At 29.9% G+C, this 144,179-nt stretch overlaps 11 protein-coding genes and 1 pseudogene across 20 annotated transcripts; 6 read left to right on the top strand and 6 right to left on the bottom strand.

Moving 5' to 3' along the window:
• Positions 1 to 29,616: 29,616 nt before the first annotated feature.
• LOC132944684 (uncharacterized) lies at positions 29,617 to 32,310 on the top strand (annotated as a pseudogene).
• A 7,494-nt stretch (positions 32,311 to 39,804) lies between these two features.
• Positions 39,805 to 40,708, bottom strand: LOC132944330 (uncharacterized). The gene is made up of 4 exons (XM_061013615.1): positions 40,442 to 40,708; positions 40,112 to 40,210; positions 39,899 to 40,044; positions 39,805 to 39,829 (listed from the first exon to the last, which is right to left on the bottom strand). Exons 1-4 carry the CDS (start codon positions 40,706 to 40,708, stop codon positions 39,805 to 39,807), a joined length of 537 nt encoding a protein of 178 aa, XP_060869598.1.
• A 3,138-nt stretch (positions 40,709 to 43,846) lies between these two features.
• LOC132945452 (asparagine--tRNA ligase, cytoplasmic) lies at positions 43,847 to 49,171 on the bottom strand. Its single transcript, XM_061015199.1, has 12 exons — positions 48,933 to 49,171; positions 47,677 to 47,825; positions 47,301 to 47,562; positions 46,997 to 47,154; positions 46,782 to 46,925; positions 46,571 to 46,719; positions 46,384 to 46,512; positions 46,180 to 46,315; positions 44,634 to 44,747; positions 44,423 to 44,554; positions 44,189 to 44,320; positions 43,847 to 44,068 (listed from the first exon to the last, which is right to left on the bottom strand). Exons 1-12 carry the CDS (start codon positions 48,976 to 48,978, stop codon positions 43,937 to 43,939), a joined length of 1,683 nt encoding a protein of 560 aa, XP_060871182.1. The 5' UTR covers positions 48,979 to 49,171; the 3' UTR covers positions 43,847 to 43,936.
• A 3,448-nt stretch (positions 49,172 to 52,619) lies between these two features.
• LOC132945124 (zinc finger CCCH-type with G patch domain-containing protein) lies at positions 52,620 to 56,034 on the top strand. Of its 2 annotated transcripts, none has more exons than XM_061014773.1 (12): positions 52,620 to 52,745; positions 52,945 to 53,130; positions 53,212 to 53,379; positions 53,436 to 53,531; positions 54,169 to 54,267; positions 54,322 to 54,465; positions 54,533 to 54,675; positions 54,747 to 54,949; positions 55,006 to 55,145; positions 55,245 to 55,365; positions 55,435 to 55,587; positions 55,652 to 56,034. In XM_061014773.1, the coding sequence occupies exons 2-12, from the start codon at positions 53,107 to 53,109 to the stop codon at positions 55,951 to 55,953; spliced, it is 1,593 nt and encodes a 530-aa protein (XP_060870756.1). In that variant the 5' UTR covers positions 52,620 to 52,745; positions 52,945 to 53,106; the 3' UTR covers positions 55,954 to 56,034. The 2 variants fall into 2 exon arrangements, with proteins under 2 accessions (XP_060870756.1, XP_060870758.1); XM_061014775.1 differs by having other exon boundaries at positions 52,675 to 52,797.
• A 275-nt stretch (positions 56,035 to 56,309) lies between these two features.
• On the bottom strand, positions 56,310 to 59,989 carry LOC132945125 (TELO2-interacting protein 2-like). The gene is made up of 7 exons (XM_061014776.1): positions 59,950 to 59,989; positions 59,289 to 59,385; positions 57,863 to 58,364; positions 57,265 to 57,387; positions 56,989 to 57,156; positions 56,718 to 56,921; positions 56,310 to 56,627 (listed from the first exon to the last, which is right to left on the bottom strand). Exons 3-7 carry the CDS (start codon positions 58,349 to 58,351, stop codon positions 56,364 to 56,366), a joined length of 1,248 nt encoding a protein of 415 aa, XP_060870759.1. The 5' UTR covers positions 58,352 to 58,364; positions 59,289 to 59,385; positions 59,950 to 59,989; the 3' UTR covers positions 56,310 to 56,363.
• LOC132945653 (DNA repair protein XRCC2) lies at positions 58,542 to 59,282 on the bottom strand. The gene has a single exon (XM_061015422.1). The coding sequence runs from the start codon at positions 59,280 to 59,282 to the stop codon at positions 58,542 to 58,544; it is 741 nt and encodes a 246-aa protein (XP_060871405.1).
• A 3,189-nt stretch (positions 59,990 to 63,178) lies between the features above and the next one.
• LOC132944427 (putative ankyrin repeat domain-containing protein 20A2) lies at positions 63,179 to 75,849 on the top strand. 5 transcript variants are annotated; one of them, XM_061013747.1, is made up of 14 exons: positions 63,179 to 63,982; positions 64,489 to 64,662; positions 65,090 to 65,291; positions 65,378 to 66,809; positions 67,049 to 67,089; positions 70,731 to 70,849; positions 70,929 to 71,213; positions 71,430 to 71,495; positions 71,793 to 71,858; positions 71,990 to 72,274; positions 72,358 to 72,481; positions 72,545 to 72,665; positions 73,163 to 73,320; positions 73,445 to 75,849. In XM_061013747.1, the coding sequence occupies exons 1-14, from the start codon at positions 63,623 to 63,625 to the stop codon at positions 73,477 to 73,479; spliced, it is 3,468 nt and encodes a 1,155-aa protein (XP_060869730.1). In that variant the 5' UTR covers positions 63,179 to 63,622; the 3' UTR covers positions 73,480 to 75,849. The 5 variants fall into 5 exon arrangements, 4 of the variants coding, with proteins under 4 accessions (XP_060869730.1, XP_060869733.1, XP_060869732.1 ...); XM_061013748.1 differs by having other exon boundaries at positions 63,867 to 63,982; positions 64,435 to 64,662; XR_009664459.1 differs by lacking the exon at positions 73,445 to 75,849 and having other exon boundaries at positions 72,528 to 72,665; positions 73,163 to 73,298.
• A 2,322-nt stretch (positions 75,850 to 78,171) lies between these two features.
• Positions 78,172 to 81,175, top strand: LOC132944386 (peroxisomal leader peptide-processing protease). Of its 3 annotated transcripts, XM_061013697.1 has the most exons (7): positions 78,175 to 78,239; positions 78,601 to 78,696; positions 78,766 to 78,905; positions 78,970 to 79,141; positions 79,202 to 79,459; positions 79,548 to 79,627; positions 80,823 to 81,175. In XM_061013697.1, exons 2-7 carry the CDS (start codon positions 78,621 to 78,623, stop codon positions 80,826 to 80,828), a joined length of 732 nt encoding a protein of 243 aa, XP_060869680.1. In that variant the 5' UTR covers positions 78,175 to 78,239; positions 78,601 to 78,620; the 3' UTR covers positions 80,829 to 81,175. The 3 variants fall into 3 exon arrangements, with proteins under 3 accessions (XP_060869678.1, XP_060869680.1, XP_060869679.1); XM_061013695.1 differs by lacking the exon at positions 80,823 to 81,175 and having other exon boundaries at positions 78,172 to 78,239; positions 79,548 to 79,642; XM_061013696.1 differs by lacking the exon at positions 80,823 to 81,175 and having other exon boundaries at positions 78,206 to 78,341; positions 79,548 to 79,642.
• A 1,620-nt stretch (positions 81,176 to 82,795) lies between these two features.
• LOC132944387 (ubiquitin-conjugating enzyme E2 J2) lies at positions 82,796 to 84,544 on the bottom strand. The gene is made up of 4 exons (XM_061013698.1): positions 83,956 to 84,544; positions 83,651 to 83,885; positions 83,446 to 83,574; positions 82,796 to 83,222 (listed from the first exon to the last, which is right to left on the bottom strand). Exons 1-4 carry the CDS (start codon positions 84,069 to 84,071, stop codon positions 83,034 to 83,036), a joined length of 669 nt encoding a protein of 222 aa, XP_060869681.1. The 5' UTR covers positions 84,072 to 84,544; the 3' UTR covers positions 82,796 to 83,033.
• A 2,689-nt stretch (positions 84,545 to 87,233) lies between these two features.
• LOC132944385 (large ribosomal subunit protein uL10-like) lies at positions 87,234 to 92,061 on the top strand. Its single transcript, XM_061013694.1, has 7 exons — positions 87,234 to 87,375; positions 87,804 to 87,890; positions 87,967 to 88,142; positions 88,773 to 89,007; positions 89,075 to 89,260; positions 91,655 to 91,813; positions 91,878 to 92,061. Exons 2-7 carry the CDS (start codon positions 87,837 to 87,839, stop codon positions 92,010 to 92,012), a joined length of 945 nt encoding a protein of 314 aa, XP_060869677.1. The 5' UTR covers positions 87,234 to 87,375; positions 87,804 to 87,836; the 3' UTR covers positions 92,013 to 92,061.
• Positions 92,062 to 95,448: 3,387 nt separating this feature from the next.
• Positions 95,449 to 136,023, bottom strand: LOC132944515 (protein inscuteable homolog). Of its 3 annotated transcripts, none has more exons than XM_061013898.1 (10): positions 135,616 to 136,023; positions 117,980 to 118,023; positions 101,998 to 102,844; positions 101,367 to 101,582; positions 101,024 to 101,288; positions 100,694 to 100,933; positions 100,319 to 100,490; positions 99,428 to 99,785; positions 98,359 to 98,482; positions 95,449 to 96,853 (listed from the first exon to the last, which is right to left on the bottom strand). In XM_061013898.1, the coding sequence occupies exons 3-10, from the start codon at positions 102,822 to 102,824 to the stop codon at positions 96,722 to 96,724; spliced, it is 2,334 nt and encodes a 777-aa protein (XP_060869881.1). In that variant the 5' UTR covers positions 102,825 to 102,844; positions 117,980 to 118,023; positions 135,616 to 136,023; the 3' UTR covers positions 95,449 to 96,721. The 3 variants fall into 3 exon arrangements, with proteins under 3 accessions (XP_060869881.1, XP_060869882.1, XP_060869883.1); XM_061013899.1 differs by having other exon boundaries at positions 135,658 to 136,023; XM_061013900.1 differs by having other exon boundaries at positions 135,687 to 136,023.
• Positions 136,024 to 136,110: 87 nt separating this feature from the next.
• On the top strand, positions 136,111 to 142,189 carry LOC132944516 (ubiquitin carboxyl-terminal hydrolase 46). Its single transcript, XM_061013903.1, has 9 exons — positions 136,111 to 136,472; positions 137,104 to 137,184; positions 139,374 to 139,590; positions 139,818 to 139,898; positions 139,973 to 140,154; positions 140,216 to 140,371; positions 140,433 to 140,570; positions 140,653 to 140,796; positions 140,880 to 142,189. The coding sequence occupies exons 1-9, from the start codon at positions 136,470 to 136,472 to the stop codon at positions 141,033 to 141,035; spliced, it is 1,158 nt and encodes a 385-aa protein (XP_060869886.1). The 5' UTR covers positions 136,111 to 136,469; the 3' UTR covers positions 141,036 to 142,189.
• Positions 142,190 to 144,179: the final 1,990 nt, after the last annotated feature.

Here is a 144,179-nt window from a genome sequence, read left to right as displayed (position 1 = left end):
TGAAGCCCTTATAGGTACAGATGAGTTTTAAAATGGATTTGTATATTAGCAATTTTATTTTAAGGTTTTTGTGGAACAGTGTGAATAGCATGCGAAGGTGGCACTTAGTTGGAACCATACTTCAATCAGATATATGGAAAAATAGATTCTTAAATATTAGCTGAGTACATCATAGAATAAGTAGTGTAGACAGTGTAGTATATAAATGTACACGATACCTCTTTATCTTTAAATGTACCTACTTACAAAACCAATAATTATAAGGTAGGTTAGTACGTATAGGTAGTTTTAATTAAGAATAATACAGTAAGTACACTGTACCAATACATATTAAGTACATAACTGAGTAGGTAAGTAAATAAAATATAATATTATATCACATAAAAATATACCAATGATGAAAATATAAAAACGCAGCTTTTATATTCAATTTAAATTAAATTTCATAGTAATCGTCTCGTCGGATGGGGGGGGGGATTAGTTTATAATGGCAAGAGAGACATATATATATTTTTTTTTTAATTATGAATGGTTCTGATGAATATTGAATAGAATGAGTAATGAAGACATAGACAAATATAATAATATAAAGCTAGCCATTGCTTTAGACATTTTGAAAGTTGTCATAGTTCAAAAACAATTCCACGTGTATTTTTTAAATAAAACGTACTAGCACATAAAGTAAAATTAACTATAAAAAATTAAAATTAACTTGAATAAAGTAAAACTTCAGAACAGCAAATATAAATTATCAGTCGTAAATAACCCAAGTTTTTTAATTAAATTAAAAATTATATTTATAATATCAATAAGTCGGTCTACCGTATAATATAGTAGGTGACGAGTGTACCTGGTCATCGAGTGGAGCACTATAATGGATGAGTTAAACTCGAATTCAATGATAAATCAATTAAATTTAGTAGCGATTCTGAGCGGATATGGTGTCTGTCAGTGAATATTTGTTCTAAGGCTATTTTATTATATTATACTAATATTGCTATCGGTAATTCATTAGTTTTTCGAAAACTGAAACATTTTTACTGCTCCAAAAGGTGATGATTGGCACAAAACAAAATCTGTTTTAACACATCGTTGTACAGCCATACACGGGTATCTACCGTCTATGTAAAAAAAAGTAAAATGCGTGGCAGGGATTTGCCACTGTGAACCCCCGAGTGGTCACCCATCCGGAAACTAGTTGCACCAGCCGGTGCTTACTCTCAGATCACGTTTCGTGACTGATTGCGACCACCGCGCCATGCCAAGCCACTATACCCGCATTATTATATAATTATGTACCCACATTTTAATGATCGTTATTATTAATATAATATTTTGTAAATAAAATACGACTTATCGATTTTACTGTATATATAAACCATAACTTGATTTCAAAGTAAATCCCCTGCATTATAGTAAAATAACAATTGATCATGTCTCTTATATGCATCACATTTCGTATTGATGCTTTCATTGTAATATAGTGTAAAGCCTATTGTGGACGTCCTATATAGACAATAGGTGCATTCGTAGTTAAATCGGATTTTTTATTGTTGACTTCGCGGTGCAAAACGGTCAAATATTAATTAAATAATCGAATGTGCTTATTGTGATCTGCATCACGAAACGTTCGCCGCCGGTGTATAGTATTGCCATTCCCGCAATAACATAATAATATTATAATAAAAATATGCGTTTCCCATAATATGTTGACAACAGTATTTAAAATAAAAATAAATGTTATATCGTTTCGAAATATTGAAATAAAAACTGCACGGGGGAGGGAGCAATAAAAAAAATTAATGAAAAATGATTGATTGGAATTTTGAAAAGCTAGTGTTTTTCGAAACTCGGAAACGCTCATTGTCGAGATATCCCGGGAAAACGGAACAAAAGCTCGGCCTGTAATAGTTTCTCCATTGTCCACGCCCAAAAGCACGGTGTAAAATATCCAAAAACAATTAATAAGGTGTCAAAATTAAATGGCTATACTCTTAAACCCTTTAATTCAATTTTAAAAATAAAAAAAAAAATGAAATAATGAAAATAAAAACCACTCACGCAACTGTGCAATATACGAATGTTACCGACATTATGTAAATAAGTAGACATTTCACGGCTGTTATTGACGGGTCTCGAAATGACATTTCATAAATAATACTATACCGATCGAAACCTTTATAAAAAAAAAAAAAAATGTATATATTTTTTCTGTGCAAATAAACTGGATGGCGTGGAAAAAAATTCCCATTTAACAAATCTAGACATTTCGCGTAGGATATCGAACACATTAACGTTTAAAAAATATTTACTGTCTATAAAATATCAAAGTGCATCGCGATTTAATGAAAATCGGCGGCAGGTAAATTGTAATATTATAAACGCATTGTTGACATTTAATCCGTCGAAGAATAAATAAATTAGGTACGTCGCATAATTGCTTTTACTAAAAAAATTATTTTCCGTGGAAAGCCGTCTATAAGCCATTTCATTAATCGTACGCAACCGTAATAATACCGACTAAACGATAAGTTCCCACTATTAAATTCGATGACCGATGAATTTATTGTCGTGTGTTTCTTTTTTATTATTTCAATTGAGCCTCTTTCGTCGCCTGTTGGAGCAGTGAAAATGTTTTTTAATCTTCAACTTTGAGTGGGATTTCCGGTAGCAAATTGGATCTACTTGTGGTTAATCCCCAGTACTTTTATACAGGCTAAACGGGTTAACGGTCTAATAGATGACATTTTTTTGTTTTCATTTTTAATTATATAGAGGTTTTAATCTTCTACTCCGGATAGGTATATTATTTTTTAACGACTACTGACTCGTACTAATGAAAAGATAAGTAATAAATAGAAGGAAAACAATTTGCACTTATTTCAACACGACGGCTTACAAAATGTGCGAATTGGGTAATTTGTAACATTCCATACAATTTAACTTTGAATTTTTACAACTTATGGCATTTTGACGACGATAACCTTATAGTAAATGTAACTAATTACACATCGTAATCCGTAATACATATTTTATATGTATATCACACTGCAATACTAAAGCCCGTGTTAAACGATAGACCGTGTCGGTTGAGTGCAAACCATTTTCCAGACCATATATAGGCGACGATTGAACGATTTTACCATCCACCCGACCAAATTGTGTAATGTGCAAAATTTATGCGAAATTCTACGAAAAAAACTGAAAGCTTGAATGACATAGCGATAAAAAAAAATAAGACCCAAATGCGACCAACCACTACCCATGCACATCCACTCAGTTTTTACGGGGACAACTAGCCCAAGTAAAAAAAAGTCTCTCTCATTGGCATCTACTAACTTTTTTGAAAATCTAGTGACCTTAAGTAGCAGTTGACAAAGTATACGAACAATCGTTATATAGAAACCTTGAGGCGGTTGTTTAATATTTACTTTTATATTATTATTTTTGTAAATATAATGATCCGTTTTAGAAATACAAAAGTTCACGAATTACGACAATTGACCACGGTTAAAGTTTCCAGTAAAAGAACCAAGTACAGTAAGTATACTGAAAATATTCCTCGGTCTCGTTATGTATAAAAATAAAAGTTTAACATAAAATAAGTTCTATAAGTATGCGGCTTGAAAAACTTTAGTTAAAAACAGGATTTTTGAACATGAAAACATAGTTTTCACAATTGTTATTATAATTATTATCATTATTGTTGTTTTGCTAATTATTTTATATAGGTGAATTAAAACGGTACGCCTACCTGTAAAGGATTTAATAAAATATCTCTTTAAAGAAAAGTTAGGTCAACCAATCCAATATGTCTATGGACCGGCTAAAATCACATTATTTTGTGACAATCATTTTAAGAACTATTCAGTAATTCGTAGAAAATTTCGCTTACAAACTTATAACTTATGTTAAATATTTTAAGCAAATTCACATTTTTAATACTTTGACCAAACAAAATTATTATTATTTTGATACATTTTTAAAAAATAAAACTGTAAATATGTATTATTGCAATCCATACACAAATTAAAATGCATTTTTAAATTTTTTTTTTACATGAATGATTAATTTTAATTTTTGTTTAAAAATGCAAAAGACAGTTATGTTCAGTTTACAGTTATAAACAAAGCTGTCTATTATACCGGAGTAGTATAAAAAAAAAAATCATCCACTCGAGACTTGAGTGAAGTATATTGATAACGTTGATGGGTTTTTTGTTGTGTTGGATTTCGCTGTTATTTTCGTATTGGAAACGAAAGTATCTTCTTTTTCTAATATATTTCGGCTCAAGTTATAGCCCGAATGACAAAACAATAGATAGTACAATGTAACTGATTGGTATGTAAGTATCTCTACGACACACACGGGCGGGCTGACAATGAGTAAGTGCTTTTATGACGATTGTCATAATATTCTGAAGCCTATATGAACATGCGTGAATAATTGAAGTTGTTAAATAAATAAAACGGAAATTTAAAAGTTTACGCGTGTATTTTATTGTAAAATACTTTATGTCCATCGTTCGTACAGTAATATTTTCATAATATTTCACTGTCGAGAATTCCACATGCTGGTTATTACCAGCTTCGAGCAATAGGTACCTACACTAAATTTAAAAGCAATCGAGCCTATAACAGTATAGTGTTGTGCGTATTCACAGTTTGTGCGAAATAAATAATAATGATATTACTATGATATCGTATTAATACGCGTAAATTATTATTAATAATTATATGCGTGCTATTGTGGTTGACGATGAGTGATTACAACTCCCTTCTCCGAAGATTTTTTCCGGCCACGGTTGTAAAAACATTATTAGCGATATTTTCATCTGAACGCACAACTTTTTAAAAGATTTTTCCGTTTGGTATATAATATTAGGGCAGGTAGGCAGGTAGGTAGTATTGAAGCGTTAGAGAATATAAAATAAAATAAACATAAATTACTTTGTAAACGAAATTATACTTCTATAAAAAAAAAAAAAAACAGACGTTTCTGTATATCATTAAGTCTTCCGTCTCGTACGAATTTTAAAGGATAAAAAATATTTATGATTATGCAATAAGACTTGCCGAAGAGCAATACCACTTGCTGCTGATTTAATTTTAAAATCTAATATTACATATAGGTAAAAGTCTTTGGGAGGCTTTAGTGAATTCCTTAGAGAAAGATCGATTGGAAAAGCTTTCAGAACGACGTTTTTTGTTTTTTTTTTTTTATTTATTTATTTTTTATGTTCAAGAGGATAAAACATCGGTACGTCTGATGGAAACTTATGAGAAAGCAACGAAACTGTTACATAAGTTATTATTATATATTCGCAAGTTTAGAAAGAACAAATTAGTTTTAATGAAAAAAAAAAGAAAGAAACCTACGTACTCTAAGTTATTACACCGTAACTCCGCGTCCTCGGAAAAGTTGTGTGAATATTATTTCCAACGGTTTACATTTGCATTTTGAAACGTCCCATCATTGACCGAATCATTCGGTAATTATTTTCAGCTGGTTAAAGATTGACCGCGGTAACACTTGTTCATCGAGTGACGAATGTGCCAGTTTCCCTCAACATCTTCTTATCACGTAATAATAATATTATTATCATCACGTTCAGCGCTTCGAGTTGGTTTCCTAACACTGATGGTTAATCAGAGTTACCATACTATTTGGGATGGTTTTAGGTAAGTAATATATACAAATAATATACGGTACAGACGAAAAAATATTAAAAATAAAAATATATCAAAGTAGGTATCTATATAATAATTAAAATACTATTAATAAAATATCATATCACTTTTGTGTAGTTCAAAATTAATTCAATCGTTCTCTCGATTATTACTCCGTGCCACGTACAAAATATGTCTGTAGAAAAAATTAATCCATTCGATTTTGTAAAATTAATGTCTTGTACATTTTCCAAGAGGATTTGTTTAAATCATATTTTATACTAAGTTATTACACCGTAACTCCGCGTCCTCGGAAAAGTTGTGTTATTTCCAACGGTTTACATTTGCATTTTGAAACGTCCCATCATTGACCGAATCATTCGGTAATTATTTTCAGCTGGTTAAAGATTGACCGCGGTAACACTTGTTCATCGAGTGACGAATGTGCCAGTTTCCCTCAACATCTTCTTATCACGTAATAATAATGTTATTATCATCACGTTCGGCGCATTCGAGTTGGGTTCCTAGCACTGATGGTTAATCAGAGTTACTATACTATTTGGGATGGTTTTAGGTAAGTAATATATACAAATAATATACGGTACAGACGAAAAAATATTAAAAATCAAAATATATTAAAGTAGGTATCTATATAATAATTAAAATACTATTAATAAAATATTATATCACTTTTGTGTAGTTCAAAATTAATTCAATCGTTCTCTCAATTATTACTCCATGCCACGTACAAAATATGTCTGTAGAAAAAATTAATCCATTCGATTTTGTAAAATTAATGTCTTGTACATTTACCAAGGAGAATTGTTTAAAAATATTAATATTTGATTTTTAAAATTTTTAATATTATTTTGTTCGTTATGTAGGTACCTATATTTGTATTACCTACTTTTACCATATTTTGTAAAATTCTAATAATTTTTATTTTTATGGGCACAAAATTATTTTCAATCATACCTGTGGGTGAAAAACACATCATGGATAGTCATAATAGTCGCCAATAGTCTGTTAAAATGGGAAGAAAAACGTTAGTTTAGTATAGTACCTAACTTACCGAAATAATATATTAGATATTTTTTAAAGATATTAGTTTAGTACTAGGTACCTAAGATGATTCGGCACCCAATGCTAGTATAGGAATTTTAATTTCAGGACTCAGGATTCGTTCTTAATAAGATTAAGAGGATATCAGCGCACTGTTTGTTTTCTCTCTCTCTCTCTGGCCCACGCCCGACAGAGACGCATTGTTTTCATGTTTTAGTAAATAAAATATAAAACCGATATGACGTCAAACCCTCAAAAATATTATCATCTAAGATTTCTCAAAAATCATAAGAAATGATTTCAGGTGAAAGCATTTTGTCTATGTTTCGCGCGTGGGTCTAAGAGAGAAAACTGCGCTGATGATATCCTCTTGATAGCGTTAAATCACATTAATCGTTCTAAGAAGTATGAACGTTTGAAGTTAAAATGTCTACGATAGTGAATATTCAAACCGTAAAATATGTATAACAAATACTCCTTTTACAATAATCCTACGTTAAGACCGATAACTTTAAGCTATATTGAGGGGTGGAAATCCAAAACGTACTTACTATTGCCAAAATTGACAAAATCGAGTTAGATATCGATTTGCGTCGTCAGAATAGATCAAAACGTACATTTTCCAGTTTTACGCCAAAACGTACTACTACTATTGCCCATGTTAAAAGAATAGGCACCAATCGTTAACTATAACAAAACAAATTATTTCCAAAACGTACAACGTTTTTACCCGTGTTGTAGGTATAATACCTATATGGGGAAGCAAAAATGTTATTCCAGAACGTACTAAAATTTAATTTTGAAAATTTTAATTAAGTTTTAAATTGAATTAAAAATGTAACTCTCGAATATTTAACACATTTGAACCGTTTTAAACATAAATATAATACCTATAATATTATTAAATCATTTTTAAAAAAAACCTTTTTTCCAAAATCATTAATTGTCCGGTTTGTTTTTATTGGAAATGTTAAGAAACAGAAAACCGCTTCTCCTGAAAAATCAGTATTTCGGCGCAACAGTACGTTTGGTATTTCCACCCCTCGATTATTATACGATGGGCATTCGAGAATTATTTTTTCGAACTGCATTACCCCATACAGTTTTTTCTCTCCCGACCGTGTGATTTTGAGAGAACCTGTGAATACTTTACGCTCAACTCGACCCATATCAACCGCACCGCGATATCTGCAGGAGAATTGAAATCCTGTCCGCGATAGCGTCGTACATTATATAATATATAATATATATATATATATATAGGTCGTGTACACCACGGTAAGGCGCGTCTCGATAACTTCTCGCGTAAATCTCAGCGTGCACGTGCGCTCGCGTATTAAGTTAGTCGAACCTTACTCCGACGATAATATACTTATATATATATATATATGGGGCGAGAGGAGTTTTAGGGTTAGCACACGTGTGTGTATATACTGCACGCTGGCCCGTAGAGCCGGGGGGCATTAAGCTGCAGACTCGCACCGTCTTATTATTATTATTATTACGCGCGAGCCGTATATATTATATTATATTATTATGTGTGTTAACGAATAATCGTGATAAATTAACAATTAACTCGACTTAAAGTGGCCTTGTCCGCGTACAAGTTTAACGTGCCAGTTCTGGCGTGTGCGTGTGTCGGGCGACCCGATGTGTATATAATATCGTGTGTGCCCGGTAACGGCGGCGTCTCTTTCCTCGCGGCGAAACTTCTATAAGTGCGCCGATTGTGTTTGCCAAAGTTAAACCGACGCAACTACTTGTTGTAATGCGATACTGTGCACAAACAACGAGCGAGCACTCTATCGCCGCAAACGTATAGTTCGCCGTCCCGCTATGCGCGGCGCCCGTTGGCGATGATATACAGGGTGCAGCGATCGCCGGCGCGCGGAATTTTAAATTTTTTTTTTTTTAATTTTAGAAATAAACACTAAACCATGAGTGTATAACCGTGGAACTAGGAGAAATGTGAAATGGCGGCGCGTGCGATAGGTACTGGACGGAGAAACGACCGGTTTGACAAAACGATAAATCAATGATCGCCGTCTATATCGGGGGTTCGCCAATCAATATTTTCGGACGGCCACGTTGGGAACTTTGAAAATGTTCGGTGGCCCATCGAAATTCGAAGCAAATATTCTTAAAATGATATTGTATTATAACGCAAAAGTAACATATTATAGTAGTGGTCTAGTGGAAACAAAATTAATATTGAACACTTTTAGAACAGCTGCTGTCTGGTGGCAAATCAAACAAACCCTGAGCCTATATACCTATGTACTTTATTGTCGTTTTTTACTTTTTCTTCATTATCCGAGGGCCGGACAAAATTTGTCCAAGGGTCGTATCCAGCCCGCGGGCCTACATTTTGTGACCACCGATCTACGATGCATAACCTAACCTAACCTAACGCATATAATCTTTAATTCAAGTGGATTACTTTATAGTGGATATTTTTATACAGTTACGTAGGCACATAAGTACCTACCTATTATTTTGTACGACGTACATAGTTATTGTGAGTATTTTTGGTAGTTAAGCTTTTGACGCTATACGCCGACTGACACATGGATGTAATAATATTCTGAAATCGATATTTGAATTTGTTTCGAAAATCCACTCTAGATGTACATTTACAATTTTTATATCGTAAAAATGTTTTACCTATCGCTTCGTTGTTATTATATCAGTCAGCAAGTTGGAACTAAAGTGCGGTTACTGCGCTTAATTTGGTGGCGCTCGATTGACACGACAATAACCATATTTTACTTTTCACGCACATAATAACGCTGAACGGTCTCTGCACGACCTCCAAACAACTACCCTCTTCTTCCCTTAGCATAATTTTGAAAATATAATGTGTTTCCTTCAAAGAATATTACACGAACGCGTTCGTTTACAAGCAATAATGCATACATGACGGGCTTTCTGAGTTTGAAATCGTTGGTAATGGATTTCCTTTAGTAATTATTTAACATTATATAATAATATAATATAATGTGATTACTGTTGTACAATTGTTCCGGATTACCCCGCGGAAACTAAATTAATCAAAACCCTTATGAACGTTCTCCACAATGTATCGCATGCGCGAGCAGTATACAACATTAATTCGGAAACAACCGCGCCAAACTAATATATTAAATTAATTTTCTTTAGATTTCCATAACGCTGAACAAGTCAATGAAGTGAAATCAACAAACAATTTCCAAACACTTCACCGCGGAGTTTATGATAACTGCGTTATAATAATAAGTTATAATAACGATCGAATAAAATATAGGTAACCCGCGACGCCTGGTGATTCTTTAATAATAATAATAATTATTATTATTATTATTATTATTATTATTATTATTATTGCCGATATTGAATTCCGCATAACATTTTCACGTCAAACATAATATTTACGCACTGCGCAGACGGTAATTTTATTTTAAACGAAATGCATTTGGGTTAATTGGGTTACGATTATTTCGCTCGCATTATACTCCGGTGCCGGCTCACACTATTCGTTAAATTTAATCGAAAATCGTGTGTAGGTGCTTATGTTGAAGTGTTTCAATTTCATTAACACTACAAAAGGATCATATTCGCGACGCGACACGCCGAGTACGACCTGCGCCTGTACCTATATAATATGCATCGACGATTGGGCATAAATATGTATAGGTAAAGTGTTGATTGTACAAACAATACAGCCTGCACCGTTAAGACCTTATTACGATGTCGGCGGCGAAATCGTAGGTTAGGTTCAACTCAGGTCTGTGACGAAAAAATCACGCCTCATCGCTAGAAACGTGTAGGTACCTGCTTCGATAACGATATGAATCGTATACACAAATCGTATAACGCAGGGTTGAAGGGCTTAAAGTGGGAAAAAATTCTGGACGGGGACTGATGTCTCCCTATATCGTTTTATGTATATGCGTAATGCAGGGGTCGTCGGCGATCAAATTCCATCATGGCTGTCCAGATATAGTTTGAAAAACAATTTTCGAGGGCCGGAAACAACTTAAATATTAGTGAATATAATGTGTTTATTTTCGTGTCGAAAATACAGTTTAAGCTATATTTAAAGGAAATCGTAATATGATATTGGCCAGTTTTCTTAAATTTTGTACCTATACTCTTGAAGAACAACTAATGCGCAGAGTGTTTTGAAGGTGGCGATCAGTTAATCTTGAATGATATATTTTATTCTTTAAAAACGTCATTTTGGATAACAAAATTTCACATATGCATCATAAAAATAGATCAAAATATATCTATTATGTGCGAAAAACCACACAATCTAATATTCTTGGCGGTCGAGTTATTTCGCCTCTACTGGCCGGATTGGGCCGGCGGGCCGACTATTGCCGACTCCTGGTCAAATAATGTATAAACAGCGACTCTTTTGACGCTGTTCAAATTTATAATTTATTTCATGAAAATTTAAACCACAAATTACACTACATTTTTTGCAAGGGGACGAATGAGTACGATTTTTAACCGCAGTCAGAGGTAGTAGGGACTGAGTCCCCCTACGCCCCTCCGCCACTTGAACCTCTGAACGTATTCTCACTAAAAAAAATGTAAATATTATCTCTTAGATTCTCTTCCATTAACGATTTGTCGATTTATCAACAAAAATATCTAATAACATTGTAGATATTACTCTGCAATTTATTTATTTATTATACTATTATTTGCTGTGAAAGTCAACACATGTTGTTATTTTACGACTACTAGCTCGGGTTACGAAGATTTTTTCGATTTTGTTGATGTCTCCGACGTTTTAATTTAGTCGACATTCAGAAATCCCTGCAGTGCGATTATCCCCCGGGAACACGTTTGGTCGAAATTACACTCGAAACGACAACCAACACGTTACGGTTCCTGAATATGGTGTAACTCGACATACGCCAGATTTTCTCGAATTCGTGGAAATGAAATCGTCGGGATAACTCATCCCGCTCTTCCCTGTGCCCTCCAGCGCCACTCTCTGACACTATCGTCGCAACGAGGACGCTCGCAAATCACGTTTCTCCTAATTATACTGTTCGTTTTTTCCGTCCTCCAATGAATTAGCTAGTGATGTTCTTCGTTTGCTTAAGTATACAAATGGCTTTTGTCGTTTCAATCCCGCAATAATTTCCGCGTGTAAGAAAATAATATATATTTTACGAGCGAAATGCGTCAATGCGATTGGGCGTAATGAGAAACTGTGCGCCATTTCTGTAGGAGTTTCAAAACGAAATATTCAAACCTGTTTTAAATCAACGTGTTGGTGAAATCTGAATTCACCTATCATACTTACTTTTTTTGTTATTGTTGGTAACCACGAATTTATGTAACTAATATACTTGGGAAGTCTCAAGTACCCACGAATAACATTTTTAAATGACAACAAAATAATTAAAATCGTTATTCTTAGTTATTTAATGATATGTTATTTCGTCGAAATTTGAACCTAAAATAACTAAAAAAAACTCTGTTTATATATTTTGGTTACAGACTTAACTTACTTACGTGGTATCTTGTTTTAAATTTTTAACTATTAAATAATTAGTAAATTTTCATTTTGATGAATTTCGTCAACATTTGAACATTAAATGCTTATGAAAAAAAACGTACTTATTATATGTATTTCTAATATTTTTCAACTGCAGCTGTTGTAACAATATAACAAGAGCCTTGTTTTGAATTTTCAAGCTTTTTGACTCAACGAATACAATTGTACTTATATTTATAGAATAAAAAACTAAAAAAAATTCAAATTTCAAATGTATATAAATAACTCAAAACGAGTGGAAATATTTTGAAAATTAATATTAAAACGAACATTTTAAACGAAAGCATAGTTGAACGTGACCGGTCTCCCAGACTGGACGCAACCAATCATAACCAGCACGTTCACCACTTGACCGTACTCGGTGAACTTCTACCTCAGATGTTCGGATGTGGAGGAGCTCGACAGGTGACCGACAACTGTTAACGGTCACCCGACGACGGATATCCCCGACGGTCATTTTTAATTTGCATATTTACGTATTTCATTGTGCTATACTCGTTTAATGGAACCAGTTATAAAGATGTTTTATTTTTATTGATAATATAATATTTTAAGGGAGCTTACCATGTTTTTTTATCATGATTCTTGGCATGATATCGCAGTGTTTTTGGTCTTTTCTGGATGCACCCTGTTGATGACATAATATTTTGTTCTTTTGTCAAAAAGCTTGAGACTTCAATACGAATGTTCATTGTGAGATTTTTACACCGGTTGGAAAAAAAACGAAAGTATATTATACCAGAACAATGTACACACAATTTCCACAAGCCACGTGAATTAGTTTTACACAAACTCTTTAAAAATCAAATATATCACGTAGGTATTATAACAAAAACGTGTATTCAAGTAAATTACAGCAGCATAGCATAGCATTATTTGTGTAACTATTATTTATTGGCAGGTGCATAATACAATTTATAGATATTTTTACATAAGTGAGCTAGCGGAGAGCAGCAGCTAGTAAACGCTAAAACACACTGATGATTACCACAGCGAATCCACGAACGGCGCTATACGATGACATTGACAGGTATTGATACAGGTATTTAGTTCGTTTGAAAGCAGTTCACATCTCTGCTTCGAGTTTCGACCGCGGTCATACCACATAATATAAATATTATATTATCAATAAAAATAAAACATCTTTATAACTGGTTCCATTAAACGAGTATAGCACAATGAAATACGTAAATATGCAAATTAAAAATGACCGTCGGGGATATCCGTCGTCGGGTACCAGCCAAACTCTATGACAGCAGCTGGGCTCTCCTCGCCCACACTGCGGCGGCGACGCTTATAATAAAAATACAGCCTCGGCACAATACTTCCTTCTCGGTGACTTACCTACATGAAATGTTTAATATTGTGACCCTACGCTGTGTATATGTTACGGGTAAAGTACAAAATACGGTTATTGTTCACATTATCCGAGTAATGTGAACACTACTTGTACCTATTGGATAAAGTAAAAATACTATTTATAAGACGTTTATTTCGTACATTACTCGGGTATTTTACACATTATCTACGACTGAGTGGGTAAAGTACTTATAACGATTGTAAAAAGTATATAAAAACAACAATACAAGATTTTTTATCCTATAAAGATATTTTTTTAAATTTAACTATAGGCTTTTTTTTTATTAATTTTCCATAAAAATCTAAAAATAACCTAAATAGGATGAAAAAAATCAGTTGAAATTCTTGCTTACAAATACTTACGAAGTGCGCAGGACCATTTGGAACAGTCAAAGTTCAAAAAGCTCGATAAAGCACGGCCAACTTTTTTTAAAGGATAATTAATGGAGGGATGACTTACAAATTTTAAATATGTGCTTACAAATACTTACAATACAAATACTTTATCCTCAGCACACCGGATAATGTGTAAATTGATTGGATAATACATATTTAAAATGGATAATGTATACATAAGGTTCACATTATCCGGGTAATATGTACATTAACCGTTTTTGGATCTTACCCGTAACATATATATTATATAATGTTGATGGCTATCGAACGATTGAGAACACTTAAAATTAACAAAGAACTTACCGCCGACCCGAAAAAAACCCAAAAAAGAATACGGTTGAGAACGAATTTATACGTGCGACGTTGCCATATTATTTATTTGGCTTTTGAAAGATTCATGCCCGTATGCATAAAATAAATCTGTACCTGAGAGGCTAAAGGGTCTAAGTCCATTATTGTACATTTTCAGGAGAGCCAAAAAACCGTTTTTCAACTATTTTTATTTTACTTAAATGGCTGGTGTAAATTCAATTTAATGATTATACCAACAAGGTTTGTTTTAAATAATAAGCTGTAATATTCTCAATAAGATGAATATTTTTTCTTTTAATTATAACTTACCTATAATTGTTTATTTTACGATTTAAATGAAATGTTTTGGACTTAGATCATTTTGCTCAATCACACAGTGGACTTGGACTCTATTAATCTCCATGTTAATTTTGATTATTTTGAAAATATTATATCATTGAGTGTAGTAAATACTAAATTTTAATATAGATAAAAATATTATAATACAATATTGAATAATTTACAATTTTTATGAATTTTATTAAGGTATTAGTAAAGTTATATTGTATTCCAGTTAAATATAAAAATATTTTATCCCTATAAAAGGTCTTATTAGACCAATAAACAAAATGTAATTAAACAGTGTTGATAAAATTCAAAATAAGAACAAAACATATTTTAAAAACAAATCTTTATTAATCAAAACATAATAAATAAAAATGCATAACCATCTTGGTTTGATATTATAATCCAGGTTAGGTTATTATTAACTAGGTACCTAACTACATACAATATTAGAATACAATATAAACTAAAATATAATATAACTTATATCATAATATCTATGATACCTATTATATTACATATTTTAATATAATTTTAAATCCATAATACTATGTAATTATAATAATTAATAATTATAATATTATTTTGACTAACCTTTGTTAGAATTTGCAAGTGTTGAATTGCCATTTGCAAGGCTTACAAGTTTTCTCCCTCTGTTCATATTATTTAGTATATATTTTATATAATTTTTATAATATTATATTCTACACCTTGTGTATCACGTCATTATATTTTATAACATTCAAATTAATATGCTAATTTACTAACAAGTAACAACTAACAACTTTGGTTCTCTTCATAAAACAATAAAATAAAATAAATGATGATGATAATAATAACGTTATCAATTAGATCTAAGTCACAGCAAATCCTAGCAAGAAGAGCCAAGTCCAAAAATAGAATGTTATCAATTGGGTCCAAGTCCTTACAAGAATTTTGCAAAATGATCCAAGTCCTAATCATGGACTTGGATCATAATTCATAAATCAAAATAAATATTTGGACTTAGTTCTTTTTGTTATTTCCCAATATCTCGGTAAATATTCGTTATTGGACTAAAATGAAGATAGCTAAAATGACGCGCGTCAAAATTTCACATAAGAAAAAACCATAACCTCAATTTTGATAAAAGTGGACTTGGACCCTTTAGCCTCTCAGGTACAGAAATATTCTTGAAAAAAGTCATCAATCAATAATTATAACCTTATACAAATATACGGGCACCTTATAATATGTAATACAAATATATGAATAAAAAATGTAAAATAATATCTAAACCTTATAAAAAATATGTAATATAGGTACAGAACGATTTTTTTTTTAAACGCCCACCGCCATTTATTTCTTTAATAATACTTTTATTCATATTCTGATTTTAAGTATACCTGAAGACCATAATCTTGTATCATTCGATTGAATTTGGCAACGTTGGAAAAAAAATAAAGCGTTCGAGCGTATCGATCTTTCTCAATCGTGTTACCAAAAATGCCGTTCTCAGCCGTATTTTACCGATGCCGATGATGAGCGTCTAAAGTAGGTATATACCTATACGACAGTATATCACGGTAACAATATAACTAGTAAAATGTTTTATTCCGTACGAAAAATAAACGGACGGTTATTTTATTTTGTTTTATTTCATTTACGCCAAACGGCAATTACAAAAAGTATCTGAACAATAACAGAACAGTAACAATATTACAATAAACAGCTTAAATTGGAATAGTTTACAAAATGCATTATTAAAATAGTAGTATACAGACAGTTAAAAGGGGCAAATAAATATAGACTAGATTACATAGCATTATTGGCATATGGTACAGTGGACGGTTATTACCGTGGGAGGTGGAGTGAGTGATGGGAATATGAGAGGGCGTGTGATGTCTTGGGGGGTAGGATGGGACACGGAAATTAATGGAGGAAAGAAGATCTTGGGCATCTATTGATCCATCTAGTAGGCCTTGAATAAAGCGGAGATCAGCATCAGAACGCCGAGAAGAAAGCGTAGGAATGTTTAATTTCAAAAGCACGGACGAATAGTCATGCTGAGGATGCTCGATTTTGAGTGAGGAAGAGATATAAGATAAAAACCTATTTTGGACTCTTTCGAGTCTTAGCCGGTCTTTTGCTGGGTAGGGGTGCCAAACTATCATACCATATTCGAGAATATGGCGCACAAGAGATAGGTTAAGTGTACGCAAACAACGGACCGAGCTATACATTTTAGTATTGCGCTTTATAAAACCCCCCGGACATTCAGTGCTTTACAGGTGGTAACATTAATATGGTGGCTGAAATCGAGAGATTGTTATCGAATGTAGTTGGAAAGGAAATAAGGATTATTTTTTAGCAAAGACTGCAGGATGATCGTATTTTACAACAACAACGACAACAAAAAGCTCGTTTCGTGTTCGCGACGCAAAAATGTGAAAAATCATTTCCTTTTTTTGAAATCTAGAAAAATGTGCTACAAAAAAACAGAGCATAATAATACGGAGTACACAAAAAAGCAGCGGTTACCATCCATTAATAAAATACAAAATATTTCGTCGGTATAATGCCGTTTTCGTTTTGAACTCCGTTCATCATTAACCAGATGTAACGACGTTGCACTGGGTTTCTTGTCTTTGAAATAACCATCAGTCTGAAACAACATTATAACTCGGCGGAGTTTAACTTGTAATTAAAATTCTTACGCCACGCGTTCTACCCCTTTTATAGAAGAGAAAATATTACAACGTCGTTAACATCAAAACACAAAGTTTGTACACGATATAGCATATTTTAAGCGTTGTAGTTTTTTTTTGTTATTTTTTTTTAAATTTGCATTTTATTATCAAGTAATATTATATAGTTTGAGTTAGTAAAATAATATTGACGGAAAAATACGCGGTGTAATGTTACATACACATGTGTAACACGTAATACATTTATCTGTATCGCATTATGTGTGTAGACGCGTATTGTAGTATAGTGAATAATGAAAAGTAAATAAACAAAAATAAAACCATGTCTATAATAGGTAATTCATTTATCATCTCGTCTGCACAAACTGTTATACACATGCCTATAATAATACGTATCTATTATGTATAAAAGACGAAAAATGTTTGCGACTGACTGACTGTGTCCTTTACGCATTCATGTACCGTTCATCCGATTGCGATGAAATTTGGTACAGATATATATACAAGACCTTGGGAAAGAAGACAGGCTACGTTTTGTCACGAAAAAAGGATATAGATAAGAGGTCCGACCAGGGGAAGTTCTTAGACAGGGATTTTGAGATTATTATTATTATATTTTGCTTACAAATGGTTGCTATTGATTTTAATAATAATAATTATTATTATTATTAATGCGATAAACCCGTGTATTTTGGTACAGAATGTATCGAGTTAGAACCACGGTTTTGGTGGACCAGTTTTTTGATACTTTAGAGGTAAATTATACACTTACGTACGCCTCACGAAAGGGTCCGCAAGTAGATTGCCTACCAGATAATATACTGCTCGCATAATCACAAAAACCTATCAATAGGTCTAACATTGTCGTGTCAGCTAGTTTATTATATTTAATTATTTATGATTGTAATTAGTATCAGCGTGTGGGTATGTGTGTGAGATTTTATTGTGTACACACACCAGTGGTGTGGGGAGGCAGTTTTTGGTGGGGGGGGGGGGGGAGTGGTGGTGGTAGATTTGTAAGATTTATTACTTCTAAATTATGAACTTGATAGTTGAGATATCGGTAAATGTTGGTATACATCCTTTTGTAAGTGGTAATGACTGGGGGGGGGGGGGGGGGGTGAGTAGGTTAGTGTATGCATGGATAAAATATATTTGGCTCCTGCGTTTAAAATTGTTTACCACTTCACTGACATATCGTTTTATCATAAATAAGTTTTTGGGCTGGATACACGGGTTTTTGTTTCTGGCGTACTTTTCATAAGATTTTGTTAAGGTATGATTACTTATATTAACAAAAAGATATATTTTTTGATCCATTGATTTTCGTTGTAGAGAAAAATTCTCGAGTAGCGTGCTATTGTTTTTATTATCTTAGCTTTTACTCACACGTCACACGATTCAATTATTAATTATTATATAACGTTTACGGTGACTGTTGTTAGTAAGTCAAGTTCCACGTAGTATACGTTTTGCATAAGTTGATTGTATTATCATTGAAATTCAAGATATAATTAGAACAATAATAATGTGATTGAATCAGGACAACTCTAATTTTGACGGGTCTCGTTATTATAGCTATAATATTGACACGTTATTGTTTATTGTATAGGTACTACTCTTCCGTTGTAACGACCCACAGATACAACCCTTGACAAATTCCTCTTGGGATTTATCTATACCTTCAGCTGTCATCCTTGTCCTCGGGCTATAGTCATCCCTTGAGGTAAGCAACAGAGTACCTGCCTGGCATCATTCCAAATCAGATAACACTGAACGCCATTCAAATTGTTTAGTTTTAAGCCTTGCGCTTGATAGACAAGTTGTCATAATGATAAAGTATTATTACAATATTTCCCATATACATATTATTTTAACGCTTTTCAAATAGAATAGGTGGTAGTCAGGGCCTAAATACTGCGCATTTTTAGTTTAGTTAAATATTATTCTTAACTCCGAAATAATTTTAAATTATTTAAACATATTTTTCGCCGATCATAAATCAACGTAGGTACCCTGATATTGTTCTACGAAAGAAGTAAAAACACTAAACGACGTGTAGAGTCGTGTAGAAGTCATTTACGTGACGACAATATTACTATACATACATTATGATAATGATTCATTGATAGCTGATGTTATGTACTAGTGCTGTTATTTATTTAATTTTAATAATATACTTATAATAACAATAATATGGTTAGAAACAAACCTTCTGCAAAAAATATAACACAAATTCTAACATACCACATACAATTCACATTTTTATATATTATTAGTATCATATTAATTATCTTATATACGTTTTTTTTTTTTTTTTTGTTCTCTTCTGTATGCTCTAGTATCATTAAGTAAACTATAATTAAACTGTAACATGTATATCTTAAACGCCAATAACCCTGGCAGTTGAGGCGTATTTCTAAATAAAAAAAAAAAAAAAAATAATATGGTAAATGTATTGGACCGTAAATCAAGAAAGACTTGTTCTTAGTTGTAAATTACAAATTAATTATATTGTTGTTGGTGTTTATTGAGCTTTACAATAGCCTATACGGACATGTTCAATGACATAGTTCATTGTCTTCATGAATATAACAATTTAAATAAATTACACTTAAATTTACATTTTACAGCTCCAAAATAACTAAAATATCATCTTTACGTATAGATGCTTAATATTCGTCTAACGTCAATAGTTTGAATATAACATTATTTTATTTTGGCTATCATATATTATCGATATCGAGAGTCAGCTGCAGCACTGTAATAGCTGGTATACCTTGGTATACGTGATAGCATATTTGTTTATATTTTATACTTAACTGAGCATGTATTTGGATGCACTTTTTATAATTTACTGTAGTACCTATACGATAAATTACCTATAGCTATTTCGATACGTTACGAATTTAACAATTCGTACCTATTCACTATATTACTAAAAGTTGTGACTTGTGATTAAAGATCTATTAAGGGAATGAGGCGAGATCGTATGATGAGGGTAAGATCCTGTAACCACTATATGGAAACCATATTGTACGTACACCTACATATTTTCGTAGGACAGGCTATAGGTGTATACCCACTTAAATGTCGTGCTTAAATAGGTAACGATCGCGATTTGTTTAGATACATGACAAATGTACTCTTTTTGCGATTATTACTCATTTGGGTGTGTCGTGTTTTACATAAGTCCATTAAAGTGAAACGGTTCCTTGAATATTTAACAACGATCAACTATTAATCGAATCACGACCCTGATTGGCCCACTACACATGAATGATTCGTTAAATTAGGTGCATCAAACTCAGTCCATTCGTTGATATTTTTCTAACCGAAAAACGATTAAATCTGTGGGAAAATTATTTCATTTCTGTAAGACGATAGGTACTTACATATAAATGGCCGGTCTGTGAACAAGAATGTAACGGTCCATTCCGAGTCCTGGCTTCAGCGCATCCTCGGAATTCGGGTACAAACATAATTTTAAAGCAAAATTTCATTACATTTCCATGGATAAAACGCATATCACATTAGCGCACGAGCATATTATCCAGCATTATGCAGTACTTACCAGGTTACTTACCAAGTCTGTAATTAAAAACAACTGTTGACAAAGACTACTAAGTCATATGTCACAGGGGTAATAATAGTAATGTTATAATAGTAATGAATTATAAACACATTTTGGATTCTAGCTTATTCGATGATATTACTATTTACTATGTCGTAGTATATTAATATTTGGAACAAATTTGACAGTCTGTTCTATGCTTTAGAGTTTAGACTGTCAATGAAACTAGTTAAATTCATCAGTCGATAAGAAAATTAACTAACTAGTAAATATAAAAAGTTTTAAGAATTTAACTTTTTAACTAGTATTAATGCCCACCTTTGTTATAATTTATCATGCGACTGTTGAGCTATAATAACTTTTTGTTAAAAGCTAGTAAAAAAAATAATGCCATTTAATAATGAATTAATACATTTATAGTAATATTTTTGATAGTTTGAAAAAATTTTTATCAAAAACCTATGTAAGTAATATAATTTTAATTTGATCTTGGTGGAAAAAATAAAGGTCAATCATAATCCTCACAATGATGAAAACGTTCAAACGATTTGGAGGTAACGGAAAGGTCGATTTTGGACACGGCCGTGCTCCAAAAATCAATAATATACTATTGTAATAGTTGTATTGTCAGTATTTGTTTTAAAACAATTACGATTAACTATTTTGACTTTCTATCTATGTATTTATATACCTATTACCTACATATGTTAGATTATATATGTTACCTATTACCTACCGATATAGTACATAATATATATCTGTTAGGACTATAATAAGTCTCAAACAATATAAAATTGTTGTCGCATTGCTTGAATAAAAATTGACAGTTGATTATTATTATTATTACTTATGAGTTTTGTCACAAGATTTAATTTTAATTTTTTCTTTAAGTATCGAGATTTATTTATATAAGTCGGTAAGACTTGAGGTTAGTTTTAAATGGAAGGAATTTTAGGAATATACCTACAGATTTTTCTCGAATAAACGGTTTACATATAACAGATTGTTGCGTTTAAAAAGTTCTTTCGCTGAATAGTGCCGTCGTAATAGTTGAATAAAAGTTTTATAATTTATTTCGGTGCGATATAGGTACTCTTTTTTTTTAGAATCGCCTTCCGCCGGTTTTATTTTTAATAAAAACACAGAAAATATAATATTTTTAAATTTCATCAGGAATGGCACAAACTCTTAAAAAGTAAAAGGTACATCAAATGAGTACCTAAATACGCCGTTTTTAAATATGTATAAACTTGTTTTTGCAAAATTGATAAGTCTATTTATATTTTTTTGTGTCGAGATGACTAGAACATAATATTTTACGACACTAATACAATTTTCGATAAAACCGTTTTGCTCGTATTATTTAGGCGCACACTACGTTTAACATATTTAAAATGTCACATAATATGATATAATAATATGTGAAACCGTCATACCTAATATAATATAACATTTTATAATAACATATAGTAATGCAATTATTACCATGTGTTGGTTAAAACGGATAAAGGAAAATTTAATATAATATTTTGAACATTGAGCAAAAGCGAATAATAGGTTGAACAGTTAAGAATTTGTTTGCCATAAAAATGTATTCATCAATTGGTTTTCAACATTATATATTTTATACCGTTCAGACTTGAAGTTTGGTACAACTGTTTATTTTTAAACAGAAAACCATATAAAACCAAATTACTAATAAACATACCTACGTCAATTCAAAAAAAAAATTGTGATATCCTGGTGATTGACCAATATATTGAATATTTGTTAAGACCATTTTAATTAAAATGTATGAATATTAATTAGTACCTTTATTAAGAAATAACACAAATCTCAAATATAGATGTACATAATGAATTTAGATATACCTTTTTATCGACGATAATTAACAACAATTTATATGATTCGAAATTGTCTCATGGCTATAAATAGCTCAAAAATACTCAAAATATTTACAATGTATGGAAAATGCTAATACAAACATTTGGTGAAAATGTCAAGTATCTACGCGGACTATTCGTTTTTGAACTACAACAAAATATCAAAAGTCGGTTAATAAGAATTTGTTAGTTAATAATTTACCGGGGATAAAATACCGAACACAATTTTCGATGAAACAATTTTCGTTACAATATTACGTTTTACTCGTATTATTTAAGAACATACTACGTTTAATATTATATTTAAAAGGTCACATAATACGATGTAATATTTTTGAAACCATCATATATGTTATATGTATACTATATCAGGGGTGGCGAACATGAATATTATGTTTCCGAGCCACAAGGATAAATACAATGAAGAGCCAAAACAATTATAAATACCTACATTTTATATTTTTTATGATTTGATCTAAGTAATAAATATAGCTGACAGCCGATAATTTTTTTTTTATATAAATGTATGCCAAAAATAATAATGTAAATTTTGGTTTTTTTTTAACGAGAAGTGAGCCGTAAGTTGGCCACCCCTGAGTACTATAATATAATATCGTAATGCAATTATTACTACCATGTGTAGTTTAAATGAAAGTTGAATATAATATTTTAAACATTGAACAATAGCGAATATAATATGGTTAGGTTTGGTTAGGTTAGGTACATGTATATAATAATTTGTCTATGTCAAATAAACGATGACGGCGTCGCGGAAGTAATACGAAAGCAATTCCCGTGGCGCCATCGGTTGAAACCGAAAAAAAAAAAAAAAAAAAAAAAAAGGTTAGGTTAGGTTAGGTTAGGAATATAATATGGTTAAAATTTAGAGAAATTAGAGGTGATATAGTTAAATGCAATGTGTAATAGGTATAGTACTTAGTCCACTACTACTTACCTGCGTAATATGTAAAAGTAATTCCTTTTTTCGACAGTCGATTTTTCTTTCCGTTTTCACTTAAACTCGTGTAATAGGCACCATTATAGTTACTCACTAGTGTGATGTGTCTACTCGTTAATGCTACCCAGTTAATGAATACCGCCAATCATGAATTATAAATACCTAATGAAGATAAAAAAAAAAACGAGGTAAATAATTATGCTTTATTGGCACAGATAAAAATGATAACGATAAAGGAACTTATTGACATAATCACTTTTCCGTATAACGTCGACGCAAGCATAAATCAAGTTTTTCAAACACACGAGCACCGCGAAGTTAACAAAAAGGAAATGGGCAACAATACATCTGAAGGAATAATGATATACCGACCGAAGTCTCGAATCGCGATGACGGCAATTTTACTACACAAGTATACCGTAAGAGCAGCTATGACTTGCTCTTGCCTGGTTTATTTTTTATAGTTATTGTTGATATTATATTATTATAAACAAATTCAAAGGAACTAGACGTGGAAGTCATTGTGCGTATACGTATATACAAATTATACGCTATGTCAATTATTATTATTATTATTATTATTATTATTATCATTATCATTATTTGTTTGTTAAAAAAAAAAACTTTCTTTTTGTGAAAATATAAACTTTGAACCGGAAACTTGCTTACGGTATTAGCAACGCAAATTGAACACTCTTTCTTCATTCAGTTAGGGTCTCTTTTCTATTCGCTCCGTCTAAATAGTTGTATATATTATATTATATATATAATACTCTGAGCAAAAATAAACAAATGACAATAGCGAAAAGAAAAACGGTATCTTATTTGCACAAAGGATTTAGAATCTACAACACAAGCTCTTCGTATCACGTCTAACTTTGCTTTCGTAGTTGAGTTGTTGGCATTGATGGCTTATACTATAATATACAATGTATATTAGGGGACAATTTTTACGTATTTACTGATTGTCTGACTGGATTGTTGTTTATTTTATCCTTTGAATGAGACGCATTTGTTTATAAAGCTGTTAATAGAATAGGTAATGCCGCATATTATAAAGGGAGGCCATCATAAATTATACACGCCTATATACTTTATAGACGGATTGGTAAGAAAAAACATGAATTTTTACTAAAAAGAAATATCTAATAATTGAAAGAAAAGCAAAAACATATTTTAATATAGCCCCATAGGTACTCCTAGTTCTACACCCCAGTGCAGTGCCACCTGTTATACGCGATATATGCCTTTTCGGATCGTATGTAGTTCTTCATTGTGGTCCTTGAATGAGATGCATTTGTTTATAAAATTACAGGTATAATATAATAAGCAGTGGCGGCTCGAAGGAGGTATATTTGAATCATGTGATTCATAGAAATATTAATGGGTGGGTGGGTGGGTGTCCTGTGGTTGGGAAAGTTAGTTTGAAGAAGTTTTAAAAGTTGGTAATTCAATTAGAAATATAATGTTCAGCTCTATATGGACTACATGTGTATCAGCGTAAGTCGTACAGTAACAGCCAACATTAGGTTAAGTGGTTAATCCCGGTACCCGCATGTGTAAAGAATGGAATATAAATATATTGATATGTAATATAAGTACAATCATTATATGGTTCAGGGGTGATACAGGGTTATATAATATTTACTGTGTATACCAATTAAATAGGTACCTATAACTGGCATAACTTATTCGCTAAAAAACTATGAATTCACCTTTTGGAGAGCAGTGAAAAATTTTTTAGGGCGGTTGGTGTAAAAATATTAAATGTGAGTCAAGAAAAAAAAAGTTCAAGCCGCCACTGATAATAAGTATAACAGACGTATAGGTACCACGAAGAGGGACCAACAATCGTACTTTTTTCTTTTATTGATCGTGAAGCCCGGCAACTATGGCCATTAGCTGTTTGTTGTTTTTTTTTTTTGTTTGTAGGAAAGTAACTGTAAGTTAGTAAACGCGTGTGTTTTGGTTTGACAGATTTTTTAGTGGGCACCCGTGGGTATTTGCCATGCCACAGGGGGGGGGGGGGGGGGCACTTCTCTAGTTCTCTCCGGACACCGTGACTTGCCCGAAGAAAAATGCCGCCCGTGAACCGAGGTTTGAACCAGCGCCAGTGTGCGTCACAACCGACGCCTTAGTCCACTTGGCCACTCCTCCGTCCCCAATCGTACATTTCTTATACTTTATTTTTTATTAATTAAAGTTTTACAGACGTAAATCATCCTAACTTATTGTTATTGAGTTACATTTTTTTTTTAGCATTTGGAAAATTGATAACAATATTAGTAATATAATAAATAAATTAGAAATAAAGATACTATTGGCTAGATTTTAAATTATTTACAGAAGAAAATTAATTAAATTAAATAAATAAATACATATAATTATAATTATAATAGTAGGTCGTGTGGGCGTCTTCGCTTGAGACGGCGTACACAGAAGGTTAGGTATACTTAATTTATACAATTTCGCACTGTGAGCAGAATTGATATGGTCGAAGAAATTGATTGATAATTTTTTTATGTACTCGGTTATTGTGGGTAGTTGGAAGTCTTTGTGAAGTGACGTCAATCATTACGTACGAACCATGGAGCGTTGGAACTTATACTTTATAATCGGTTAGATATAATATGGCGTATAAGGTGAAAAGGTAAAAAAAACATGATTATTTACTACCTACGTGCAAATAAATAATTAATAATTAAAAGAAAAAATGATATATTTTAAAGTAGCTCCATCACATTCCAGCATATGCTATAGACTGCAGCGGTTCTTGAGATTTTGTAGAACACAGACCCCTGATGAAATATTTTTAGAAATCCCGGACCCCTTACCAATTTTTTTCTAATACCTTTTTTTTACAAAATATCTCGTGTTATCACTATATCAATATTATAATATTACTATTTTATATTACAAAACACATGAGTGGGTACATATAAACACACGTTCTTATAATTATTTTATTACACTTAATTTTTCATTAATAAAGTAATATTTTATTTTTAATATTCTTAAAATGTATCTATCTAATTATTATTATAGTAAATAATTAGAGATTATAATTTAATAATCTAGACCGTATATTGTACGTGATATATATATCGATTATATCAGTGACTAGACGATGACTGCAGACCCGCAGAGCACAAACCAGTAGGGTCTTTTTCCGATTTTCCGTCCCGTTCCCTCCCTCTATAATATCGTATTTTGTATTATTGTCGTTATTGATTGTAATGGATAATGTGGGTAATGTTATTATAGCTAATACGTATAAGTATATAATACAGTAAAATGCGCGTTCCTGGGCCGCGATAAGCGGACATTGGACGACGTGCGAGAGTGAAAATAAAATATCCGACTTAAGTACCAATTTTTATCGCCGGCGGACAAACGGCCTCGAATCGAATTAAATAAGTGTGTATAGCACTATATGCCTATACCCTTATAGTATTGTTTTCACATTTCATATCTCTCCTGTCGTGCAGTCTAATAAGTATAATAGGTAGCTACACCAGAGATGGCAAATAAGTGGCAATCGCCGGAAATTTTTTATGGCACCCGAAAGACTTTCTGACTTTCATGTGTCTATATATTATATTTATATACCTTGAGAGCAACAGCGTATTAACCAGACATGAACAATTTTTCGAATATGAAGTAGGATGCTGCTAACAATCAATTAAAGTTGATTTTTTTAATAATTTTTTTCTACATTATTATTATTAATTTTTCATTTACATTTTGTAAAAAATCCCTGTGTTAACAAAACTATAATAAGTGGCACGGCTGAAATTATTTTTGAATTGTGTCGTATATTGACACGTTGACCAAATCCTATTTGCCATCCCTGAGCTACACCATCACACAACGTTATATTATACCGTTCGTTTTCTTTCCGAAAGAGATATCGCAGCGCCCGGAAAATTTGGCAAGGTCATGGCATCGCTGTCGATAGGTCATACGGGGGTACATAAATGTTATATGTCATATATAGGGCATAGGCATATGCACACGTGCGTCGTGTGTATCGTTCGTATATTCACTTCTCTGCAGCAGTATAGGTAATATTATAACGCCCCTCTTCCCGTCGGGGTGGAATGACACGGTGCTCGAATAACTCAACTCGGATATAAAGGTCGTCGTAGTGTGTGGATTATGAGGGGCAAGTCTAGTATAGTCGCACGATTTTTCCCATTACCCGCGCCAAAACCCCGTCGGTATATACAGATTCCTCTATATACGCGTATTTTTCTCCGAGATATAACACTGAGAATACAAAATCTTCTCTACCCCACCCCTCCCCACCCCACCGGCCACCCGCGACCACTCTCCGTCAACAAAACCGCCGCGTATTATAACAAATAGGGTGTGATTTCGAATAAGTCCCACGTGCGTATACACGTGCATGTGTGCGCCGGCGGTTGTCAACTGATTCGGGATAAAAAAAATATACAGATATATTGTATACGAATAATTTTTTTCTTTTCATATATATAAATATCATTTTTTTTTTTTTTTTTTGCTTTCGCTTGCCACTTTCGCCTGCGGTATACGATATAAATATTACGCCGTCTACGCCGCCGCCACCGCCACCACCACCATATGGCCATAATATATCATATAGGTGGGTGTATATATAGATAGGTACCCGCTCTCTTTATAGCGTGCGTAATCGCCCGAGCAAACACGTGAGGGTATCCGCGTGTGTGAGAAGAGCTTCGCGACGTCTGCAAGTCCACGGGGTCGGTCTGATGACGGATATATGGAATACGCCATTCCTCCCCACCCCCGACACCACCGCCACCACCACCACACCCTTAAGAAGACTGCAGACTTCGCAGATGAATATATTATACATACTGCAGCCTCGCGTACGACGACAAACTGTGGGAGTGGGGTGGGATGGGTTAGCAGAGGTGATAGTTTTTTCGCGTTGCTCGGTCATTGCACGATTCGTGCACGATATTATGATATTATATTGCAACACGGGTAAGAAAAAAAAGAAGAAGAAAAACACGAAGGATAAGCCGATACGATAGTGAGGTAACTGCTGAAGTACCTTATATATTATACACGCTGCGTTGGTGTTGACCGGAAAACGAGTAATATAATATATACTCCCATATTTGTCGACGGAAGAAGAAACGATGATAGTATACGAGCCATACATAATGTTATATACTACCTATGTATTATTATCTGAGCGGAGACTGTCAGCCTATATATTATTAATACGTCCTACAAGGCATAGGCAGTGGCGCGGTGAACTTTTTTACCTATGAAGCCAACAAAATTTGGACGCCCATAACATACCTATGAGACAAAAACCCTCATCTTTTGAGGGAACTTTTAGTGAGCCAAACCACCTCCAAAGTTTATTGACGTTCACCAAAATGTTTGTAATATTCAAGTGACGAGACTAACCTCACCATATACCTCTTTTCACCAGAAATTTACTTCTATTTCTATTCATCAAGCATCTACCATGAATTATACCAACGATCCATCTACATCTACTTAAACTTACAAGCCACCGACCTCTAACTATCAGTCAAAGTATTCTGTTAAGTACTTCTTTCCAGCCCATGACAGGTACACATTAACATTTATTAAATACATTTTAACTTATAATTAATATATTAAATTATTAATATAATATTTATACCAATTATAAAGTAAGGATTGAGATTTAATAGTTGTATTATTATTTATTACTTTGCTGGCCAAATAATGTTTTTAATACATAAAATATAATAACATAAACATTTAAAAACATTTTTGTTTCTATTTGCTTTCTGAAAGAATATTAAAAATATGAATTCGCTCATTGGAATGTTTATTTTCCATAAAGAAACATAACATATTATTATTATGCTACGCATCGTCTTACTGTGTTTGGCGTTGTTCAGGTCGCCGCCGGCCGCCGTTGCAGCTCTCGTAATGATGGGCACCGACAGACTAACTGACGACCGGTACTTTCGGCCGTCGCCGCCCGCTGAAGTCTCCGCTTCCACAATGATGACCACCGACGGCCCGACCAAAAAACAGAACTTTCAGCTCTGGCCACAGCGATCGTCGCCGTCCGCCGAAGTTGATGCTTCCACACTGATGACCACCGACGAACCGGCCAAGAACTTTCGTCTCTGGCCGCACCGATCGTCACCGTCCGCTGAAGTTGATGCTTCCACGCTGATGTCCACCGACGGTCCGGGCAAGAACTTTCGTCTCTGGCCGCACCGATCGTCGCCGCCCGCTGAAGTTTCCGCTTCCACAATGATGACCACCGACGGCCCGACCAAAAAACAGAACTTTCAGCTGTGGCCACAGCGATCGTCACCGCCCGCCGAAGTCGATGCTTCCACGCTGATGACCACCGACGGACCGGGCAAGAACTTTCGTCTCTGGCCGCACCGATCGTCGCCGTCCGCTAAAGTTGAAGCTTCCACACTGATGTCTACCGATGGACCAACCAAAAAACAGAACTTTCAGCTGTGGCCACAGCGATCTTCGCCGCCTTCCGAAGTTGATGCTTCCACGCTGATGACCACCGACGGACCGGGCAAGAACTTTCGTCTCTGGTCGCAGCGATCGTCACCGCCCGCTAAAGTTGAAGCTTCCACACTGATGACTACCGATGGACCAACCAAAAAACAGAACTTTCAGCTCTGGCCGCAACGATCGTCGCCGCCCACCGAAGTTGATGCTTCCACGCTGATGACCACCGACGGACCGGGCAAGAACTTTCGTCTCTGGTCGCAGCGATCGTCACCGCCCGCTAAAGTTGATGCTTCCACAATGATAACCACCGATGGATTAACCAAAAAACAGAACTTTCGTCTCTGGTCGCAGCGATCGTCGCCACCCACCATAGTTTCCAATTACACAATGATGACCATCGACGGCCCGACCAAGAACCAGAACTTTCGTCTGTGGTCACAGCGATCGTCGCCGCCCACGGTAGTTTCCGCTGCCACAAAGATAACCAATGATGGACCGACCAAAAAACAGAACTTTCCACTCTGGCCGCAGCGATCGTCACCGCCTGCCGCTCTTATGATGATGGCCACCGACGGGCCGATTGAAAACTGGAACTTTCGGCCCTCGTCGCTACGTAACTGTCACTGTGGCCACCGCGCCGAGGTTACCACGTCAAACCCGGCCGTAGACCACGACCTAACCAGAGGCCATTACCATGTGCACTCGACCGTGGTCACAAAGCTAGACCCAGCCACGGTCTACACCAGGGCTAGTTGTCACCACGACCGTGCGACCACCGCGGTCACTGATGGTAAACGTTGTCGCTGCCCACACCACCATTATCAACCACAGGAGAGTGCGCCAAACAGTACGCCGTCACCTGCTGTGGTCAATACTGTAACGGAAGAAATTCCAGCGAACGACCTGTGAGTTTGCTAACTTATATTATGCATAGGTATCGTACAACAGACCATAATCATAAATATAATCATAACCATGACCATATCGTATTTAGTCGTGCTTGGGTCGTAGCAGACTGCTCGGCAGGAAATTTAGAGGGAGGTCCTTAAGTAACGTTATTATAGCTCCATAAATGCTATATTATAATTTATACAAAATCTAAACAACTAGATATGTAATTGAAATTCTATTATTTCTTCTTCAAAAAAAAAACTGTTTTGTAAACATTGTTAAGCACCCGTCCAATCTTTGCTTTCATCCGTGATTGTTCTTTATTTATGTAGTTGTTTCTAAAGGCTTCTTTCAAGATAATAGTATACCTATATGTACGTATAGGTAGATTACTTGACACTTGTTAGTTGATTGGTATTTGTTACCAATATGCGGCAATATTTATAGGTAGGTACAATAATTTTTATACAATTAAAACATATTTAAAAAAAAAAATTGTTTATCCATCAAAACCTGAAAAATCTTCGAGTCTTCGAAATCGTATAAAAACAAAATTAGGTAAATCAAAATTACAGTTGCACAAACCTTAGAAAGTTATCTTATTAATACACCTAGGTCTATGTTATTTAATCACCTGTTTACCCTGCGCGGTCTGTGATATTTAATAGAATATAGTCAATAGATGAAATGAATTTCATCTGTTCTGTGGTAATATTCCCGCAGCTCAGCACAAAACCAGACTATAAATAATAAAAACACTAGCTGATAACTGTAAGAAAAAAAAGAGAATCATAATAATATAATATTATAGACATGGCTCACTGATATTACCGAAATAAAATAATGAGAACGATAGGTCACTTATTTATTATTATGATTTACAAATATATTATTATATATTTTTTTTATAATTGCAGGAATTACGACGAATCTGGAATAGACTACGCCGACGACGACGACGACGACGACGACTACTACTCTCTAAGCAATTTCATAATGATCATTTCGTTGATAATGTTCGTGTTGTTGTATCCGAGCTGTTATTCATATAGTAATCGGAGGAAAGTAACCAACTCGTTTTACTTGCAGACGAATACCTGCGGTTGTAAAGCAAAATATGTTCTCTGTTCTAAATAATTATAATGTAATCGTGTGATCATTTAGAACAGCGGACATAGTTGACTGTATACAACCGAAGCCATTCGTTTGCGAATAAAACCAGTTAGGAGTTTTCTTCCTCAGATTTCCATACATATATATATAAAGACTCTTATATTATATACACTGACGCGAACATCTCCAACAAAATAAACGGTACGAAAACGTGTAACAGGTGGTACTTTCACCGGGCGAAATGTCTTCAAGAAACGTCTCGTCCACCGATGACGAGACGACGTACCTATACTGCAGTAAGCGGTAAGTGAACTCACTGGTCGTACGCTGAAATATCTTTCGTAACAGTATTGTCCACGGCCGCTGACGGCGCGTACTGTTTGCGGAGTACTCTGCTGTGGTTGATTATGCAGGTGGTTCGGGCAGCGACCATGTTTAACGTCAGTGGTCAACTAGCCCCGGTGTAGGTCGAGGCTGTGTCGGGCTCCGTGGCCGTGGTCGAGTGCACGTGGTAATGGTCATCCCTGGTGTAGAACACGGCTGGGTCGGACTTGATCAGTGGCTGTGACGAGGACAAAATTAACGCATAACGAAAGTTTGAAATTATCAGCCTTACATAGTATAATATACACAATATCAGTCTTTACAGTTACGTGTCTACACCAGGTCGCGACGTCAGAGATGGCCACCGACGGACCGACTGAGAACCAGAACTTCCGGTCCTTATCACTGCTACTGTGGCCGCCGCGCCGAGGACAAAAGGCCCGGTTCTCAGTAGGTCCGTCGGTGGCCATCTCTGGTGCAGACATGAAACTGTAAAGACTGATATTATAATGTAAGGCTGATAATTTCAACCTTTTGTTATGCGTTAATTTTGTCCTCGGCACTGCCACTGATCAAGTCTGACCCAGCCGTGTTCTACACCAGAGCAGACCATTACCACGTGCACTGGACCGCGGTCACACAGCCCGATCCAGCCACGGTCTAAACGAGGGATAGTAGACCGCGGTCACTGACGCTCAACATGGTCGCTGCCCGAACCACCATAATCAACCGCAGCAGAGTACAGGTGGGTTTCCACTACATACGTGTACGTGAATATATTGACCGGATCCGTTCGCTATGAACGGTCTCACAAACGTTTTCCATTGGTTAATATGGGTTAGATCGGTTAGGATTGGTAGCATATTAGTTACCTCATATATTCTTATGTTATCAATATAGAGACGTGTAAGGTGGGTTTCCACTAGATACGTGTACGTGTACGTGCATAAAAATACTTTTCTGTGATTGGTTGGTATACATGGTAAGCCTTTGGTATACCAGAGTGTTATACGTTCTTACCACAGGCTTGACCATGATACCATGAAGTTGGATCCAGTTCAACTTTTCACGTGTACATGGCTCTATATTGATAACATAAGAATATATGAGGTAACTAATATGTTACCAATCCTAACCTAACCTAACCCATATTAACCGATAGGAAACGTTTGTGGAGACCGTTCATAGCGAACGTGTCCGGTCAATATATGCACGTAAACGTACACGTGTGTAGTGGAAACCCCCCCCCCTGCACACGTGAAAAGTTGAACTGGGTCCAACTTCATGGTATCATGGTCAAGCCTGTGGTAAGAACGTATAACACTCTGGTATACCAAAGGCTTACCATGTATACCAACCAATCACAGAAAAGTATTTTTATGCACGTACACGTATACGTATCTAGTGGAAACCCACCTGTAAGCGCCGTCAGCGGCCGTGAACAATACTGTTACGGAAGACGTATTTCAGCGTACGACCAGTGAGTTCGCTTACCGCTTACCGCGGTGGGTACGTCGTCGTCACCGGTGGACGAGACGGTTGTCTAAGACATTTCACACGGTGAAACAACTACCTGTTACACAGTTTCGTACCGATTATTTAATTTGTGATGTTCGTGTCACTGTATATAGTATACGAGTCTTAATTTTTATATTATATAGACGTCTGAGGAAGAAAAATCCCAACTGGTTTTATTTGCAAACAAATGGTTTTGTTTCTATACAGCCAACCATGTCCGCTGTTCCAAATGATCACACGATTACATTATAATTATTTAGAACAGTGAATATATTTTGCTTTACAACCGCAGGTATTCGTTTGCAAGTAGAACGAGTTGGTTATTATCCTCCGATTACTATATAAATAACAGCTCGGATACAACAACACAAACATTATCAACGAAATGACCATTACGAAATCGTTCAGAGGGTAGGTAGGAGTCGTCGTCGAAAAGCTTTTCCAGATTCGTCGTAATTCCTGCAATTTATTATGAAAATAATAATATATAATATAATATATTTGTAAATCATAATAATCAAATATGTTTGTAAATATTTGTTCGGCAAACTATGTTCGTTATTCTTAATTTTGTTTCAATGTAAAATACTTGTGTTTATTGTTTATTATTATAATTAAATACTGTTATAGAAATATTGGCAAAAACTTTTTTTTTTATTGTTACAATCTGTATCACAATAGGTATATTCAGTACACAAAATATTTGTATTATATTAGAATTAGACACAATAATAATATAATGAACTTCGAAGATTTATATCTTATATATTAATTATTATATATATAAAGGTGTCCAACGAGGATATACCCATTAACCGTAGAGGGGGTTTCGCCGTCCGGACAAAAATCGGTTTCTTGCCTAAATTTATTTATTAACTATAAAAATTATTAGAAATCGTGAGATTAATGAAAATAAAATTTTCAACAATCAAAATTTTCACAAAAATGAACTCTTTAATAAGAATAATTTAAGATTTTTTAGTTGAAAACAATATATGGATATACATAATATCTACTACAGGCACAAGTTTTTGTTTAACTAGAGTTTAAAGTTCAAATGTTGACAAAATTCATTAAAATCTCGACAGTTTAAAAATTGTTTTATCATTTTTTAACTGCAAAATCATATTTTTACCCCAATAGGTTTATTATATCGTTTAGAAATAGCAAAAATGTCAACACTTTTAAAATACCTTTAACTTTTCATAATTTAAATTTTTAAAACAAAACCATTGATTATAAACACTATTACAAAAAACTAATGGGCGACGACAGCGCTTCATAACGGCCATTTGGTTTGATTTTTCGCATGAAATTCCAATTATTCGGTATTTTGTATCATCTTTCGTAATGAAAAGTCCAAAACTTATCGTAGTACGTACGAATTGACTTCCATTCGTACGTTGTTCGTAGGTAACTATATTTTTCGTATGGATCACGAATAATTGGTATTTTGTGCGTCATTCGTACGAAACAATCGTTCGCCACTTAATTCGTACGACGAAATTGTCCGTAGCCTTGTATTAAATACATAGGTAGGTACATACGAGTGGTTATAACGTCATAATTGCAATAACCTATGGTACTATGATAGTAGGGTGAAGTCTTGTGAAACCTGGTTTTCGTATAATATATCACAACAAAATAATTATTATCTCAAGTCCGTTTATAGATGAATAATCATTTGCGTGCGACTGCTATTTTTAGATTCTGAGCGAAGCGATGAGTATGATGTATTGATTGTACAACGATTTGTGTTTTTTTTATTTTTTGTGTCTGTCATCACCTTCTAGGACAGAGAAAATGCTTAGATTTTCTTCAACGGTATAGTTCCTAATAGTTTTCAAAAGCGCAGAGAAAAACAAAATAAAAATATTAAAGAAAACCGGGAATTTTTACGTAAAATCGGATTTTGACAAAATCGATTTTGGTTTTTGGTGTGACTCTTATAGACAAATGACCGTAGAAACATACATGACATTTTCACTGGTTGTTTTTACTAGCATTTTCTTGTATTTTTTTTCAACTGTTTACGGACATTTTCTCAAATTTGTTTAGTTTTTTAAGGTTCCGTACGGTAAAACGGGACCCTATTGGCTACTAATATTGGACCCTATTTGGACCCTATTGGACCCTATTTGGCTACTTGATTACTAAGGCTCCGCTGTCCGTCCGTCTGTCACCAGGCTGTATCTCATGAATAGGGCAGTGAAGTGGTTGCATTTGCATGTTTTTTGTAAATGCTTATATTTGTTGCTGAGTGAGATTGAAATATGTTTCGTAAAACTCTGAATTTAAACGAAAAAAAATTATATTGCAATAAATGCAATTTTGGCGACGTTTTTAATTTTACTGCAATTTTAACTATTTTTCATAATTTTCGTTTACATTTAAGATTATATAACTTAATATATATGATAAAAGCAAGTAAAGGTAGCAGTGCACAAACTTATTCTATATTTGTTGTAATACTTATTATTTTATTAATATTTCTATAGAGCGATTATCGCATTAGGGTCGTTAAGAAAACTTAAAAAAATCATTTGTTGTGTAATGCAATAATGTAAGCAATATACATATTTAATTTTTATTATTATTATTTATTTTTAATATGTTTGATTTTATTGATTATAATTAAAAAAATTCGATGCAATTTTTAAATTTATAAGTGCAATTTTTAATATATTTTAATGCAATAATGCAATAAATTTAGTGAGTTTTCTAATGCAATAACTTCACTGCCCTACTCATGAACCATGGAAGTTAGAAAGTTGACATTTCACAGATTATGTATTTCTGTTTCGGCTATAACAACAAATACAAAAATCCTAGAATATATAATATAAGCAGTGTTGCCAACATGTTCATAGATGATGGTACGGAACCCTTCGTGCGCGAGCTCGACTCGCACTTGGCCGGTTTTTTTTTCTATGAATATCAATAAAATGTTATTTGTTGGGTAAAACATCTTGAAAATTTAATACAAGGCTCCTAATGTATTGTTACAATGACATTTGATAATTATTATAAATCCATATAGTCACAAATTTTTTTTTTAAGCATTTAAAGTTCAAATCTTGACAAAATACGTAAAAATCACAAAATTTGCAAATTACTTTGAGATAGAAATACAAAAAAAATTTATCATTTGAAATGTAATAAAAGATTCCTCATAAGGCCTACCTTTATTAAAAAAAAAAATGTCTACAAGAAAGTCAAATTAAATTTTCATGAGCGTTTGAACTTTGAAGTTCATGTTTTTACCACATTAGATAATATTCACTCGATTACTCAAGTAGTCATGTAGCGATTTTCTTGTTTTGTTGTAATTCAAAAACGAAAGGCCGTAAATACATTAAATATTCACTGGTTGTTTATATTAGCATTTCCTCTACACGATAAAATTTTCGAAAAATGTTGACTCTGATATATATTGTTACTATAGCAGTTGAAAAATATTAAAAATACACTGGCACAATTTTTAGAGCATTTAAAGTTCGATTTTCGACTACATATTTATCAAATTAAAAATTTAATAATTATTTCGTAATTAAAAATGTATAAAAAGTTCCACTTTTATGTCTAAGGATTGAAAATGTAAAACAAGATTCCACGTAAATAGTTTATATATAAATTACTTTATTCGCAATAATAATATCATCAAATATAATACTTAGTAATATCATAGGCCGACTGACCGTCTTCGCTCAGAATCGTTTTATCTTATACAACGATATTATTGTATCATTGAATTCAAATTTAACACCATCCATTACAGTGACCCACTTGTAACCTACTGTACAGCAGAGCGACACCCACTTGCCCGCCTTTTTTTAAAAAACATTGTTATTGATCATTTAATGTGACACATTTATATACAAATTCTATATAAAAATCAGGTGCGTCACTAAATTGTCTATAGTATAAGTGTGGAGTGTACCTCGTTATTGAATAAGTATACTGTAATGGCGGGTGCGTTAACTGTCAAGTTTGAATTCAATGATACCTAATTATTTTGTAGTTAAAAATGTATAAAATGTTCAAATTTTATATAGCTATAAGAATTGAAAATTTAAAACAAGGGTTCCACGTAAATAGGTTATAATATAATATAAATTATTTTATTAACAATAATATCATCAAATATAATACTCATAGTAATATCATAGGCCGACTGAACGGCTTCGCTCAGAATCGTTTTATCTTATACAACGATATTATTGTATCATTGAATTCAAATTTAACACTATCCGTTACCAGTGACCCACTTGTAACCTACTGTACAGCAGAGCGACACCCACTTGCCCGCCTTTTTTTTCTTGTTTTTAAATTATACAATCTATACATTGGTGGCGCAATAAGCATGAGTTCTAAATTAATAAAGTTATGTTTTGATATGAATATATTTCGATTACCTACGTTTAGAGAATGTGTCATACTATATTTTTTTTAAATTATGTTTGGCATGCTGTTTTAAATTAAGATACAAGACTATAATATGGTCTTACAAATAGTGCGCAGTATACACCACAGTTTATAATCTTTAAAATATATTTGTTAACTTAAAATGTTAATATTATGAAGTAAAATGGATAACGCCTAGAATACCTACAATGGTTTCTTGTATATAATAAAGTTATATTTTAACTTCTAGTGATCGTATTTCCATTCGTCCGCTTACGTTTGTTTTGACATATCTCTCTAGTAAAAATGTGTGGAAAGGATTTGGATGACATTTGATACAATATGTGCTCATGTTACTGATGAACACCGGTCTTGGGAGTAGGTACCTCCTAATTGTTGGAAAATAATTTTGTACGATTAAAATTGTATTAAAATACCTATTCGACTAATTTTTGTAAAATTCTAGTTTTATTTTTAAATATTATATTATTTTGAATTCGATTGGTCTTTTTTCTCTTTTTAAAAACGAACTTTTATTTCGCGTATAGGTTATAATATTATGTTTCGACGACATTCCGTTCCGATTATAATTCATAAATTTCTACATTTTTGTCTCTCTGTTAAGTAATTGATTAAGATAATTGATATTACAGTCTCATATATTATCAAAGATGCTGTTTAAAACATTACAATTTTTCTATTATTTTTTTTTCATTCTTCTGTAATGCCTACATTTTTTTACACGCTTATATGTAATCGCCATGTTTATTTTTCTAAACAATAATAACAATAATGATTTTCAAAGTATAAAGTTAAACGTTTGTACGTTAAATATGTATAGTACGTATATAATAATAATCAAAACTAGAAAAACGCATTTTACGACAATAAAATATTTAAAACCGTACAAAGTAATAATTTTATTTTATTTGTTTGATATATTTCGTATACTGATATGTACCTATGAATACTAAATGTTCATAAGGTATCTACTTTCTGAAGCAATTGAGTTTCAAGGAAATGTAATATTCAATCTATATGACATTGATTTCATTATAAATACTGCGAATATATATGTATTTAGCTGCATATAATACCAAACTATAAAAATAAAAATATTTATTCAATTTCAAATACTAATTATACATAGGTAAGTACAATGTACATGACATGGTTGTTTTGTTCTGCAAGGATTAAACTTTCGATACTGTTCACATGTATAATTGTTCTATGAGCTTATTGCCGTACATATTCGAGTTGGGTAATTATACTTCAAAACGAACACCTTATACGTCGTCTGAAATATTGTTACTCTTATCAATTGTATATTAATTGTCAAAATACCTAATATCGAGGAAATAATTACAAGTCATTCTTTCCAAACTTTTCGAGTGCATAATATAATATTGACGCGCCCAATATATTGCAATGGAACTTCGTACTGTGAATGGTTTTCATGCAAATTGGAATGCTTTTTTTGTATATATTCGTACTCCCCAACCACGTATGTGTCTATAAAAGTAAGATTATCGTGAATCGTGTGTAGTTTATCAATTATTGTAGAACGGATGATGCTCACCAGACCACTCAATTTATCAGTGCATATAGACGTGGTTATGACTATTGGATGCCAAAATAGAGCATAGACAATTATTATAACATTCGACATAATAAACAGCTATAAAAATATAAATTAAAAAAATCAAAGTTACATTAACCACAATTTAAGTACCTATACGTACATAACATTACGTCGAATAATATCATAATTTTAAGACATGATGTATTTTACATTTTTATCATATGTTATTTTATAGAAAAAAAAAATAGGTAGGTACTATTAGAATTTAATAAACACATTTGAAAGAATTAAACTATAATTTTTCAATCAAAATGTTAATTTGTGTACCTCTGCGAGAAATTGAATTAGTCTATTTTTTGGTTTTATATACTTTGACCATATATCACATTCGCCTATATATATAGCAGCTGCAGTCAAGAAAAGTACCGATGATTGGTAAAATTCACCATCAAATGGATAGATCTTCGAGCCATTTTTGATCAGTGGACAAGTTTGTATTTGTGATGACAATAGAATGTATGCACAAATAGTTAGGGCTATTAAACACATTTTTTGTGCAGTTATAAGCAATCCTTCATTTCTAAAATTCGTCATTTTCAAAATAAGCGATTGTATAAAAAGTAAATAAAAAGTATAGTAAAAAGTATAATATTTATAACTGTTATGATTATATAAAATCCAAATAATAAAATATGCTATTAGTAGAAATACAATTAATGAATTATGTAACACTAACTAAACAAAATATATATTATTACCATGGTAATTCAAATATAAGTAAATTATTGAAGTTAGGTGTACATCATATTCTAAAATACATTTTATATTTTAAATGACTTAAACGCGATTACTTTTTAAGATGACTTTATAACATTTTAATTCAATTTATTACAAAAAGTATCAACTTCAACGTATATGTAAGTATAAATAGTATAATATAGATAAAGAAAAGCCAAATATTTTATTTCAACGTTAAAATAATTATGGTCTATTAAGTATTTTTAAATTTGTATTGACTAATTTTGTACCGAAGGTCCTAACCAGTTTTTGTAGTGATTAGTCAATTTATAACTATATAGGTAGACGAATAAATAAATAAATAAATACATACTTTGAATATAACATATTTATATACAAATTGTATACAAAAACCCGGTGTGTCACTAAATTCTCTATAATAAGTGTAGGTGTAGACAGTGGCGCATTTAGGGGAGAGGGGGGGGGGGCAACTGGGGCAAATGGGACGCCAAATTTTAGGGGCGGAAAAATGTTTATAGTGTACCATTACCTATGAGCCTTTTAAAAAAATATTACTTTTTTTAAAACTAACTAAAACGACAGCAGCAGACATAAGGATATCTGCTGAGCTTTAAAAAAATGAATACAGTACAGATCTGGGCACTTAATTTTCCAATGAATGTATTCATTTTGGCAGTTGTTTAAAAATCATTTCCAATTTCTCCTCCAAGTATACAAGACATTATTGTGTTTTTAAGAAAAAATGATTTAAACGATATCTTACCTTAAGAGGATGTCACACCGACGATTCTCGGTTGTTAAAACGTGTTTCCGCAAAAATGAAGAAAAGGGTTCTTAAAGTTGTTTTAGAGTTAAAATACCTATTAGATAAATTGTAGAAAATAACATTTTGGGTTAACTTGGGAGTTACACGTAATATTAAATGTATATTTCTTGGGGGTGGGGGAGGACGTTAGTAAAATGTTGCCCCAGAGCGCTGCTAAATGCGCCACTGAGTGTAGAGTGTACCTCGTTATAGAATAAGTGTAGGTACTGTAATGGGTGTGTTAACTACTGTCAAGTTTGAATTCAATGATAATTATTTTGTGGCTAAAAATGTATAAAATGTTCAACTTTTATAGCTAAGGATTGAACATTTAAAATAATGTTCCACATTAATCATCAAATATACTTAGTAATATCATAGGCTGACTCGCTGACTGACCTTCTTCGCTCAGAATCGTTTTATCTTATACAATGATATTATTATATCATTGAATTCAAATTTAACGTCATCCATTGCAGTGACCCACGTGTAACCTACTGTACAGCAGAGCAACACCCACTTGCCCGCCTTTTTTTTTAAAACATTGTTATTGTGCATTCAGAAATGGATGATATTTGGACTCGTTTATTTTTACATTTTACCCCACTTCCCCACCCCCCAAAAAAAAGTACCCACTATATTCATTTTTTGCCATCGGAAAAGACGCTCAAGTAAAAAACCGATGTACCTATTTTTACCGTCCCGAAAGGTGATAACAAACACGACAAATAAAAAAAAAGGCGTATAACATGTACAATATAACATATTGGCGTATAACATATACGATGTAAGTACGTATATAGATACAAAATTAGAAAACGGATATACGTCATTATACTTTTAATACCTATGTGTATCTGGGCTCAATAGACGTCAGCATTAGTCTTAGATCTCCTCTTTCACATATTTCTAATTTGTTTCTTGATTCGGTCAAAAGTAGTCGAACCGCACTAAAGCCTTTTTCGGCTAGGTATGTCGACGGAAAAGCCATAATTAGTAATTCTACTACTTTCCAAAGTTGAGGGTACATGGTTTTTTGCTTGAGCCAAAACAACTCTTATCCATTATGTTTAAAATCGATTTTAGCTTCTCCATTGTGCTTCACTTCGAGTAGTTCTTCTTGAATTGATGGTTGGACATTTTGTATATCTGCTAAAAATGGATTCAATACTCATTCTGGTATAATCAGTTCATTGATATCCTTAAATCTGGTACTCATATTATTTTTAAGGAATCCGAGGTGCGCACAGTATATTTCTAAGTCAGAATCAAAAATGTGTTTTGATCTTGATAAGTTTGAAAAATTATTATTTTATTTTGAAGCATTTTGTCAACTATTAAGTGTTTTCAGAAGCAAAAAAAAACACAAATCATTGTGAAATCAAACCTACATGCATACCTCATTGCTCCGAATCTATAATGGTATAAAAAAATTACTAGGGTAGTTTAATGTCAACAAAATCGAAATATTTTTTGTGTAAATAGTTTTTTAGAAGTTTTTTTTAATTAGGTACAATTATACCTAAATCATTACATTCAAATATAGGTGCAATACTATAAAACCCCGGAGTGAAGTAATAAGGCACATCTAACAGTAGGTTTCATTGAGTAAACCGTTTTTTTTTAAATCCTTTTTTTTAGATTCTGAGCAAAGCGATAAACGTTTAGGTTTTACAATAAAATAAGTTATGTGTAATATTATTAAAATGTATCAGTTAGTGCTTTATCTACTATAGTATATGTACTATAGTTAAATTATAAAGGAAAAAAGGAAATTTTTAACAAAATCAATTTTTTTTTTTTGTAATTTAACAATAAATTTTTCACCACATTTTGTAATAGAATTTACTAGACATATATATTTTGAAATATTTTCTTTTATATAATCTTATTGTGCCTATTTGTAAACATTACAATGACTTTCTAGACACCTAATCTACAGCAGTGCGTTACCTACTGACCCAGCTTTTTTATTATTTTATTTAGGTACTAATATTCTATGCTGTTAGTATTGTGTACAAACCATACAATAAATAAATAAAATACACAAACAATAGTCTATCCTAACCATACCAAAGAAAGTACAATTATTGAACATCATCCAATAATAATTAATTCAGTACAATTAAATTCAAAGGCTATAAACACTAAGTAAACTAGAAAACCCATAAATGCAATTTATTATTTTATTTAATTAATTAATAGTGACAATAACATAAAATTAATTATGATGTTGAAACTTCATTACTTCATTACTTTTATGGAGTACATCTGTCTAAAAATCTTGGATACAGACAAACTTCACGGATGTGGTATCTATTCAATAACCAACACATGAATCTTTCCAATCCTAAACCATATCCACCGTGAGGGCATGATCCAAATTTTCTCTAAATTAAAAATAATGTTTTAGTTTTAATATTTTCAAGTTATGTTAAAATCAGAAAAATATTTATGTGTTATTCTAGATTTTGAACATATTAAATACAATCAATATAATTTTAACAAACCTGATCAGTATACCAGTAATACGGTTTTGGGTCGATTCCGACCTTTTTATAACCAGCCAGTAACTCTTCTTCGTCCCAAATACGCATTGAACCACCAACAATTTCACCAACACCAGGTAATAAGACATCCACCTATAACAATATTACATAAGTTGGTTTATTATCAAACTTATGACTAGTGTGGATAGATTTTTATGCAACACTTTACTTATAACATTTAATTTATATACTAACAGATTCAGTAAGAGTATTATCTTCAGGACATCGAGACATATAGAATGATTTGATTTCAGCGGGGAACCTGCACAACATAATTGGCTGATTAATCAAATCCGTCATTTTTCTTTCAGCCATTTCCGGAATGTCCTAAACAAATAACAATATAAGTTATAAATCGAAATTATATAAATATGTACTAAATAGTAAATATTATACACAAAATTACCTCTCCAAATTCATAAAATGAATTATCTTCCTTAGTTATGTTGTTTTCACGCAAAAATTGAATGGCCATTTTATAATCCATTCTTTTAAACGGTCTTTTTGGTGCAGCAAATTCCTAAAAATCATATATTACTATAAATCCCATTTTAATTAATTTTGTTGTTTAATTATAACATTTATATATTATATTAATAATAAATTAATGTAATCATTAATTACTATGATAATATAATAGACTATAGAAACAAAATGCTATAACCTTAAAGTAAATTCTGGGATTAGCTAAATTTACTTTAGCATTTTACTTTAGATTCTGAACAAAGCAATAAATGTATTGCTTTTACAATAATTTGCTTTGTTGTTTTGTATGTAAGACTCAATTCGTTTTAAAGCAGAAAATCTTTAAGGGTAAATTCCTGTAGCAAATTTGAAGAAGTTAGAACTTGAAATGGCCCAAAATGAAAATTTTCAGTACTTTACAAGTCATGAAATATAAAAATTACAAAAACAAAAAACGATCGAAATTTTTCCTAATTTTCTTGTTATAATTCAAAAATAAATAACAATAAAAGTGACAAACCTTCCTATTAGCATTTACTTGAAATGTTAAACTATGAAATATTTTGTCTCGTTTTGTGCTATTAAAAAATATTTTAATATTTGACTTTTTTATATATTTTTTATTGAACATTTTTTTACTACAAATAAAAATTTCAAAAATTTTTAATTTTTTTTTATTAGCATTTAAAGTTCAAGTTTTTACGAAAAATTCATCTAAATCACAAAAATATTCAAATAGTTTTGTAGTATTTTTCTAAAATTTTTAATTTTTTCACTTAAGGTTAGAAAATACAAGGTTCCTTGTATATTATTCTTACTGCAAATAAAAAATATCAAAAATGTATAGCCACATATGGCATAATATGCGAATATTTCTATCTTTATAATATCTAAGTATTTGAAAAAGATTTATATTTATTGTAATACGAGAATGGATCAAATTATTTAAATCTTATAAATTGTAATAGGTATTTATTTATGATACGGATAAAAAATTACATGTTGTACCCATATGGTAAGTAATACAAATGCTAAAAGTAACTAATTGTTTTACACATCAAGTCACGAGTGCATTTATTATTTTTATATAATTTGTTATTAATTATTTATTAGGAAAATTCCATAAATTAAATTGTCTTATTCTGCACAGTTACATGATCTATACAGTTAAGTAATTTGAAAAATATATTTTTAATAGCGTTAATTCAGTATAAATTATAAAAAAATACTTAGTTACATATATAAATATTAGCCTTTTATTCTAGCATTTTTGCAATATTTTAAGTGCTTATATTCTATGATCTACAGCATCCAAATTCTAAAGATAATATAAAAAGCCACCAACCTAAGTCAATAATATTATACACCTTATTGATGGTGGTAAGGAGGTCACACAAAATAAGTTTATTTTCTCATGGGACAGAGTATACTGTTTAGTACATGTGTTTTAATAACAAAATGTTATACTTTAATTTTTAAAAACTTACTGGATTTAAATGTTTCACAATATCTGCATGTGGTGACTCTAAAACACGCTTCACTACATCACAAATCATATCTTCAATTCGATCTAGTAGATCATCAAAAGTAATAAATGCAAATTCAGCTTCTACATGAGTATATCTAAAATAAAAGTAATTATAGTCATGTTAAATGGCAAATGGAAAACATATGTTTTATAAACCTCTTACTCAGATAAATGTCTTCTTGTACGACTCTGTTCAGCACGATAACTTTGTGCCATACAAAATACATCACCAAGTGCTGGTAAACAAGTTTCTAAATAAAGCTGAGAACTTTGAGTCAAATATGCTTCTTGTCTAAACATTAAACGTTTTTATAGTTTACAATATTATACAATGGTAAAAATGTCCTCACCCAAAATAATCCAGTTTAAACAATGTAGACCCGCCTTCCACTTGAGTCTGTACTAATGTAGGTGGTACAACTTCAACACAGCCATTATCTAAATTATGCATACGGAATGCTTGCGTTACCACTGATCTCATTAATAAAATTTTGGATGTCTAGAAAGTATAAAATAATAAAATCATGAAGCATAATTTAAAATCAATTTATCAAATTTTACATTTTCTCCGCGAATAGCAATATGCCTATTGTCCAATAACACCTCTGGATTAGCATCTTCATTCAATATAGAATCAGCACCACCAGGTGGTGCTAATGTAATTAATTCCCAATAATCAACTTGAAGTTCATGCCCTCCTGGTGCCTGTTAAACAGAAAAAAGTTTTTATAGTTACTTTTTTGACTAAATTTTAGTTATTAGTAAATTATTCTTACAGACTTTCCTTCAGGAACTTCTTTCAAAACTCCAAAAAGAAGAACAGATGATTCAGTAGACAACATTAAAGCATTATAGGTTTGGCATAATTTTTCATTAAGAACTGTTTGGATAAAACCCGTGCCATCTCTTAATGTGATAAACATTAATGATTTTCCTGTAAAATTTTACTAATTACAACAAGTTGATTGCACTTATCTGAATTGACTGATTCAAAACTTGCTATATTATTTAACTATAATCAGTGATTGAAAAATGAGTGAAGACAATCACTTAGCCTTAATATTATAGAACTACAAATACCTTGTCTCCTAAGTCTATGTACCCATCCATACATTTTAATCCTAGAATTTCGGTATTCAGATGCATTTTTTATTTTAATTAAAGTTGCCGGAGGCAAAGTAGAATCTTCAGACAATATCAATTTTTTTGCTTCTTCTAGATTTTTATTCCTTTTAGCAGCATCTTCTTCTTCTTTTTTGGCTTTTTCTACATTTTTATGATGCTCTCTGACCCAAAATTTTTGATTTTTCTTTAACTGAGTTTTAGGAGCAGGTTCAAATTTCTGTCAAATAATTTGAATTTGGTCAGTATATTATTTTCAATAACAATATGCACATATTTATTAACCAAAATAACAAAATACTATTATATGAAAAAAAAAGTATTTATCACATACATTGCCTTCGGCTTTAGAATCTACATAAATCACTGGAAATGGTTCTTTTCCAGCATGTTTCATGGCCTGCAATATGGTCTTGAAAGGTTTTAACTCCGTACCATCACCAGACGTATCATCACCATGTTTTTCTGATGTGAAGAGTTCACCTAAAAATGTTCATCAAAATTATATGCCTTATAAATAATTATTAATATGCTAATATGCATTTTATTACAAGTTGTTTACATGCTACGGTGTATTATTATCACAGATTAAATAAAACTTAATTAATAACGACCCATTTTCAATAAGACATAATATTTATTATTAATATTATTATCATCTACGCCATGTTTAATGTACCTATGTAATCAGCCATCAGGCACGGATAGGCTCGGTGAGTTAACGAGTTGAACTCGGTGGGCCAGCTAAGTAATATATGGGCAAACATTTTTTAATACCCCGAACTCTGAACAATGAAATATGAATAATAATAAATTATAAACATTATATCTTATTGAAAATGAGCTGTTATCTTTTTATAGAACCGATTAAAACCCTAAAACTTGGTAGGCCTATAACTAGCCCCTGCGGCACTGTAAGTAATTAGTAATTACTAGGGTTCGGATTTGAAGGCAAATGCCTCTCTTATTAATCATAATAGAAAAATAATTTTTATACAAAAATGTGTTTCATTTAATTTCTTAGACGATGGAACCTTTTATTTTGCCTTTTTGCCTTTTTTTTACCATTTGTACTTATAAATGCCTATTTTGTGTTTAATTTTTCAGTTGATTTTATAATTTTATACACAGCTTGCGTATTATCGCTACATATGGGTTTTATTATTCGCAATATTTATCGATATCGTCTTATGGAGTATTTGGTATGGCCATAAAATTACCCATACACCTATTTAAAGATTAAAATATGTTCGTATTCCGTAGATTCAAGATTGTTCGTCAGTCCACCCGCATTTGTCGATCGCAATAATTGTCGTTCAATAATTTCTCAAAATGTGTGCAATTGAAAGTGTTTAAAAAATGTTCACTTTTTTATTTTGTAGTATATTTATGAATTGCCTTTTTGTATAAATTAAATGCCTTTTTTTGCCTTTTTTTACATTTTAAATGCTTTTTTTATTGATTATATTGCCTTCAAATCCGAACCTTAGTAATTACATATTTATACATCCAATTATAATTGTCCACAGGAAATTTTAACGCAAATCACCTATCCACAGATAAATTATCGATTAAGTGTCTTTTAATTACCAATAGAGAGTTTCTCCACAGCGTCGACGGTTGTGCCTTCGGACATGATGTTTGTCAAGCGGTTTCAGTCACGAGTTGCGACTTCTGCACTATGCTGTAAAATACTAAAATACTAAAATACCAAAATACTAAAAATAGTAAAATGTAAACTCCACGTCGTCTCGACCTGTGAGTCGTGTCTTGTGAGCATGAACTAAGATAGTACACTATAGTATCATGCTGAATGCCATCATGGTTGAATTATTCATAATTATATACAGCTGCAATGCTGGTTATTGGCATATTCACTCGGATTGTTATCATCAGCCGCGTATCACAAATATAAATTTTTCTTATCATCAAAAAGTTACGCTGACAAAAGCTAACAAATTCGAAATTCCCGCGCGTATACAGTTGACATTCAGTTCCGGGGTGCGTTCGAAAACTCAACTCTAGTTGACTTTATAAAAAAAATAGTTACCCAACTTCGTTCGGTAACGCAGGGTTGTCATACTCCGGGTTAACTCTTTAACCTCGAAAAAAATAGGGAAGGTTGTTTTAACTCCACTGACAACATAGAGTAATACATAGAGTATTACTCTATGACTGACAATAATGCTTATCTACGAAGATAACAAAACCTACTCTAACCTACTCTAACTAAACATACTCCACTATAACTATTCATATTCGAACGCACCCCAGTGTATGAACACTATTTAGTAACACCATAGGACCTATAAACTAATGGACAGCGCATTCCACTCCGCCCTGCCGTCAATGCGCGGGAATCATATAAGAGGAATAAAGAAGAAAGAAAGAAGAGAGAAAGAACATAAAGGGGAAAATTATTGACGTATGAAACTAATAGCTACATTTTCCCCCCACGTTCTCTTTTCTCTTTTACTCTATATCGTACCCCTGATCTCTCTCTCTAAGCACTGTCCATTGGTTTATAGGTCTATGAGTAACACTTTATTTTAGTATTTAAATTCTTGAATTTAACGTAGACGTAGAGTCTGTCATGTTAGTCCGTGTCTTGAACGCTGCCGCTATAATATAATAGTCATCGGAGCACCGCACGACGGCTGTAAATTGTAATTTTTCTTACCGAAAACGTGCTTTCCCAATTCAAGTTTTCTAATTTAGTGAGCTTATTCTATCCATTTTTGAAAACTATAAATACAATTAGGTCAGCAGAAATGATCGAAGTTAATTATTTGTTATACAATATACAACTCTATAAATAATCAGATTATTTAGGTGCATAATATACCTAACTGTTGAAATGTTTCGGAAATGTATGAAATGAAATCGTGAAAGGTTATCATATTATTGTATATCACAGTCTAACTGTAATATATAATATGTACGATTCAGGGGTGGACTTACCATTTTTTCCGCCCCTAGGCATTAAAACACTAGCTCTCCGTACGTCGGTGTGCTCCCGTGGTTAATCTTTAATATTGTAATTGATGTTTTCTTATAGATAGCCAGGTAGGCACCGATTGAAGTGGTGAGCACTCTTTATAGTCTCCATAATCGTAATCGATTAGCAGATTTCTGAGCAGTATGCACTATGCACTATGCAATGTTTATTATTATTAATTATTTTATCAAGACATCTGATTTCCAGTATTAATTCCGGTATAAGAATATACTAGTTTGGTGGCCACTTATATTTGTGGTGCCGGGTACGTGGTGAGGCGGGTCATTCCATTTAATATCAAATAATTTACCTGCTAAGGACTGTGCGAGCTGTCCTCCACTTAGCTAGTAGAGCGGCCATACACCATGTGCCCGGCGGCCCGAGGCAGTATATTCGACTGCCTTGGCTGGCGTTTTGCGCATGCGTCATTCACAATATTGTATGTGTTTACGCCACACACCCCGCATACCACCTCCCGTGCATCAACATAGGCAACGCCGGCAACTGCCTCGTCGAGTGTCGATGTCGAACCTCTAGCGGTCGCAGGGTTAAACTCAAACGGCAAGGTTATTATATAGCTTATAAATTAAAACGCTACTGCGACGTGACTATACGTGAGCCATTCTCCGCTTTCATGCAAGTTGTATACAAAAAAAAAATTAATATAAAATATAAATTTAGGTAAATATAATATTATGAAATTATGAAAAACTAAAAAGTAAAAAGTAAAAATTAACTAAAAATTGCACCCCAAAAAATATTGCGCCCTAGGTGGCCCGTGGGTAAATCCGCCCCTGTGTACGATATTATACTGCACAGACATTGTTTGATACCATTATTACTCTATTTTAACATTTATTACTAGCGTTAATTCAGTGTTCGGAACGTTCAAATTCATATTTTTTTCAAATGAACACGTTCACGTTCTTTAAAATTATGAATGGGTTCATTTTGTCGTCAATTTAGTTTATTTTATTTTTATGTATCGTTTAAATACGAATACAAAATCGTGGAAATCGTAATATTATTGTGGTTTTATGTCCAGACGTGTCCACTGGTATTTCGTGAATTTAATTTTATTTATAATTCGTAATATATTATATATCACAATGGTATTATCAATCAACATTTATTAAATACATTTGAACGTCTTAAAAATCGTCTTAAAAACCTGATAATGTACTGCTGCGAATCAGAACTCTTATCCCGGGCAACAGAAAAGTTAAGATAAATTTTGAACACCGTACACCATACGCCGAATATTAAATAACGAATCGTACAAAGTTTGAGTAATATAGAATAATTGGTACATTTAACGGGCAACGAAGTGCCAGCGGGATCAGCTAGTACTGAATACGAATAGAACGGCGATAACGATACATGCGTTGGTCGACCACAGACGAACGCGCGTTCTTATCGAGCTTAGATAATTTTATTATTACAACGGCATTGTGCCGTCGGCAATCGGCATTATTGGTCCCGATCACGGGCCAAGATCACGGACCAAGATCAAGGACCAAGATCACGGAGTAAGACATAAGATATAAGATATATCCGAGGATATATCTTAGTCCGTGGTCCCGACCTTTCAGCCGCCCGCCTGACACGTAAATAGTTTTTGCTGTACAGCGATAGTGGATATAAGTGCGTGAACGTGTACAATTTTTATTTTATCGCACAGGTAAACGAAATAAATATTGTATAACTCGATTGGCATTGATTTCGTTGGATTATCGCATTAATATATTTTATTGAATATGTCGGAGCAGAAAAACGTATAAGGTCATCAGCAGCTGCGTGTAGAAAACAAAAATTAAAACGTGATGAAGAAATTATAGAAAAACTCTGGAAAACTCCAAAAGTATTCGGAAAAAAATAATGGAGTTTTAAACAATCCAGAAACGCATTCGAACATTATTTTAGAAGGACCAAAACCCTTGGAAGTTGCCGACAATTTAAAAGGTGATTAAAGGTTAAAAACCTAAGGTAATTGAGTTTTTAAGTGAGTTATGAGCATTTTCAATTTACATTTATTATACACGCATAACTCACTTAAAAACTCAATTATCGTAAAAAAAACTTCCATCAAAAAACAGATAATGTCGTACACTTGTATATTATTATCTACGATAAAAATATAATTAACTATAAAGTTTTTGATGAAGACTTTTTATACAATAATGTTCATAAGATTGCCTACACAAAACCCCTTAAATTATTTTTATCAACTCAGTTCGTGGTTATAATATATTGTTTATCTATCTCAATGCTTGTATCAGTATTATTGTAATAGTATATGATAATATATTATTATAATAATATTTTTAATCGTGCCACGGACAACGGCGAACGGACTAAGATATTATATTCCGAGTTTCTGTGCACTGTAGGAAGTTATAACTTTTGTAAGTATAGTATATTATTATCATATACAGTACACAGTATACACAATAAGTTGTAAGTACGCAGAATAGAAATAATGTTATGCAATTTTTAAAAATCTGTGGTAGTTTTAATATAAAATATCTAACCACGAAACTAATTGTATTTAGATATTTAAAAAATATTAATAATAATAACTTTTGTTTAAATTTTATGATTTAGTGTTCGGTTCTTGCCATAATAATATACAGCAACTCGTCCATGCATTTACGAGCAGACAACAATAAATAATCGGTTTATTTAGTATTCGTTTGTATAGACTACAGATAATGATATTACAAATTTTAATTTGAACAGTTGGAGTATTACTGTACACTATATAAAATGTCAGAAAGCTACAAATTACAGGTAAATAATGTCATACATTCAGTTGTGAGTGAATGTCAAGTCGTAATGATAATTATTACAATTGTCAAATTGGTTTTTCAGTTGCAGCAAGTAGAACAAGCTATCGATCACACGGTGGGTAAAAACCAATTGAATGATTTATTGTCATTACGAGATAGTTTGGTCGAACTTATAGCACTGACTAGTGAAACTTGTGAACCAGAGAAAACCACTCAAAATCCATTAGATGAAGAATATGCTCTATTTAAGGTAATATTTGTTAAATGTATTTTAAATTTTTAAGTAAATCAATCAAAACTGTTCAGTCAGAAATTGAAACCATCGACGAAACACAAAATAAAAATTATGATGAAGATGATACATCGTCCTGTGAAATTTTAAATGTTTCTGAAGACAAAAAAGTATGTAATTCTGCGTTACCTGTTAAAATGTAATATTATAACACTGTATAACTGTATAAGTAAAATATATTTTCAAACTTCGAAATTACAATAACATAATTAAATACTTAAATTGAAACCAATGAACATAACTCAATTTTGACTTTTCTTATGTGATGTCTCCGTTCAACAAAGCTGTTCCAATTTAGTCTAGTAACCTTTATTAAAAGAAAGTATTGGCTTATTAACAAACTCAAAGGTAAGAACATTATCCGTGATTTCAGATGTGGTTTTTACATTATTTTAATTTTTAAGTGAGTCATAATGATTTTTAAATTATAACATTTTACATACCCATAACTTGCTTAAGAACTAATTAATAAAAATATCGTAAAAACCCCATGTGAAAACTGATAATATTCTTAGGTTTAAGTTTGACAATAGGTAAATTTCCTATATTATTAAAGTTATCTATATAAAATTGAAACTGCCGTACACAAATTTAGTATGTTGACATGTTGTATGTTTGTAAGATGGAAACAACACACAGGTCCTCTTAATAATTATTTTTGCATGATAACAATTTTGAAGTACTACCACAAAATAGATTGAAATAATGTAGGTAATTTATACTTAAATTAATGAAATTTGTTTTTAGGTGAACAATGATAGTCATTCATCCAATACAACTATTGAAATAGGTTCAGATAGTTCTTGTGAAATTATTGATGACCATCATGAAACTCCTGGAATCGAAGTAAATGTATTTATATTATTTATTAATTCATCACTAAAATATTTGATCTATTAGAACGAGTTGGCAAATTTACAAGGAACTAAGTGTCAAGCTCCATTTGAAACAGACTATGATGAAACGTCAACATATCATAATGCACTAATTATGTCTGTTAAAATGAATGATTCGACAGATCAACAATCATTGGATGATATATTAGTAAAGTTTTTCAAGTAACATTGATAAATTTTAGTTTTTTTAATTTATCAAAATTATATTTTAATAGGTAACAGTACTGTATACAAATCCAATATGCAAACAAATGCTACCTTGTCAATTTTTTTTAAGTGGCGAATGCAAATATTCTGATGATAGATGTTATTTTTCCCACGGAACTCAAGTTCCTTTATCACGCCTCACAGAGTTTAAGTAATATCGTATACAAGTTTATAATTTAATAATGTTTGCTAATATGTTTATTTTATTTCCTTTATGTATAGAGAACCAGATTTTAAAAATTTAAAAATAGGAAGTCTAGTTTTAGCAAAATCGTGTGAAGGTGGTCTTTGGTCTAGAGCCGTTGTCTTAGATGTTACACATGGCACATCAAATAATGATGGAAGTTGCGTTGTTAAATATGAAACTAAAGGACTTGGAGAAACAGAAGTTCCAATGCAAAATATTTTTCCTTTGATTGGGAATGGTATTATCATGTTTAAATGAGAATGGAACAAAATATATTTACTTATATATTTATAGATGAAGAAGAATTTTACGAGTTGTCATCCGATAGTGACGAAGAAAGTAAAATTAAAGAACGCGATTCAGCAATAGTCAATAAAGTGCTATTAAATACAGAAACTATACAATCACTTGGAAGCTGGGAAAAACACACCAGGGTATTTATTTTTGTTTAATAAACAAAAGAGTAATGTTCATCTGTAGGCACAAAATAACAGATAAATTTCGATAATTGGTGCATTATTTTTTTTTTTTAGGGTATTGGATCGAAATTAATGGCTAAAATGGGATATATAATGGGAGCCGGATTGGGTAAAAACGGTGAAGGAAGGATTAACCCTGTAGAAGCTACAGTTTTACCAAAAGGAAAATCATTAGGTAAATGGTGAATCATATTAACATAATTTATTTTAATAAGCTTTTAAATTATGTTTTTATTATTTCCAGATCACTGCATGTCTGTAAAGAATACTGCACAAATTCAAGATGCACGTAAAAAACGGAAACAACAATTGAGACTTGAAAGATGTATGAAGAAATCTTATGAGAAATCATTAGAAAAGCCTCCAGACGTTTTTACGTTTCTCAATAATCAACTTAGTAAGCGTGTCAAGTACAAGTATGTGGCCATTTTATTTTATATTTAATTCATTATTTTGTATAGATATCAAAAACATTAATCAAGATAAAAACGTGATGGATCAGAAGAAATTAAAAAGTTCTACAATACACGACTTGAATGTTAGAAGTTTAAAAATAGAAGAAGATATAAAACGACAACTAATAAATGTACAAGAGTTAAATCATACATTAAACCGAAGTACATCTGGTTCTGTGCAGCACAATATGGTCAGTCAGAAATTGATCGAAGCTAATAATCATCTCTCACACCTGAGAGATGAAGAAAAGTCTATAAAAAAAGAACATACATACAGAGAAACTCACAAAAAAATGACTGTATTTTAATAATTCTAGGACTAGAATATTGTACATAAATCTGTAAATATTCTATAATAAAAATATTAATCAAAATTGTTTTATAAGAAATGAGAGTTTTTGTGGTTGTTTCACTTGTTTGTATTTATAGAAGTAAATAAAAATAAATTATTGTAAGTATTACAACAGTACCCTTACTGTAAGTATAAATATATATAAATATAATATATAGTTATATAAACATTGGTTTTCTTTTTGTACAAATGGTTTAAGTGTTTGACCTGCTTAAGAGAGTGGATGAGTAATTTTCACTGTTAGGAGTTATATTGGTTTTTTAACATATTTTATAAACACGTGTACACATTGCAAATAAAAAAACCTTTGAATAGTTGTTTGTAACTCACAACAATATTACTATATTCGAACTAACAACTATTGAGCTATAACATTTCCAAATATTCTTTAAATATAATTTTTGATTGAAATTCTTTACATTCTTTCAATTTATTTAAAACGTTACGTACACATTCAGGTCTTGCTGCTTCTAATGTTCTAATACATTCTACAATTACTATAATATTTTCTTTATTAGGCTGCACAGGACTTTTATCTTCATTATATAGAGCTTTGATCAATATTGTTAGCAACACTTTCCAATGAGTACACCGTCTTGGCCAAGTTTGTTGAATAAATACTTCAATTGCCTAAAGATAAATTGCATCATATTATAATTAAACTTAGTGGAAACTGTGTTTAAGTTAAATCATAGTTAACCTATGGTTAAATTAACCTACCTTTACTGTTGAAAAAGTAGATTGACTGTTCATAACATACTCTGCAAATAATGGTATCAAACGCTCTGACCAACGAATGCAAGCAAATCCAGTTGACTCCAAAACAAGTGGAAAAATTGATGCGTAACACATGATTGGCTCATGTTTACGTTCGAATTCCATTCGTGGGAGTAAAATATTCATAACATCATCAAACTTTGTCCACTAATTAATAGATCAATTATCTGAGTAATAATAAGACATGATTTAAATAATACTATAAGACATTTACCTCCAAAGAATTTTTGTTGCTTAAATGTTTCATTTGCATCTTTGAAATCAGTGATAAAAGACACTTCATTAAATTTGGTATTAGCTGATATTCAGATGAACGCAGACCAGTTTCTAATGACTTCAGTAAAACAATGTCATAGCCACTCATTGCTAATTCCACAGAAGGCTAAACATAAATAAAATTAAGTTTTCGATTTGTGTTTTTAAGCAATACAATTTTATATAATTAAGTAATATTGTATTAGATATATTATATACCAAAACCTATACTAACTGTATTAGTGATGATGTGTTGAAAAGCATCTAAAGCCGTAAGTATACTTGAATCTTGGTAATCATCAAACATGTTTAACGGTAATGGCATCACCAAGTATAATAAAGAATTTAAATGTGGCATCTAGAACATAAAGTATGTTTTACTAAAGAGGACACTTCACCTGCATGTGTTACAAACGTTCAACATAGCAAATTTGCATTCAGAAGAATTAATTTTTATTTTGTTTGTTGATTTCACTATTTTAGTGAATTGGACTACTGTCAGATTTAATGGTAAGAATATTATCTAGGATAATATGTTGTAGGCTTTTATTGATAATTGTGTTATAAGTGATAATTTTAAAATTATAATTTGTTATAAAATAGCTACATAACTAACTCACTTTAAAATTTAAATATCAATAAAAGCCTGTTCTAGATAATATTCTTACCTATAAAAAATTTATGAAAATAGGTCAATTTATCCTCAAATTAAAATAAACAATACAAATGTTCTATACACGCTTGTAAAACAAAGACGACACCATACTGATGTAACGACCATTTAAGTGAACAAAAATGTTTGCTAAATAAAATCTTTTATAATGTTAACTTACTTTTAAGTATTTCAATATCCATATAAAACACTCAACAGCAGCCGGATATTTTTTCCAATTATCATTTTCTAATTTGCATTGCAAGCCAACGAAAATCTTGGAAACATCTAGATGAGTAAATAATTCTTCAATATTTACATAATGCATGAGACTGCACAGTTTTTCAATACACAATTTCATTAAAGTATGGCTTTCTTCGTCACTCCACGCTAAGTTTGATTTGCAATGTTCACCACATAAATATAAGCAAGGAATTATTATGTCCTGAAGCTTAATTTGAAGGTCTACATCATTATTTAAGAGTTTACTCAACAAAATGCTGAGTTTATTTAATATAGGTTTAGCAATTTCTAAATGAGCCAATAATGCTTTATCACGATTAGCCAAATCATTTTCATTATTTGATACTTCTGGTACACAACCAATTTTTATACATTTAATAATCTGGTCAATATTTTGTGTATTACTTAGATCAATGTTTAATGCCATTTTGAAATTTTACCTATAGAGAAAATTAAAAAAATAAAATAAAATAAATAAGACATGGTTTAAAAATTATACAAAATTTAGAAATATAAATTTTATTCAATAATTGTACGATTACTTAACATGGACATTTAAATAATAATTTACAATAATATTAAAAAAGTATGTATATTATATATTATATAATGTATAGCTATACTTGTAAATTAAACTCGCTAATTCCCAGTTCATTAATATTGAATTTATAACAAAGGTTTACATTTCTTCTTGTTATAGTTGCAAAAAAATCAGAACCCAACCTTTTGAATAGAATTCTACGATTTACACAATCTAATAAAGAATCACTTTGTTTGGACTGAAAATAACTTTGTCTAGTAAACATAATTGGTACTTTAAAATCTTCCAAACAAATTTTCAATGATGATATCATTTTCTCTACATAGGTATCCATATACTTTTCACCACCAGATACTGAATCTTGCCAATAGTTTGCAGAAACACTATCCAAAATAACTAACCCCACTTGAGACTGTTCAGTAAGAAATAGTTTCAACCTTTGAAATGTAACATACAAAGTTGGACTATCATAACAATTGATCAATGTTAATTTATTTAGACAGGCCTTAATTAAATTATCATCAGCGTTCTTAACTATACGCTTAATGATTTTAACTAGTTTGGTGATATTGAATTGTCCATCGAGATCAATGTAAACAACACCTGCATCCAAGCCACACGCATTTTGGGGAGTGATGCATTTGGCAATACATTCGGTCAAAAATAATGTTTTTCCTGTTGATGCATTTCCAATTATTTCTATGGTCTCATTAGTTAATTCGTCTGGCAATAAAGGTGTTAGATCTTTAATAATTGGCCGTGCTACGAGCCTTTCTAAAAGTTGTAATCCAGATTCAGCTTGAGATTTAAATTCCATAATTACCTTGTTCTCACGATATTTTTGTACTACTGAGAGCCAAGTTAAGTTTTAGATCCGTCAGTGACTTTTCACCGTATTTCTGTAAAGTTTTTATAGAATACTGAAAAAAAATAAAATATTCAATTTAATTATAAACTCAAAAAGTCAATAAATATGAATAAAAATATATTAGAGTAAATAAAATGTAGTGTTTATTCAAAATAAAATTATGATAGACTTATAAGTTATCAGTTATAACCAACTAATTTTTTATATATAAAATACATTAAAACTAAATTTAAAAAATACAAATGTTAAAAAATATAAACTTTTATAATTGTATTTATCTTACTTAATGCAAATTATGTAATTTATTTCCTTAATTATGTATATTACTCAAATGTAGACTTAAGACTTACTCAAGAGCTCTGTTTTATTAAAAAAAAAACAAGAGACATTACTGCCTCTACTATTGGAAAAATAATAAAACATTATAAATATTATAATATTATAATTCTTGTGTATTAAGAAAAGGTATAAAATAAAATTTATATTATATGTTTGATCAACAAATGATAGATATTTTGCAATCAATCAAATATAGATTTTAAATAATTGAACTAAATTATAATTATTAGCATTTTAATTTTAAATTTAATTTAAAATAGTTATATAAAAAACATACCTCATCAGTTTCAAATTTATTTTTTTTGAAATCTTCTTTTACCCAATTGATGAATTGCTGTCTATCACTTTCTAATGGTATAGTCTTAATTGTTTTTAAAAATTCTCTATACAGTTTTAACGATTTCTGACGTAGCATAAACTAGAACATAAAAATACATAACATTTTAACTATAAGACATTTGATATACTGTTGTCTGTTACGGACTGACTTAGGCCTTATAAAAAGAGTTAGGTAGTAATCAGATAATGATAAGTATTCAAGCCAAGTATTCAAAGGGAGCTTCGATCCTACAAAACTAAAAAAGGAGGGGGCTTGACGGACTTTTGAGGGGCCAAGCCCCCTCTTATTTCCACCAATAAGTAGATCACTGTAATGTATGTGTTATAAATCATTATTTACAAAATAAGATTTCAAGCAGAGACATTCTATCAGCCTCTACCCATATTACATCTAATAATAATTTGATCAATACAAATTAAAAATCACATAAATATGAGTATAATTGAAAGGTAAAAAATAAATGCAACCATAGTGAACAGTCTACAATGAATATTAAAAAAATAAAAATGATTTAATAAAATACTTATTAGTAATTAGGAACACCATTTTAACATGTGTGATTAATTAATTTTTTTTTTTTAAGATATCCATAATTTATAAACAATTTATATAATTTTCACAGACAAAAATGACAACACTATATATTAAGATATATGAAAAGTGGAAAAGTATTTAGTTTTTTAATTTCATTGTTTACCTTACCGTAACATTGTGTAATTTTTTGGATTTCAATGTTTGATTGCATCTGTGCTCAATCGGGTCGTAAAAAAAAAACTTTGCTCAATCATGTAGCAGCTTTACAAATACCAGAAGTTTATAAGTAGTACAAACTACTCAATCACTCTACAAACTGAACCCATTGAATAGTATAATGTATAAAGACAAAATTTGTGTTCGGTACTTAGAAGTTCCATTATACATAAATATTAAATAGGTATTAGGTACCTATGTTTGGTAAATACCCACTTTTTAATGCGCCTTATTCACGAATAGCAACAAAATGCACAAGGGCAGCAATGGTGTAAATCCGATTTTAATGAATTAGTTAAAATTGGATAAGTCTTGTTTAATGCACTCAATCTCGTTAACGATATGGTAAATTTAGTATTCACTCACTTGTTTCAAGTTCAGCGCTTTGTTGATCATATTTTATGCCAACCGGAAGATGTCCAGCGGACCACACATACAAATAAACGTATATAATAATAATATGTAAATATACCTTAGAGTTGGGTTTCAAAAGTTGTATTGCTTTCAGAATATTAAGACAAATTTAAAAATAGTGAAATTTGAAACCATAGACAAAAATACAAAATAATAAAATATGCCTGTGAAGCTGATCTTATATCACAGAATGAATTATTCTGTACTTACCAAAGTGTATTGATAAACCTTGTTATGTGCTTTTACCGCTTATCAATAATTCTGATAAGGCAGGTAGCTGAATTGTGCATAATCTATTGCCTATGCATATCTTACAAGGGGTTTTAATAAAAATATTCATTTCTCAGATAATGTAATTCGAGATTCGAGATAAATTATTAATAATTATTATTATTATTATTGAGATTATACTATTAAAGTACCTATTAAATATTAATTATACTAATACAATTAAAACAATAAGTATCAATTATGTACATTATGTACCTACCTAATTTCAAAAAAAGTTATTATCTTTAGAAAATATAACATAATGAAACATTTTATAGCGTTTTACTGTTTTAAACTAGTATATGAATATGGTTGCGTAAAATATGATTATAATATAAATACAAGCTTACAAATATCAGCAATTATACAGAGATCATACAAGAATGCATTTTTTTCCTGATATATAAGTTACAGAGTTGGTGTATTATTTTAATTTTTGAAAAAAATTATAGAAACAACTGTATTTAAGATTTTGAGCGGAGCGATGATGTGTTTTTTTTATTTTGTAGTTTTGTGTCTATCATCACCTTTTATAGGACAGTAATATTCTTTAGATTTTCTTCAACAGTGTCTTATCTGATAGGAAAGTGAATCTATTTGGAACTTTGGGGGAGGGGGGGTCAAAAGTATAAAACTCCTAATCGTTTTCAAAAACAAAAAAAAAAAAATGTAGGAAAACCCGAAATTTTTACGCAAAATCGGTTTTCGACAAAATCGATTTTGGTTTTTGGCTTAACTCTATAAAACAAATGATCGCATATGCATGCATTTTTCACTGGTTGTTTATATCAGCATTTTCTATACACGAAAAAATTTTCAAAAATTGTTGACTCTTTTTGAGCTGTTTACGGACATTTTTAATTTTAAATTTTTTCTATAGTACCTAATAGACAAACATTTTGCGGGGTAACCCCGTACCACTCCACTCCACTCATCTACACTTTAAATACTTCTAAGTTAATAAACTCATAAACTACTTGCCCTAAATTCGATTTTTATGTTTCAAAATACTTAGACAAATATTCTGCAAAAAATAAAAAAAGTAAAAAAATTATATGGATAAAAAAAAACAAAATAGGTACATTATTATAGGTTATTATAGGTATATTTGAAAATATAATTTTTAATAAAAATGTTGTCTTGTTAACAACTTGAAACTATGTAAAATAATATTTTCAAAAACATTTACACTTCTTCAATTTAATAATAAAAGAATCACCCTGTTTTATATGACATAATATATTATGTGATATGTCTATGATTCGAAATTTCGGGAAAAAAATCGTCAGTAGAATTATACCTATAGGATTGACTAAATATAAATAGTTTATAAGAATTATATTATCTCATAAATTATATATTAAATATATATTAGAAATAAAATTAATATTGTATAATATTTCTAATGTTGAAAATTGTTATTTTATATATTACACTCTATGGGATTACGGAAGCATGTTCGGAACATCGAAAGCAGCTTTACAAGTTTATGATCCAAGTTCGAAAGTTTGACGCGGCGCCGCGGCGGACAGAGTGAAAAATAAAGAGTTGCCCGGACAGCCAGCAGTAGGTGGGGACAGCGCTCGACCGGCAACCAGTGAACTATAGTGGGTAGAAAGTTTGAACTTACAAGTTGTAGCAACGACCCCCGTCGACTACCCTGCGCGTCAAGCGGTGCGCCTAGACATCGCTCTGTGCGCGCGCGCGCGCGCGCTTTACATTGATAGTCGGTTGTTGATTGATACCAGAGCGGTGGAGAACTAGAGAATCTAGAACTGAATTATATTGTAGATATTTGTATATTGCACCTGTGTTCGGTGTTTTTGGGTGTTGAAATCTGAGAACACGTCGTACGCGTCACTAAAACACATTTTCGGAAATCGAATACGTCTGTGATCTAATTCGTAAATCATTCATGAAAACCGCGCGGATAGCGTACCTAAGGTAGTAACTTATTGATTTTTCGTCACCGCGCGAGGTGGTCATTGAAACAGCAAAATAAACAAACTGCACATACACGATAAGAGTTGTAAATTTCAAATAATATGCCAACGCTAATAATTTAATTTGATTTGATTTGATTTGATTGCACCTCGTAGGTACTCTATAGTAGATATTTGTATAGCAGTATAATATTATTATCGTAAGATTGCACACTCTAACAAACACAGTCGAAATGAAGAAAATGTTGAAATTGGTGAAAGGGGGGAAAAAAGAGGATAAAAGTGGCTCTGGCACGCCCTCGGGCGATGAACTAGAAGACGATCCGGACAGTACAATGTTCTGCTATAAAATTGACTCTGAAGCCGAGGACAAAATGAGTCGATTACACAGGGCTTCGTGGCATGGTAGCCTAGAAAAAGTCAAGACATTGTTGCAAAAGAAACCAATGGACGTGAACACCGTGGACAGCTTTGGCAGAACGCCATTACACTTAGCAATGGCCAAAGGTTACTATAACATTGCTTGGGTGCTGTTGAATCACAATGCTAGCTTAGATTATGTTGATTGCGATGGGTACACACCGTTCTTGAAGGTATCACTATTTTTAATTTGGTGGTAGTTTGTCATTCTTATTTAACAATGACTTTGAAGAATCAAATAGTTTTGGTGAAAGGAATACCTTTATAAAATTAATTAAGTTATCAATTTATACCTTACTACAACAAGTCCAACACACTAAAATTAGGTATATCATAAATATTCTTCTAACAAATAGTTCCAATTAGGTTCTACTTAACAAACTAAAACTTAAATTTGTAGAACATTTATTACATATACAGTATACGTTTTGCTGTAAGATTGCTTAAAAATATAATTTCTACAGACCTATTAATTTATTGTTATTTGAATTTTCTAATGATACAAATTATGTTACAAAAGCATAATATTTTATGTTTCATTATATAAATTGATTCTTCAAAGTCATATCATTATTATTTACATTTTACCTACAATAAATAATAATTGTCTAAACACAATTTATAGCCATCTACTATGTGTAAATTTATAAATATAAGTAAAATAACAATGCACACGTAGGCTGTAGAATGCGGCCAAAAAGAATGTGTTCATTTAATGTTGGAGAGAGGGGCAGATGTAACACGCACAGACACAAATAAAAATTCTGCTTTACACTTAGCTGCAAAACAGGGCTCATTCACTATAATATCTATGTTACTTAAAAAAGGAATTAATATAAATGCACAAAATGCTGTAAGTATAACCTAACACGGCTTTCTTAGCACTAACAAAATGTTTCTCAAATGGTATATTATAAGACTTCTGCTATTATTTTAGAGGACGTTGTACTCCATCTTACTATTGCATTACATACCAAATGTAACTTAAAAAGAATCCATTTTACATTTATTTTTAATATTAGTCTCCTATTATTAAATTTAAAGGAAAAAAGATTATCTAGGGTACAACATCCTTAATTAATTATCCTTATGATCATTAACATTCGCTTCTATTAATTTATTAAATTTAATCTACCTAACATTGATTTTTACATTTATTAACATTATCTTTTAGTTGTCATTTTTGTATTAACCCATTTACATTTAAATAAATAACATTTGAGGGGTATGATTAGATTTGTATTTATATTTAATAAATAATTTAAGAAAAACATTTTTAGGCAGGTGAATCCGTTTTACATGTTGCATGTGCTGCTGAAAATCGTGATCTAATAGAGTTTATATTAGATAATGGGTCACTAATAAACATAGCGGATAAACAAGGACGTACACCATTAATGGTGGTAGCAAAACTCGGAAATATGTCTATTGTAGACCTGTTATTGGACCGAGGAAGTCAACTTGATGCTTGTGATATAAATGGTGATTAAATTAAAAAATATTAAGTATTGTTGGTTATTTGTTTACTGTAGGTTATTTATTATTTACAATTTTTCGTTTCGTTTTAGGTTTATCTGTGAAAGATTATGCTGCTAAGGAAGGTCATTCTAAAGTAGTGAATCAACTATCTATGCAAAAAATGAGTGTAATGGCCCGAACTAGATCTAAAGAAAATGTTTTAGATGATTTGGACCAGAATGATGGTGCTCAGTTGCAAGAAAATAATGATAATTCCAAAAATCAAAAAAATAATGATGCTCAAATTATAGTACTTAAAAAAGAAGACAAAATAGCAAAATCAAATGTCGAAGATAATCAAAATGAAAAAGAATATGTGGCTATTAATTCTATAGTTGCAAATGATAACGATTTAAAAATTAAAAAAATCGATGCTGTAGATGTAGAAAATAAAAAGGAAAATCTGACTTTAAACTGTAAAGTTAATCATCTTGACGAGTTAAAAACAAACAAATTAGATAGTGAAAATAATCCGAGTGAAAATGAAATTGTTACTTTGAACTCATTGGATAATGAAATTGAAATAGACAATAGCTCAATAGAAACAGACAAAAAAGTAATTGAGAAAAATAAATTAAGTATTGAAACCAAAAATACATCTATAGTAAATGTTTTACCAATCAAAGATGAAGAATCAGTATCTCAATGCACAATGCCTCCACCATTAGATCCACCTAGGAGTTGGGATTTTATACAGACAAGCATAATACACACTACAGATATCAATGAAAAAGCTGAAAAAGAAACCCAGGAAAGTATTGAGCAAATCCCTGATCCAATTGTATGTGCAGTAAACACAGATGATTCAGAATTGGAATGGGGAAGTGATGAAAGCCTTCCAACAGATCCTAATCAATCCTGTCCGGCTGTGGACGATAAGAAAGAAGAAAATAAAAAAACAAATACATTTTATAATTTTATAACTACAAAGGTAATGAACAAAACAAAAAATAGAGTTTCTGCATCTGCAGACAATATCATTGATGATACTACTACTAAAAAACATGTGAGGAATAAGTCTTTCACTTCACTGAGGACCTTTAAACTCACTGTTCCATCAGATGTAAACAAAGCTTTATATCAGCTTAGTCCAGAGATGAACTTTGCACATTCTTCATTCAGTAAAAGCAAATCTTTCAATGAACATATACCAATTGAAAATGTTGAAAAAACTTCTTTAGAATTTGAACGTTCTAAGTCTTTGTGTTTGGAATTAAAACATAACTATGATATAACCGAGAATCAGCAGAGAGATTCAGATAGCCAAAGTGATGATAGTTTACGATCAAAAAGAAGCCTTTTGTTATCCATGCGAATGCCTAAAGTTCATGATGAACATCATGATGACTATCATTTAGATATCAAGGACAGTGAAACGTCTGAAGACGAGGGCCCACATTATTGGTACAGTCCAAATAAAAAAAATGATAAAATAGTGCAACAAGACACTGTTATTCGGAACTACAGTGAATCTGATAGCGAGTAAGTTTATATTTCAAAAACAACACAATATTATTTTGATTTGTGGTTTAGTGTAATAAAAAAAAAATTTATATCCAAAATTTTTTTTATGATATTCAATTTAATTTAATTTTTGTTAACTAACAAATTTAATAAAATACTACTGAATTAAATGTATACTTAATTTATTGGACTACATGAAATATTTTTACTGAGTAAAAAGTATGTTGTCCATTAATAAACTTCTTTGTGGATTTCAGATCTGAAGAAATTGGTTTACCAAAATCTAAGTCAACTCCTGGTAAATATAATCAATTATTATAAATATGTATGTACACTTTACATAATTAATTTAAGATGACGCTCATTATTTAAAAATATTATTTTTGAAAACTTACCTTCAAGATTTTGAAGTAGTTTCTAAACATTTTATATATTTACATAATACATAGCCTTTATTAAAACATTTTCCTACAAAAATAATTAAATACAATTTTGATTTTCAATACAATGAGTTTGGTACAAAATGTTTAAAAAAGAAAATATTATGGTACATAGTATATAACATACTTATTTAATTAATTTCTGAAATAATAAAAATCTTATACTAAATGGATCAATGGACTCATTTCTAAATCCCCCCCCCCCCCTCCCCACTTACAGCAAAGTACTTTTTTAATAACAAAATTAAAATTAAAAATCTATTTACTGAGCCTACCTCTATTTCTTGTGGTCAATTTTCGGAATGGTTTACAGCTTTTCTCTAATTTCTGTCCGCTTTTCTTTCAGTTGTAAATACAAATTGCATCTTCATAATCAGTCTTATATACTCCAGCCTAGGTCTTTCTATGTGGTCCCACCCTTCAACAATTACTTCTATAATTAATTTCAATCAGTGACCCTGAAGTCCTAAAAAGTTTATGTTGCAAACAAATATATATATAATTAATCCTATTTATTATACCATCTATCCCTATATGGACCATACTAGTATTCAAATATTCTAATAGTACGTACATGGTACTATAATGCTATAATCATGTTATTTTTTTCTGGGTCCTATTAACTTATTATCTATTCACCCATCCAACCCCATTATAATATTTATATTGCCGGTGCAAAAGGGGTACTGATTTCCACAGACTTGCATGCAATGCATTATGGCCATTCTACAAATGTTTTCTTCTTATCAAACTTTTAGTTCTTCTTTCCGATATTTTATTTAACAATTATTAATGTATTATTTTCACAGTCCAGCTTATTCTTAACATTCTGTAACACTACATTTAAAATGCCTCATCAAGTTTTCACTTCCACATAGTAATATGATCCTCCTTTTCAATCTTATATTAGCCAAAAATTATTCAACTGATATAAATTGTTTGGTTTTAATTACCATCATTCATGATTAGATGATTTTTGTCAGTATTTTTAAAGCATGTGATAGTTAGCTGGTGGTTCTAAATTATTCACATTACTTTGCTACTGCTCTTTTCAGTCTAGAGATTATTAGACTCTTAACATAATCATCTGGCATTTTTCTCTATTTATGGCTTATTAAGAATTGTTTATCCTACTTCTTTTCAAATTTCTGTTTTTATGCATTCTATTCATAACATTTTATTGTTTAAATATTATAATGTTTTATAAAATAAAAATCTTAATATCTCATAGTTTCCTTCATCTAGTAAGTATCTTATTTTCACCTTCCAGCTGTTGGCCATTAAGTTCTTTATACGTCATTATACAGAGTTTTCAAGTACTCCTTCCATCTTTCTGCTATGTGGATTTGTTTGTACATAATATTTCTTTTGGTATCTTCAATTGCTCAATGCCTAGTCTTGCCTTGTCCAAGGAACTTCATTACTTTATATGCTTCATCTCTTCAATTACCTTCTTAAGAGGACGTCACACTCGCGTATTATCTCCGTCTTACACATATACAACAGCAAATTTGACGCTCAGAAGTTCGCGTTTAGCTCCATTAGTTTAAATATTAGAGTGAATTGACTTATAAAATTAAAGTTAAGATTTCTATTAAATTCTAAGTATTATTTATAGCATCTCATAGGCTGTTTGTTATATTTTAATTTTAAAGCGAGTTATGAGTATTTTAAAATTGTCAATGGTTTGTACATCTTAAAATACTCACTTTAAGAAATCGCTTTAAAATTAAAATGTAACAAAATTCCTAGGAGGTGCCCTAGATAATGATCTTACCTTTAAATTTTATATAGTCCATTCACTCTAATTTTTAAAGTAACGGAGCTAAACGTGATCTGCTCAGTGTAAGACGGAGACATAACACGGGTGCGACGTCCTCTTAAAGATTTATAATATTTTTCTATTAACTTCAAAATATTCTTCCTTAGCTTCATTTGCTCTTTTATTTATTAGGTTTCTTCATTCTTTATATTTTTGCTATCCGTCTCCACTATTTAAATTGTTTGTATGATCTTCTATCGTATCTACAATATCTGCTAAAGTCCATTCCTTTGTTTGAGTGGTTGTCTGTTCCAATAACTTTTAATACTTCAACTACATTCCAGTCTTCCACATTATTATTAAGTTTTCTTCACCTTTTACTGTCTTGATTACTTTTTATATCTATTCATACACTTTCTATTACCAACCTAGGTAATATATAGTGCTCGGATTTATATGTAAGTAGATAGTTGTTTTCAGTATGACTTAATAATTTAATATTGCCGGTTATAAATTAATTTCACATGGTTTTCAATTAAATGATTATATTTTATTTTATATATTTTGTCGTAAATACATGGTTTTAAATTGTTCACAATAATTTAGTTTTTTCTCATATATTTAGATAATTTTGTTAATTTAGACTAATATATTACTATAGTTGTCAACTTATTTCTAGATAAAATGCTATCAGCTGAAATACCAGATATCTTATTGAAGTATCAATTCATTTTTATTACAGATATCCAAAAAGTGGCCATGAGACAAGCCGTAGTGCATGTTTATTCTGTGTTTGTTGTTTACATATGTGTCGATCTAATATTTTTAATATATTTTATTATAGATATTGTTTTTTAATAGAATTTATCAATGCAAGTATTTATAACTAGTATTTTTGAGAGTACATTGCATATTTTAAGTTTTTAGCACTTTTTTATGTATATTATTTTGGTTGCATAATTACATATTTTGGTAGTATAAATACATTAAAATCTGAGCACTAGCAATAAATAATAATTGGCTATTTCCCAATATGTGAAAAATATTTTGTTGACCATTTAACTACCACAATTATAATACATGTATAGTATGCAATCTACAATACACATTGTATTAACTTTAGTGATTTTACTTGAAATAAATAGTTATTAAAATTAAAACTAAAACTGAGTTACAAATATTATGATTTTAAAGTTTAAAAAAATAAAAATTTTCATATAATTATTATTTAACTGAATTCTTCAGTTAAGAAACTATAAAATAATTTTACAAGCATTTTAAAAAGTTAATCATAATCTACTATACTAGTTGGAGTAACTTACTGTAATATAACATATTAAGTGACACTAAACCAAATAAGCTGGTGTGACCTATAATAACATTGGTTTTATAACATTAATGGTAGGAGATGTAATGATACATTTTAAAAGGTGATTTAAAATAATACGATAATTATAATGATACAGATATCCCAGGTATAACAGAAAACAAAACATTAGTAGATTGAATATCGGGAGATAGCCTAATATTTAATATGTGTTATCATCATTTATATTATAATTTTAAAAGCATGTTAAAAAAAAATAGTAATCAAAATAAATTTGGCCCTTCCCCCACGTACACACAACTCTTGATTGTGCCACTGAAATGAATCATTCTGCATAGTATATGGAAATATAAAAACTATGTAATAAAATATTTAACTGTATATAATTTTGTCTTGATGAAATTTGGCAGAAGGAATTTCTAAAGAACATAATACATCAGATAATTCCGATTCAGAAAATACAATATCATTTTCAACTAGCCATGAAGATATTTATGGAACACATAAACGCACTAGATATGCTTTAAAAGTAGATCTTAATTAACTAATAATAATATACTGAATTATTATCATTATTATTTGAAACTGTTTTAACATATTTTTTATAGAGAACTGAATCTCTTAAAGCGTACCTGAAGAGAGTAACTATTGATAAAGACAGATTACAACAAGAGTCATCTGGTTATAGAGAAATAACAGAGCTGTTAAAATACAAGTTGGAAAATCTTAAACAAGATATTTCCAGTAAAAATGAAACAACTAAGAGACTCGAGGAACAATTAGATCAATTAGATGCTAAATACACGGACACTTTAAACAAGATTCAAACACTTGAACTGTCTTCAACAAATTTAGATAAAGAAAACCAATATCTCAAGAAAATAAATAAAGAGGTAACCAACAACAATATAATATCATTAAATCATTGTTTTAAGACTGTGTAAATTATGGCGTTAAAACAGTTTGAAATTTATGAATACTTGCTTTTTTACTAACAGTTATTTTATTTACATGTAAAAATACAAGTACATGGATAGCTTATCCATGTATCTAAAATCTTTTTGCCATCATATAAATATACTATATCTGTATTTTAATTTTGTTGACAGATGATGGACAAAATCAACAATGAATATACTTCTAACAGTGCACAAAACTCAGAAGAAATAATAACTGTAAGTATAATATTAACCTTATATTAGTCGCGGAATGTACGAGTTTTATTTAAATTTATAGGTAGGTATATTATGAATAATATCTCATTTCAATTTTAGTTAAATCTATATAATATAAGTAATTCAATTTATTTAGAATATTATTATATTATTTTTAAAAGGTATATTGAGTATCAATGGTTTAAGTGTATGTTTTATTAAAAACTTTAAAAAAAAAGATCGGTCGTATTGATTAGCCGTGGGTTGTATAAATGATATTCAAAAAAATATTCTACCATTAAACGTTTCTTTTTTTAGCCACATGAATCCGGCAATCTTATTGATCAAACTGAGGATATGTGTACAATGGATAGCAAGACTATTGTAAGTATTAAATATTTCTCATCTTAAAGGTTTACCTTTACAATGTGTATACATAATAATTAAAAACAAATAAAATATAATTTTTTTTTTAACTATTGTATTTAATATTTTATTATTTTTTTTTTTTGTAGATAAAACAACTACAAGAACAATTAAAACTGGAACAGGATAGACGGATAGAACTTGATGAACGTGTTAGACTTTTATCTGTAGAAGTTAGTGCACATCAGTCATGTAATTCAACCGTGGAATTACTGAAAGAATTACAATTAAAAATTACCAAAGATTATGTATCCAAAAAAGAAGTACTGAAATTAAAAACAGAACAAGAAAGAAAAATCAGTAAAGTGAAAATGGAAGCTGAAAAAAAATTAGCGGACAAATTTTGTGACCTTGATAAATTATTATCTCAACAAGTACGTGTCAATTTTATTAAATATACATTTATAAATTATTATAACTTGTTAACATCTAAATGTTTTATATCCACAATTTTTAGATGGATCAACAAGGAAAATTAGAAATGCAAAGAGAAAAAATTGAAAGCCAACTTAAGCAGGAATTTGAAAATACAAGACAAAGATTTCAACTAGAAATTGCAAAACTTCAAACAACACTAAAGAGTGAGTTAGAAAAATTCTTTTACACATAATATAAAAATTTATATAGGTATCATTTTTATACAGCCAAAGAAATGGAGGAACAAATATTAAGGGAGAGGTGTGAGATTCTTTCACAAGAAATTGAAAAAACACAAGATAATAAATGGAAAACATTGGTGGACAAAACTTATGGAATAAATGATTTGTGCGTAAACAATTTTGAATTTATTTACAATTTATATGTTAGCTATACATTTTAGGCATAATTAGTTTTTCGAATTCTACATTTCCCTTGTTTATTGAAAGATAAAAAAAAAATTCACATAGAAAAAAAAACCTAGAACGCTGCTTGAATTTTTTTCCTCTCCAAGGAAACTGAACCATAAATATGTTTTTGGTGGCACTGAACTTTGTCTATGAACTATTTTTAAAAATACCAATTTGTAGGCATTGTGGAAATTAGTCGACATACCTAGTTGTATATTGATATTAATATTATCACAATAACCATTGTATCAATAATAAATGTTAAAAACATTACGAAAATCGGTTACAAAAAAAAAGTTCTAGCCAGTCTAAAAACAGATTTATGTTGAAATTATCTGAACAGAAAATAACTAATAAATATTTATAACAAATAACCTCAATTAATAAATATATCCAGCCTTGATAACCTTTATTATAATCAAAAATAAATTTCAGACTAAAAAGTTCACCTGATATGTTGTCAATGCGTTGTAAAACTCCAGAGCCAAGTCCCACATTTGAAAGACAAGAATTAGGAGACATTTCTAGATATCAATACAATGTCCAAACACTTCGAAATGAACTGGATAAAGTCATTACACAAAACAAAAATGGTAAATACGTCAATATTATTACAACTATTAGTTTCTTGTTATAACAATAATCTTGTTCTTCATAATTTATGTTACATTTATCTGATATTCATATCATATAATAATTTTTTTTTATTTTTGAAAGCTGCTCTAGAAGATGACACACTGTTTGATGAATAAAAATAAGCAATATAGCTGTACTATACAAGCTATGCTGTCACTATTGAAATTGCATTTATCATATTTAACGTTTAGCGGCCTATATCATTTTTATATGCTGATCCCATTTAGCCCTAAACAACATTTTCTGTAAAATTTACAATATTCAGAAAATATGACATGTGGTGGAACCACTCTCAATTGTTCAAGTGGTGACCACCGTACACACACATATAGTTCAGTGTCACTTAAAAATTAATTTATTGTATATTTTTTTTATTTATGATAGTTGTAGTTTTAAATATGTGTACTGAATAATACAATTGAACTCGGAAGTTTGGAACATCTTTACAAACTCAAGTTTAAAATAATTATATTATATTTACAGTTTTATTTACATACAATTTATTAAATTAATTTTAACTTTTATTATTATTATAAATATATTTTTGTTCCTATTATATATACTATATAGATATTATAAAAGATCTTCCACATTATTAAATACATTCCAGGGTGATATATATGTTCAGAACAATGATCATAAAAAATTGAATGCAATTATAGTTGTTTGTATCTTTTATTTTATTAAAAAATAACTGTATGATTATGGCTGCTTTCAGACTTCCGAGACTAATTAAAATGTGTTATTGTTGTATAATCAAATATTAATTATCTAATTACTAACTAAAATCAAAAACACTTTTAGAATATATTGCTGTGCTCACTTATTACTGGTGGACACTGGTATTTAATAGTCAAAGTTCTGATGGTAATCGTTTAGTATGTGACCTACCGGACCACATGACCTACTGTATTGGGTATTCGTTTAGTATATCATCTATACTTTACTGAAAATTCATTTAAAAGCAGGCAAATTAAAAATCATAAAATAATGTTAATAATTATTTAATTAATAAATTACTAATACAAATATGAAATAATACAGGATTACATTTAACAAAATCAAAATCAGACAAACAAAATATCAGTTAAAAAGAAAATTAAGGTACCTACGTATCACAGCAATATATCAAAACTATTCAAAAAATGGCATAAAATTAAATTATTATAAAAAGTTGTATTTTAAGGAATACACTTTGTATATTACTTGAAAAATTTAAAAAATGTATCTTACCTGTTAATAGATTGGTACCTTTACGTTGCCCGTACATAATATAGACAATCATCTTGGTAGTTCACATACTAAACTCGATCTTCACTGGGTATGTCTCATACTAAACAAATACCGTTATAACTCTTATCTGTATAAATCAAACATTAAATACAACATTATTTTGATCTAAAAACCCAGTTTAAGTGCAGCAACCAGCAGCTATGTCTTATTATTGATTATTTATATATTATTAATGTTCACTCACTACGCAGAAACCAATCAAACACATTTCAACGTTTATATACTTTATAACCACACAAAATGTTATATTTTTTATTTCAAAATTATGTAAAACCATTATGATGCATTTTTTTAGAAATCATAGAATAAAAGTTCTCCCTTAACAAAACTCACCCTGTAAGAAAAAAAAACCTATAATCATTTTAATTGACGTTTTGTTCTACCAGGTTTAACACAACTTAACAAATTTTATGAATTTGTGTACTTAAATGTAATCTATACAACAATCAACTAAAAAGACAAGTACCCAATTATATAAATTAAGTAAACTGCTTTACTCAACCTAGTCAATATTTCACCTTTTTTTTATCTATATTTAGATGATAAAATTCAATTAAATTATACAGGTATTTCAATATTTAAAAATAAATAGCTGTATACTAAATATGACTAATGTTCACTTGATAATACAGTTGTACAACATCTGAAGTTCTAAAAATTTGAGTTTTCATTTTTTTTTCACTTTTTAAATATTTATATTTAACTAATCATTATCATAAAAATTAAGATATTTGATTATAACTTCAAATATAGGTGTTGAAAAATTAAGTCATTATTTGTACACGGTTAAGCATGCTTAAATATTGTATATTTGTATTTATAAAATATTATAGTATAATACAGTTTTATAAGTCACATGGGCTCTTTTACCGGAGTACATTTATTTTTTTTCTGTTAAATTTTTCCTCTGGGTCTTTTTTACTCACTACTGTTTATATATCTACGTTTACTTTTAGTAATTACTAACTTGGTAAGTTCCTTTGTAAATGTATCTCGCAAATGTAGCATTGCATCACATAGAGGATCGTGTTTCAATAATTTTTATCTATTGATCATATTACCTATACTAGAATTGTTTACACTTTACCTACTTGTTTTTAATTGTGGATTGAAGCAATATTAAATTTTTTATTAATTTATGTATACTTGATGTTATTGTTTTAAATAAAAGTTCCAAAAATTTTGATCTATAACCTATGCATATTCATTTTTATCCTATACCTATACATGCAATCAACTGACTGAAGAACAAATTATAGCTGCAACAATCATGTTTTGTTCACGGCGGACAACAATTTGAACAATTTACACGTTAAATTAATTAAAAACTAAATAAACTTATAATTTAAATGAGAATTAAATTTGTTATTAATTATTAATAAATTCCAATAGATCCATTACATGTAACAAAATAAACAACATATTTATTTACGTATCACCTAAATAAGTAGGGGTGAAAATGTTAAGCCTAAACAATCCTAGAATGATTATTTTCAGTTACAGTAAAAAATCTTGTAATTTGTAACTTGGTCAATTTTGTACTTAGAAAGTTGGTTAAACCACCAAAATGCATTAAAAAATTAGGCAAAAAATAATTGGTGGTTAAAATAGGTGGTTGCCAATTAAGAAAACAAAGTTGTACTGCACATGCTCAAGTCTAATTAAATTGAAAAAATTCAAAGGCTAAAAAGGTGTATTTTTATGTCGTAACAACCAATAAGAAAGCAGAATTCAAATTGTAGGGCTCTACGCGAAGATATTGAGTGTTCTCAATTAGCGTTTACACATTGTATATCATTTTATTAAATACACTTTATTACGTTTCGATGATACATTATTTATGACCGTTGTAACTAGGTATGTATGATGTCATGTAAGTTGAATATCATATAAATTACAATATTACTGTAAAGAGTTGGTTGGCATGTTGAGAAATTGGGAACTTTTTTGATGAGCCAGTACATTCATGTAAGCTATTTTATTAGTGTTTTATGATGGACATCTTTTTTTTTTTTTTTATAAAGACACATTTTATTAATATTTAGGTACATTGTACAACTAATAACTATACCTAATATTACTTACTAACGTACTTTCAAACCGACGCGACCAAATTAACAAAAGGTATTCAGTTAATAGTGCGCCACTGCCCACTAGTGCTTATGGTCGTGATGTTATGTCATCCAGTTATGGATATGATGGATATTAATTATTATGACGTTGGGTGGTTCAAGCCACTAATTTCATGTACAGCTCAACGGACCTTCAACTTCCAAGGCTCAGCGGTAGATAGGTACCACCACAACATTTTTCCATCATTCTTCTGTATCATAATTCATGATATACCAAATCCACCTGAGCACTTTCTCGCAGTCTTACCAGGATATTTCATGACGAAATTCATACATCTCTCAGGGGTCTTTTACAGCAGCGGTTCTCAACCGTTGTGCGTTAGCGACCCAAGTTATTTACCCAATTTTTCATGCGACTTTTGTGAAAATAATGTTCAATGGGGGCTATCCGGCCACCGCCGCCACATTATTATTTTCAATTACCATGACTAAAAAAAACTATAAATATTAAATCTTTATTTATTTTTTTTTTTTTTTACTAATTAGTTATATATTAGAAACATTTTTTATAACTTATTTTTTGGCTATCCATTCAAAATTATTTGCGATTCTATGGTTGAGAACTGCTGTTTTACAGGGCAAACGGGGGTCTGAACCCGCGCTTACTGACTTAGCACTATGCAATATGCAATTATGCAATCAGCAAAAAGAAGTTGGTAATTTTCCATTGAGACGTCTGGGCAAGTTTCCGGTAATAGGATGGGCAGCTTGAAATTCCATATAAATACGTAATTTTTTGACATAATAGAATTCTTAATCTTAAATTTAGTTTAATTCGTTGATCTGCTATAGGTCATGAAACGTGTGTTTATTAGTGGTAGAAACTAGAATTAAATAATTTCGAAAATTCCCGACGGAACGCAGGAGAGATGTTGATTGTTGAAAGTATTGAGGAATGGTCAGAATTTAAGTCGAGGAGGTTATCAGACATCAGTATACTACATCCGTCTGTCTATATTAAAAATTGTTTGGGACTTTCGCAATAAATATATCGAATGTCTGTATTTTTTGCGGGCTGTGGTTGGGAAAGAACTTTTGAGTTACAAAATTGAGAAATACCTACTAAACCACATGGATTGTTTGCGTGCCAGGATCGGCATGATTCCGGATGGTTCGGAACTACGGTGCTTTGCACTTAAGTCACCACCATATAGGCGCAACTATACCAATATTTTTGGGGGTGCAAAAATTTAAAAAAATTTCCAGACCCTTCAAATTGCCAGTGTTTGGAAAGAACGTCGTTCACGTTCATATTTAGCGAACGATACGTGAGCGACACAGTACCTACACATTCGACACCTGTACAACAAGTTTGAAGTTACAACTACTGTACAGCAGAGGGGGCCGAGGGCGAGGAGTCTACATGCCGGATTTTTGATAACAAACTCAATAAAGTTATGATAAAAATTAAAAATTATAAACTACGAGGACTAGAATATTCACGTATTAATGTAAGTATGTCTTCTAATATCTGTCGTCTTCTTAAGAAAAACTATAAGCCCATAAACTTTAAAAATTGATTTATTGTTTATAATATTGTTAATATCAAACAGGTAACCCTCTTTATAGTTTATATTTGTCAATTGAAAACTAATTGATCTTAGGTACCTATGTCCTTAAATTATATTTTTAACGTTTAAAGGCATGTTTAAAATTCAACCACACACCTTCACACCCTCTTTAAAAAAACGTTTGACATCCTCTAGGATAGTTAGGCTCATAATTAAATAAATCATAAAATATATGACATTAAAATTAAATTAAACTAATTTTGTGTTTAATCACTATACCATTTCTTGTAATTCTGAATAGGTTCCATTATTGATGTTGTAATGAACAAATTGGACAATAAAATGGACACAACAAAAAGGAATGTGGGCAATGAGTTCGAAAAAAGTGATGGCACAGGTAAAAATATATTACTCCCCAAATGCATTTGAAAACAATTTCCATGGTGTACGTAAATTTGTGTTGCAGGAAAAGACAACCAATACTTGTACATGCGTTCTGTGGCCAAAGTTGAGTGTGGTCAAAACGAGGGTACAGCAGTTTGTGTTCACACGTCTGACGCTGTTGACGGACACCTGTTCCTCACCTGTGCTCATGTCGTAGACCATGTTTGTAGAAATATTAAACCGTGATTAATTTTTGATACATTTACGAAATCTTGTTTTTTGGCAGACACTCCAATCGGTAATACTACGATATGATGGATGTGCAGTTAAAGGTAGAGTTATATATGTTACTCATAAGGAGGCTGTACCATATGATATTGCTGTAATTGTAACTGAACAAACTAAACAAACTACAGACATTTTACCTTGTCAGATATCAGACAAAACCCCGACCATTGGTAAGACCATAATTATATTTAATCATTAATCATTGGTTGCATTTAACAGTTATTTTACAGGTCAAAAACTGTTTTTGGTTGGATACGCTTGTCGAGAATATGCACCATCTACAAATTTCGGTCACATGCACGGAATGATGCATAGCATATTGACGACCACTTGTCATGTGCATGCAGGGTTCAGCGGTGGTCCAGTTTTTTCAATTGACAGAAAACTGTTGGGTCTCACTGTTGGAAAGTTGAACATAGGCACTTTTCATTTTGTATTGCTTTCTACAGAATTTATGAAAACTATCAACAAATATATCATTACTAATAGTTAGTTGAAGTTTTTTCATGCATATTATGATACATATGTAAATTAAATTGAATTTAACATGGTTTTAATATTATTTATTTTCTACAGACATTGAAATACTTAACGATTTAGAATCCAAGTGCCCAATGGAAACAGTGTTATGGAACGTTAAAATTCCAACCTTCAAAGTATGTCATATTTAATTTGAACAGAAGAATACCAATTTCTATAATGATTTGTATACTTTATTTGTAATGGTTTTGACCTATTGTTATTATTGTAATTGAAAGTATTTAAAAATGTTATACATTAATGCCCGGTGGTCTAAATGGCTTTTTTGTCTAAATTAATATTTTTATTACATAAGCAGGAAATACATTTTATGAATCCCGGAAAAAAAATCCCCAGACTACAGTATTATTCACAACCACATGCAACATGAACAAATATTTTTTAAACGTTAATTAGTATCTAAAATTACCATTTACCACATTATTAATATTTAATTATAAATACGTATATTATATCATATTATATTATACGTACACTATATTATATTATTAAAAAAATTATACATTAAAAATAATATTTTGTTTTAAACGTACACTATATTATATCATATTATATTATACGTACACTATATTATATTATTAAAAAAATTATACATTAAAAATAATATTTTGTTTTAAATTACGATAATATATTATGTGTAATTCAACTTAATTAACTTAACAGTTAATAACTTCACAAATATAGCATATAAAAATATTTTGAATGATCGATACGTCAAATAATAAAGATAAAAACATAGTATACAAAAATATTATACAAAATTGAAAATATAGTTAATAATAATAATAATTATCAAACAATAATTTATTGAATGTAGGCACGAGGCATATTACACATAATATATTATCGTAATTTAAAACAAAATATTAACATATTAACAAAATATTAATATGATTATTTTTTAATAATATAATATAATATAATATACGCATTTGTAATTAAATATTAATAATGTGGTAAATGGTAATTATAGATACTAATTAACGTTTAAAAAATATTTGTTCATGTTGCATGTGGTTGTGATTTTGTGAGTAATATTGTAGCCTGGGGATTTTTTTTTCCGATAACCAAAAACAAACGTAACTTGTAATACAAAAACAAATATGTGTACTTATTTTTATTAAAATATTTAAATGCAATAAATAAAAATAAGTAACATATTTGAGAATTTATATTCAAAAATATTCAATTTGCAAATCAATTAATTAATTATTTATTTAGTGTTTAAATACAAAGTATACAAATATTTATAAATAAAAATACTGGTAAGGGATAATGATATTAACTTACTCAAATAATTTATTGTTGTAGGTTTGAAGAATGGTGATAATCTAGTCAAATAACACTCTTGTATTGACTAACATAGCATTCCATGTCAACAGATGTGAGGGGCATTCTTCATAATTACTAGTACCTATTCCCTTGATTTCTATCAAGGCACTCTAATATTTATTATATCAAAAGAGGTGACTTCACTTACTAACTTTCTTCATAATCTTATTTTTTCTTGAATTAATTTCATGTATTTTAATTTGGAACTATTTACTTGTACAATATAAAATTTACCCATCTGTTGTTAGTGTTTTGAGGAAATTATTTTACAATGTGTATGATAATTATGAAGGTTAAAATTAATAATAAAATTAATTAATATTTAAAATCAATATTGACCTATATTCTGTCTTAAAAGATAACAATCACGTTTTGCGTATCGTGAATGATGTAATTGGCACATTGAGAACCACGTGATCACGCTAACGCCGAATTGTTGCCTGGAGAAGCACTGACCAAAATCGGTAGGCCGACTGATAACTCTCTTTTGAGATATGTATAGGTACATAAAAAAAAACAAGTACACAATAATAAATTATTTGTGACCAAAGTTAGAATAAACAATTATAACATAAGTTTTTTAATTATTATGATTGCGTTAAATAAAATTAACATGTGGGAACTGAATTTGGAGTATAGTTAAGTTATTTCAGTAGCTTTAGAAAAAAAGTATGGAGTATTGGAGTGTATAATTTGGGTTTTTAAACATATGGAGAAGTATTAGGTATGAGCTGGAGGATTTTTGATTAGAATACTTATATTTTTTACCAAGTTTTTTTCTGGATCTTCAAAGTTGGATACCAGAATATGAAACTAAAATATCCATTTTGAATCATTGTTTGTAATTTAAATTTAATTTATCTCATTGGGTTTGTTTATTAACTTACCGATGTTGCAGACTGCAGTAGTAAAAAATGTGTGTATAATAATTTTTTGTAATTGCCCGTTCCCACTTTTTTTGGCATGCATTTTATATAGCCTCAAGATGATTTTGAAGTGTATTAATATTTTAATCTTCCAATTAGAGATTCAATTTCTTAGAACAAAAATAAACTTCCAACATTTGATTTTTATTGTAATTTTTAAAAAATAATATCAGTAAATAATAACTCACTTATTTGATAAATCCACTAGAAGATATTTATTTATGATATAATTGATAAATATGTTATATTATACATTTTTTTATGTCTGCATAATAATTTGATATCGTAATAATTAATATAATATTATATTATATTATATAAAAAAAAGAACATTCAATGATTCTTTTTTTATACTTATTATGAATTATTAATTAAATAAACAATATTTAAAATATTTGTCGCAAGAAGGGAAAAGGTGTTAAAATAATTTATTTAAAAAAGAAATACCTACAGGTTACAGTATAACCGATGAAACTAAAATTAATTAAATAAAAATAATTATACTACAGATTATATCTATATTTAGAACTATAACATGATATATTAATTATATTTATTAGTTACATTTAATTCAATTTTAAAAAAATATGCATGTATATTATATAAATCCCTTTTTGCAACAATTATTAATTCAGTTGAGATAAATTGTATACAAATACATAGAAAAGTTTTTCAGTAAACAAAAAATTATCTTAAAAATATCAACAACAAAATAAATAATAATATGTATCATACACATTTCCAGGAGACATTAAAAAACTAATAACCAAATTATTCCAAACACTTAAATATTTGGATTACATACAAAAAAAAAGTAGATAATAACAATAATTCATTTATATCATTTATAGTAGAAACAATTGCAGTATGTACAAAATGTGTTTATTATATTATTATCTGACCAACTGCAAAACGTTATGGAAAAATAAATTAATAGACCAAAAATAGTTTTAGGATTAGTAGACAGTTCTTTGCAATGATTGTAATTTTTCTTTATACTGTAAAATACTTATATAAAAACAAAAAATAAGTTCTATTGTATAATTCCTTAGTTAATTTCATAAACTTAAATGATAAAATAAACTAAGAATACAACTGTTGATCATTCAGTCAAATAAATTAGATAAATAATTGTTGTAACCAATAGTTTTCAATTTATAATTAATATATTCATCTCTATGACTACAACTCATAACATTTTATTTAAAACATACAATTTCATTAATTAATTATAATTAAAAATAAAGGGAATGAGTAGGAAATTTCACTCGATATTCATGTTATACAGAACATATCTGACTAAGTAAATGAATAGTGCAAAGCCGACCACTACAACACTGTTGTAAACAACTGATTGAAGAATATTGTTTTCAGGTTGGCTACTATCCATGCTGGGTGACTGCTCTTCGTTAGCTCTAGCCAAATTTCGTTTTTCAATTTCATTTTGTATTGTCTATAATATAAGCAACCAAAAACAATTAGTAATAACAACATACTTAGGGCTATCTTACAACTTCGCAAATCTTAAGCGCGTGTTTCAGTTTACATTGTTGAAGTTTGTATGCAACAAAAAACAGTTTTATTGGTAAGTAGCGTATCGCGTATAAACCTCAATAATGTACACTTTAACACGCGAGGCAGTGAAACAGGCCTGATGACATATTTGCAAATTTTACCATGGTAAGTTCAGGAAATAGTTCACAGAAATTTTCGTCACGTACATTTGACTCTAAGCTTTGAGCAGCCAGTTGACGCCTCTCGTAATCAGTCATCTCTATGCTACCCATTGTAGGGCTATTCTCCAGCTAAATTTAAATATTCAAACATGTCATAAGGATAAGAGCGTGTTTTTTTCAGTAGATGATTTATGTAGGTAATTACCATAAAGCTTAGCAAACCGGTGAGAATAGTAGATACACTCCATGCTGGATTCCATGTGTCTGGATGGTAATCACTAATGGACAAACACAGGCGGGTGTTAGTTTTGAATCTGCCGTTCGGTGTAACCATGTAAATGCTGGGCGGCTTAAATGGAAAATCTCTAGGGAAAACTAGCCTTCCCAGATAATAACCGCCAGCGTACGGAGAATCGTCAGGTCCACTAACTACGTAGTACCTGCATGACACACAGACCGGTTACGTGAAATGTTTAGGTAAGTAATTATTATTGACTGCTGCACACATACCATTCCAATATGTTAGACGGATTTGGTTCAGCAACTACATAAGGCACAGGATCATTTTTTAGACGAATGTAGTCTTGTTTCAGACGAAGAGTAGCCGATGACGTTTTGGGTGCCATAATATTCTTTCGTTACACTTATGTGTGTATTTTACACAGAACAACAGTACGTAAACATTAGTAGATGACAACAATTTATCGAATACCTACGTGGTATGTAAAAACACTGCAAATCAATTTGTATGCGCTTCAAAAATAACGTGTTGTGATCATAATTGATTTACTAAAACAAATAGGTAGAGGTTGTAATGCCGTGCACACGAAGCATGTTATTTTGTTGTATAAAAAACTTTGAAGTCTTTGAAGTCTGAATAAATTGAACGATCGAGAATTAGGAATTATGATAGGTACAGCCAAAACTTAAAGTATACATAACAAATTATCATGATACACATTCTATACACAAAACAAATTGATAATATTGATAAGGAAAAGTCGTCAATCGGACAAAAAAAAAATACTTCACAAACGTGACAGTGACTACCACGTAAGAATAAACACGTATTAGGTATAAGAATTAAAATACGTACCTACTTAGATACTCAAGCACGGATTCAGAGAGGGGTTATGGCTGCTCGGGCACCCCCTGTCGTCATCTAAGCCACCGATAAAATAAATTTGTATTCAAAACTACGTAATCTAAAATTGAAAGGAGTAACCATTTTTTTTTGAGCACCCCCTGTTAAAATCCACTGGGTCCGCGCCTGCCTACATTTAATTAAATTATAATGTTATATGTTTAAATATTTTACAAATTATTATTATAAATTGTTCTTTAATATTTTAACGGCGTCCCATCCCCGCGTGGGCTTTGTCCGATGTCCTTAGATCATATTAATTTACTACCTATGAATAGATTGGTATATTATAAAAATTGACTCATGTCCTGATAATTTGAATCATTTAATGGCGACGTTTCTTTAGAGTCTCATTAAGATGCCCACATATATATATAACCCATAGGCGGAAATCCATTAAAATTTCAGGGGCGCTTCGATCCTACAATACTAAACAAGGAGGGAGCTTGACGGACTTTTTTTGGGCCCCCCCCCCCCCCGATTTCCGCTAATAATATAATCTACAGGTATGCTGTATGGCTGGGTATGCATCTGTAATATAGGTAATAATATTATTTTACTTATTTGCGATGAGATATTGAGATGTAATCTGAGCGTTCGTAATACAAATTGGAAACAATCGCATATGGCATATTTATATCCAATTTTTTGATGTAAATACGCGAAGAGTAATACTTACGCGTGCGTATATATGACGGCACGTCGCACGTCTCGTCCAGAGACTCGTCGCTATATTAACTTATAACTTATAAGTTATAATTTATTATAATATATGTGCGTCAAAATTATTTACGAGGGCAAGATGATTATGGCTTGATTCATACCTAGCACGGATGATCTAAAGTTTTGAAATTTTGTCACGAATTATCTGGGTACATAATATATAATATATCTTGATTCGGGTAATCGGAAAAAAATCATGGACTCTGAGGAAAAAAATTCCCCATATAGGTAATTGACTTTATTAATTCATTTTTGCTTAACTTATCGACCATTCGAAATATTTTATATACATTATGCATGTTTTCCACGATGGAGTAACTATTTAAGTATGTGCAGGTCATAATTGTAATGTATTTTTTGTTTATTAATATATTTGTTTTTTTTCTATAGATATATATATATACTCACAAACAAGTTTCATAAGTGATATTTTGACTTTAAAATAAAATCCCACACATCATTTGAATACATTTTTTAATATAATTTGAACTAAAATATTTAAAATCAGTAGTTAATGCAATATTGAATTTATTTTTTTTATATTGTACCTATAATAGTTATTGTAACCATAACATTCGTCAATGATTGCTAAATATTTAAATACATAGGTACATTTAATTTTTATAATTATGCTTAATGGTTATTATTAGAAAACAATCTTAGGGAAGGGTATTATTTCAGCCTTGGTCTATATGATTTGGTGTAGCTTTCATATTTTCCCTGGGCGTAAAATATCCTAGTTCCGCCTCTGTCCTGGATATAGTTTTGATATTTTGTTTATATAATATTATCATATTATAAACGAAGAACTATAGGTACAAATCTAAGCTAAATATAAGTCAAGATCGATTTTATTATGAATTGAGTTCCTAATTAAAAACACAATTTTTAAATCTTCCTATAGTTGAGACCCAAGTTGTATAATCGTTTGCAGTCTGCCGGTCTTAAATCCCGAATTTTATAATGGTTTCAACCAAAGTTGAGTCCCGTGCATGCACTTCTTTATGTCTAATTTATAGTAGTTAGTAGTAATACCTTTGATGTATTGCCAGTAAAAAGCTTATTTCAAAAAAAATTGCGATTATCATATGGGCAGTGCAAAACATTCACCAATTAATTTATACAACTTCGATGACAAAAGAGACTTTAGGACATATGATATGAAAGCTAAATTTATGAAACAAGTATTTGATCAAAAACTCGTAGATTATCTGGGTCCTACACATTTTAATGCAATGTCTTTTGGTTTTTAAAATAATGTATACTGCTGCGCAGAACCAGAATTTTAAAATAGTATTTATGAGTGGTTAATTGTGTCCATAGAATAAAGAATAATATTAATCACTGTCCAATGTCCATTTAATGTCTATCTCTAAATACTATACGTAAGTCGAAAATAATAGGTACCTAAAAACTGTAATGGATGTCTTTCTTGTCGCATATTATTATTTGAATTATACCTACTAGGTATTAGGTAGGTATATTATTATTACTGAACTTTGAATAATTTTTCTTTTTTTTTTCTTTTGTTGACCATTCAATCTGCAATGATATGTATTATGTTATTTACGTAGTATGTAAAGTACTAAATAAGTGTATTATTGTAACACCCTATTACCATCACAAGCAATGCGTTAAGTATTATTGTAAAATCGATACATTTAAATTAAATAAATTTAAAAAAAAAAATACACTCATAACAAATAAAGGAGTGTCGCAATGCCGGCGACGAAACGTTTCAGTATTCCCCAGTCGAGTCGACGAATGTTCTGTTAAAATTTTTATTTTTTTTTCACTCTGATCTAATAGTTTCCGTCGAAAAACCCGCGCCTCGATTTTTAATGACATTTTACCGTACTTTCCATGCCGCAGAATATGTTTTTACTCCATGAGCTGTATGTTTTGTTGTCCGACCCTCCTCCCACCAATACACTATCTTTCTACACGAGGCAGTGTGGCATCCACGGCCTCAGCCCCCGATTACGGTCTCATTTTCAGAACGTGTCGTGACATACGGAACATATCTCCGTAGACCAATTTTCTAATTTACGCGTGGCGCTTTGGTAAGTATTCGACAGATTTTTCATATTATTCTACACCACCGTAAACATTTCTATTGATTTAATTCGTTCAACTCTCCTTGCTTGAGATGCAATCGATGGCTGAGCGTCCAAACGTTCTGGTTGCTCACGTTTCAAGAATTTCAACAGACATTCCATACACATGGTTTATGTGCAAACAATTTCGTATTGGTTCCGAAATCGATTTCGGTTGAGATCGTTACCAATTGTGATCACTTCCTCGCGGTTTTCTTGAGGTTACTGTTACATTTTTATAGATTTTCTTGTTAAAATGGAAAGTATACAGAAACGTCTTATAAATCGTGTCGTTACCATAACATAACCTAAAATATTTAATACTCGCCCCATGCCTTGGAGATAATTTGAAGTTTTTTTTTTGCCGGTCATAATTTTATTGTTTTGGTTTTTAGTTCTTAAACGTATTAACATCTCTACACCACAAGATGGGTAGAGAGGACAAAGCAACTTGGAAAGCTAACTATTTTGTGAAGTTGGTGGTATGTTGTACATTGAATTAAATAACAACTTATCAACAACTTTTTTTTTTTTAAATAAATTATTTTTTTCTTTTAGAATTTACTTGACGAATTCCCAAAATGTTTCATCGTGGGAGCCGACAATGTGGGTTCAAAACAGATGCAGCAAATCCGCATCAGTCTTCGTGGAAATGCTGTCGTGCTGATGGGCAAGAACACAATGATGAGGAAGGCAATAAAGGGTCATATCGACAGAAATCAATCTCTTGAAAAGTAATATTCTAAACATAAAATAATTAATATTGTTTATGATGATAATTATTACTGAATAAGTAGAGTCTTAACGCATCAAAGCCAGAAATGGCTGAACCCATTGATGCGGACAAAGCTTATTGAAATTTAATGCTTAAATTGCAGTCTGAAACTAGCTTATGTTATGTTTTCTTATTATATTTAATTAATTTGACTGTTCATTTTTATCATGGTTATAGTAATATTGTGATGAAATAATTTTGACTTAAAAGATCAATCGTTAACATATCAAAGCTAGAAATAGCTGAACCCATTGGTGTGGATTGGTCTTTATTGATGTCAAATGCCTTTAGGCAGTCTGAAACTAGCATTTTTTTAAAACTATTAATTTTGTGTTTTCTTATTATATTTAATTAATTTGATTGTTCATTTTAATTATGGTTGTAGTAATTGTGATGAAATAATTTTGACTTAAAAGATCAATCGTTAACACATCAAAGCCAGAAATGGCTGAACCCATTGGTGTGGATTGGTCTTTATTGATGTCAAATGCCTTTAGGCAGTCTGATTTACTATACCATAATCATGCAATTAATTATATTTTTTAATTTAATAAAAATGTTTTATTAACTATTTATATACTTATTTTAGGATCATGCCTCACATTAGAGGAAATGTAGGATTCGTTTTCACTCGTAGTGATTTGGTTGAGATCAGAGATAAGCTTTTGGAAAACAAAGTCCGTGCCCCAGCTCGTCCTGGTGCTATTGCACCTTGCCCTGTTGTTATTCCTGCCCAGAACACTGGACTTGGACCAGAAAAAACTTCTTTCTTCCAGGCGCTGTCTATTCCAACTAAAATTTCTAAGGGAACAATTGAAATCATCGTAAGAAGAATAATATTAATGCTATAGATTTAATTTATAATACTTATCACAGTTTTCAAATGTTTAGAATGATGTCCATATTTTAAAAGAAGGTGACAAAGTTGGAGCTTCTGAGGCAACCTTATTGAACATGTTGAATATTTCTCCATTTAATTATGGTTTGGCCGTACAGATGGTGTATGATTCTGGAACTATCTTTGAACCCGAAATCTTAGATATCAAGCCAGAAGATTTATTGAAGACTTTCTTAATAGTAAGTTTAAATTTTTATTTTACTTAATTTATTATTTACTAACACTTTAAACTGAATTTAAGTACATACTTAAAAATTGTCAAGATTTTCTTAAAATGTATTTGTTGCTGAATATTGTTATGTGAACATGAATGATGTATACTAGGCTTCTTCAACAATATCGATATTTCGATTCGATATCGCGAACTTTTTTTCAGAAATTTAGGTATCGAAAATTGTAATATATCGATAATTGATGTACATCAAGATAAACTGATTTTCATGCCAAAGCTCCTTGAATAATATATTTCAAAACAATCAATTGTTAATATAATACCCACTAGTTACTACCTAGCTAGTACCCAGTCAATTGAGTATTTGAGTATTGGCATTTATGATAGTCATAAAGATATCTTTTATTTTTTTGATATCGCGAATTAATATTGCCAAATTCAAAAATATATTGTTGAAGAAGCCTAATATATACGCACTAAGAAAACTAATAATCAGGGTTGGAACGTATACCTAATACAGTAAAGTCTAAAACATGTGTAAAATGTATAAAACATTAATATTTATAATAACCAAAAAGAAATTGTTTTGATTAGATTTTATTCTAAATTAAAAAATTCACTAGTTGATATGATTTGCGAATTTTTTTTGTATTAATTTATATCTTTATACTTCTTAAAATTTATAATGTACAGTATTATCACTGTTATAATAATTATAAATTTCAAAGGAAAAAATATATACTTAATATTCCATATGTCATTATAAAGTTTTATACTTTTTACTAATTTTATACATGGGGTATTATGTATGTGTAACGTTTTATACACGTGTTACCATTCTTGCTAAAAATCTCTTACATTTTTCTAATTATTGATTGTATCAATCTAATGATTGAAAATGGTCATTTTATAAGTTTGTCTAACATATGCAACTGAATACATTATGTTCATCAATCGTAGATTGGAAATGTAACTCCCAAGTTGAGCATGTGCTTGACACAATAGAAAATCACCACTTTCTATCCCATTAAATTTCATGTGAAGATATACTTAAAATGTTTTTAGTTATCGATTTTTTTTTCAAATAATAAAAAAAATCATTTTAAAATTATGACCACACAATATTATGTCTCTGTCTTAAAAACGTACAACAGCAAATTTGCATTCAGTAGAATCAATTTTGTTTTATTAGTTTAAATATTGAATGAATTGATTGCAAGTTATGTCTATTAGTATAAAAAAAAAATATGCTCAACTTGTTTCACAATTAAAGTATGTTCTTACCTTAAGTTTGATAGTAAATCAGTCCAGTTGCACAAAAATATATTGGTTCAATAAATTGTGTTATCGAATCAATAAGTTATCGACCGTTAGTTCATTTTTAGGCCAGATTTTGCTTCAATAAAATAAGCTTAATGAATATCAAATATCTTCTGTTATATTCATATTATAAAAATAATAATGAACCAATATCTAGTATGTGATTAAAATAGTAATGGTTTGTGCGACTATTTTAATGTTTATTTGGGGCCAATACATTATCGAATCAATAAAATAAATAGCAGATAATATTTGTGCAACCAGGCTTTAAGTTTGATCGATGACTCAAATTAGATTTTACATATTATGTAAGACAGACTAAATTAAGAAAAATAGTTTTAATTTTAGATATTGATTTAATTTGCATAAAATAATCTTAATGATGATGATTCCTTATATAACTATTTTTGTCTTCTTTTCCCGTCAGAAGATATTATGTTGATAATTAATATCTGAGTTAATCTGTTAAGTTTTTAAATAATTTTTAAACTCAAGTATAATATAAGTAGTACAAATGCCTGAATGTGGCGTAAGAATTTCCCATTAATTTATGTCTATATTTTACAGTTTATTTTGTCTATTCAATTTAGAGTGGCATACACCTTGAAAGTGAAATAAAAACCTGCAATAGCCTAGCCGCACTGCTTTTCTGTGTCTGGCCTTAATTATTTAGTTTAAATTAAGGTACCTATTTTAGTTTAAATTTTTATTTAATTAAAAAAAAAATTTAAATGCTAATTAATTATGATGATTTACTTTTATTTTGTCTTCTTTTCCCGACAGAAGATTTTATGTTGATACTTTAAATCTGAGTTAATTAGTATGAAATATTAGTAAGTTATAAAGAAAACTTAAATTATATTCTTTTAAATAAGGATAATAAATGGTAAATCGGTAGAGATGATGTTAAATCAAAAATAATCACATAGGTGTCGGCTTTTACAAGATATAATATTATGTGAACATTTCTATTTTCTATCATTGTACCTAATGTTTGTTTTATTTTATAAGGTATTGAGTATTAACCTATGATCAATTAATATAAAAACATGTATTTATAATTATGTTATATTTTTAATAGGGAGTCTCACAAGTAACAGCTGCTTGTCTTGCAATCAGCTATCCAACTATTGTGTCTGCTCCTCACATGTTGATCAATGGTTTCAAGAACTTGGTCGCAGTTGCTGCTGAAACTGAAATTGAATTCAAAGAAGCTACAACTTTCAAGGAATACCTTAAGGTAATAAAGTGAAAGAGATATATTATAGACGAAAACATAAAACAAATATTTTATTTTGTTGCAGGATCCATCCAAGTTTGCTGTTGCCGTTGCAGCTCCTGTAGAAAGTGCAGCTCCAGCTAAAGAAGCAAAGAAAGAAGAAAAGGTCGAAAGTGAAGAAGAGGAAGATGATGATATGGGTTTCGGTCTATTTGACTAACTTGTTCATTTTATAACTTTCAACTGAAATAAAAATTATTTTAAAACAATGTTCTATACTTCAATATTTTTTTACGTTTCCAAAACCAAAATAACATGTTGTCGAGTGGTAAATAAATCACTTACAAAATTAAATGTAAGTTTAAACTTATCGGGGTATAACAGTTAGATTATTGTATAATTCATCTGGTGTATTACAGTAAACTGTGTCTTGTGCATTTTTTTGTTACTCTGCGATCTGTATATTTTTGGGTAGGTGAGGTTACCTACAGCTAATATCTGTATAACTATTACCATTTAGTAATAACTAAGAAGGTAAATAATAAATATATATAATATATATTGACATGGAAGTAAGAATCAAAACAAGCTTAAAATATTTAAATTATCGAAATACTTTATTATAAACTTAAAAACATTCTGTAATCCTATAGCATTTTTTCTTTTTTATCAAAAGAACATTTCATTATAAAATATTGATTGTTTCTGTTGTATAAATTACATTTTTAAATATAAAAAAAATTGACATAAAAATTATTGATAATGCATTGGCACAGTTATTTTTATGGTCATTTGATGATCAAACTTTGTCAAAATACAAAAAACGAAAATTATTTTGTCATAGGCCTTTTTTTTTAAATTTTAATAGCTTACATAGTTAAAATAATAATTTCAGGATTCCTATGGTAACTTTTTGTTACACTTAACATCAACATATCGAAAATACAAATTACAGTTATAATATTGAATCCCTACAATCTACATATCACTATAGAACAAATTATAGCCTTTATCGGTATTTCTCAACCTTTTTTTTTTAGCACACAAATTTACTCTTCATTAGGTATGCGAACACTCCAATAAAAATAAACTTTCGTATAAATTATGATCGGCGGCCACTAGATATTATACCTCTGCAAGGAGAATAAAATTGAGGAATTATAGATACGTTTTGGGTATAGTGCAGTTTTCTGGACATAATATTATCGTGTGAGCACACTACGACGTATAAAAGAGTTTTATAAATATTAATTAGCAAATGATTTTAAAAAAAAATTTTATTCTTTATTTTAAATATTTCGAACGAAACTTTTTAAAAATGAACGCCTTTGAAACAATGTATTGATCATTAATGATTTCGTGGCACTTTAAACACGATCGCATTGTTTCTCAAAAAACGTGTATTTGCGTCGTATAAAATAAAAGAAATAAAAAAGATGGACAAGTGGGTACCGCCCTGCTGGTACAGTAGTTGTAATGGATGTTTTATATTTGAATACAATGATTACGTGTAACTGTATTGAATACGAAAAACGATTTTTACCGGTTAGCGTATAATATTATTTTTTATTCGTTGCTGTCGGTAGTATTTCTCGACGCTTTCTAAAATTGCTAGGAATTTTCAATTTTTACCTCCCAAAAGTACCAACTATGTTTACTTTTCTATCAGAAAATATGCAGATCTCAAAAATCGAAGTCTGCAGCTTACTATCCGAAATGTTGCCGTCAGACAGAAACAGAAAAAAAACCACATCATTGTTTTCATACATTCGCTCCACTCAGAATCTAAAATATAAATAAATTATTACCATAGGCGCAATTTGGGTTAAATGTTTGGGGGGGTGCTAGAACCATGTCTAGTAAAGTGATCAGTGGGGACTTTGCCCCCCTAACCCCACCCCCCCTCAATTCATACCACTGAATTGTATACACTTTCGCATCAATCTTAATATAAATAATTTACCTATAACATAATAAACTTCAATCTATATTATTATTCTGATAGGTACCTATATATTATTATTATTATTATGGAAAAGATAAGGTCTTAGAAATAAATGTATCCAAATATCTGTGGCATAATATTGTAGTCAATAAAAATTCGATGATGCTATCAAAAATTTGGGGGTGCTAAGCACCCCCCCCCCCTAATTGCACCTATGAGTATTACCCAAAAATGTACCAAAGTTTTACCTTTTACGGGCCACGACTCGTTATCTCTATTTTTTGTTGCAGGGACGTTTAAATTAAACTCGAATTGGATCCGCGGTACTGTGCCACTGTGGTAGTATTTTATCTTAAAGTTGTTAAGGGGCCATTAAGGCCTCATGAATGTGCGTTTTTTTTCTCAAAAACTACTGTTTCTAATTCCAACAATACGTGCCGAGATGAGAACTATGACGATTTTCATTCTGAAAAAATGTTCCTATTCTCCGTAATATGTATCGATCGAGCCACATTTATGATTTTAATAATTTAGATTGCATTAACTGTTGTTAACATTTTCTAAAATTTGCGAAATTTCAAACTTAAATATTTAATCAACTAAATACAATTATAAAAATTCCCTCGATCGACCCCTCCCTCGTACATGTTGTAGAAAAACGGACAGTTGTCGTGGGATAATAACATATTGAGGCTTGCATTTTTTAAATGCGAGTTTCGGTGCAGCTCACCCAAACATTTTTGTTTTACTAGAAATTTTACTTGGAATTCAGAGGAAAATGTACACATCACTTCGGAGATGAGCAAAAAATCATTTTTAAGAGAAAAGGTGCTTTGTATTTATCAGTGGAGAACAGACCCGGTTAAGTTTTGTGAAACGTGTGTCTTTTGATTTTCTTCCTTGTTTTAAACTATATTACGATGAAAATATTAACGATAAAAAGAAAAAAAGAAAATTTATTAAACTAATTGAATAATACTTTTTACATCAGAGTAGACGCGGGCGACGAGAAACAAAAAAAAATTGTGTTATTTTAATAGTAAATTCAATATTTTAATAATTTTTACATCAGAGTAAAGGTGACAAAACCTAACCTAACCTAACAAAATGTTCGAGACTTTCTATTCCGATCTCTTTTGGCCACTAATGGGCTGCCGGCTGGACCCAACTCGTATACCTATATAGGTACTCACTACTCACTACTCGATAAAGATATACCCAGACCCGACTCATGTAGGTACTCGACAAAATACGTCCAATTCATGTTGCTTCTGAGATTTGGAACCCAACTCGAGGTTGTCCCCGGCGAGTTGCAGTGTCCCAATATGGGGCAACGAAGCGAAGAATGGTATAGGCGCACCAGTGGATAACCTCTAGTTGGGTCTCAAATTTCTTTCATCATTGCCCATTGGGACACTATGGTACTCATCGGAACACGACCGATTTTTTTCTCACCTGTTCATTCAGATACCTCTCAAGTGTGTGTTCGCATAAACCTATAGCATTGAGTTTAGCTGCTGAACCAAATGCACTTATTATACTTTATTTTTCATAAAATGAGTCGGTGAATATACCTAGTATCGGTCGCGTTCAGTCAGTCAGATGACGTTAAGCGTGATTCGGTTTTGTCAACGGATCTACCGATATTTTTCAAATAACCTTTTTGAAGGCCGTAGGATCATAAAAAAAAAAAAAAATTGTACAGGTAACATTAATATTATATAAAATATTTGTGTATTCATATAACATATACATAGGTACTATGTTTATCATGTAATACATCGTATATATTATATATATTTTTTAATAAATCTATTATATAGAACACAAAAGTAATATCATTAACAATGGTAATAAAGTGAGAATAACACTTGCGGGGTGCATTCCGTTTGGATTTTGTATACAAACGATAAGACGCGTACTTATACCTATAATATTATGTCCTAAAATATAATATAATAAAATATAATATAAATAAATATTTAATATGTATAGGTATAAAAAAAAAAAAAAGAAAAAATGACAATTACGCCGTATTTGTCATTTTCAAATGCGATGCAATTATCTAACCTAAAATCAAGTTCACTTTGTATAAAAATAACATACCTATAGGTAGGTATACCGTGTAATAGAAAAATACATAATACTATTAAATTATATTGTACTGCGGTTACAGAGCTACCTATTCGAACAAAATATATGCTATTAGGTATATTATAATATATACCTAGTACCTTCCAATAATATTAATATTATCATCTACGTTGGCACTTGTCATGTTTCGGACTAGATAGAGTAATATAGGCACCTATATTTCATATAATATCGTACTCAAAAAAAATTGTATTCTATTACGTTAAACAAATTTATATATTATTCACGCACTCAGACTCGGTAGCACGAGAGCAGTAATTGTAACCTACCTACCCATAGCGGGTCAGGGGCGGCTCCAGACACATGGTTAGGGGGGGGGGGGTATTTTTTTGTAATTTTGTTTTTAACAGTATAAATTTGTTTAGAAATACAGTTTGGGGAACCGCGGCCACTAGGGCCCCCCTGGATCTGCTCCTGATATTGTATATAGGCAGAGGTATATTATAATCATACAGGGGCGTATTCAGAAATGTCTTTGTTGGGGGGGGGGGGAGTGGTCTCAAACAAAAAATAAAAATTATACCATAACCTATGGGTATAATATAGTTATAACTCGAATTTTCCATCATCTCGAAATAATGTCATAGTTTATGACCAAATAACCAAAATACGCGTGTGTTTGATAGAAACATATCAATTGATTAGTAAAAAAAGGTTACTCTCGGTAATAAAAAAGTATAAAATACGGCGAATGGGCCCCCATGTACCCCCCTTAAGTACGCCCTTACATATAGGCACATGTATATAAATTAAGTAGGTACTTATTTTACGCTTAGCATATTATAATGTAATACGAGCAAATTTGATTTATTTGACGAGAGCTAAGATATCTAAACGTAACTCTCTTGTTTCGATGAATACAAAAGGAATGAGTCCAACAGTCTCGGTTCAATCAGTTCGGCGGCGTCGTATTGGTTCATTATTTCTTTGCCACAATTTGCGGCGATTTTCCGCAGCGAAGCCTACAAACAAAACAAATCGCAATAGGTTAAAAGGTATATTATTATAAAATTAAATCATAAAAATGTATGTATACACATTATGCACTCGCGAATACCCAGGCATATGAATTACTATAGTTAAAATAACGCAATTCAATACAAACGTATGGTTAGCAATCGTCATCAGAAATAATATAGACATCGCAGTTGTATATATTTTTCGATTGTGTTATATCGGAATATTGTTCTCGACGACGATTTAATACAATTGCATAGTGCGTATACAATTTATATTATATTAGACATTTCGGCATAAACGCATTAATGCAGTTCAGTGACTTTTTTTTTCAATTTGTTTTAAAACGTGTGTTTTGGCAGGGCGTTACGCCATTGTTTTTTGGACGATTAAAAACAATTTTGAAGCTAAACTCAAATCGAGAGTTACACCCGAATCTAGGTATGCAGTTATTTTAAACGCTGTCCGGTATTGTCTAAACACAGTGAATATTAAATGCAAAAAAGGGGAAATGTTTTAATGCTATTAAACTATTAAAGTATAGAATATATGCAAATATGCTGCTATAGATATTTTTCCTCTGCGAGGAAAATTGTGAAATCACAGATATGTTTTTGGGTATAGTGCAGTGGAAAAATATCTAGTAACATTTTGTTAAGAATTGAATTGAATTTTTTGTTTGGTTTTCATTGTCGATTCGGTGGCACTAAACAAATAGCGTACGAAAATTGGCCTAACAAAAATTGGATGGAAAAAAAAGTTGTACGTATACCCAGCAAAACTTTTTTTGATTTGAATCCTTTCAACCTTTCTGACTTTTAAAACTATAATAATATATTAATAAACATTGAATGTATTTTTATTACTATTATTAATATTATAATCATTATTATTATTACTATTATTCTATATATTAATCTTTTTATCTTTTATTGTGTTATATCTTATTGTTTTAAATTATATTATATTATATTGTCTATACAAATATATTGTGAATTGGACTTTTTTCCGTATTAATAAATAAATAAATATAAAACACCTTGATCAGAAATTTTGAACGCTGTACATTGGTGATCAATTTAACACAATTATTACAATTGACTATATTATTATGTAAATTACTTATTTTATAAGAAATAAAATACCTAATAAACAAATGCATAGGTAACTAGGTAGTATATACTTTCTTGCAAAATAATGACATTTAAACCACCAATGATCCAAGTACCAATAGATATATTGAAAATAATATATATATATAATTAAGTAGTTGTGTGGTACACTTTTACGTTTTTACGTATATTATATAGCCAGGGTATGTATTCCATGGTAATTGTATGGTACACTTAAACGGTTATAAGTATATAGATACCAGATACCGTGGAGATCAAAAAACGGTATCTCTAAATATTTCAGTATCTACCTACATGCATTACTTATATAGTTACACTTAAAGTTATATAGCTTATAAATATGAAGCTTAGGTATAGGTGTATATAGAAATACTCACTAAGCACGCCACTAGAACACCGTCACTGTGATTTCTTTCTCGTTCGTCTTTGCACAACCTTATCAAACGGTTAACGCCTTCGAGTTCCACGAATTGTTTCGACACTTCTACATCGCTGCACAGTCTACAATCATAAAATAATATTATAATTAACCGATGAATGACGATCGTTGTAGAATGTTGATATAATATGTAAATTGTAAGTTATAGAGCTTAAATATATATTTCAGTGGCGTCGCGAACTCACGATACCCCGCAGGAAGCAATTAATGCTATATATCGAATAACTCAACCACTTCATATAACCTGCGAACGGCGTACCTACCTATGTGTAAGTACCTACAGACATTTAGCACATTATATATTTAGAGATCGATTATATCATTATGCACTTGGAAGTTTTCCTGTGACTTTCGAAGATTAAATCGGTCGTATTTACTATACGTATTTTTTTCAAGAAAAATTATCAAAAGAAATTTTTTTTTAATTTTTAACTTTAACATTTCGGAACTAGCAAACTGATGGGGCTAAACTTAAACTAGGGGGTACTATATAGTTGCGCTTATAAATCTATGATTTAGAAGTTACAGTTGCTACATCACGCCTTATTTTCCAAGGGGGTTTATTCCTATAATAATCATTATGCAAGTATTTAAGTCGCGTATTATTACTATTCTGGTGCTGCCACAGACATCTATATACTAACTATGTACTATATCGATGTCTGTGGGTGCTGTATGGGCGCTGTACTAAGTACAATAATAGTATAAATTATTTTATTTTTATTACTATTAACTATTATTTTGAAATGTCTAATAATGTGCAAATATCCCCGCAAATATCAAATTTATTTGTCAACCACAATATGAGAAGATGGTAATTAGTAATTATATACTTGTGGCTACAAATGTGATTTCTTGTTTTGCTCGAAATCTAATTACGATTTTTCAGATTTTTCCGAATCGTATAAAAAATATTAAAATCTGTGAGCGTGCCAACCCCACAACCCTGCAGGGAGCGCATTGCTTCAGTTCTGCCTCAGGACAAAATATGGCTCTGAATATAGTACCTGGACAAGGCGATGGCTGTCTTGTGCTGTAGCCGTTCCGCGGCCAATATCTCGGGAACGCGTTGCAACGGCGAGTGCCGCACTTGCAGGAAACACAGCAAAGCGATGACCGCGTGGTTGGCCGCCATGTGCGGTCTGGCCTCGGGGACCGCCGCCATGTTGGCCAAAAGCGTGGCCGTCTGCTCTTGCAAAAACACCGACGACTTGGTGCCGTTCTTCCGGACCGCTTCAATCAGCGACCCGGCGGTGCCCATGTTCAATATGGTCCATATCGCGTTCGGTTCCATGAACGTGATGTTGGCCAGCGCAGCGGACGACAGCAACAGCGTTTCCGACGACCGCGTCGTCTCCACCAGGTCTGATGGCCAAAAGAAGGACAAACATCGGTCAAGTCACATATTATTATTATTTATATGGTTGGCACGACGGCGCAAACAGTGAGGAAATTCTATAGCGGAAGACGTTTTGCTGCAGTACGAACGCCAACGTTTGAAACGTTGAAATTTGTAAGCGCTTGGCGCGCGGTACGTAAATTAACCGTGGTATACATTACGATACGTAATAGTTCTAATTTGAAATAAAACCAATATAGGTACTTTTGATTAATAAACTTTAGTCGACATCATAGAAAAGTAAGTAAAGTCAAGTATTGATTATAATAAACAACTATAGAGGGCCCGTGAGACTCGGGCGAAAAAGCGGAAAGTCGAAAAAGTATAAACAAACTCAACCACGGTAGGTATTGGTTATTGGAGCTGGATCATAGCGTTTGCAAACGTTTATTTCATTGTTTAGCAAACACACAGTCCGAATTTCTCTGTTATACCAAACGTTACCGCTATAGAATTTCCTCATTAATAATAGTATGGTCGAGGACGGTCGGTGACTTACATGTCAGCGATGATATAATAGTGTCCAGGTATTCGCTAAGCCCGTTGACGACATGGTTGTCTTCGATCCAAGGAGCGGTGATCTGAGCCAACACTGACACGGCGTCGGTGAGTTCTTTTTCCGAGCGGTTTCTACTGCCCAATACGTCTGATAATATCTCCACGCCTCCAGCCTAAAAATTAAACAGAAGTATATTATATTTAGGTACTCACATAGTTATATTATACTATACGCAGGTAGGTTTATATTATATTATACAATTATATTTAATTATATTATCATAACCGTTGGTCATGTTGAGTAATCGGTATTTCATTTGACGTTGGTTTTGATTAAATATAAGATATAATAATATTGTTTTAGTTAGGTACCTACCTTTTCGAATTGTCGGATGCTGTCCGACGAACAACACACCATGGCCAGTGTGCGCAGGGCAGCCGATCTGACTGTACTGGACGCGGCTTCTATGCAAACAGTCAACAACGATCGGACACCATTGCACTTCGTAACCAAGCTACCAAGATGAACACTTTCCAATCCCAGGCTGTTGATACTGGACATGGTCTTAACGAGCTCAATATCAGTGCTTGGTTCTTCCAATATGTCCACCAAAGACTAAAAGTTTAAGCAAATAGTATGAATTATTATTCGATGAAAATAATTATATACCCAAAACATAAACCTATAAACTATCATTATCTTTACCTGTATTTTCTTCATTAACAAAGCGTCGATTAATTCACTAAATATTTGTCCTAGTGCGGACACGTCGTTTAGAATAATCTTTCTGTTGCCTAGACGTCGGTTAGCATGAATTCTTAGTTTCTCGGAAACATCTACCAAGTCCATGCATAACTCTTGGCCGTGTTCAGGTAGTTCACTCTCGTGATCACAAACAAAGTCCAATAACAGACCAGTTAATGTATGGACAGATGGTCCAAAATTATCAACTGGACATTTGTTCAAATCACTAAGAGAAATTATAAATAAATTATCATATGTAGAATAGCCAATAGGTACCTATAAACAAATAAATTAGAGCACCTACCTGTAAACTTTTATAAATTCATCAGATATGGATTTTGTACGTTGATAAAGGTCCCGCACAACTTCAGAATCGGTGCAGACAACTGTAGAAAAACGACACGCATCTTCTGAAGTTGCTATTGATTTCGATTGTAAAGTGGTCATACATTCAGGTTCGCATCTAAACCTCAGTTCGTTTAGCCACTGGCCAACGGGCACTTCGTTTTCACGTTCAATTCTGGAAACAATATTGTTAACTTATAGACTATAGTATATTTTAAATGTAATTATTAAATATTCATAGTAATCTAAATTTTAAAAGAAATTCAAAAGTGTTCTCAATTTAGATTCAATTAAATATTTATAGATACACGTAATTTAATGAAATAAAATAATATTAAAAATTTGATTTGGTATAATATTTATATCAGTTCATCGATAAGTTATTCAGATTTCATAGAATAAAACAAAATATCTACCCCCATATGGCATAATATATAACTGCTCGAGCGTATAATTTAATAATAACGTCATATACTATATAGAGTACCTATTATAGTATTATACCTATAATCTATATGTATATAATATAGAGACTAGATATAGTATATCTATTATCTAATTGTATTATGATTTTGGTATTAAAAACTAACCTGGAAAAGCTATTTTTTAGATGTTTTGGTTTTCTTAATTGTAGATCTTTTCTATAATGTAACCTGGGCGTACAACATCTGTTTTTGGTCGATTTTGGTGTAGACGTATGCTCAGGTGAGCCCGGTCTGTCGGATTCACATAGACTCACTGTGTCCACATCGTTAAAACGGTCGACAAACGGTGTTGGTGGATCGATAATCAATTCGTTATTTTTGATGCAGTCCTGTTTGATGTTTTCTACAACAGTAACGTTTTCAGACTGATCGAAATGGCCGTCAAAACTTTTCACTGAGCTCGGAGTCGATAATACTACGGTGGTTTTTGGCAATTCGTCAACGATAAAACACGTCCGGTTGGGTGTGCGTGCCGGTTCTTCCTCGTACCTTTTTGTCGTCGGTCTGAATGGTGACGTTTCCTCGGCGGTGGAAAACTCGAACGAACGGAACTTTCTGGACAATTCGCAAGCTGGTAGAAGACAATTGCAATGATTGGGCGATTGTGGATGGGGTTCGCAAGGCGATGGCACTCTAGGAACTGGGGCTTCGGGTAACACTCCGTCTGGCAATTTGTCGGTAAACGCATTCGTATTGTCATGTTGCTTGTCTTCTTTCGGCAAAGCTTTTGACAATCCTAAGGGACTACTCTCGGAATCTGAAAAACCGGAGTCCTGTGACTTGTGACTACCGTTGCTCGGGCTGCCAGACGACACACGTCTGCTATCTGGTGACGAGGATGGTTGTCGGCGCCACGAGTGATGAATATCTTCATCGTCATCGTCCAAATTGGGGAACCACACCTTGCTACGAGTCCGCTGGAAGTCAGTCATATTATTTTTGCTTATTGGACCTAAAACAAAATATTGATCTTACTATATATATATATATATATATATATATACAATCAGTTTACAAGTTTAATACAATGTCGCGTATAAAATGTACATTGTTAAAGCAAAAAATCGAAATTATTTAAATGGTTAATGCAATAATTTACAATGCGATTTATAGGACTATTTAGGACAACATTTTGTGTACAGGTTTCAATACCGAATGTATTTTTTGTACGAGTGTTCATCGACGAGACACTAAAATTAATCTTGTTTAGCGATTCGGAACACACTTTTTTACCGCTTAGTAATATATTATATTATTATACTATAATAATGAACCAAGTACGAGTAACTACTGCAGCATACACATTTCGTATAAACTTCAACTAATATTTCAAGTACTTAACATTATAGTTGCTGTTCGATTAAAAACCATCTGCATTTTAAGTTTTTATGCTTTGATCAATATTCACATTTTAAATTGACATGATATTACCTGCCTAATTTTTTAGCCATAAAACATACTGAGGTTAAATTCGTTCGTTTAAAAATGTATACTATGTATATGTAAGTATGTAACAGATGTATAGGGGGGGGGAGAGTAAACGCAAGTCTATGAATAATGTATTTTGATATAAATTTTATTTTTTAGGATATCACCATTTTTTAAATTTTAATAATGGATGTAGAATACAATACAATAAATGACCTGTTATATTATTTTCAAATATACGTTTTAGATTTAACTTGAATTTAAATTTTAATCAATACCTAATGAACATTAAAATAAAATTTCTTAAAAATGTATAGGTAGTTTAAAAAAAAACTTCCAAGAGAATAGTCTAGTTAAAATTGATTTTGTCTAGTGATTCGTTGAAAACTGTAATTATATTTCTGGAAACTGGTGGATTTGTTTTAAATGTACATATAATGTAGGTACTTAAAAGGTTTCTTTGACCTGCAATGTATAACATAAAGGTATTATAAAATACATTATTGTATTTACTAGTGTACTTTATATTATCAGTTGTAACTATACCTACTATTAGAAACTATTTAAAAACTAAAAAAATATCTATAATATAACAAATGTATAATCAATATATTAAATATCGACATTTATTAATTATATTAGCTTTAAATTATTTAAGATAAAACATTAATATTATTCATACAATTTATATGCCTATGACAAAAACCATATAAATATTCAGCATTTGTACACGTATACCTATGACCTACCTTGGGGCTACCTGTAGCTATTTATAAAACAGTATATAAGCACGGAGAGTGACTACAGAGTGAGTGTGTAGAATTTATAAGATACCGGTAGCTATCAAAGTTCGTTTTTAGGCTCTCCAGATATAGTAATAATAATTGAACGGGTGTAGAGTAGGTATTAAGTTCTTTTTATTGTTCTCAAGACATTTTGTGCGGGCGTGACTGATAGCGTTATAGAACGTCGAACAATAAACCATATAGATTAGTCCTATAGCCGTGACCGAATAACAATCGTCTCCTTACTTACAACGAGGGTGACATGAAGATCGACTTCACTTGGATATTACTTTTCGAAACAGGTCACGGTTAAAAATATATACTAGTATAGTCTTCGGAGTGCGTGGTTAGGTACTACTTTAAAGGAATGCACATACCTATAGGTACCGGTTGATTATGGACATTTCAGGTTGGTCCAATTCTTTTATTGGGGTACATTATTCTTTTTGAAGACACATTTACAATACGAAAACAAAAATACAAGATAATTATAAAATATGTATATAAAACCAATTACCGGTTTGTATTATTATCGAAGGGTGTACCTATGCTATATACTGTATCTGGTCATGAGTACCTTTATATATTATATAGTAGACATAATGTATAAGATAAAACAACAAAGTACCTATACAAAATTTATTTGAACCAATACATTACAGTATTACACTCAGTCGGGTTAATAACTAATATATTAAGAATCAAATCTGAAAGAAAACGAACATTATAGACAATGCCAGACGCTTCAGACAAAAGGCAATTATGATTTATGAAGCCAATGACCATAATATTCTGTTATAAATATTATAAGTCGCTGGACGCTGATAACCGTCAACCTTCCGAGTGGTCGCGACCCCCGTTGAGAAGTGCATTACGTTATCGGTATCGAATCTACGGTTTAAACGAGTAAATATCAAAAACGCAGTTACACAATGGTTATAACTTATAATTTATAAGCATAATATGAATTTATGAGTGTCTCAATTCGACGAAAAATCTATTAGTAGGTAATTATTATAAATAATAATAGTTTTATTTTGAACAAACTTTTAGATATAGCCGTATAGGTATCGTTTGCCTATAACTAAACTAATGTTTTTAAAGTACGTACCTACCTACTCGTATCCGTTGTCTACAGTAATGTAACTAGGTATCTAGGAGATCAATTCCATAATCGCAAGTATAATTTATCAATTGAATAAATAAAATAATGTCATAATCGGTAAAGTATATAAGACATTCTTAGATTTTTAAAAATCTATAATCTTGCAAGTTGCATTTACAATGAAGTTTTTTTACACGAGCACTTTTTTTGGGAGAATGCTTATGGATACGAATTCGATACGACAGATGGCTGTAGTAATACTCAAGTAGTCAAGTCTCAAGTATAATATAGAGCCTATAGAGGACTTTACCAATCCCTATATTGAATACCACATGTCCACATATTATATAGCTTTAAGCATTAGGACTTGTGCACTAACTGTATGACCTTCTAAAATAAATAATAATTATTTAAATGTATAGTGCAATTATTTATTTTACCATAATATGCTCATTGCTCAAGTTCATTGAACGTTTTTATACATAATAAAACATTTTTTTTCTGCTGTTTATAGTTTTTTGTGTTTTTGCGTACCATTAACAATGTAATACGTACAACAATACTATGTAATTTATATAACAAAAAAAATGCAGTTAAAGCAGTTTGAATAAAGAGTATTCGCTATTCCTATGAAATAAAGAAATACCTACCTCTGTAATTTTTAATTGTGTATATATTTGTATACAAAATATAAAATAATATAAAGTCATATGAAATATTGTATACCTACTACAAATTTAACTAATATTATATTGAAACTCATAATTTCAAATATAGCAAAAGCGCAGAATGATTATTAAAAGACAAATATTTGGAATAGTTTTTTTTGTAAAATAATTTAACGAAAATCAGTATAATTTTATTTATGTAGGTAGTGAATACTGATAGATACTATGTATATTTTTTTTGAGTACACTATAATATTATGTCCCTACCTATAATCTATATAAGTAGTCATACAAATACGACACACACTGTTATTACATACCTATATAAAAAAATATATAATTTATACCACAGCGTCATTTCGATTTATATTATAAAATGTAGTTACATTATACAATGCAGAGTGCACGGCGCATGGCGATAGATCATTTCATCGTAATATGTTACGTGTAATACCGATACATACATACAGACCGCGCCTTTGTATGTATATATTAGAGATGATGTACACTGCCGACAGCCCCCAGATAAATGTCATGTATATAGGTACTCGTGTTCCACTGGCCCAGGATATTTTCCAATTATTTTAAAGCTCTGATATACAATTTAAGGTGCAAAACAAAAGAATCCAATTTGTGTGATGTTGTATTACGATCTAAACAGATTTTAATATTGCCCAAATTCCCCGAGGCTTTATTTTACACTAAGCACTAATTTTTTTTCTATTGTACGACTAATATAATATACCTATCAATATACTGAACGTTAATGTATTGTATACTCGTCACCGTGGAACACGTGACGATATAGCGAAGGAAAGTATGTAAAAAAAAAGAATATAATATAATATTCAAGTTCGTTTCTGGGTGTCGGTATACCTAAATATATTCAACACGTTTCATCAGTTTTCTAGATATATATATACACGATGGATTTTTCATGGCTATCCATGTAGTCTATAAGAATTTTTAATAAAAACAGTTATGTACTTATATTAAATATACTATATATGCATATATGTATCGGGTAGGGTGGTATATTTTTGTAAAAATATTTCCTCAAATTCAGTGCAATCTTAATTTTGAATTATTCTACAAATTTTATATAATTCTTGGATTGGTTCGTGCTTTTACTTTATGTTATTTACATTGGACATACGCAGTCACGCAGATGTTTCAATTACGAAACTCAAATAACAAAAGTTTATACATATATAGTTCTTTAAATTTTATATGCATATTTATGTATTATGTATGCAACATGTTATATTGTTATAAATAACCGATTAGTCATCTACGTATGTGCTACACTGCTACTGAAGTGTTCAAGAGTGTAGAAAAATAGTATCTGGGACTTAGGAATTATTAGAACACACACCACAGTACACATGTGCATGGTCCAGAACACGAGTCAGTTAATACTGGCACATTGGCACACGCCAAATATTTGAAAATTAAAACAAACTATAGATATATAGTATGCAAGAATCAAAAAAACGTATTATTTATAGTTTGACATAAAAATCTCTTTTAAAATAGAAGAAAAACATACGTTCAGTTAATTGATTATTTACATTATAATAATTCTATAATTATATACATTATTTTTTATTTTCACCGTAAATTATTATTAGGATAAATCATAAATATTTGTGATGCAGACGTGTTAACTTGATATATTTCGATAGTTTTTAAATTATTACCATGCACCTATAACAATAGTTATTCGTTTCAAAAGTCTAACGTTTAGGTTTTTCACTTTTTCTGATACGCACTGCCTTCGATATACTAATAGGTATGCACTATAGTAATATTATTGAAATACCTACTGGCTATATACTATTATAAAGGACGAATAAATATCAGCATCATTAGCGAGTGAAAAATGCGTGTTTAATGCTGTTGATTAATTAGTACATTATCGGTCGAGAATGCTGAAGAAATTTAGCACCCATATTAATAGTGCATTAGTGTTCGTATGAGTGACAGCACGGGAGAGGAAGGAGGGGCATTAAAATAGCGTATATACAGACGCAGGATTGCAAAACAATAAAAAATTGTCTCGCCAAACCGATCACCGCGTTTATATCGTATCATATTTTAATAGGCGGATCGTTATCATGATATATTTATACATACGTAATTTTTTTTATACATTTTATGATTAGGAAAGAATGTTTACCTTTATTGCGGAGTGGGGATTGTTATAATCGCGAGCATTTTGCTACGTTCAACAAGTCCCCGCGGGGTCTCTTATGCCGGTGTGTTATCTCACAACATGTTTGGTCACTTTCTCGGTCGTTCAGAAATGTACCCATTGAAATAAGTACGTATATTTAGTAGGTAGTATATTTCAATGACGTCCAAAGATTTATGCGTGTTTACACTACCGGTATTTATAATTTTGCATTCATCTCCATTCAGAAGGTCGTTTAACAATAACAGCGGTAAAAAACATTGCATTTAAAAAAATGTAAACGTAAATATTAATTATTTTTTAATCAAATCGCGTATAAACGTTATAATGTTATATAACTATAATATAATATTAAAAATATTAATATCTGAATACACGATAAGTCATTAATTTTAATAAATTAATTTTTTAGTAGGTACAATTTTATTGAAATATCAACCAATTATTATACATTACATAATTACTTTTTGTCCAACCACATCGTTATACATTATTATTTTAAATGTTTTTGAATGGGCGTGAGAAAATATTATTTACTGAATAGTCAACCATTCAGTATACTAGGTAGGTACTATATAATACTTTCTAAGCTTTAGGGTAAACATAATATTAACTATATACATATACCTACCTATATGGTAATATGATATAATAACCAACTACATAATATCATACGGTGCAGTGTGAATCTACTAACTATTGTTAGTATTATTGGTACCTATACCTATATAATAATGTATTTGATTCAAATAAAATATACATTTTTAATTTACAACCCTATATACTTATACAGAAATAGTGTATTATAAACATTATACACACCTATATTATATACATTATACACACCTATATTTTTTCTCCAATTTTAGTATAACAATTATTATACCTAGGTAGTTATATATTATAGTTCGATTTTTGCAATCCATTGAACATATTTTTCACGTTTTAATAGGTACGTATAGATACATTGTTTAAAGACTAAGTGCAGTAATGTTTATACTTTATAATTTATAATTTATATACTATATAGTATATATACCCATTGGCCATTGCCCATTTAAGGAATGCTCTTGATGGTATTTTTATTTCAAAAAGGTTTTATGAATAAAAAAATTGTTTAAGTAGATACCTATACAGTATTACAGTAATGTTATCTAACGTGTTATTTTTTCCACGGTTCACAACAAATTTGTTACATTAATGGTTGTGTACTGTAAATACAGAATTTCTAAAGAATTTCATTTCACATACTAAAATATAGGTGGGTATACCAACGGCAGGTGTCGTGCAAAATCGTGTAGTGCATTTATGAAAAAATAAGAATGTATAGGCTTTACTGAATACCTTTAGTGTTAAAACCCGTTACATTATGTCTATTGTTATACAATGTTATTTTCCAGTTAACTGATAATGATTTTTATCATATTATATAGATACCTACTGAAAAATATAATGTCTGTGAAAACTAAATGGATATTTGATTTGAAGTTCCCAATATTTCAATATTTTATATATTTTGGTTTAATTCGATGAACGCATTTATTGACAGTTAGCAATACTAGATGGAATTTGGTATACCTACAACCTACTGTAAAAAAAATAATATTTGTTATACTCACAAGTCACAACAAGCAACATACTCACATTAGGTCAATCTAAATATTTGTATTAGTCACTTGCCGTGACGAAGACATGGACAAATTGTGTATAATATGAGACTATATTATTATAATACACGACAATTATTATAATCAATACAACTAATTAAAATTATTTTCATTTATTTGTGTTTATAAAGTAATATAATATAGTAAATATAATAATCACTAATCGATATAACAACATATTTTATAATTTTTAAAAAACTTAATAATAGTTCTAAAATCATTCAAAGTTAATTATTATATAGTTATCGCTCATCACCAAGAACAAAAAAAAAAACCAAATAATTGACGGAAATTCAAGCATATTATCACTGAATACTTATTCTACCATTCATTTTTCATTAATTAGATCTGATATCGATTATACTTTGAATAATATAATATATAATATATAAAACCTAAACATATATTGAAATATACCAACACACCTAAACATTTTAATTATTTATAAAAAAAAAATGTAATTTATATAGTTAAAATTCTAATATTAATTTAAATTTGATAGAAAATTTATACAGTAAACGTTTTGTATTGTTTTTGATAATATGATATGGGTAATGGGTAGTAGGTATATCATATGTGCGGATATATATAATTATATTAAGTACCTATACCTACTTATTATTTATTACAGTAAAATGCGTATATATCATTATTTTTTTATGCTGTAGAATATTATTTCCAATTGATTTATAATAATGGATAAATATACTAAGTGTCCCACAAAGAATAGTTAATTTAAAACGGTGGGTTAATGAAATCCCCACCACTTAAAATGAACAAATCCTTGTTGGAGGTTGTATGTAATTGTGCAGTTTATGTTGATCTCGTCAAGATTATACAGTATAATATTGAATATTATCTGTATATTATACTTTTATAATATTGACGAAAAATAATACAATATACCTCCCTATAAATACCCAATATGTGATATCATCGTTTCTTTGATTATACAAATCCATACATATATTATATATGATTTATTAAAAAAAAAACCATAAGAGGTATTTAGAATTTTAAAATAGTAGGTATTGTATTTGTATAGGTATTATGTGTGTACATTACACATTTACTAGTTTTTTTTTTCATCTATCACGAAATTATTCATACAGACTACTTAAGAGTGCTAAATCAACAGTAGATGCTGCGTGTCTCGTGTACATGTATTCGCGCAGCCCACCGTGACAAGACATATTATCGGGCATGATGTAAACTGTAAACACACTGCAGTAAGTCCATCGGAGGTCTTTGGCCCTCACGTGTGGAAAGACCGGCTAGTTTTATTATTATTATTTATAGTCAAAGCCATTCTCTTCCTTTTTTTTAATACATTATATTATTTTTTTTTCTTACTTTATAGGTACAGGAATACAGGACCATACAGGTGCTTTTTCCTGTATCATCATAAGACGTGATGTACGGCGATCACCTCCGTCAGATTATAATGAGAATGTATTCACTAGTAGTTGCTACCGTATATCATATTATCATATAATATTATACTCATCAACTCTAAATACACGTCTTATATTATATATTTAAATAAGAAATTTCTATTATATATAATGTACATGGTTTTTACTTTGTATTTTTTTTTATAATAAAAAAAGTTATATTATAATAAAAAAATATAATTGTCTAATAATAATTATAGTAGATACTGTAACCCATATGATTTCTCGTTGGACGTTACGTTTATTTTACAATGTAGCATGTTTTCGTAGTAGACTTGTAGCACGTTTAGCACGTTTGGGAGTGTATAATACTATAGTTTAAATATATTAAGTCAACACAGCTTGTAACAATAGTATATAAATAATTTATAACAGCTATTGGAACTTTTAAAATTAAGATATACTAAATTAATATGAAGATAGAATAATATTGTTTCACCTCATACAGGGTAACTAAACAATTGGAGTAGTCAGTACTCAGTGGTCTCAGAGGTGAGAGGCAATGTGATTGCGAAGCCTGCAGAATATTGCTTGAGTATTTAGATATTAATCTCTAATACCTATATGTATTTCAGTATATTATTTAGGTATAGTAAATATACATATCTCTCCCGAGTTTGCATGCACATAAAGGTTATAACTATAGACATATGTAAAAATGTAATTAGGGCCCCCACAAGTGTGGGGGGGGGGCTGTTTGACATGGAGTACAGGGGCCCGGCTATTTTAGGGATCCGTTGAAATGTATTTGTAATTTTTAAATTTTTGATTAAAGTATCTATTTAAGTATTTAGTCAAAATATAATCATTGCATTGTGTACCTATGCAAAGTTTGTTTGAAATACTATAAAGTTTTAATATAGGTAGCTATTTAAAATTAAAAATTTGAAATTAGATAAATAAATCATTTAATCATTAAGTACATAATATATAATTTGAATATTCAAAAAGTTAGCAAAGTTTTATATTAATGAAAAACCATTTATAATATAGTAGCATCATATATTTTACTTAAAGTATGTGTTGGCAGGGGAACAAACAACCATGCAGGTAGTTCCGGACATCGGTGGTAGAAGACAGGAACATCCATCGCACATGTATGCATCAGATAAACATCGTGAACACTATTACTACCGTCCCAAGAACGGGCAAAAACGTCGCAACTATTATTTTCTCCTTTGCCGGGCGACTGTTTGGCGATATGTTATTTTTTGCGTATTTGTATCGAATACTATACGTGATCAAACCGGTTTGAAATGCATACCACAAAAATAATAATAATACAAATAAAAACGTACAGAGACTATCATTCTACACGTATACGTACATAATATTTTCCATTTATGTTCCTGTATATTTTTCAGTTAAGACTCGATAACTTATAGTCTGCATTAAATCATGTTTTATATTTATATTTTTACTGCCATTGTTTTTCGATGATAAAAATCAATACAAGTAAGTCAATAATATTTTTTTTAAAAATGGCCATAATATTTGCATACTTTTATATTACAATAATTTAAATTTTTAAACTATTGTTTAAATCTTCTATTAGTCTTTCAACGCATATGCTTATTGCTTAATAATAAATAATAACATTTAGTTACCTACCAAATATTATATTACTATTGTAAAGTTTATATTATATTACTATTGTAAACCTCTTCTTAAAAACTAAAGTGCTTGTTGCTATCAATAGTCGATCACAGTGGATCACAGGCCAACCTTTTTCTATACGCCAAGTAATAAAAATTAAAAATAGAGGTACTTATAGCATAAAAATTAAAACTTTGCCATTAATTATAACGATAAAATAGGTATGTATTTTTCTCAACATAAATTCAGATTATTAATGTTTTCTACTCTTAATTTACATTTAAACAGCATAATAATATAATGAAACTCCGATGGACATCACGGAGAAGAAGAAGAATGAATATAATAATACAATTAAGTTTCAAGTAACAAAAATACTTAAAAGTAGTTTTTGTGAGATTAATAATATTTGGTTAAAAAAAATTCAAATGAGTAGAGGTACCTATTGCATTATTGCATGCCATAAATTATATTACGTTAGTCATCAAGTATCAAACGCGAGTGTGTCATTCAATAATATCAAATTGACACTGGTTGGACACCCCTGGATATCAGAAACGTATAGCTTATTAGACTATAAGGTTAAGTATCTAGATTAATCTGTAATACAGTTAATGACTAATGTACGATTTAGTATCAATTATTTAAAATAAGTTTAAAACAGATCAAAAAAGAATATAAATGCCAAATGGTATAACATAATTAAATAAATAATTATAGTTCTATTAAAAATTAAATGTATCATTATCTATTTATCTAATTTATTATTGATAATTCATTTCTAACAGTTAATAAATGTACTGAGAACTATTAAAATAAAAATTTAGATTTGATGTCACTATGCCAGTCGCTTCTGTACACGGGTTAGCTGAATAATTTAATATTTTAATAAACTATGCATCTATTTAACCCATAGTAATGTAGTATTAAGTTCTTAGCAGTATATAAAACGGTCACATTTTAGTAATTTATATTAATGGGTAATGGCACCCCGTATGAATGGCGATATCTGTCAGTTAAATGGCATCATGCATTATGGAAAAGATGTTACAATAATATGTTTTGTTATTTCTAAACGAATCAGCCCTGGAAACATGCAATAGATTGTCAGTTGTGTACGAGTATATATTTTATCGTCGTGCCCGAATGGTATACGCGTTTTGCGTTTATATAAAAGACGTCGATTGCGGCCGTCGTCCGGGATCAAGTCAATTAATTAAACACTCGTTGTGTAGCGTATTATGTAGGTATATAAAAATATAAAATACAACTTATGAGCACTCAAGATACAGCCAACTATAGTTATATGTTAAATATGTATATATATATTTTTTCCTTCCTCTTTCTTAAGCCTACACTAGATTATAATTCAAATCATAAAATTTTTAATTTTGTCACAAATACGCATGTGCTGATGATTTATTGCTTATAAGTTAAAAGATACAAAAATAGCGTAGGATGAAACTTAAAAGAAAAACATATGTAACATAAAATAAGTAGGTATTTAATATTATGCAACAGGTATTCCAAGGGAAACGTTTAACTAATTAAATGTTAGTCGAAGATGACGAAGATAATTTCATCGAACAAAAAACGAAAGTCATCAACATGAATTGTACAATAATATATGACGATTTCAGAACTAGTCACGAAAATTATTATACTAGTTTATTATCAAGATCTATAATATACTTGAGATCGAATAAAAGTTAAGTTTTGGAGAACAAGATTCATTTAAATGTTTTAAGGAAGAAATACATAAAATTGAGAATTAAAAAAATACGAAAGTTATTTCATCAAATATAAATTATATTTGGCATAATAATTATAATAATTCATACTTTAATAAATTCTAATATTCTATACAAGTACCTATAGCAATATATATATTCAAAGTTTGTATGAGTACTCTGATCTGTATACATTTAAATAATTATGTTATAATTTATAATATAACTAACTACTAGTTCGAAATATGATTTTTAAATATCCATCGAAAATCTTATAAAAAAAATTATTATTTAGAATAATATGAATTCTAATATTTATTCTGTCATTTAAAAAGGTAAAATTAAATGTTTTTCAAAAATGTTGTTTTATAATGGTTAAAACTATCTGGAAAAAATAATTCCACAAAAAATGAAGAAAGTATTTATTTTTAAAAGATTCAGTTTGTTGTTTATTATGTAAAAAGTATATCTTATAATTATTTTATTTTTAGGTTTATTATACAATAAAGAAAATTGATAATTTGTGTATTTAAAAATTATAAATATATGTATAATACATATTATGTGCTAAAAAAAAACGTCAGTCAATTAAAATTACTAATTAATAACTTAGTTGCATTAAACAATATAATATTATATTTTATAAGATGTCCAAGGAGATCATGTTACGATACCACTGTATCTTCAAGGCTTTGCATAGGTATTTAGTGCACCCGAATAACTATTTGCTCATTTTTGGAGTGTTATTTCGTAATATTATTATAATATTATGTAACTTATTTGATCAAAGTTAAAAATTAAAAATATGGGTAAGTAGGTACGTTTGTTAATCATAAGTGATATATTATAAATTATAATACATCCACAACATATTTATGTACATAGTTTAGAATTCAAAACAACTTATATTTAGGTATATTATTGAAATTTTTAAAGTGACTCTTTATATTATAGATTTTAATGAACAATATTTATACGTTATTAGACTAAATGATTAATCCTATATTTCGTTTCTATTGAATTCCTCCTATATCACAAGATTTAAAGTTAATACATTTGTATAATATAATAGGTATAATCTGGTGTTAATTCTTTCCACGGACAGTATTAAATTAATCATAACTGGTAGGTATGTCGAAAGACATTTGGATATGGTCCAATAATACTATAGGAATCTGTTGATTCGATTATTATTCTTACATAGCACTATTAATTTAGTTAAATTTTAATTATAAACGATTAAATTAAAGGCCTGTAATAATTCTGGAGGAACAACAGGTCATTTTTATTTTAAAATGTATTAATTTAGGCGCATACAGATAATAGCCCAAATATATTATAATGTGTTATCTACGGCTGAAATCGAGTTAGGTAGGTTAGGTATACAGGTGTTCGAATATCTGTTATTAGTTATTGTAAAACGAAAATTATTTTTAATTGATTGAGAAATCGGATGTAATAAATATTGTTAAGGATAAGATCACTAAATTCCGTTACTATATACATAAAATAAATTATATATAGGTAGCTAGGTATACGTATATACTATAATATACCATTATCAGATGTAGATCTCGGACGAAACTAATTTTCAATATGGTCTTGTATAACCACGTTGTCATCAAAATGGTTTAATTTTATACAGCATAACGCGGATTACGGCTATAAAAAGGTATAAGAGGAAATTCATTTTTCGTAAACCCCGCAGGTATTCCAAGATCGGCTGTGTTGTATCATGTAACTACGGTGCATTTCTCAAAGGGCAACACACCCGCGCGTCGCGCTCTCATTATGAATTCTGCTCTTGCCCGTTTCTGGCCAACAATGGTTCATTCCCCAGGACATGTACAACCACAGAGACCTTCCTGTTTACTATGTGTAATAAATATTTTACTATCGTTCGCATCCCAATTGACGTGCTCGGTAAATAACGAAATCACAATTGGTACGTGGAGGGAAAAAACTCAGGTTTATATTATATACGTGTATATGCATTTAGTTTCTATATTAATATAGGTAGTCACTACAATGGCAGACCAGTGTTGAATGGACAATATGGATAACAAATATAGCACCCATAGCAGCTATGTCATGACGAAAAATGTTTTATACCTACTAATCGATAATATATTCATCACGGCGTATATTCAATATTATGCAGTATACTTACTGTATATCTAGGTACTTAAATCAAATTAAAATATTTAAAAAAAATTGTTATTTCCAAGATATTAGTTTTTACCTATATATTTAAAAGGTAGCCAACAGATTTGGTCTGGATACAAATAATTTTTATATAAGGTAAAATACTAAAATGTACGCATTATTAATTAAATTTAAATCACATATTATTATATGTACCTACCTATATAGTATAATAATTATGCAGTATAGCCCGAGTGCAGGGTATATTATAGGTATATATAGCTTACCTTCATATAATATTTTATTAAAAACAATTTTTAGATGTGAGCAATTTTAGGGGTTGACATAAAATTAAAAAATACCTATTTAATTATAGTTTACAGATAAGACCTATTCAATATTTAAGATTTAAGACAGACATTATTAAACAAATACCTAACTTTATTATAATTAATTGCTTTAGTATTAAAATGTATTGTAATATGCCTTGTGCCTACCTACACATGTCAATATTTTTCAAATGTCTGCTGCATTGCTGCAGTTGTATAATTTTGTTTTTCAAATAAAAATTCAATGTAAATACCTATAACGGTATATAATTATATATTATACAATTCTTTGTCACAGGAATGTTTTGCGTGGCAGTGCAATTTTTTTTTTTATAAATCTATCATGTTGTGCGTAACAAGTTTCGTTTGTTATTTAGATTATTGGCTATTAGTCAGCTTGTATGTGCAGTTGCCAGTTATTAAGAAATAAGAATATTATAAAATATAACTATTGTTATTGTTATGTACTTATGTTCTCATAATCTCATATTTATACGATCTAAATTTAATTAAAGTCAATCTCTACAACAAACACACTTACATACCATTTAAAAAAAAACTTATGATTAGGTACATAAAAATTGAAAGAAAATAATAAATAGTCTAAATTAGTTTGCCATTATAATCAGTTATATTATTTCCATCATAATATATAGGTAATATAATAATACCTAATACCTATCTTTCATTAATTTATTTTTGTCAAATTATTTTGCTGGACTAATATTTAAATTAATATTTAAATTTGTTATCAGGATATTGTACAACAAAAATAACATTTAAGGATTTATATGGTTATCGTATTTAAGTCATATATTTTAATAACATTTTTCAAGATAATGATAATAAATTATAATAATTTTTTTAATGGATGCATCAATATGGATATGGATTGAATTACAATTCACCAAAAGTTATAAACTCAAATAATATGTATAGGTACTACTGATTTTAGCATAATTATTAATTATATTGAAGGTACTTACCGAGTACATGATAAAGACATCCAACATTGGATCTTCAAATCAATCTGCAAAAATAGGTACTTAATATAATAATATTGTAATATATCAAACAAGATAAGTAAATTTAAACTAACAGTTATAAAAATGAAAAAATCCTAAGGAAAAAACTTGCAAATATGTAGATCAACGGGTTACAGATACATATATTTATTTAGTTGTGGTTTGTAGTCTTGTAGAATAGTCAGGTTTTAGACCTGGGTTTACTGGCCCATATGTAATTAAATATAAAATATATTTAACTGCAGTTTGTAGGTACTGCATCATCAGACATATTTTACAGTAACACATTGACACCACTAATTAATATTTATAAAAACGGTGGCAGCCATTATTATAGCTATAGGTATAGTGTATACTGTATATCTACATAATATATATTATTATATATATTATACATGTATAGGAATTGTAATAACTAATAAATTACCCATATGATTGCAGTGTATACTTACGCCTGTTACCTATTCCGTAGAATCTAAAGTTTTGTGATTGTATAATAATTGTAGATTACCAACGATGATAATTATTATGACTACTGACACACATTTTACGATAATTTATAAGATATTGTACCTAATCACTAATCGTTATCTGTTGTATATAATTGCAGTATAGGTAGGTATATAAATAATATAATATAACTATTGAATGGAAATTTAATAAATAAATTAATCTAGATTTTCATTATTTAAAAACGTTATATTATACCTACTATAATCGTGTTATTTTATTTATTTTTGCCTAAATTAATATAATATATTTCTTTTGTTGCAATTCGGGTTTGTCCGTTATCCCGCATATACGTGTGAATGGAGTAACATCGTTGTGTCCATTCCCTTAGGTACTTCCTATATTATAAAGAATATGCTGGCGGAAACAAAAAGACATATTATAACAATTTGCATATTATAATGTCTTATTTATAATATTTTTATAAAGTATCTATAAGGGTTATCATCATTATGGGTAATACAAATACAAATTGATCGTATTATTCAAGCAGTTATATATTCGTATGTTAGTTACTAGTTAGGTATAGCCGTATATGAATATAATTTACAATTTATAAAATATAAATAGTTAATTGTCGTATACTTATTTCACAATTTTCAATATAATTTATATATATATAAACTGGTATATAATTATGAAGCCCGTTGAAGGTTTTTTTTTACAGTAGGTACAATTTAGGTACCTATATAATGCATTTTCATGTAATTATATTTTGCAACAGTAGTTATCAAAATAATTTTTTTTGTTGATCAACATAATATTGGTATACAACTATTGATAGAATAATAATATTTAGAAATTCAGAAAAAAGTTACAATTTTATAACCAATATTGTAAGTTTGAAATGGTTTTATTTAACATTGTATATTATTATTTTGAATAATTGAATTAATATTTTTCATTGATTTTAAGATAATTACTTATGAATATTAACCGTTGTTCGAATAGATGTGTAACAAATATTAAATATATAGTAAAAAGCAAGAAGCATGTTTGGGAATCATTGTGACCTATGGCAAATAATTGAAAGGGGGCCTACAAACTCACGCACCCTCAAATCACGATGGGGCGAAAAACCGTTACACACTCATACATTATATATATATGATGGTAAACCATCTACACGGCAACAGAGTTGGCTGCGTAATATGTCCTACATCCGATTTTACGAGGGGGGGATATATTATTATATAATATTATAATATAAAATTTATAACACGTGAAATTCAATATTACCTACTTTTCTAACGAACTCGGTGATTTTAACGCTGGATATAGATACAGATATAACATTATACGGTATAAGTACATATTATGGAAACAAAAATAAATAAGTTTACAAACATCCTGAGAATTAACTTAATACAATTATAACCATATAAAATAAATACAAAATCGAACACACAAAAAGTATATTAACATAATATTCCTATATTATATATAATATTTAAATGCAATTTTAAAACTAAAATAAAGGCATAAAAATATAAAATTGTTTTTTTTATCTCATTTATAAAATATAGATATACCTATGGCATACCTATAGAGTATAGATTATAGGTATATAGGTATATCCATATCTGTAAATTAATCCTACATGTAAAATGTAATAAATGTAAAGTATTAACATAAAGAATATTTTTTAATTCTGATTAAACACGTATTTAATGTGTGATTAAAATGATAATAATTCATGTAATGTTCAATAAATAGGTAATGTGAGAAAAACGCGCAAACCCATTGATGCTTGAAAATAACATAATAGAATTTACAATGAAAACACGAAATAAACAATTGTCAATTGACGATTATTACATTTTTATCAATAATATCAAATGGGTCCCTAGTAGTATTTTGTAACGATAATATTATAAAATTATTATAATACTGTTATATTAATATTATAATCACGAATAATATTAGTATAATGTTATAATAATATTTTTAAACCAAAAATATGCGACCTGGCGTATAATTAAATAAAGAATTTCAGTAAAGAATTGATTAAATTTAATAAAAACTGTAACATTGACAGACTACGAATATCTTCAGTCGCATATATTATAATATATATTTATCAAACGATAAGAAACAGACATTGACGTGTAGTTATAAATGAAAATTTGTTGTTTTTACGTTTGTTAACTCAACAAAATCAAAATCGATTGTGCGTGTTATTATTTTAACGCCCATATATATTTAAAATTAAAATAAATATATGCGTGCTTATATTAATTGAACGGGTCACCCCCGTCGTACTAATACAAAAAAACCAGCTATTGCGTGCGGTGTTAGCGAATTTTTCAATCAACATTTACGTAAACGGTTATGCATGTATTATAGGTGCCTACTACAGAAAATCGACTTTACTGAAGATTACCTATAATTATATGATTGTATATTATTTAAAACCCAAAAAATATCCACGTACGAATTAATTGCTACCGTAGATGGTAGACTACGTAGAAAACGACAATCGTTAAGTGTACGCGACCGCACATCTGTCGGATCTCTCCAGTTTCAAGAGACCGCGAACTCGATCGACCGAAGCGCGTACAACGACTGCATAATAAATTACGTTTGTACGCGTACTACGTACTACGTACGATAACAATAATAATAATAATAATAATAATAATATATAATAGCACATATGCGCGTTCGTTTTGATCTCCGGCTAGCGTAACCGTAGGCCCGCAACAGACGCGACGGCAACACGCGTGGCCCCAACGGCAGCAGCAGCAGCCGGCGAGTCTCCGCACGCGCCAAACTGCAGTACATAATATTATATATTATATATATATGTATATAATATACATAATAGTAATATTTACGCGTCGCGGTCGTCGTAGTCATCATCATATTAATATACTATTTTTTTTTCTCCTACGGTCCAGTGACGTTCCCCCGCAAACGGTCCTCCAGTGTTGTACATCATAATATGTATATACACAGTGAGTCACTCCATGCGTATACGCACGGAGTGTGTAAACCGTGTAATTTGCTATCCCAGTGCGTGTATACATTATAACGTACATAATATATCATAATATATGTGTGTACGCGCGTGTGTGTTGTGCATGTGTGCATATATAGGTAAGCCATTTTTTACGTTATACTTGGCACTTAGGGACTTTGATAGGAGCAAGACGACTCGTCCTCGCAATCGCCAATATAATATTATACCCATACCATAGCGGCGTGGCATAGCAGGGTGTGGACTTGAAGAGTTTTTTTTACTTTTCGTCGTTGCGCAACAATTACAACAGTTCTCGCTCAGCATAATATATTAAAATATACTGTATAATATCTACTCACAATGACGGCCGTTTTTCGTTTAGTTTGATAAATGCGTCGTAAAATTATTCAAACTATAAGATTGTTATTTTTTCTATATTATATTATATACATTATACCATTGATTATAAATACTAATCAATGATTATACATAGCCGGTTGGAATTATTATAGTTCGGTATAGGGTATACTCGAATACAGTATCGACACTCAATCAAGATTCTACGAATTATAATTTATAAAATATGTGATAACATATACTGTTAAAACTATTATTAAAAAAAATTATTAATTCTACATGGTTAATTATATATTATATCAAAACGTACCTAGTTATTTATTTATATTTAGCTAGGAAGCTGGTGTACCTATATAATATATTATTATATAGATTTGGAACAATGAATGAACATGTTTTTTTCCGTGTACTAGCTCACTGAATCACATTTTGGAATGTGTGATTATTATTATTCGTGATATCTCAGACGTTGATGAGTCATCTGTTATTTTTTCAATGCTATTCGCTATTATTGTGCATGCAAGGTGACGATATATTTATTATTACATTAGGTGCAAAATTACTATTAAATATAGGTAGTCTATATAGGTACATCACCACATATTTTTTAACTGATAACATAGATTTAAACACTTCCTACTCGCTATGATTTTAATTAAATGATTAACTTATATTTTTGCAGTAAACTTAATTAATAAAGTAATTTCTAATGAATTATGTTTATCACATTTTTTAAACAAATATTACTTATAAAACAGTTAGTTTGTCTGTTAAAATCTTGAAAATCTGAACATTTATTTAAGTAAATCATTATTGAAAACACAATGAAGACAAATTCAAGCTTGTGTTCAATTTTATATTAGTAGAACTTATTAAATAAATTATTTATGGACTAAATCAACAGCTTGAGTAAATTAATCATTGATACTATCGCCTTCTAGTATCATCGAGATTATTATTGATTATTAAAAAGTAAAAGTTTGGAGTTGTGTAGTTTATTTAGACATGGTAATAAAACCATTTTACAATTTGTCTATTATTAATTTACATAAGTACATGACTAATTTTTAATTGCACTGTTAAATTATCTCTGACAAATTGTTTTTAAACGAATAAAATATGATCCACTCATTTATTTCTAGGTACAATTCTAAATCATAAAAGGTACCCTTTCGGAGTACCACCACTGGATGACTTCCCCCTACCGTCAATCAAATATCATCAAATTTACTTATTATATAATATGTATATACAGAATGTAAATATATAAATTTTGTTCAATAAAAAAAAAAAGGTAGGTTAGATTATACCTATATAATTTATACACATTATTATATGCATTACCTATCAAATCACTATTAAGTTGTTTGTTTTATTTATTAAAAATAGATTATGATGGATGTACTAACAAATATAATATGGATAAAAAATAAGGGCATTACAAAATCTTAAAATGTCTTGTATCTTACATTTTCCGAAAAGAATGTTTTAAAAGGGTATAATATTTTATATACTTTTATTATATTAAATATATATTATCCGCTAAACATTACTGTAGGTACCGACTATAATACATAGGTAATAAAATAACATACAGACATCAACCACCAATATTTTTTTTAAGCTTCGGGCAAGTGTCTATTTGGACCTATATATAATACGTCAACTGTGCGTATACATAAAATATGTAACATACCAATATATTTTACAGGATGTTTCTGGAATGGATGGGTTAACTAGTATATGCGTACTCTGGTGATGAAGATTATTTTGACATTTTTTTTCTATCTTAAAAATCTGGGTTTATACATATTATTTTTAGAACATTATCTTAAATGTAAAAATAAATGGTCAAGTTGTAAAATTCTCATACGAATCGACGTGTCACATCAATTTTGCGCTTGTCGCGCATTTTTCAGTTTTCACGTTCGAATCGCTGACTAAAAAAAAATGGTGTGGCTCATCGATTTGTATGAAAACACTACAAGATAAACAGTGGTGATATTTATTTATTGTCATTTAACATACACAATTAATTAACGTATTATTTTACATTTTCAACCAATAAAAAGTGGGTAAGTGGATGTCACTCTGCTGTACAGTAGGTTACAAGTGGGTCACTGTAATGGATGGTGTCAACTCACTGCAGTTAGTGCAACTCAGCCGCCCTGGTAGGCAATGTGCGAAAATTCGATTTGATGCATGCTTGTACCTGATCTGCCCAATAGCAACCAATAATAAATAAATACTATTTCTATTAATTATTTCTCCTATAACCAATAGCCAACCATTTATAAACAAATATTTCCATCGTAAATCTCAAAATCCCTGTTTGAGCACTTCTATTAGTTGGTCGTAGCGTGATGTTATATAGCCTATATAGCCTTCCTCGATGAATGGACTATCCAAAAAAAATAAATAATTTTTCAATTCAAACCAGTAGTTCCTGAGATTAGCCAAACGAATTAAGAGAGATAGCATGAGTTTAATCATAAGAGTTAGAGAAATGGCACTGCACTCATCGGAACATGTTCCGAGGATAGCCAATACATAGCTTTAATATCCTCGTAACAAGCTCTACCCTTGCAGGCGTCATCATACCTAATGTTCCTCGAGGAGCAATATTATCTCCGGACTCCGGTTTTATATACTTTCTCAGCTAACCTATACCAACCATCCCAAACACATCTGTAGCAAAGTACGTAGACGACAATGTTATTTTCACCTCCCACGTTGACTCAGTCGATTCATTACTTCCAATAGCCTCCATGATCACCTCAACTTGCTAACTTCTTGGTACAGTAAGTGAAGTGTCAAAATTAACACTTCCGATTCATCTCACGTAACATGTATACCTAGGTACCCTATTTACAGATTGTGTATTTCAAATTAAAAAAGGTGGGTAAGTGGATGTCGCTCTGCTGTACAGTAGATTACAAGTGGGTAACTGTAATGGATGGTGTTAAATTTGAATTCAATGATATAATATCATTGTATAAGAAAAACGATTCTGAGCGAAAACGGACAGTCAGCCTAGATATTACCAAGTTTATTTGATGGTATTATTGTGAGTAAAGTAATTTATATATAACCCTATTTACGTGGAACCTTGTTTTAAATTTTCAATCCTTAGCTATAAAAGTTACATTTTATAAATTTTTAACTACAAAATAATTAATACATTTTAAATTTGATAAACTTTGTCAAAATTCGAACTTTAAATGGTTATAAAAAAAAATTGTGCGCTCATAAAAATTTAATTTAACTTTTTTGTAGACATTTTTTTTTTTGATAAAGGTAGAAAAACTTATGAGGATTCTTGTATTACATTTTCAAATCTTAGATTTAAAAAGAAAATTTTTTATGAATTTCTAACTCAAAATAATTTGCAAATTTTAGTACTTGTACGTATTGCGTCAATATTTGAACTTTAAATGCATATAAAAGAGAATTGTGACTATGGATTTTTATTTTTTTTTCTTCTAAGAAGAAGACTGAAACGATCTTGGCCTAGAGATTTCCTTGCTTGATCTGTCGGGTGGTACTACTGAGTACCTCCCCTCTCTGTTATATCAACGCTATTCTCCATCAAAAAAATTACTTATTGTATAAAATGTTTGTATAGATTGTAATTATTCTTTTAATAAAAAATCATTGTAAAATCAATACATTCATCATTCCACTCAGAATCTAAAGTGATAAAATAATAACATAATAAAATTAGGGTAAATTTTAAATTATCAAATTTACTGACATACATTTAAGTTGTGTTACATTGTAAAATAATCATAATTAAATACACTTTATTTTGAAAATCTATTCTTATCTACAGTTGTTTAATGTGAGTATGTGACCCCCCGTTAACTTCGATGCACTTTTCCATCCGACGATGTAATGAACTCAACAAACACCAAATTTGTTGGAAAAAACTTGGTTTTTGACGAAGGATTTCAGCTACATTATTAATTCTCATAAAAAGTTCATCTCTATTATTTAATTCTTTGGCATAAACATGTTCTTACTGGATATTCAATGTTAGTGTACTCCATTGTTCAAAATTTAAATAAAAAACTTTTAAATCTTAAAAACAAATTTAAATTGTTGTTCAATATCAAGTATTGAACTCAGTTATAATCAAATCAACTAATGTTCTTTATTTAAAAATTACGGTCAATTAACAATTAGTTATTTTATAATAGGCATTAGTGCATTACGGATAAAAGTTACCATATTTTACCTGTACATCTAAATCACACTAATCAATGTACGTCAGTAAATTCGAAAATTTAAAATAATGCGTTAATTGAGCATAACAACAAAAAACTATCACCACTGTTTATCTTGTAATGTTTTCATACAAATCGATGTGCTACACCATTTTTTTTTTTTAGTCGACAATTCGAGCGTAAAAAATGATGTGACACCTCGATTCGTATGAGAATTTTGCAAAAAAATACAACTTGACTGTTTGTTTTTACATTTAAGATAATGTTCTAAAAATAATATGTATAAATCCAGATTTTGAAGATAGAAAAAAAATTTCAAAAAAATCTTCATTGGGCGGCCATCACATCGAGTACCTACGAATATACTAATTACCTCATCGATTTCAGAAACACCCGGTATATGTTATTATTATTAAAATACATTGGTCATAGCCTACATTATGTGTCTAATTTTACACCACACATATAAAAGCATTATACACTAACGTTTAATTTTTTCGAATTCGAATTTTTTTATGACGAATTTATATATTTTTTTTAGGGTAGATTGTATTAGTTAGGACAGTTAGGTTATACTTTAACCATTGATCTGTTCAACTGTTTCATATTTTAATAGAGTATATAACTAATCAATTATTTTGAAAGACCCCACTCGACCCTAAAGGGGTGTGACATCGTGTACAATGCGTGTCCATTATTATAAAGGGTATAAGTTCCACTTTATAGACTCGGTGACATTTGGTGTTTTCCCTGACAAGTGTTCCTTGTCACTTATTCCCCAAAGCAAGCTGTTATCAATAGAGCGAAATAAAGAATTTAACTGGATCAAGTGGATTAATACTGCACCCCTTTACAGCAAAAAGACAATATAGTAGTAATGATGTTATGGGAAGTGCTTTCAAAGCTCGGCAGATGTTACTTTTGTAGTTTATTATAATTTATAACGTAGATTATTATATATAAATATAATAAAAAGGTTAGGTTAGGCCATTATATAGGGTATGTATATTATAATGCCTAGAATTTTATTAAAAATAAAACTATGAATATTTCTAACCATAATGGTTGAAGCTAGATTTTTTTAATTGATGACCTACATAATAAAAATTAAGAACATTGTTATTTTTATTTTTATTTTATCTTACGTTTGCAAAATATAATTTATGTAGGTTTAGTGGACGTTCGTGTTGCAAACAATAGACTTAAACATTATATTTTTGTGATAATACTTTGTATAACTTGCGACTATTTTACTTGTGATATCATTTAGAGGTTGCGCAGTTTTTTTAATGTAGGCATACCAGTTGCTGTAGGTAATCGCGTATAATATTGAATTTCAGTTGAACGATTAAGCACGGACATTCAAACTACAATGTTTTACTTTAAATAGTATCATATTTGTAATATTTACAGTACATACGTACAAACTACAGCTAATATGAATATAATATGTATTAAAGTAATGTAATTACATATTAGTTATTACTTTATCGTGTTTAAAAATTAAGAATATGTACTTCAATCACTGCACTGCATGATTTATTTAAATACCTGAACCTATAATATTATAAGCTTCTATTTTGGCTGATTATATTTTTTATTATATTATATCTTTGTTAAATATGGTTTGGATTGGCTATTGGCATATTTTATTGTTGCGACTTGCGAATTCCTCAATGTCATAATATAGGTACTCTCATATGGTTTTACAATAAATTGTTATGTTACCGGCGACACATTTATCTAGTTTAACAATAACAGTTTATCATCAATGAAGGTACATTATACATCATACCTACCTACATATTACATATACTATACAAATAGCGGAAGTATGCAAAAATAATCAACGTGGTCATTTGCAAGGTTGGGTAGAACATAATATGATGTAAAAAAACATCGAGAATGTTATGAAATAAATTTGCTGTATCAAATAAATTTAAGTCAGTGTATGGAAAAACATCATCCTGTTTATATAATTTGATAAGGCCATAATTTACCTAGATGGAATAATAATAATAACAATATATAAAAAGTTCATATTACCATATGGCACATAATATAACATATATTTCATGCTTGTAAAACATATTTTTATAACCATACGTTAGTACCTACAAATCTACCATGGGTATATTATTATTAAATTAAAAGGAACAATAATAATGGAGTTATTATTAATATTAATTGCTTGTAGGTATGTCTAATTTATTAATTTTTAAATGATTTAAATACCATTTTTTCCAAATAATATGTCGCGAACTGTGGGTGTTGGGGGCTGTTTTAGCATTATACTTACACCTCTGCAGCCGCATCATTTAATAAAATTCAAGCATTTCAAATTTCAATAATACTGAATGCTGTATTGGACTTAACATATTGAATGTTTTGAATAGGTACCTAACTTTGTGTAAATGTAATATGTTTTGGTAATAAAGTAGGTATATTATATTCAAAATACATCATCAAAACAAAATGTAATTTGTTATGATAAACCGATTTACAATTAACAAAACGTATTATATTATACTATAAAATATAAGTACATTTTGTTGAGTATTCTTTAATATGATATATGTTATAAAGTTATATCATAATATGATACATTTTAATAAAATACTTGTATAATACAAAATTGTATAATTAATACATGATTATTACATAAAAAGAAAGAATAGTGTTATTGGTATGATAAATCATAATTTGTTTTTTTATGCAAATAATTTCAGTATTTTTATATTCATAAAGTTGTCTGATACAGCTTAAAAATCTCAACTATAGGGAAACGTACTATGGGTATGTTATAACTAATATAACTTTTATTGTTATGAAACAGTTTATACCGAAATATTTTTCCTGCAGGTGTGACTGCAGGTATATGCATATACATTTATTATATTATTCCATTTACAGATGTGATTCATGTACAAGGAATATCATTATACCCAATGATATAAGTGTTACTATTTTGCTGACGAACATGAAAGATTACGTGATAATATGCACACAATGCGACATCATTCAGATATGGTGATTATAGGAACAATGATTATTGTCAGACAACATGTTTTGTAAGATGGTGAACAATTTCTTATTAGCATTTTTATAAATATATAACATTTCTGTCATGTAAGCAATCTTTTAAATACACTTCTTAATTCTATAGTTCTATATCAAGGTCAAATACACAGTCATTAATTATTTTAATTTTTAAAATATACTTATATTATTTAAATAGTATATAATTTCCAATTACATTTTTACGTAATTCGTTGGTATTACTTATTTGAATATAATTATATTTTATACAATTTAATTTTACATTTTCTTAAAGGTAAACAATAATTATACTAAAAAGTGCTAACTTTTTACTTTTTAGAAATAATTGTATTTTACATTATTTGAAGTCATCACAAAAAAAAATTCTACTATTTTTATTTTTTTTCGTTATTATTTTTGGAATGATAGTTTATACATATATTATTTTGTATAGGTACACCGAAGCAGAATATTTTTGAGAATTTCAAAATCTAAAATTAAGTTTACAATGAGTGAGGCATATTACCACAAGGGTATACCCCCAAAATATTGGTCCACTCATCTTCACTTTTAATACTTATACGTTGTGACAAATTTTTCTCATTCTTCTACTAACTAGTCACTCTAAATTCAGTTTTAATACATCCGAATTGGAAAAGAAGTAGGTATACAGTCATTCAAAAAGTAAAAACTTCAAAATTATAACTATAGAAAATATTTATTTTTAATAAATGTTATTTTGTAATAATGACTTAAAATTATTTTTAAAAAATTATTTATGTAAGCGTTAATACTTTTCGAGAATATGACGAGCTTCCCTTTTAAAGAATCTCTGCTTGTATACTTTCCAAATAGTAACATAACGATAACATAATCTAACTCTAAGTCTAATAAATAAAACAATATTACAACGGAGTACATACATTGAAATACCTATCCTCTATTTGTCTTATGAGTATTTACAAACATAAACATTTTAGGCAGGAAAACGAAATGTATACATTCTCAATTTATTCTTCTTCCTATTTCTATTTACAGCTAAAATTGTTATTTTTATTGTTTGAATTTAAATTATACATACAAATAATAAAATTAGTGAATGTTATAATTTATAACCAATATAGATATTATTTAAAACATTATATTGTATCTATATCGTTTTTTAGTTACACTAACTTAATTGACACTCACTTCATAACCATTTTATTTTCTCTTACTTTCTATAGAAAATACTATTAAAAAGTATGGCCATAAAATACATGAAATAATTGGAATTTCTGGAAAGTGTAAAACTAGTAGTTGAAACCAAATAGAATTTAATTTCATCGTGCAATTTAATTTCTAGTAGGCATACAAGGTAATCCATTTAAGAGGATACTCACTAGCCCGCTCATTAGGTTTTATACTATTATTTTAAAAAGTTTTAACTTTTTTGAAAATATGTTTTCTACATAATTTGATACAATTACGACGCAATATTGAAATTGAAAAAAAAAATGTTTATCAATTGTTTACTCATATCGTTATACATTTTACAAAATTATAATAAAATACTACATAAAATAATATATTATTTTCAGTTTGTTAATATACATTTATTTAATGGTCAACATCTAGTGTATATATTTTTTAAATTTGAAATACACAACCTTTAAATAGGGTACCTGGGTATACTTGTTACGTGGGATGAATCGGAAGTGTTAATTTTGACTCTCCACTTACTGTACCAAGAAGTTAGCAAGTTGAGGTGATCATGGAGGCTATTGGAAGTAATGAATCGACTGAGTCAACATGGGAGGTGAAAATAACATTGTCATCTACGTACTTTGCTACAGATGTGTTTGGGATGGTTGGTATAGGTTAGCTGAGAAAATATATTATAAAACCGGAGTCTGGAGATAAAATTGCTCCTCGAGGAAAATTAGGTATGATAACGCGTGCAAGGGTAGAGCTTGTTACGAGGATATTAAAGCTATGTATTGGCTGTCCTCGGAACATGTTCCGATGAGTGCAGTGCCATTTCTCTAACTCTTATGATTAAACTCATGCTATCTCTCTTAATTCGTTTGGCACGTCCACGCCTCCCAGTCATCGGGACAAATGTTCCGTCTATTTCTATAAGTCTATGGTTATAGTGCAGAGGTTTCGCTACCAAGGGTATATTTAAACATATTATTGATAAAAGTTATTTAGATATATTATTATTGACATACGTTCTATATAGGTATACCTATATCGCCGCGGCAAAAGAGGAATGTTTATGATTACCTATTAAAAAATATTAGCTTAATAAATTACTCTTAACTATTTTTACAAAGTTCAACTATAGGTATAGTATAAGTGTAGTGCTGTATAGCAAGTACCCATAATATTATACTATTTATAAAATATAAATTATAACCATTATAGATATCTACTATCTGTCCATCTATATTTATTAGCGTATTAGATGAGTAAAGTATTGAAACTGAACTATATAATATAATGTTATGTCAAGTTGGTATACTATTATAATATATTGTTCGTGCTCCTGTATACGAACCTATAGGTATAATACTTCTAGGTGTTTCAAAATATTTTAATCAAAAACATAGGCAAAGCTGGTTTAAAAGATATTAAGTAAATTGTTTAAATTGGTAAAATATGATTGAATAGCGTATACCTATATGGATATATATTATAATAGTAAATAAACGAAGAAAAATATTAATTACTGACTCTTGAACATTTTTTCCATTAAAATTATTTATAATTTTTACAAACAACAATAGTCAATAATATAATATAATAAGCTACTTAGCTACCTAATATATTAATATTCCATACATAGATTAGGTTAGTTAAGCTTAAATTTTAATATAATATGTATTATTTATTAATATGTACAACTGAATACCTAAATAATTTTGTTGAGGTATCAATAAAAAATTATTATATGACTTGTTATTATAGAATATTACTATTATAATTATTTTAACTCAAAATTTAGTTCAATCGGTGTTTATTTTCTGTATGTTTATACTTTATTGTATATAACTTATCATTTACATTTTATAAGCGGGATAAATAGTCGCCCCAGCCGCCTCGGAGGCGTAACATCCGGCCTTGTAGTCCAATATACAGACACAGTCAAAACAAAATTAACGCCTATCGTCTGAAGACTGAAACCGTTTCTCTGGTATTAATATAATCTAATTATTCATGTACTATAGACATTAGACGACGTGTCAGTGTTCAGTATTCACAGTCCTCTATCATCATAGTTATAAATGTAGACTTGTATTTTTGTCAATAAAACTTTATTTCGATTTTCAAATGAATGCCTTGTTTGCATCATACAGATGTTTAAAATGCACAACACACAGATAACGAGTATCACGAGTACATTATTATATTAATGAATGCATATTGTTTCAGGGGTAACCTAACCTAAATATAAAAAAAAATCGTAAATAATAGAAATTTTGTAACTTCCTATACTCAATTTCCGATTGTGTCCGTTTAGTTATTTTATTTTTTTTATGCATAAAAAATTTGATTTTTAGGTATTATACTAAATATATATTACATGAAGGCTTTGAAATAAATAATAATTTCTATTAATTCAATAATTATAATAGGTTTAGCTTCTTTAGTGATTAGTGACATGTTGGATTCAGAAGGAAAAATGTACTCTTATCTTGAAATTAAAGATGGGTAAATGGGTAATTAATAATTTATTACAGTCAAGAAAGGCTTATTAGTTCGTAATGTCCAACATATAGTCTACAACTTTTAACTGTATATCTATAATTATTATGTAGATTATTAAATTACTATTTAATTTCTTGATAAATATCATCATGTGATACCTGCGTAAATACGTTATACTATATTATACACTGTTAAGGATACTACTTTACTATACTATATATAAGTTATAAGTATCTATATATAAATTATTATATTATGTATGATGTACCTTATTAATTTTATAGAATATCTATACCTCATATACATAGTTTAAGTTAGGTACCTATAATTATTTTCTAGATGGATAAGATTAGGTACGACAGATACGTTTTTACTTATATTTATACTACCTACCGTCCTACCTATACCTATTACATTTTATTTTCTACAAAAGCTTATACTAGTTATACTGCAGTTGTAGGTAAATATATTAATTATAATAATTTATTTGGTTCAGTGACAACGATTAAATTTAAGTACCTCCTTAATCCTTTACTTAAAAACTGTTTAACTATTTAACTTTAAACTGTTTAAACTTTAATGTATTATTATAACTTTAGGCTTTTGCCCATATTTTTGAAATAATATATATACGTAGGTAAATCAATACCAGCGTACGTGGTCTCTGAATATGTACCAAACGGTGTGAAATTGCACACTGTGATTAGGATTGTGGTACAAATACGAGTATAGTTTAAAATTAATCTGAATATTTATAGTAAATTGCATTGTGTACATAATAAATAATAACTAAAAAGTTTCAAGTCACTACGAATAATATTTTTTTTAATTATATCAAAACAACTAAATCCTTTATTTTTCGTCTAAATTTAAACTTGAAATGTCTATACAAAAAAATGTGCATTATATCGATTATAATAGGTATGTATTTTTTTTAGATTTTTCGGTTTCTGTAAAAAAAAACTTATATGGAACCTTGTATTTTTGCTTTGTACCTATATTCTTTACTACGTATTGATAAATATTAAATAATCGTTATAAATTAGAATTACTGTTATTTTTTTTTTTTTTAATTTATTTAAGCATATTTACAATCTATACAATTTGTACAATAAGTAAATTTGATCACATAGGTAATATTAAAATGACTTGAATGTCTTGAGGGGGGAAACCCGTCCATCAACAGTACCTACTATTTAATTTGATGAGTTCATATAATATGGAGACCGTTAGGCAAGAGCGTCTATTGGCCATTTTCTTTTTAACCTCCTCGGAAGATTGTTGGGGATGGTTATAGAGGACATGCGGGAAATTAAAGGGTTTTGGTTCGAGTGCAGTTTGGAGTGAAACTTTTTGTAATGACGAGTTGCTATTTCGTTGACTGTTGGGATTTGGAGATCTTTATGTAATGCGTCGTTGGTCATATACCATGGGGCTCCAGTTATTTGTCTAAGACATATAGACTGGAAAGCTTGTATGGGTCTTATATTGGATGGTTTGGCTTGGCCCCAGATTTGGATACCATATGACCAGAGGGGGGTAATTATCGTCTTGTATATTAATATTTTGTTTTTTAAATTCATTGAAGGAGACAATAATGAACGGAGGAGATGTAGACGTGTGTTTGATTGTTTTCTTTTCTGTTTTGTGTGTTGGGCCCAGGTAAGTCTTTTACCTAGATGAACTCCGAGGTATTTGGTTACATTTTGGACAGTAATTGGTGAATTATTGAGCAAAAGTTGTGGACATTCGTTTTTTTTTTCAGAGAAAAATTTATTTGAACTGATTTGTTTTCGTTTATTTTAATTTTCCATTTTTGAGTCCAATCGGAGATTAGATTTAAGTGGTATTGTATATCGTGGGTGGCTATGTTTGGGTCTTTATTTGATGCTAGTATAGCGGTATCGTCTGCATATATCGCTAGAGTTGTATGGTTTGTTTTGGGCATATCCGATGTGTAGATATTGTAGAGTATAGGTGATAGATCACTTCCCTGGGGTACTCCCGCTTTGATTTTATGGTAGACAGAGTAGGAATTGTTAAATTTAACAGTGAAATATCGGTTGTACTATTATTTAAAAACTATTTAAAATTTTACAAATTGTATACTGTACACATATATTGTTGTATTACATATTCACGATTTATTGTTTTTTCTCTTATATGTTTTAATTATTAGCGAACATAAATTGGGAATTGTAAATAAAATGTTGGTTTGTTTAAAGTTCCATTTTAATTTCTAGAATTCAGAAAGTAGAAAAATAACAGTTATAGTGTATAATCACTAATCAGTAATAACTTATAAAATAGCACCAGTCAAGTAAAATAATGATACATTAAAATGTTTAACACATTGTCACAATTTTGTTATTACTATATAATCTGGTGTTAAGTATATAGGTTATTATAGGTAACCACTATTGTCTATTACTCTAAATAAATTAAAGCCATTAAAAGGTGATAATTAATAATAATTATAGCCTGTGTGGCTGTTTCCATTTAGCATAATTCATTATACTATAATAGTTTAATAACATCTAAATACGCCTCATTATAGGTAGACAATAGTCATTTACGTTTGCTAAATGTTATAGGCTTTATTTTTGACGGGTACCTATCTACATTTATAGGTATTTATTTGTATTCTACGAAAAAAATTTCTCATAACATGTATAAAACATTTGCAATTAATTAAAAATTAACAAAAAAAAAAAAAAAATAATAATTATAATAAATTGGTGCGACTAATTTCTGACAGGTCTGTCATTATTTTTTTCACAACTCATAAACATAGTCTATAATGTACAAACTTATATATTCCATAGCATACGCGTCTTGCAGTCGGTTTTTACCTATGGTCCATGATCTATTGGGTATATACCTAGGCTATGGATGAATCCAATGTGTACTTCTGAGTATAGTTCGTCGCCGGACGCACAGCAATTTAATTCGACGGGATCTCAAACGGATAACACAGTTTTTGTTGAAGTGTCAACGGTTTTGAACGGGTTATTCGAACGAAATTCGGCGGAGCACGCACAAATCACGCGAACGAAAGAAAACACACGGGAGGTGACGCGACCGCGGTGCACTCGAGACGAACGAGGAAATTCAACTAAACGCGGCAAAAACCGAACGCATCGATGTCCCTCGTGCATCAGCGCCGGCGACGGCACCGTAGAGTATCACAATAATATGGTGATAAATCCGTAAATGTTATTACCGTGCGTGGTGCCGTGCGTGGTACGACTGTGATCTGACGACAATGTTATTAATTGTATTGTACGCCGGCCCGGTCGTCTTCCGAACTCCTCGTTTGCCACACTGCACAAGACTTTCTGTTGTCGGCGTGTGTTTATCTTGTCGCTTGATAGTTGTTGATTAACAGCGATAGCCGATAAGTCGATAGTCAATATTCGATAAGACAGAGTTACGCTGTCCACGACAGTGAAGAGCGAACGCACTCGAAATAATTAATTTCGCGCTAGCCCCTACGGTTCTTACGTTCTGTATGCAGTCGAATTCTCACTGAAATACGACAGACTGATCTATATATTCAGTGTAATGTAAAATGTACGGACATACGTATTCGGTTTTCGGAGAAGCGCTAAAGTTCATTTTTCAGTGATGGCTTGATTACACCACTGAAAAGTTGTATTGTAATATGGTAATATTTGTGTTCAATATTTTATCTTATTTTTTTCATTCAAGTACTTTAAAAAGTAACACTATGGCACCACCTATCTGAATATTCCCATAATTTATTTCAATTTATTTCTTCAAACAAATTATTTATTTTATTTTATGCAAAATAATTATTTCATGTTTTATTTACATTTAAATGTACCTATTTATTAAAATTTAAAACTACTTGTTTTTAAAAAATAAAACCTTTCATTAACTTTTATTTTAAATAAAACAAGTTAACACTAATCTATGTTGAGAAACATTGAAGAGTATATTATATATTTTTAATCATTAAACAGTTGATGCAAGTTGTAACTTTTTTTTACACTTATAATCTTATTTTTATTTAACTGGTTTTGTGGTAAATTTTAATAATATATCAATCAAAATACATTATTTAATTTTTCATCAACATTTTATTAAATATATAGATCAACTTATTAGGTAACTTTTTATACTTTTTTTTAAACATCAGTGTATTTACAAATTTACAATCCATACATAATAAGTGAATGTGTAAGACAAAAATGATATAAATGGAAAGATCTTTGTAGTACAATCAGCTAATTTTTGTATTTTTTAGTTGTGTAATATTTAATGTTGTGTTTTAGGGCGGTAATGTGTCACAACTAGAAAGAGATATCGGATCAGATCAGTTTCCTCCAAATGAGCATTATTTTGGTTTAGTTAATGTAAGATTATCATTGTTAAATAATTTTTTTTTATAAAATATTTTAATTCTCACTTTAATGGATGCCTATATCAAGTACCTGCCTATATTTGATTAGATGTTTTTTGATATTACTATTAAAGTAATTCATTTTAATAGTATTATTACTTTGGTTGATTTAATTTTTGCAGAAAACTGCATTTATTATATTATTAATTGTTAAATTAATTTTTATAGTAGTGTATATTTTTTATATTATATTATATTATTGTTGTTAATTTTGTAGTCACTGCCACTTACCTTAGGAACAGTGAATAAGTTCAGGGTATAAATAGATAATTGTTTAAAATTAATTTAAATCTTTTAAAGATGTCATTGCTATAAATAAAATTTATAATATACTTGAAAGTTTTAATTCCCCTCAAATAATGTTTTTGAATTATTACAATAAAGTAACTAACATTACTATTCTGTTTAAATATGTAATTTTGACCAAATTTTAATTTAAAATGTCTATTAAGAAAAATTGTGGATGTATGCTTTTTAGAATTTTTAGTCTCAATATGAACTATTTATTAGGCACCTTGTGTTAATATTTCTAGTCTTAGGTATAAAAATTAAACATTTTATAACATTTAAATACAAAATAATTTGCAAAACTCTAATGCATGAAAAAAATTCCTTGCATATTATGTATCATTACTATTATTAAATGACTATAGCAATAGCATATAAGCAACCTTGTATTACATTTTCAAGCATTTTGACGGAGCGGACATTTTTTTAAGACAGTAGGAAAAAATGTCAAATGTCTGTAAATAGTTCAAAAATGAAATTATTTTAAATTATTTATATTAAAAAATTATATCATGCATAGAAAATGGTAATATAAATTTCTAATGAAAATTTCAAGTATTTAGTATTATTTATTTTTGATTTACAACAAAATATCAAAAATTGTTTGAGGAGTAATAGTTATTTTATGGGTAAATATCCAATGTAAAAATGTCATCTTCAAACGCTCATTAAAAATCGATGTAACTTTCTACTAAACTTATTTTTTTAAAGGTAGGAAAACTTATGCAAAATTTTGTATTTAATTTACAAATCTTAGATATGAAAGGAAAACTTTTCATGAATTTCTTACATCAAAATAATTCGCAAATTTTACCAATTTTGAGAAATTTCATCAAAATTCTAACTTCAGACACTCATTAAAAAATTATTGTAGATTTACGCTCGACTTAAATCATTATAACACAAATTACAATTTATGAAGAACTTTGTATAAAATTTTGACCAAGCAACAAATTATTTTCGTCAATAATAATAATAATAAACTAATAAAAGTCAACAATTTCTCATACCTATAAAAAGCTCAACAATTTTTTAATTATTTTAGAATAATTTTATCATAATTTGAAAATGGTAGTACAAAAATTTGGAGAAAAATTCAAATATCTACGGTAATTTGTTTTTGAGTCACACCAATATAATAAAATCAAGTTCGTCAAAAACTGTTTTTTTTGTAAAAATTCACGTTTTTTTAAAAAATTTTGGGCGAGTTTTTGCAACGCTTTGGAAAACAAGTATGAGTTTTATAATTTTAACCCTCAAAGTACCAACTTGATTTGCTTTCTTATAAGAAAAGATGTTAAGGTAGAAATTTGAAGCATTTCTTCTTCTATAAAAAGTGTTCGGAGACAAAAAATAATTTTAAAATCAATATATTTATCGCTCAGAATACAAAATAAAACTAAACATTTTTACTTTACCGCTTTTTGCAAACTTGCTTGGTGAATAACCTGGTATGGTATGGCTGTGTAGTGTATATGTAAAAAGATGGTTTAGTTTTAATAGATAATGTCTTGGTATTGAATTGAATGTTAATAACTAGTATTTTGAATTTAAATTACTTTTATGAGTATCTAGTTTTAATAGCATTTTCTATAACAAAAAAAAAAACAATAATTATAATATTGGTCATCTTTATTTAAATGATATAATAAATTATTTTAATCAGCTAATGATTGATTTTTAATGGTCTGTTAAAATTATTATGCAAACTTAATTTCAACCCCATGATATTTTATGATATAAATGATGTTATGTTTTATTTTATATTGTACTGAAACTATACAAAGTTTAAATAATTAAAATAGTTTTTATGTATTTAAAATTACCTTTTTAATAAACATATTTTTTTTTCAGTTTGGAAATACATGCTACAGTAATTCAGTTCTTCAAGCTCTTTATTTTTGTAAACCTTTTCGAGACAAAGTATTAGAATACAAAGCTCGTAATAAGAGAAATAAAGAAACATTGCTCACATGTTTAGCAGATCTATTTCATAGTATTGCTACTCAAAAAAAGAAAGTTGGGTCCATAGCCCCCAAAAAATTTATTAATAGGCTCCGAAAAGAGAAAGGTAATACAGCACATTGTATTTTCTATATAATCATAGTTAATAATAAATATTTATACCAACATGAAGTAATTTTTAATTAAAAACCATTGTAAATAAACATTTAATATTTTCACATCTTGAATGTGAAAAATAAATGTATATTTTAAATTGTTTACAAGGTATTAATTATTGTAGTTCGATTTATTTCACAGTAATTACTAATGCCTGAATTTTTTTTTAATTTACAGAAGAATTCAATAACTATATGCAACAAGATGCTCATGAATTTTTAAACTTCCTTATAAATCATATTAATGAGATTATTCTTTGTAAGTAAAATAAATTATTGATACATCTAGAATGTATAAGAATTTTAATAATAAATTACAAATTATGTTTAAAGCTGAACGTAACCAAACAAATTGTAATGGTAAATCTAAATCAATTACACCTAATATTGTTGATGGAGAATCAACTACTAGTAGCATCACTAGCTCAAGTAGTCATAATCAAGATCCAACTTGGGTACATGAAATATTTCAAGGGATACTAACGAGTGAAACTAGATGTTTAAACTGTGAAGAAGTAGGTGTATTACAAATTACAATTTTATTGAATTAAACTAAGCTATAAATATTTATTTTAGGTCAGCAGTAAAGATGAAGACTTTTTCGACCTCCAAGTAGATATAGATCAAAATACTAGTATTACACACTGTTTACGTTGTTTTAGCAATACAGAAATGCTTTGTAGTGATAATAAATTTAAGTGTGACAATTGCTGTAGCTATCAAGAAGCCCAGGTAATAATTTATTTATTTTTATTAGTTATCTAATATGTGTAATATATTATGGATATTTTAGAAATGTATGCGGGTCAAAAAATTACCTATGATATTGGCATTGCATTTGAAAAGATTCAAATACATGGAACAATTTAATAGGCATATAAAAGTATCTCATAGAGTTGTTTTCCCTTTAGAACTTAGATTATTTAATACGGTAATTATTTTTTTTATTTGCATATTATGCATATTGACTATAATATTGTTGACATAAAATAACAATAACAATTATGTTACAGTCTGATGATGCTGTTAATCCAGATAGAATGTACAATCTTGTAGCTGTAGTTATACATTGTGGCAGTGGGCCAAATAGAGGTCATTACATTAGCATAGTTAAAAGTCATGATTTTTGGCTACTGTTTGACGATGATATGGTTGATGTAAGATTTTAATTATTTTATTTAATAATCTATTAAATAGTAATTGTATAACTTTAATTAATATCTTGTTTCCTTTCAAATAGAAAATTGATCAATCTGCTATTGAAGATTTCTATGGTCTCACGTCAGACTTACAGAAATCATCAGAAACTGGTTATATACTTTTTTATCAATCTAGAGATGCTGCTGAAATATCAAAATCTGGCATGGCTGATTCAAAATCAAGTCATTGTAAATGAATGTCCAAATTTTATGTTTGGTATTTATTTATAATTGCATAGCACAATGTGATTTTTCACTTGTGTTTGGAAAAAGTGATATTAACTTAAATGCATATTTAATTAGTCAAATAATTATTAATTGTTATTATCAGTGATATAAAATGTTAATTTGCGATGCGCCTTGTTAGTCAACTAACCAATTTTTTGGTGATATAATTCATTTATATATATTACTAGCTGATTTCTTTAAAATCTAATTTAATTAATGCTCATGTTGTTTAACATATATTTAATCCACTTGAATTTTTTTTTAGTGAAAATCAGAGCAGTTATTTATTTTTCCAATGTTTACCTCAAAGATATCAGCCTTTTTAAGGACATAATATTAGAATATTAGTATCTATTTTATTATTTTTAAATTATAATTTTCTTTCTATTGTGTTAGCCTGTTAAATTTTAGCATAACATTCATACTAATTTATATGGCTTAACTTGAACCTGTTTTACAATTAACATAATAGAGATTCTAGTTTTCTTTAAAACATATATGTGATATTCTTTGACTTTATTTAAAAAATGAGCAGTACAATTGTGTACGAAAATACATATTAGTATACTGTTTATGAATTTAACACATGGATATATACATTTAATAGCTTTGATTAAACTCTTAAAAAAATTTTTGTAGGTATTAGGTAAAATAACCGATAATAACTACTTAATAACATAATATTATGTTATGTAGTTTCTGATTTATTTATATTTTATCAAGATTCTGGTAATTATTATGATATACAATTTGGTTGGGGTTTGAAGATATTAATTATTAATTCTAATAAATTAGAGATTATAAAAAAAAAGATAACAACAAGTAAACAACTAAAGACTACTAAAAGTAGAACCAAAAACCCTTGTTAATTTTTTCTATTTTAATACTAATTTTGACTGATTTTCATAATATAATTATGACATGTTGACCAACGGACATAATATTATGCAAATAGTAATTTTAAGAGTTTAAACAAAAACTATAAATATATTTAGAATGTAGATTCAATAACAGTATAATGTTAAATATATTAGTTTAACTTTTAAAATGTAGTTCGGACATGCCCTATTATATCAAAATGTGATATGACCTATGAAATTAAAATAACCAGTTTGAATTTTAACTAGTATTATATTTTAATTGACTTAAGTATTAAAAATATGAATATTAAAATATATTCATACTCCAGTTAGTAATTTTAATTACATATAATCAATTGTACACCCGAATAAGTAATTTAAGTACTACACTTTTTTATTTTAAATTTTAATATTTAACACATTATTTATAATATTTCACTAAAAGTTACCATTTTTAATTTGTTTAAAAAAAAATTTTATATTTATATTTTAATTTATTTTAGGGAATTAATGTATGTCTAATATAAATGATAATCACTTAGTAATGTGTGTAAAACAAGCAATAAATTGTTGTTAATGTTATATTGGAATTTGTTAAGTATTGTTTTTGTTGAACAACGTTTTAGAATTTTAAATTGTTACTAGGTTACCTATAATATTTATTATTTTTATTAACGATACATATATCATATATATATGGTTAAAATATTTTATTATTCAGTACGTTTATAAAAAATATATTTGCATTTTTTTTTTTAATATATAATGGTAATTTTATATATTCAGTGATTTAACACATGACGCATTTAATAAGCTAACATTGTAACATAACATATTCATTCTTATTCATGAAAACCATATTATTACAACCGTCAAATTTAAAGCATTTTACAATATATCTATTGAACATTACATTTTTATTTTATTATAATTAATAAAACTAATTGTTGAGACAAACAATATTACGGGAAGTAGCTAAAAAATATACAAAAATAGAGAAAAAAAATAAAAACAGCTCAATATATATATGCATATAATATAATACTACTAAAGGTACATTTCCCTGGCACCCCCACTTTTGAGTTCTGCATCTGGAGCCAAGGCTTTAGATTGTTCTTTCAAAATATCTTAAGTTACTTTTTTTTTATAACTACACAATAGTGACGAACGCAGAATTTTTCATGGATGGGGGGGGGGGAGAATTTAAAATTAATAATTACAATTTTATTTTTATTTTGTCCAGTCTTATAATTTCAGACGTTTATGTGAAGTATTTTACAAGAGTTTGTACAACTTATGCTTCTTGACATTTCTTGTAGAAAAAATGATCTGATCATCAACTTCATTGGAGGGGTATTATAAAAAAATTTGAACTATTTGGTACTTTTGGGAGGCACAGTATAAAATACTCATTACTTTTAACAATAGTCGAGAACAAAATTAAAATTTATTAAATTTTTAATATTATTATTAAAAAAATTCTTTGGTAATCTTGGTGGAACACAATATGTGTTTTCTTTGTCGAAGTATTGATTTTTGGTTGAGTATAAATCACAGTAAAAAAATACATTGTTAAATTTTTATTTTTACTTTATGGGATCAAAATTAAAATAGAAAATATATAACCAAAAATAATTATTAAAGTATTCGTAACTTAAGTAGTATATTTTTTTACAGATTACTTAGAAAAAGTATTTAAAAAACGCATTTCAGTAGGTATGTACCTAGTTAAAAAGTATTTAAATACTTTTATTCAAATATTTATACCCATAAGTACTTTGCTACACTGCTTGCATAGAAGTTGTATTGTATTATTCTGTATCTAAACTCGAAACCAGTGGCGTAACTGGATAAAAATCTAGTGGGGGGGGGGGGGGGGGGGGGTAAAAAAATTAACCCGTTCGGCCGTTCCTGTAGTCATAATCGCGATTTCAAGATAATAACGTGTTCACAAATCACGGATAATAATGATCACGAATAATGCGATTATTAAAATAACAGTAACACTGACAATACCTATGTCAACAAAATATTATTCAACAAGAGAAACCTTAAATAAATAAAACTTTTATAAAGTAATTTGAGGAAAAAAATATTTTAATATTATAATAGAATATAAAATTCATTATAATATTTATACTATTCATACTTTTTAAATGTGGATTATTTGGAGGGGCAAAATGATACTTTCACCCCCCACAAACATTTCTGGGGGGCAAGTGCCCCCCCTGCAATTACGCCACTGCCCGAACC

Source organism: Metopolophium dirhodum, chromosome 5 (genome assembly GCF_019925205.1).
Source record: "Metopolophium dirhodum isolate CAU chromosome 5, ASM1992520v1, whole genome shotgun sequence".
Classification (NCBI taxonomy): Eukaryota; Metazoa; Arthropoda; class Insecta; order Hemiptera; family Aphididae; genus Metopolophium; species Metopolophium dirhodum.
Note: the sequence above shows the minus strand (reverse complement) of the source record. Positions and strands in the feature narration are given on the sequence as shown.

Bases quoted from the DNA above. Each gene is read 5' to 3' on its own strand.
- LOC132944330 (XM_061013615.1), bottom strand. From the start codon at position 40,708: ATGACGAATTTTAGAAATGAAGGATTGCTTATAACTGCACAAAAAATG. The intron at 40,045-40,111 runs GTGAGCATCATC...TTACTTTTATAG, and splicing joins CTGATAAATTGAGTGGTCTG to ACACATACGTGGTTGGGGAG. The intron at 39,830-39,898 runs GTAATTATTTCC...ACAATATTTCAG, and splicing joins AAGTTTGGAAAGAATGACTT to ACGACGTATAAGGTGTTCGT.
- LOC132945452 (XM_061015199.1), bottom strand. From the start codon at position 48,978: ATGTCCGAAGGCACAACCGTCGACGCTGTGGAGAAACTCTCTATTG. The intron at 46,720-46,781 runs GTAAAATTTGAT...TATACTTTCTAG, and splicing joins TTGCTATTCGCGGAGAAAAT to ACATCCAAAATTTTATTAAT. The intron at 44,748-46,179 runs GTAAGTTTTTAA...TATGATTTTTAG, and splicing joins TTGTGAAACATTTAAATCCA to GAATTTGCTGCACCAAAAAG.
- LOC132945124 (XM_061014773.1), top strand. From the start codon at position 53,107: ATGTCAGAAAGCTACAAATTACAG. The intron at 53,380-53,435 runs GTAATATTTGTT...AAAACTGTTCAG, and splicing joins AAGAATATGCTCTATTTAAG to TCAGAAATTGAAACCATCGA. The intron at 55,588-55,651 runs GTAAGCGTGTCA...TATTTTGTATAG, and splicing joins GTTTCTCAATAATCAACTTA to ATATCAAAAACATTAATCAA.
- LOC132945125 (XM_061014776.1), bottom strand. From the start codon at position 58,351: ATGGCATTAAACATTGATCTAAGTAATACACAAAATATTGACCAGATT. The intron at 56,922-56,988 runs GTAAATGTCTTA...TCTATTAATTAG, and splicing joins GCAACAAAAATTCTTTGGAG to TGGACAAAGTTTGATGATGT. The intron at 56,628-56,717 runs GTAGGTTAATTT...ATTTATCTTTAG, and splicing joins CTACTTTTTCAACAGTAAAG to GCAATTGAAGTATTTATTCA.
- LOC132945653 (XM_061015422.1), bottom strand. From the start codon at position 59,282: ATGGAATTTAAATCTCAAGCTGAATCTGGATTACAACTTTTAGAAAGG.
- LOC132944427 (XM_061013747.1), top strand. From the start codon at position 63,623: ATGAAGAAAATGTTGAAATTGGTGAAAGGGGGGAAAAAAGAGGATAAA. The intron at 64,663-65,089 runs GTAAGTATAACC...AAACATTTTTAG, and splicing joins ATATAAATGCACAAAATGCT to GCAGGTGAATCCGTTTTACA. The intron at 71,214-71,429 runs GTAACCAACAAC...TTTTGTTGACAG, and splicing joins TCAAGAAAATAAATAAAGAG to ATGATGGACAAAATCAACAA.
- LOC132944386 (XM_061013695.1), top strand. From the start codon at position 78,621: ATGAACAAATTGGACAATAAAATGGACACAACAAAAAGGAATGTGGGC. The intron at 79,142-79,201 runs GTAAGACCATAA...GTTATTTTACAG, and splicing joins AGACAAAACCCCGACCATTG to GTCAAAAACTGTTTTTGGTT. The intron at 79,460-79,547 runs GTTAGTTGAAGT...TATTTTCTACAG, and splicing joins CAAATATATCATTACTAATA to ACATTGAAATACTTAACGAT.
- LOC132944387 (XM_061013698.1), bottom strand. From the start codon at position 84,071: ATGGCACCCAAAACGTCATCGGCTACTCTTCGTCTGAAACAAGACTAC. The intron at 83,575-83,650 runs GTAATTACCTAC...ATTTAAATTTAG, and splicing joins CCGGTTTGCTAAGCTTTATG to CTGGAGAATAGCCCTACAAT. The intron at 83,223-83,445 runs GTAAAATTTGCA...CTTATATTATAG, and splicing joins TATTTCCTGAACTTACCATG to ACAATACAAAATGAAATTGA.
- LOC132944385 (XM_061013694.1), top strand. From the start codon at position 87,837: ATGGGTAGAGAGGACAAAGCAACTTGGAAAGCTAACTATTTTGTGAAG. The intron at 87,891-87,966 runs GTATGTTGTACA...TTTTTCTTTTAG, and splicing joins ACTATTTTGTGAAGTTGGTG to AATTTACTTGACGAATTCCC. The intron at 88,143-88,772 runs GTAATATTCTAA...TACTTATTTTAG, and splicing joins AGAAATCAATCTCTTGAAAA to GATCATGCCTCACATTAGAG.
- LOC132944515 (XM_061013898.1), bottom strand. From the start codon at position 102,824: ATGACTGACTTCCAGCGGACTCGTAGCAAGGTGTGGTTCCCCAATTTG. The intron at 100,934-101,023 runs GTAAAGATAATG...TTAAACTTTTAG, and splicing joins TGTTAATGAAGAAAATACAG to TCTTTGGTGGACATATTGGA. The intron at 96,854-98,358 runs GTGAGTATTTCT...TTTTGTTTGTAG, and splicing joins GTGTTCTAGTGGCGTGCTTA to GCTTCGCTGCGGAAAATCGC.
- LOC132944516 (XM_061013903.1), top strand. The intron at 140,155-140,215 runs GTAGGTGTATTA...TATTTATTTTAG, and splicing joins GATGTTTAAACTGTGAAGAA to GTCAGCAGTAAAGATGAAGA. The intron at 140,372-140,432 runs GTAATAATTTAT...TGGATATTTTAG, and splicing joins GTAGCTATCAAGAAGCCCAG to AAATGTATGCGGGTCAAAAA.